This window comes from Martes martes (assembly GCF_963455335.1).
Source record: "Martes martes genome assembly, chromosome: 2".
Lineage (NCBI taxonomy): Eukaryota > Metazoa > Chordata > Mammalia > Carnivora > Mustelidae > Martes > Martes martes.
This window is the reverse complement of record NC_137889.1, coordinates 14801861-14945662: the sequence shown is the minus strand read 5'-3', so window position 1 is coordinate 14945662 and position 143802 is coordinate 14801861. Positions and strand designations below refer to the sequence as shown.

Sequence of the window (143802 nt, the reverse complement as noted above, 5' to 3'; positions counted from 1 at the left end):
CCAAGGGAGAAGCAGGCTCCCTGCTGACCAAGTAGTCTGATGTGGGACTTGATCCTAAGACCCTGGGATCATGACCTGAGTGGAAGGCAGACTCTTAACTAACTGAGCCACCCAGGCATCTCGCAATCACGTATTTTTAGAATTTGAAGGGAAAACTTGAACTCGGTTGGAAGAAATTTCATAAAGGAAATCCTCCCTAAAGTTACGGTTTTCACTAATTACTAATTCAACCAACAACTTATTGTCTGTCCTCCCTGCACACTTTTTGTTAGTCAGGCATTCACTTACAGGTGTTGAGCATTCGGCAACAGCCCAGACAAATCCACAAACTTGTCCCTTTCATTTCGCCTGGAGGGAATGAGGGTTTTGTATTTCCCCTGCACGCAGGTGTTTCCTTATTCAGAAGGAGGGCTGAAGGCTGCTCCAAACAGGGAGCTTTGTCATCTCAAGAACAGCCTTCTTTAGAGCAACTCGACTAACTCCTTGTCCCTTTCTTCTTACATTCAAAACTGACTCTACAGGTCTGGGGCTTAATTGGAGAAATATTTTAAATTCCACTAATAGGTGGCCCTTCACTGGTTCTCGGAAGTGGAAAATATTTTGCTTTGGTTTTGAAGTAGCTCCAGGGACAATGCACAACATTCAACCTCTTGCGGCCAGTGGTCAAACAGCTGCAGGTTATTACAGAAGCTGGAGAATATTCCGCGTTTCAAATGAAATCTCTACACCTTACAGCAGCTGCAACAGCCTGTATGCAGCAGGGGAAAAGGGCTCCCAGGAACAAGGGCCTTGGTAACGCTATGCACCAGGACAAAGCCCTCCTACTGTAAGGCGGGGTGAAATTTGCCTGCATCCCGCAATCATTCCATGTGAAATCTCTAATTAAATTTACTTATTTGGGTCTCCGAATTTCCTTCTCCAAGCAAGCACAAGGGTTGGCTTGCTATCCGCCCACTCTTGCTTTTGAAAAAAGCCGGTCACGTGATGAACCATAACTGTTAATGAAGATACTCATTAAACAAAGTAATATATATTTAGAATATTCATCCCTGCTGAACTTTCCTACATTAGCATCAAAATGGTTGGGAAAGATAAAAAGCCATAAGAATTCCAGATAGGGCTTTAATCCTAAAGCACAGAAAACCAAGTTGATTCTATTTCCAAGGCACTCGGGGGCATATTTCTCTTGTCCTGCAAGAATATAATTCTGGCCCCTTAGAATCTTACACCTGACATTTCTCTTGATTTAATTAGATACAGGAAAGGAACAAAGCCACATTTAAATGAATGAACATGAATGCCTAATTATTTGTGTTGCAAATGACTGCATGTTTTCCTTACATTTGTGTGGCTTGCCAAGCCTTTCATACTATTTTTAGCTATATTATCTTATTTGAATTTCGCAACAATCCTGGGAAGAAGACAGGTGACAAAAGGGACTGTCACCATTTTGCAATTGAGGAAATTGAGGCCCCCCAAGTAGTCTCCTGGCTGAGAATTGGCAGTGGAGCGGTGCACCGAACGCAAGGATTTCATCTCTGCTTCTCTCCAGGAGGAAGTGAGGCGGTTTGTCAGTGCAGCTAATGGTTGTGCCATGGTACAAATATGCAGGAGCAAAGGAGGCAAAAGATTCAAAAAGAAGAAAACAAATGGAAAGTAGACTAAGGGAGGGGTAAGTGGAGAAGTCACACTAAAGGGTACTTCAGCGACACAAAATCAGCCCCTCCGTGCCACCGAGTGGAAAACAATCCCAAGTGAGCAATTCTAATGTGTATTAACCTTCCTGATTTCCCAAAATCGGTCGGTGAGAATCCATTGGGTGGCTCCCGAACTAGTCACTAGGCATTGCTTCTAGAAGCATCTGTCGTCAGTGCATGGGGTAACAAGAAGGCACAGCTTTGAGATAAAGTTCACCTCTGGGACTAAGTGAGGACGTATCAAAGGATAGTGAGGGAAGTCAGACTAAGGATAGTCAGTCAATTATTGACTAAGGAAATAGAGATGCCCCCCACTAATCATTGTGTTATATCAGGACATCTATAGAAGCCTATCTGAGACTGAACATCATGAGCGGGATTACCACAGAGGACCAGGAATCGATTGTGTTTGCTCTACATAGGGAAGGACGAGTGTTACTAGGAGTGGAATGGCCGACGCCCTCTCAGGCGAGGAGCCAGACAGCCGAATTCAGCAGCAGGTGGGATGGGCGTGGAGGAGGAAGCAGTAGTCATAGATCCCCTATTATGAGCAGGACTTTTGTCAGGTCTCATGGAGGCTGGGGTGCTCTGATTTTGTGCTCCTCACCTTAGCCCCTAAGGGACCTGGATGAGTGGAAGGAGCGACTGAAGATGGCAGAAATTGTCCTTGGGAGGACCTAGTCCCCCTTATCAAGGAATACACTGGTTTATATTTCAGGTCTTTGGGGACAGCTGGTGTGAGTCTGTCCTCCCATGATGCAACCAGTTCTGGGGTTTCTGGATCAACAAAGCGGAACCCTGATCTTTAAATGTGAGGAGTAGGTCAAGGCCCTTTGCCCATTATGAACTTCCTGCCTGGTGGCCAGCCAGTCCTCTTGGACCACAGTCCTGCCGATTTCCCTATGTGACATGGTGGGTTTTTTTCTTTTGTTCTTTAAATGAGTAATTTACTCATGGCAGGCAGGGCAGTAGTCTGGTTCAAGTGCGGGGGCAGCCTCATACTGGCACTGGAGAGAACAGGGGTTGTATTCTTGGTGTTACCCCTAGCCATAGCTTTGATATTTCAAACCATTTAACCTCAGTCTAGGCTCCTCATGGATACATCTAATCTAAAAATTAGATGATATTTGTAATTTGCCCAAGGTCACTTAGCTGGTCAGTAAACTCCATTACCCTTCCCCTACCTTAGTCTACTTCTCTCCACATAAATTTGGGTGTAAAGCCCAGATTGGAGGGAGGGTTCCAAGTGGATAGTAAAGTAGTTTGAAGTGGATTTCCCTTCTCCTTAACCAGGATGGAATCAGGGTAGATCATGCACAGACTTGTTACTTACAAGAAGGTCTTGCCAATAAATGATCAACTTAACTGCAACTCTCGGTTTTCTCTGTCTCACTGGAGACATATAGAAAATCATAATGATAGAAAATATTTGTGTATTGCATGCAGGGGCAAACGCATGGGGCTGCACACAGCCTCTCCCAGGGATGAGGGACTCAATAGTTTGGTCCACCTGTACCTCATTTGCTCAAGCACCCTGGCTAGAATGTTCCGTCAAATGCCCTTTCAAACCAGGGTGCTACGAGAAGTAAAGCCAGATTATTTTACCTTCTCTTGGGATCTGTCTCAGATTCGTAGGATAATTTTTTTCTCATTCAGGGTTATAGGGAGGAAAGAACATGCTTCTTTGGTTTGGGGTCCTTCTGTAAAGTGGGGCCACGTTCTATAGACTCTTGCTTTCTACCATATCGCTTATTTTGTTATTGCTTTTCTCGACCTCTGTCATGGCTCTCATCTTCTTGCAGCATAATTTATTTAATGGTAGAGCACACTTTGTTCCTTAAATGATTAACATCCCCACAGAGGTCGGGAAGCCAACGCTCATCCTTCAGTATGCTCTGTCAACATTGTAGGCACCGTTGAAAGCAGAGTCATCCTTGTCAAGTCTCTTCCTATAATACCCTCAAAATTTTAGGCCTCATCTACAAAGCTCATAGTTTTGCATTATTATTAGATATACAACTGACTTGAATGTTACTGTTCTGACAGCAGAGGCAGGAGATAGGTATACATTAGTCCAGTTAGGGCCTTTTTTTCTTTCTTTCTTCTTGTTCACTTTTTTGATGAAGTATAGATTACATATGGTAGAGTGTTAGCACATTCTTTGCACAACACCATGGCTGTCTCAGAGCTCCACACACGTCTGTATGCCTCAGCAGATCTTTTAGGCTACCTCTCAAGCATTAGGCACTGGTCCTGGGTTTCTGCCCTCATTTTCCATTTCTTACCTCCTGATTGTATCTCTTCTCCCCTATTTCTCAGAAGCCTGTGTCTATTTTTCTCATGTTCTTGACATGTCCCTTTCATTTTCTCTTTTCTCTCCTGATTTTTTCTTTCTTCCCTTTAGGACTTACTCTGTATTTTTGACAACATTTCTCTAGATTTCTGTAGTGTGATAATTACAATAATTATACCCGTTACTCTCTCTCACTTTCACAAGGGGCTACTAAGCTTCTCTCTACACTTATGATCCCCAAGTCATGACAAGTCCTCCTTCCTGCTCTGCTGGTCCCACATCTGAAGGGCGAAGCTTGAGAATGGATCTTAGAGGCAATTCCTAGTGTAGGTGTCTGGGCTGCAGGGTTTCCCAGTCAAGGCGGATCAAGATGAGAAGTGTGAACCACAGTGTGAGAACGACAAGGTGGGAACGCTTTGGCAATCAATACGCAGGGCTGGCTGTTCCAAGTGGGAGGTAGGAGAATAGATTTGGAGAAAGTCCAAAGCGCTGTTGAGCAAGAAATCAGAACAGCTGTTTTTATGGTCCCCATTCTAGTTACCTACTGCCATGTAACAAACCACCCCAACTTCAGTGGCATAATACGACAATAAATATTTATTATTATTATCTCTTATAATTGTAGGCGTTGATTTGGCTTTAGTAAGCTGTTCTTGCTTGGTTGAAGTCTGGGGGTGGCTGGGGCTGGAATCCAAGGTTATTGCTTCCTGTCAGCAGGGATTTCAGCTGGGGCTGCTGGGAAACACTCATGCCCGGCTTCCCCATGTGCTGTGGGCTTCTGCACAGCATGGCAGCTGGCCTCCAAAAACACATGTCCAAAGAATAAGCCAGGAGCAAACTGCATTGCCTTTTATGATCCAGCCTTGGAAGTTCCATAGTATCACTTTTACAGGAGGTAGTCACAAAGCTCCACACAGATTCAAGGAGGAAGAGATACAGACTTCATCTCTTAACAGAGATGATAAGATCGCGTTGTCAGAAGAGTAGGTAGGACGGGACATACTCTTATGGTCGTCTTTAGGTGATGTAGTCAGCTGCAGTCTGCCCTCTGGCCCCAATGACTCACACCCCTCCCACAAACAAAATACACTCATCCCCTCCCCAAGACCCCTAAGTCTCAATGCTTTATGGAATCAGGACAGGTCAGAAAGAAACAAAATTGAGGATTTCCCTAATGACTCTCTTTTATGAAGGGACTCCTCTTTCTATTCTCTCTCTCTCTCTCTCTCTCTCTATTTATTTATTTATTTATTTATTTATTTTAGAGCAAGAGCCCACGGGAGAGGGGGGTGAGGAGCAGAGGGAGGGAATCCTAAGCAGAGTCCCTGCTGAGTAAGGAGCCCTATGCAGGGCTCCATCTCAAAACCCTGAGATCATGACCTGAGCCAAAATCAGGAGTCAGATCCTCAACGGACTCAGTCACCCGGGCACCCTACGCTCCCTATTCTTTTGATCAGAAAGCAAGGGCTTCTTTGAGATATTTTTCTGTCTCTGCAGCTTAAGCTGTTCCGAGTTTCAAGTTGTGAGTTTATGCCAAGAGATGGGGAAGGAAAACCACCCCAGACTTCTCACCACCTTATTGGCCTTTCTTGGAGTTTTGATTTCCCTCCCCAACCCTCCCGGTATTATTACCTTTCAGAGTTCTCCTTAGTTGCTTTATGTGTTCTGTCTAGTGTTTTTAGATGCAACCAGTGGGAGAGAGACTATGGAATCTGCTTGTTCCATCTTTCTGGAACCAGATCCAGAAGCCACCTCTTCATTTTAGATTTGTTTGCCATCTGGGAACGAGAAGCCATTTTGTTTTCAGACTCAGCAAGTCCTGTCACCTTTATAATTAATTGTTTGTTCTTTAGCTTATCTTTATAACTCCCTCATTTTATTGTAGGCAGCTGGAAGAGGCCAGGTGGCACTTTCAACACTGTGCCTGGAAATTTCCTCCGCCAGATCACACAGTTCATTGGTGCGTTTTCTACTTTCCAAGTTACCGTGGGTGTCAATGTTGCTAAACTTCCCTAAGCCACTCCATAAAAATGTCTCCTTTCTTTCAGATTCCAATAATATTTTCCTCATGTTTATTTAAGTCTTTGCTGACAGACTTTTCAAGGCCAGTCCCAAAGCCAGTGCATATGTTTTAGGTTTTTATTACAGCAGCCCTCACTCTGGTTCCAAAATCTGTATCAATTAAAGTTTGATTGGAGAAGCAAAACCACTTTGAGTGAAACAAGGAGTTTATTGTAGGGATTAGAATGTACATGATTATGGGAGCTGGTTAAGCAGTCTGCGCAATCTGTTGTCCCCACGTCAAGACGCGGGTCTGAAGTCAGCAGGCTGGGCTAGCTTCAGGAGGGGAAGACGGATGCGAAGTGGAGCCGCGAGGGGCGCAGGCGACGACCAGAACCTGCGCGGAAGAGAAGGGACCTGTAGGTCCCACACGGGGCTTTGATGCCTTCCGTCCTGAAACTTCGATGATGAATCAGACCTGCAGAAGAGCTGGTGCACTTCGTCACGGAGTTATTTACAGACCTAGCCAGGATTCAGAGAAACTGGAGAAGCGGAGAGCCAGCAGAGGCACTGCAAGGTGAGCGAGCTGCCACCCACACCGACCTTCTGCTTCAATCATGGCCGCCGCGTCACTTCCGCCTTCCAAAGGTTGCCCCCTGATTTCCGGGAAACATAGTTCCGGCTTAGCCATATGGACATGGTACAAAGCCAACACGGTCCCAAAGGCCCGGCTAGGGATTAGGAGCACAGCCCGAGAATGGACTGAGTTTGTAATGGCAGAGCCTTCCCCTTGGGGCATTTGCGCGGGTCCAGTGCAAAGAACTAACACAAAGGCTAAGTTAGTGCTTAAAACCAGGGCTACTAGGTAACCAACGCATAAAAATGAATAAATAGCCACAATAAATGTTAATAAAATCGTATTGAAATGATTATTCATGCTATTCCATCATGTCCCAAACTGGGCATTAAGATATTAATGGGTTTTGTACCTTAGTTTGCTAAGGCTACCACAGCCAAGTACCACAGAGGGGGTGGGTTCAACAACAGAAATGTATTTTCTCACAGCTCTGGAGGCTGGAAGTCTGAGACCAAGGTGTTGGCAAGGTTGGTCTCTTCTGAGGCCTCTCTCCTTGGCTTGTAACTACCTTCTTGCTGTATGTTCACACGGTCATCTCTCTGTGCCTGGACCTGTTTGGTATCTCTCTGTGTCCTAATGTCCTCTTTTTATAAAGACATTGTGTTAGGGCCCACTCTGATGACTCCACTTGAACTTAATTGCCCCTTTGAAGGTGCTGTCTCCAAATACGGTCACATTCTGGGGTACTGGCGGCTCGGGCTTCAACATATGAATTGGGAAGCCCACAACATTTTTCTATTAGTACAATAAAGTTTGACAAATGCTACGTGCTAGATTTTCTTGAAAATTCACAAAGTACATTTGTAATGAAAGATTACACAGGTCCAGTAATCATCTTTTGTACACGCCATTGTTTTATACATTATGGGTAATCCTAAATTGTCTTTCATCTTCTATACATTGACTGGGAATATTGAACTACTACGTGGTGATCTCATCTGCCAGCTGGGGCTGGTGGTCAGGAAGGGAAGGTGGACATGAGGTGGAGGAGAGGCCACCCACCCTGGACCCCAGGTCTATGAAGCTGGTCTGTCACCACCTCCACGTCTTCAAAGGCGATTGGTGAGTTTCTGTAGAGATCTGTGCTGAGGGATTTGGGTCTGTAGGTGGGCAAGGAGATTGGCCTTTGATGCATCGAAACACCCCTTCCATCTGTACCAAGGAGACCTTCCAGACTGCTACGGGCCTGGAGTTTCCTTGCTCACCTACACTTGCTGGCCAGCATTAGCAACCTCTCACCTGGGCCAACCTCTGTTCCCCGCTCTGTTCTCTTGTTCTTTACAGGTGAAAGAACAAGAGCAGAGCTGGGGAAGCTGCTAGGGTGTGACAGACAGCTGGGCAAGGGTCCATCCCAGAAGCTGTGGGCAGTTCAGCTAGCTCCCCAGTGGCATGGAAAAAAGAGCCCCCTGCCGGACATCCCATGTCAACCATGCACATGCACGCCATGCTCAGGACTCTCCGGGGTCCTGGCCTACTTTCTGCTTCCTATTCTTACCTTTCCAACCTGGTGCTCCGTTCAGCTTTTCTGGCTCAGGCTTTGGCTTTCCTTCTCAACGACAGTGAGGGTTGCTTCTCTAGGTCTGTGGCTTTGGCCTCGTTTGATCTAAGTCACATCCTGGACACTAGACTCTTGAGTCACGTGAAGATCCGCACTGCGACATTGGCCCCTGGGTTCTGTCTATTCCTGCAGGGCTCTTACCGTGAATCATCTCCAGGACCCCAGGTACGACTTGTCAGCTTCTAGTGTTGGCTATGCTGCGACACTGGTATCTTTTGCAAACCGGTGAAGACGGGGCTGTTTGAACAAAGTGTACTTACAGACCTGGCCTGTTCGAATGGCCCCAACGGCTTCCCTTTGTGCAGCATACAGTGCAAGTGGCTTTGCACGCTTATCTCTACCCACAACCACCCTGAAAGATAGAGCATACTGTCCCAATTTCGCAGATGAGAAAGCTGGCTCCCAGAGAGCAACTTCATATGGCCAGCAGGCACTAGAGCGTTCACTTGGACCCGCATCTCCGGACCCCAGGGATGGGGCCCTCTTGCAGGTTGTAACAGACATACGGGTTGATGTTAAAACCAGCTCTTGGCCCAGAGCTGTCCCCACTGACTACAGATTTATTGCATGTTCCTCTATTTTCCAATTCACACTTTCCCTCAGAGAGCTCCGTCAGAATGCTCCCCGTGGCACTGCGCATGCTCACTTACACGGCAACACTTCCTGAAGCACACCCCATTCACCCAATTGCTTTGAGAAATATATTGTGGGGTTTTTTGTTTGTTTTTTAAATATTTTATTTATTTATTTGACAGACAGATCACAAGTAGGCAGAGAGGGAGGCAGAGAGAGAGGGGAAAGCAGGCTCCTCGCTGATCAGAGAGCCTGATGTGGGGCTCGATCCCAGGACCCTGAGATCATGATCTGAGCCGAAGGCAGAGGCTTAACCCGCTGAGCCACCCAGGTGCCCCGAGAAATATATTGTTTTTAAATTAAAACTGCCACATGAATGCGAGAGGAGGTACCGTGCATTTTCCCCTCCCACTTGACCTTGATCTGTTATCTCCGTGGCTTTCTTTTTCAGAATCTCCTGTCCTCGCCTCACCTCAGACAGGCGGCCTCCTGCATCTCACTGAGTGTACTTGCATTTTAAGCTGACAACCTCTAGAATCTTATATGTATCTTTTCTTTATCTATTTTTAGAAAGATTCATTTATTTATTTGAGAGAGAGAGAGCGAGAGAGAGAGAGCATGAACAGGGGCGGGGGGAGGCGGAGGAAGTGGGGGAGAGAGGATCTCAGGCAGACTCCGAACTGAGCACGGAGCCCGACATGGGGCTCGATCTCACCACCCAGAGATCATGACCTGAGCCGAAATCAAGAGTCAGAGGCTCAGCTGATCGCACCATGCAGGTGCCCCTTCTTTATCTATTTTCAGAACAAAATAACATTTAAGCACATACCAACTTAATTAAAAAGTCTTAAAATATGCACAAAATTGTGGGAGTTGTCACAGTGGGCTTTATTAAGCAGAATATGTTTTTCTTGTTTTATAGCATTACGAGAGGGCTCGTGAAATACTTTTTCTTTAAGACTTCGTTTGCAGAAGCAGTTCTACAAATGTTTTCTCGTTTGATCCTTAGGAATCTGAAAGAGGATTAAGCAAGTTGGTATTTTACAGAAGAGGAAGCTGACTCAGAGTGGGTCAACAAATGGCATGATCCTGCCGCTGATAGGGGGAGAGGCGGTCTCCTGATCCAAGATCTGTGCACTTGGAAGACACCGCAGACCGAATGTATGTACCTTTTATACTGAGGGCTACTGTCTCCCGTGTACCAGTGTGCTGTAATCATAGAAACCTCATCCTCCTTTGCATTCACATGTTCGCAGATTACACTAAGAATTCTGGGCTGTGCACCTGCTTTGCTGGCTGTAATGGGACTGAGATGTGGCTGAAACAGCATGAGGAGAGTGTCTGAAGCTTCCTTTGTTCCCTCGAGTCTGGAAGATGGGACATGCAATCTCTCCTCCAGCTTCTTAGAGTCCTGAGTGCGACAGGCAAGGGACATCCATTCCCACCGGCTGCAGAGGGAATCACCAGGTCAGTGCAGTTCAGAGCCAACCTTGGCCTCCAAAAAGCTTCTTGTTTCCTTGCTGCTGCCAGATAGGAAAAGAAGAATCTGAAATCCAATCCTTTATCCGGGGATCGGAGTCTGACCCTTTCATAGGCGAGAGATACAATCTCACGGTACGTGACTTTCTGCTGGTTTTGTCCATGATAATGAGACCCTAGGAGAATACACTAACCACACGGAGAGCTGGAGAACATTCCAGGAGGAGGGAACAGGAAATAGAAAGCCCCGAGGAAAGAATGCACGGGGCGAGTCTTAGAAACAGAAAGGAGACCAGTGTGAGTAAAGCAGGGTCCAGCAAACTTCTCTTGCCAAGGGACCACCTAGTAGAGATTGCAAGCCTTTGTGAGCTGCTCAGTCTTCGTTCCAACTACTCAGCTCTTTGTAGCACAAAGGCCGCCCTGAATAATGGATACACGAATGAGCATGGCTGGGTTCCAATAAAACTTTATTTATGGCCCCTGATGTTTGAATTGCTTGTCATTTCCCTGGGTCACCCAATTGTGTTCTTTCTCTGGTTCTTTCCAACCTTTTACAAATGTGAAAAACCATTCTGAGCTCAGGGACCGCTCAGAGACTGGTGGTCAGCTCTTTGACTGTGGGCTGCACCGTACTGACTGAGCCCGGAGCTGAGGCTTCGGGAGTGAGTGGGGAAGAGAGTCGTCCCAGATGAAGTGAGACAGAGCTAACTAAGTAGGGTGCAGGCCAGACCACAAGCTGAGGTTTTGTAGGCCATTGAAAGGCGTGTGGATTTCATCCTAATTGCTATGGCAAGTGCCTGAAGGGGTTTAGGCAGGAAAGCGCCGCGATCTATTTTAATCACACTCTGGTGCATCCGAGTCCAGAATGGGCTGTCAGGAAACCAAAGTAGAAGCCTCCTCCAGCCGACCAGGCAGAGATGATGAAACACTGAAATGGAATGAGAGCCCGAACCTCAAAGGGAATGAGCTCTCGGGGTGATAGTGTGGGTAAGCATCTAGAAGAGAGCCTGTCATGTAACATCCACTCAGTAAATGTTAGTTCTGTCTGCTTCCTTCCTTCTTTGGTGGTCCCAAACCTGGGAATATTGGTTTGGTCTAAGTCTTTTAGAAAAATGGGTCATTCTATGAAAAATAGGTCAGATAATATCATTAAAGTGAGTGTTTAAGTTTTGTTAATGAGTCTGCGATAGGATACCTGTGGGGGGGGGGGCTCGAGGTTGTGCACTCATTATTCTTACTGAGCCCTGTGAAATAGCTAAAATGTGTGCACTGATTAGGGTTTATCAAGATCACTGGCCTTATTGTTCCTCTGAAAACACATTTAATCTATTTAGTTGTCTTCACTGAAAGTATTACTATAGCAAAAATATTTTTAAAAATTATTTGTAAGCATAGAGAGAAAAAAAAAAACAACAAAGCAAAAACTCATCTTTATGTGCCATTCCATTTTCTCCCAATCGCTTGATCTCTCCTGGCGTTGAATAGGAATAAAGATGGAAAAAACACCAAGGTCAGACATTTGTCTGAGAGTGACAACTGATCAACTTGGAAAGGGGACAAAGCACCCAGAACCCCATATGGGGCCCATGGAGTTGAGATGTGGTATGATGAAATTCTATGCAACCCAGAATCTGGGTGTTCAGCGAAATAATGTGGACAATTGTAGGGTTAAGGATGTTACATCTATTTGATTTTGTGGACTTTGAAAGGTAGAGGTGGTTAATCAGTAGTTAGTAACGTGTTATATATAGCAAAAACATAAAAACGACCATAGCTCTTGACCTCCAAAGGTTCTGGAGGACAATCCTTCCTTTTTACTTTTTTCTGTTTCTGGAGCTCCAAGCATCCCCTGTGCAGTCTCTCTCTGCCATTGTCTTCCTGACACTTTCTGTTCTATGAGTGTGTCTTCTCCTCTTCTATCTCTCCTAAGGACACCTGTCTTTGGAGTTAGGCCCCCGAGAATAATCCCGAATCATCTTATTTCAATTTCCTGAACTTAACCATGTCTGCAAAAGCCCAGTCTCCAATAAGATCATATTCACACATTCTGGGTGTCAGGACATGAACATGTCTTTAACCCATGACAATGGTGCACTCTGTACTTTTTTAAAAAGTTACTTTGGGGGATCAGCAGCATAATTTCTCTATGTACAATGTGCAAGTGGATACATTGCCCTAGGATTATTTTCTAATTGATTCCAGTATGTAAGTCTTGTCTTTTTTTTTAAAAGATTTTTATTTATTTGACACACAGAGAGAAATCACAAGTAGGCAGAGAGGCAGGCAGAGAGAGAGGAGGAAGCAGGCTCCCCGCCGAGCAGAGAGCCCGATGTGGGACTCGATCCCAGGACCCGGAAACCACAACCCGAGCTGAAGGCAGAGGCCCAACCCACTGAGCCACACAGGCGCCCCAAATCTTGTCTTTTTAACTAAATTCTAAGTTTTGTGTCCACTCCAGGGCTTCTTATTTTTTAAGTTTTGGATTATTTACACATTTTTATAAGAACAACAGTGCTGCAATGAATACCAAGTGCCTAAGCTTATATCTACTAAGCTAGCAGTACAATGAATATCCAGAAACACTGGGTTAAAGGGCATGGGAAGTTTACATTAAGATACATATTGTCAAGTTGCCTCCCAAGGGGTTGCACCCATTTTCTGTCCTACAACAGGTGTGTGAGAGCATCTCTTTCCCTTGAGCTTGCAGAAAATTATTTCCTACCCCGCTTTTTGATCTTTGCCCAAAATCATTTATTAAAAATTCTTATTTGGGGGCGCCTGGGTGGCTCAGTGGGTTAAAGCCTCTGCCTTCGGCTCAGGTCATGATCCCAGGGTCCTGGGATCGAGCCCCAGGTCTCTGTTCAGCAGGGAACCTGCTTCCTCCTCTCTCTCTGCCTGCCTCTCTGCCTACTTGTGATCTCTTTCTGTCAAATAGGTGAATAAAATCTTTAAAAAAAAAATCTTATTTTAAAGATCATTTATTTCATAATAGCTGCCATCAAATATCTTTATAAAGTGTCTAGTACCCATTTTTTTTCTATGAAATATCTCCTTTTGTTTATGTACTTGTCCTTTTTTCTATTGGAGTTTTGGTCTTTTTTTAAGTAGACTTAGGAAGAAATCTTATTTATTTTTTTATTTCATAGAAATCATGACCTTGTTATATATGTTGCAAATATTTGTTTTCAGTTTGCTATTTGTCTTACTTTGTTTTTTCATGTTGAATGTAAAAATATTTATATGTAGTTAAATTTATTAATTTTTTTCTTCAGTGACTTCTAAGACTTTGATTTTATCCACTCCAAGATATTTTCTTCTTATTGTTTTACAATATCATTTAAAAAAAAACGTTAATTTCCATTTTCTGGTTTTAAAATGTCCACTCGTTGGGGCACCTGAGTGGCTCAGTCGTTAAGCATCTGCCTTTGGCTCAGGTCACGATCCCAGGGTGCTGGGCCTTGGGCTCAGCCCGCTTGGGCTCCCTGCTCAGCAGCAAGCCTGCTTCTCCCTTTCCCACTCCCCCTAGTTGTGTTCCCTCTCTCACCATCTCTTTCTCTCTGTCAAACAAATAAATAAAATCTTAAAAAAGAATAAAATACTAAGTCCATTTATTTAAACAAGAAAACGAAGAACAGTTCACCTCTGTCTTCCACTGCCCGTGCCTTGCCTCTGGCAATCACCAATTTGTTCTGTTATCTATGAGCTTGTCTTGCGTTGTTTTGTTTTGCTTTGGACTCCACATATGGAGAGATCATGCAGTATTTCTTCTTCTCTGTCTGACTGACTTCACTTAAGATAATGCCCTTGAAGTCCATCCATAGATTTGCAGATAGCAGGATTTCATTCTCTTTTATGGATAAATAGCATTCCATTGTATATGTACCATAGTTTTCTTATCCAACCATAGAAAGGACACTTAGGTTGTTTCCATATCTTGGCTATTATGAATAATGCTTCAATGAACATGAGGGTGCACATATCTTTTTGAGTTTAGTGTTTTAATTTTTTTCAGATAAATTCCCAGAAGTAGAATTCCAGCATAATAGTTCTATTTTTAATTTTTTGAGACATCTCTATACTGTTTTGCATAGCAGCTGTACCATTTTCCATTCCCAGCAGTGCACAAGGGTTCCCTTTTCTCCATATCCTTGCCAACACTTGTTATCTCTTGTTTTTTTTTGATACTAGCCATCTTCACAGGTATGAGGTGATATCTCATTGTGGTTTTGATTTGCATTTCCCTGATGATTAATGATGCAGAGAATTTTTTCATGTGTCTGATGGCCATCTGCATATTTTCGTTGGAAAAATATGCATTTAGATCTTCTGCCCATTTTTTAATCTGATTGTTTTTTTTTTTTTCTTTTGAGTTATAGGAGTTCTTTATATATTTTGGATACTAGCCCCTTACGGGATATAAGATTGGCAATTATTTTCTCCCATTTCAATAGGTTGCCTTTTCATTTTGTTGATGATTTCTTTTGCTGTGCAGAAGCTTTTTATAGTTCCACTTGTTTAATTATGATTTTTTGCATTGTGCTGCTTTTTAAATTGAATTCATCAATCAGATTATTAATTAGTACCATTCCATTGTCTTCTGGGCTTGCAAAATTCTGATGAGAAGTCTGCTGTCTTCTTTGTTTTTGTTCTTCTCCACATAATATTTTTTCCCTTATGAACTCTTTACATTACCGTGGTACCTCTGTTACACATAATGAACCAACGTCAATTCATTACTATTAACTAAAGTCCACACTTTATTCACATTTCCTTAGTTTTTATCCAACATCCTTTTTCCCATCTAGGATACCACATTACATGTAGTCCTCATGTCTCCCTAGGTTCCTCTAGGTTGTGAGTTTTTCAGACTTTGTTTTCTGATGATCTTGACAGTTTTGGGGAGGTATCTTGTGGGATGTCTTTCAGTGTAGGTGTGTCTGATTTTTTTTCATGATTAGACTTATTTTTTATTGCTGAGGTAACAAATTACTCCCAACTTAGTGGCTTAAATAGCACAAATTTATTTCTTATGATTCTGTATGTCAGAAGTCTGGCATGAGTCTCACTGGGCCAAAATCAAGGAGTCAACATGGCTGTGATCCTTTCTGGCAGCTCTCAGGAGACTCTGTGTCCTTGTCTTCTGCAGCTAGAGGCCACCTACAATTTCTTGACTGATAGTTTTATTCTCCATCTACAAACCTAGGAGTTCTCTCTGATCCTTCCATCTCTCTGATGCTTTTTCCACTGTCACATCTTTCTCTCTCTCTCCCTCTACTGACCACAAAGCCAGTAGAGGCTCTCTACTTTTAAGGACTCATGCAATTTGATTGTGTTTAGTCAGATAATGCAGGATTATCTCTCCATCTCAAAGACTGTATCCTTAATCATCTGTAAAGTCTGTTTTGCCATAGGTAACATATTCACAGGCTCTGGGCTTTGAAAGGTGAACATTTTGGGGGACTTTTTTTTTGTCTGCCACATTGGAGTTATGGGTTTGGGGGAGGAAGACCACAGAGGTAAAGTGCCATTCTTATCACATCATATTAAGGATATATGCTATCCACATGACTTATGAGCAACGATAGTAATTTTGATCACCAAGGAGCTTTGGTGATCTCCTGTTGGAGAAGCCAAGATCTGGGTGTGGTTTCTTCTAGTTAAACTTTCTTTTCAGATGGTGTACTTCTGTATCTTAGAAATTTCACTATTTGGTTCTTTTTGATATCTTCCATGTATTTCCTCATTGAGTTCTTATTTTCCTTTCAATGTGTCCACAGTTCTACTAATAGCTTAAAAAAAATCCTTGTCTGCTAGTCCATCATCTGTGGCTTTTGTTTGTGTCATTTCCTATTGCTTGATTCCCCCCCCCCCCTTAATTATGGGTCACATTTTCCTAACTTCTTGTCGTATTTAGAAATTTTTTATTAGATTTTAGGCACTGTGTATTTTATGTTGTTGAATGTCTGGATTTTGTTTGATTTTTGTTTTACCGTAATGAGTTTTTGGCTTTGTTTGAGCAGGTAGTTTTACTTCCATCTCAGCTTTATCCCTTTAAGGCCTGTTTTTAAGCTTTGCTAAGACATACTGAAAGTAGCCTTTACTCCCAGGATTGTTCAGCCCTACCTGAGAGGCGTAAATGCCTTGGATGATCAGTAAGTCCTCTTCATTCTGCCTGTTCGGGGTTGAATGTTCAATTTCAAGGTCTGTGTGAGCTCTGGGAACATTTAATTTGCCAGGCATTCTTTGTCCAGCATTTTGGAGTACTAGTTTCCACATGCCTGGTTCAGGAGTCAGCAAACACTAAAGTGGACCATACACATTTCTGAATCTTTTTTCTATATAACTACCTTTTTTTGAGAGCTCTGCCTCACAACTCCCAGCCCCTCAGCCTCTCTGACGTATCATATTTGTTTCTTTACTCCCTTTCTTGGTTCTGTTTGGTTCCCCTCCCCCCACCCCATCACTGCAACCACAGTGTGGAAATTGCCTCTAACAGAGAGCACAGCGCTGGCTTATTTTTTCCTTTTTTCTCAAGAATTCTAGTCAATGCCTGAAACAAGTTGTTCCATGTTTTGTCCAGGTTTCTAGCTGCTTACTGCAGGAGGTCAGGTATAGTCCTTGTTACTTTTTCATTGCCAAACTGTCTTTTTGGTTCTTCATTGTGATGATAATCCTTGTACAGATCGTCAAGTATCTTCCTTCCCACAAGGTGCTAGACATTGGGGTACTTTTTATATTTGGAAAATCATGTTCCTCAAAATGTCCTGAGGAATTTTCTTATGCTTTTACTAATTTTCTCTCCACTGTTATCTTAATTATCGTTTTTCTGGAATTTCTTCTAGATATTGGATGTCTTGGGAGCATTCATTTTTCCTATTTTCCTTTTCTCTTTTTTTATTATTTTATTATACTTTATGTAAGATTTACTGGACTTTGTCTTCCAATTATTCTATAGAATTTTAAACATTCTGTTTTATTTTTAATTTCTAGGAACTTTTTCTTGTTCTCCACTGGTTCCTTTTTATATCATTTTGTTCCTAATTTATAGATGCAGTATCTTTTCTCATATCTTTAATGATGTTAATGAACTTTTAAAAAAATGTTTTCTTTCCTGCATCATCTTTGTTGCAGAAATTCTTTATTCTTTTTGTTTTCACTGTGGTTATGTTAAGGTGTTCACTCTTAAGATTACGGCACCAAAAAGCTGACCCAGCCAGAAGCTCTTTGAACAGGAGCTGGTGATTTTCACTGAGGCAAACTGGGGGGACCAGTTGGTTTTCTACTGAGGCTCTCCAAATATTGTTGGCCAGTATCTCCTTTGGGGTAACACCCTCCAATCTCCAATCTAGGAATTTGATTCTGGATGTTGGTGGTGTTCTGGGCCTGAGACTGGAAGGGAGATGGAGATTTCACTGTTTAGCAAACAGACTACCTCGATTCACTTACTTTGGAAGGAACTCTACCTCTACCCATTTCAGTATTTGAAGGGAAAGAAGAAGTCAACAAACTGCTTGGGAATTAGAAAAGGGTGGAGAACTGTAAGGATCTAACCGTTCCTTAGATAGACTTAATTTAATCCTGTTGCCCCCTTCCCAGTATTTCCTATTCCTGTGTCTTTTCCGGGTCCTTGTGGAAAATTAGCCCACTTCTCACAGCCATCCCTCCAACTCCCTTCGCAGGTGTTAGGGTTTGACTTTCTTTCTCTTTGCTCAGCCTTTGCCCCTTGCTGTTATTCCTCTTTCTAAAATCTATTTCCATATATTGTGGGTATGGACATCATTTAGCTTCCTAATGATTGATATACATTTCTGTTACCTATTCTCCCTGAAATTTCTTGGTGAATTTTGACAAAAGTTGTTTGGGTGGGTATGTGTTTACTCTCTTATTCTGAACTCAAGAGTCTCTCTCACATTTTTATAGCAGAAAACATGGCTCACCATATGTGGATTCTTAGCATTCCTTTGTTTTTTGTTTAATTAAACCCTAAACTTGGAGATAAATTTAACTTTAATCTAATCTGGGCTTTATATTAGCTAACAGGAAGAAATAAAGTATATAGTGAAAGGGTCATAGGCACACACCATCAAACATCTGGATGAAATACTAGGTTAGTGCACAGGTGTTTTGCCTACATGACCACAAGCTAAACATCTAGACAAAAGGTATTAAGTTTCCACCAGCTGTTTGGTATCATGGAACAGACACAGATTTGTAATCAAAGCCACTTGTGAGTGGAATGCTGAGTTGATAAGTAAGCTGAGACTACTCTTCTGTACATCCTGACCATGACCATGAATAGGTTCATCACCATCATAGTGTCAGCTGCCCATCGCTGCGTGCCCTAAGAGGATCCAAGAAATTCACATCTACAGGCACCATCTGGTGACTGTAACTTTTCTTTCATTCCCAAGGAATCAGTTAAAGTATCGCAGGGAAATAGTTTTCCATCTATAGTTTTAGAGGCTAAAGATCTGCCTTAGAGATCATAGTAAACACACATGTTTATTTCTTCCACATGTTGGATCTAGGAATCTTTCTCCTCACCCCCCATTTCCAATTTTTAATGGAAGAAGTTAGTTCCTAACCCTACCAATACATTTAATGTATAATTTGACAAAATTTCTTTGGCTTCAATACAGAACTAGCTTGGACTATAGGACCAGATGAGTTTGTTAGATGGGTGTTCTCTGTGGGATGAGAGGACATTTTAAAGTCTGAAAGCTTCTGTCAAGGCTATTTAATGCTGGCTATTAATCACACACACAAATATATATTTTTAATTACTCTATTTTTAACCTATTCTTTAAGATACAGCTCAAATCCTACTACCTTAGGGAAGCCTACTAGCTTTTCCTTTGGAAGTTCTGGCCATGCTTTGTTGTTTACTACCTGGAATTGTTCAGTTTTGTACTGATGAAAGTGTCATGTTGATATAATGCATATCTACCTCCTGGTGAATAATTCTTCAGAAGAAATATAGAGAAAACTGGACTAAGCTACTCCTTTTTTCAGAGCTCACTGAACTTGTGTCATGGGCTTACAGGTCATGGTGAGCAGAAATGTATATAGCATTTTCTTAGAACGTAGTTAGCAGCGCAGACTCCATTATCTGCTTGCTTCCTTCCTGTGAGTACATCCAGCTTGCCTGGTGGGAAGTCATGTTGGTTCTTTATGACCATGTTGGAAAATTCATCAGTATGAAGCAGAGAACTGTTAACAAGAGCAGGGCTCATACTGGTGTGAGAACAACACCCTTTATTCCCACAGTTTTACACTTTAGGAAAGTCTTCCTTTCCATTTAGGTAGGAGAGATGTACAGAACAGGCCAAGATGGGCCATTCCCACAGGGAGAGTAGGCAGATCCTAGAGGGAACTGAAATACCCGCCTGCTTAGAAGTGTTTCCACTCTGGGTCTACTGGTGGCTTTGGATTAAAGCACTTTTGCCAGAAGGCCCTTGGAGTGACATAAACATAGTGGACAGCCAAGAAAAATCTACTTATTAATAATCAATTATCCAGACTTGTTCTCCTCTCTGTCTCTCTCTCCCATACACACACTACCCTAACACAATAAAAATCAGAAATCAAAGTGATTTTACTTTTTCTCTTAAATCTGCTCTGTCTTTCCCGATTTTCATTTTTAAAATATCGTTTTTTCCTCAACACAGAGATAAATAAAAAAAAATTAGTAACCCACTTGTCCAATATTAACAGCTTTGTATATATACCTGTATCCTTTTTTAATTCAAACCATTTTTTGTTGTCTTTGCAAAAATAAGATCATAATATGAACAGCTCTTTGCATTGTCATTTTCTCTTTAAAATACATCCTGTGGAACTAGAGGGTATTATGCTTAGCGAAATAAGTCAATTAGAGAAAGGCAACTATCATATGCTCTCCCTGATATGAGGAAGTGGAGATGCAATGTGGGGGGTTTGGGGGGCAGGAAAAGAATAAATGAAACAAGATGAGATCTGGAGGGAGACAAACCATAAAAGACTCTTAATGTCACAAAACAAACTGAGGGTGGCCGGGGGGAGGGGGGTAGGGAGAGGGTGGTGGGGTTATGGATATTGGGGAGGGTATGTGCTATGGTGAGTGCTGTGAAGTTTGTAAACCTGGTGATTCACAGACCTGTACCCCTGGGGCTAATAATACATTATATGTTTATAAAACAATTAAAAAAATTTTTAAAAAACCCACCCTGGTCTCCTTTCTAGCTCAACAGAAAGTCTTAATGTGTTCTTTTTATTTGTGCATAACATCCCATAGAATAGATCAACACGGTTTATTCAATCATTTAGTTACTGATAAACATTCAAGTACAAAATAGGCCTGTATTGCTCTAATATTCTAGTATAATCACGTAATGCTTATATTAGAAATTATGTAAGAAGCAAATATAGAGTCAAGAAACACACTAAACTTGTTTGCTAAACAAACAGGCAAATAAATAAACAGGCAAATAAATAAATGATAGCTGGGAGTGGAGCCACCAACCTGTTTCTGGGATGAAATAACCATTTCATTGCAGGCCCTGTCTCCCAGTGGAACCTGCAAATGCCTTGAGGTCAGGAACCAGGCCTCTTTCCTCCTCTTCTCTTCCAAATTGCCAAGCACAGCCCTGCAGAGGGCAGGCAGTCCCAGACCCACACAATCCAAAGTACTCTAACAACGTCCTTGGAAAACAGCTGTTAAGAGTTCAGACTGGAAATTTCCCGTATGTAGTGTCGTCAAACTGGCTTCCAAAGCCAGCCTACAAATTCTTCTTTTAACCCACAATGAAGGTAAACTGTATTACTCACATTGTTATAGTTTCTTATTATTTCTGTGGTAAAATACATTCTAAATTCCAAATGAGCATTTGCACGCAGAGAACCCTCCTCTACTGTGTGCGTGTGCGCGCGCACTCACACGTGCGTGCGCACTCACACGTGCGTGCATGTAGGGGAGAGGGAGAGAGAGGGATGGATAGAGAGAGATTCTTTCCTTCACTGCCCTCAAATGAGATGTTTCCCCTCCCCTTCTGCTGATCTGGTTGTATGTGGAAACTGAGCAAGCAGAAAAGGAAATGTGATGACTAAATGTGAAAGTGCCAGAAAGACGAGATGCAGGAAGAACAAATTTAACATAGAAGTTTGATATTTTTCTTAGTCCTCATTCATGTTTGAGATCTAAGAATTTGAATTTGATTGCTAAGAATATAGTAGCTGAAATTTGCATATAAGTGAAATGAAAATTTATAATTAGACAAGATCTTTTAGTTGTTATGGATTTCTCTTAATTCTTATTTGCTTTCAAATAGCATATTTAAGCCATGATGTGAATCAAAGCAAAAGGTTATTGAAATATTAATGATCATGGGATGTATCATTTATTAATAGCTACCTATCCCGATACACATTAGAAGCTTGTTCATATATGTTCATTTGGAGAGGCACTATTTGAACTGTTAGGATAAAAACACAAATGGGTTTTAAAAGATGAATGTTTTGATAAAATAAAAGATTAGGAGAAGCTCCCCGGCATTTATCTGTAGGAAGAAATTATCTTCCATGTAATTTAAAGAGATACAGGTTTAAAAATTCTTAAAAGAATGTAGTCTAAAATATAGGATACATTCATCAGTGCTTTCTTTTTTGAAGTTCTACGGAAAAAACTAGCTAAAACTCAAGTAATTTATATATATCAAAAAATATTTTTCCAAAATCACCTATACAGTAGTATTTAAAATTTTACATTAATAAAAGTGAAATCTATTTTCAAACAACATTAACTTTTCAATAGAAACAAGATTCATCCATAGTTCCATTGCTCAAAGACAATCACTGTTAAGGTTTTGATGTAGCTCCATTTGGTCTTATTCATAAGACATCTTTGGGGGGGGGTCATACCATACTTATAAACTCTATTTTCCTTTTCCCCTCAGTGTGGCATAAATATTTCCTACTATCATACTTAATTTCATCATAAGCAAAAATACCAACAAAAGGAAAAGTGCATATGTGGGAAAACATGTATGAGCATCATGAAAGATGACAGGCTCGGGGGGTCATTTTTTTCCAGTTTCTCAATGACAAAAATAGGTCTGTTCAAACCTCAACCGCATACATGAAAACAAATGGTCACGATTCTTTTGTTCTGCATCATGAGAAGGTCTCATCAAGATGGGAAATAAAAACAAAGAAAAATGGGAGCCAACACCTGAGCAAGTCAAGTGTTGATGAGCCTAGAACGTTGGTAACTCTAAGGGGCCTGGCTCTGTTCTATGGACATTCACAATCGCCTCCTGTCACTTGGTGTCTGTATTCCTTTCTCTCCTTCAGTCTTTCATGGTTTCCCACTTACAGTTGGTTGTGTTTTCTTTTTTTCTCCCCGATTATCTGAAAACGAAGTAAAACTAACAACCAGTTTTTGTGGCTGTTAGTGTTAAAATTGAAAAAAAAAAATTTTTTTTTAAAGCAACAGAACCTTTTCCCTAAATTAAAGCTTACTCAGAACCTCAATACATAAAACAGAAGAAAAAAACTTGACCTTTTTTTGGTTGCCAAGAGAGGAGTGGTGCAGAAACCAGGATCCACAGCTTGAGGTTGAGAAAATACGTGAGGGGCTCTTTAAACCAATATTTGCTTTCAAATTACAGAACGTTCAAGACAAACCATGAAGTCTTACTTATGCTGATTGTCCTGCCAACAAAAATTCAGTTTTGTGAAAACGATTTATTACATGAGGAGTTTCTGACAGAAAAAAATCTGAAATTTTTTAGAAATCAAAACACTGAAATAGTTTGGAGCCATTGAACTTTGGAATGAATATTGATTTTTGTGGCGACACAAGCTCTTGAAAATGATCACTGTTCACTCAAAACAGTCTGAGGAAAATGCCTGGAATCTATAGTTGGATATATCTTCTCGTTTTCTTTCTTCTTTAAGGAAAGTTTCTTTAGGGGTAGAAAGAATGAAGTAAAAACTTACTTCATTTCTGGAGATGAAAATCAGAGAGAAAGTTAACAGGAAACAAATATTTTAACTGAGAAATTAAAAAAGGAATCTAAAAAGACAAAACTGGGGATGCCTGGGTGTCTCAGTGAAGCATCTGCCTTCGGGCTGGGGTCATGATCTCAGGGTCCTGGAATCTAGTCCCATGTCAGTCTCCTCGCTCAGCAGGAAGCCTGCTTCTCCCTTTGCCTACCACTGCCCCTGCTTGTGCCCATGCCCTCTCTCTGACAAATACATAAAATCTTCAAAAAAATAAAAAAGAACTTTCAGAATATCATAAATATGTTCTATTTCCTCAGCAAATTCCACACATAATGACTTGAGAGGGCAAAGAAAGAACAGTTGCAAATTCTCCCAAGAAACCAACAAATTAAGAAATCCTTGCGTTGCAGTGCTAAAGCGACAACTGGGAAATTTATAACGTGACCTTTTAAAACCACAGAACCCATGGAACCCATTGATCCTAGAATAAAACCCAAACTCCTCGATCTTCAGTCATGTTTTCCAGAATTCACCAGACCCTTCCGCTTCTTAGGGCCTCTGTCCCCACGCTTTCCCCTGCCCCAGGACATTAGTGCACGACTAGAACTTGTTATGTGTTAAATGGTGTCCTCCCCATCCCCCACCCCCCAACCAAATGCATATGCTGAAGTCCTGACCTTCAGTACCTCAGAATGCAACCTTATGCAGAAACAGGTCTTTGCAGATGTCATTAGTTAAGATGAGACAATACTGAGTAGGGTGGGCCTCTAATCCAATAACTGGTGTCCTTATAAAATGGAGAAGTTTGGACACAGATACACTCCCGAACACCATGTAAAGATAAAAGCAGAGATCAGAGATCGTCTTTGGCAAAGAGGGCCAAGACTCCTGGCAAACCACCAGAAGCCAGGAGGCATGGAGCTAATCCCCCTCTCAGCTTTAGAAGGAACCAACCTTTTCCTTGTGACACCTTGATCTTGGTCTATCAGCTCCCATAACTGGGAGACAGTACATTCCTGTTCATTTAAGTTGCCTGGTTTGTGGTGCTTTGTAATGGCAGCCTTAGGAAACTAACACAGGATCCTCTAGTTCTTTTTTTCTTTTCTTTTTTTTTTTTTAAGATTTTATTTACTTATTTGAGAGCAAGCCAGAGAGAGAGCACAAGCAGGGGGAGCAGCAGAGGGAAAGGGACAAGCAGACTCCCTGCTGAGCAGGGAGCCAGATGTGGATGTGGGGCTCGATCCCAGGATCAGGAAGGCAGGTGCCCAGCCAACTGAGCCACTCAGGTGCCCCTATCCTCTTGTTCTTTAAGCCTTGGCTTAACTGTCATTTTCTCTGAGGAACCTTCCTTGACTACCTAGATCCACTGGTATTTTCAGTCAAAGCTCTTGTTTATTTCCTTCAGAACACCAAGACAAATCTGTAACTTTTTTATTGGTTGGGTTGTCTGTTGACATTGCCCCCACTGGGATGTAAACTCTGGGAGAGCAGGGGCTTGTCTTGTTCCTACCGCCTTCAAGGGTGTGTGTGTGTGTGTGTGTGTGTGTATGTGTGAACTGTGACGTGCATGTCGGATTTAGCGGAGGTGAAGTTTTTCCCCGTAAATCAGAGAATTAAAAATACTCTCAATCCTCAATCCTTTGTTTCATGACACTCTTCTGTCTGACTGGCAAATTTCCAAACATTTGCAAGTAGAACAAAGGGGTGTCATTCAGAATGCAAGAAGGAGAACACGCTGAGTGTCATCGCACTTCATATGCTGGAAGTGAGGAACTTACAAAGAGTGGAAGCTGTAACAAAAAATTCTCTAAATAGCATAATCTCCTCCAGTCCCATCCATGTTGATGCAAAAGTTGGGTATTTATCCTTTCTGATGACTGAGTAATATTCCATTGTATATATGGGCCACATCTTCTTTATCCATTTGTCTGTTGAAGGGCATCTCAGCTCTTCCCACAGTTTGGCGATTGTGGCCATTGCTGCTATGAACACTGGGTTGCAGGTGCCCCCTTCTTTTCACTACATCTATATCTCTGGGGTAAATACCCAGTAGTGCAATTGCAGGGTCATAGTGTAGCTCTATTTTCAATTTCTTAAGGAATCTCTGCACTGTTTCCCAGAGTGGGTGCACCAGCTTGCATTCCCACCAACAGTGTAGGAGGGTTCCCCTTTCTCTATATCCTCTCCAACACATGTTGTTTACTGTCTTGTTAATTTAGGTCATTCTAATTGGTGTAAGGTGGTATCTCAATGTGGTTTTGATTTGAATTTAGGAGAAGGAAGGGGAAAATGAAGGGGGAGGGTTATCAGAGAGGGAGACCAACCGTGAAATACTATGGCCTCCGAGAAACAAACTGAGGGTGTTAGAGGGGAGGGGTGTGGGGAGATGGGTGAGCCCAGTGATCGGTATTAAGGAGGGCATGTGTTGCATGGGGCACTGGGTGTTATATGCAAACAATGAATCATGGAACACGACAGCAAGAACTAATGACGTACTGTATGGTGACTAACATAACATAATAAAAAAATATAAAAAAAAAAGCATCAGTTAAAAAGAAATAAAGTCAGTCATTTGAAAACCGCAAAAAACAAAACAAAAAAATTCTCTAAATATCCAGATCCAGTGAATCGTGTGGTTTGCTGAATTTACATTAAAACTTGAAATTGACTTCTTGTTTAAAATATTTTTAATACTTGAAATTATTAAAGTAATTCTTTCTGAAGAACCTCAAGAAAGAACCATGGATGCCTTTTCCTTTTTCCTTTTTTTTTTTTTGACACCTTTTCCTTCTGACTTTAAAAATAAAAGTACTACTTTATAGTTTATCACCTTGAAGAAGTGATGAATATTTCAAAGCTATGTGGGATGGAATAGAGAAATTTTAGCAAAAAACGATTTACGAAGTTTTCAAAATGTAAACCTTGCTTTTAGACAAGATAATCTCTTTTCCCCTTCTCTCTCTCTCATGCGTGCACACACACACACACACACATCCTATTTTTTCCTTTTATTTATTTACGTTTAAAGATTTTATTTTTAAGTAATCTCCACACCCAATGTGGGGTTTGAATTTACAACCCCCCCCCACCCCGAGATCAAGAGTCACACCCTCCACTAACTGAGCCAGCCAGGGTGCGGTGCCCTATCCTTGCAATTTTAAAGAATATTTTTTCCCTTACTTCATCAGAACAGGACAAAATTAATATTTACTACTAAGAACTGGGCAATATATCACTCAATTTAAATTCATGACTTTCAGAGAATAATTGCAACAAAATAAACCTCATTTCAGTTTCTAGTGAAGTGGGAGAAAGCATTACATGAGGTAATAGTCAAGAATTTTTCCAAGTTCGGCGCCTGGGTGGCTCAGTGGGTTAAGCGTCTGCCTTCGGCTCAGGTCATGGTCTCAGGATCCTGGGATCGAGCCCTGCATGGGCTCTCTGCTCAGCAGGGAGCCTGCTTCCCCCTCTCTCTCTGCCTGCCTCTCTGCCTACTTGTGATCTCTCTCTGTCAAATAAATAAATAAAATCTTTAAAAAAAAAATTTCTCCAACTTGATACCTCTGATCCTTGAACTTTGAGTGCTTTTCAATGTCATCACAGTTCTATTGTCTCAACACAAATCCAACTTGACTGTATATTTATTTAACGTGGGCTTCACAATAATATTCTCTGGAGTTCAGGACTATAGTCTATGCCTCTGTATTGGTCCAACTGCTCTTGCACATGTGGAATACTTTTCTATGATTTTATAATCCCCTGAATTATAGCACCATGAAGGAGATCCTCTGTGACCAGAACAGAGTGGTATCATTGATGAGGTGGAGAGGATTGGGACATCCATTGACCAATGGATGAGAGACTACTGATTTAATCAGAACTACAAATACTTAACACTTTAGTGAGCCAGCCATTGTACTGCACATTCTTAACTTTAACGTACATTTCTAAAGGCTTTGGTTATAGATGGAGGGGACAATGTAATGGAAACTAACATGACAATTTACTAGACTATAAGAAACCTTCTCCAGAGGCCAAGATTTCCAATGGTTTTGGTTCAGTGCTGTATTCCCAGCGCTGAGAAGTTTGTGGGCACTTAATAAATATTTGCTATTTGAATGATTATTTTATCAAACCATTCTTGTTAGAAGAATAAATGAAAAACCCATCTGAAAGAGGTTAACCTTGAATGTATCTTTAAATTTCTTCCTTAGTTGAAATCCTTCACTGCCCAGAGATCAATCACTACAGGTCCAACCAATCACTGCTCTTACTCAACTTCCTTGAAAAGAAATCAGCTCTAATGCATGCAGACTGATCTTCTTTTAGAAGGTTCCATTCCACAGGTGAAACATTAACAGGCCTCACTAAGGAGATCACTCTGATTTCATTACAGAAGAAGACTGCTTGAACAATGGTTTTGCATTAGAGCAAGGTGTCTGGTCAAATTTCTTTGGAATGGCAAAGGTTACTTTATTCAGGGACTTTCAAAAAGATTATATTTTGCTATATCAATCCATTTTCCAGAGATTTACGAGTGTATGTATCTCATCAAAGGGTTAAGAAATATTTCTTGACTGTGTATATCAATACCATGTGGATTTGGGGGGCGTATTTATACTTTTGGTCTGTAGCGATACGTCATCAAGGTCATAAGAACAGAGTGAAATTCATCCCATGCTTTATGTGCTCAGGGGCCTGAAAAATTGGAAACAGTACCCATGCCTCTGGGAGCTCCAGGGGGCTCAGGAAGGGCAGGAGTCAGGGATGTCTGCCAGTCTGCTGGTGGGTCAGCGAGGTGACAAATATACAAGATTGTTGGGAAAGATGTGATGTGTTCAGTTCTAGACGTGCATAATTCGTCCAACCCAAGGACCGTCGAGGAGGTAATGCATTCAGCCCTCAGAAGCTACAGATTTTGGAGCTAACACCAAATAAAGCTATCTGAAGCTTTGGCCTTGAGCGAGAGCACTCAAAGGGAAAGCACGTGGAATGAGAAAATGGAAGGGTTTAAGATGGAATGTCTGGAAACACCATAATTTAGGGGGCCGGCAGCAGAAGAGGAGCCGGCCAAGAAATAGAACAGGACAGAGGGAAGTCCCTCAGACATCATGGAAAATGGGCAGCGCAATGGGCATTTCTACATGATACGGAGAGACTGTGCCAATGAGGACCGGAAATGGCCCTTTAGGAAAATTAAAGGAAGAAATGCGTAACTGTATCAACAGCCCAATTTCTGACTGGTGACATTTCAGGTGGCTTATCTTCCTCTCCCAGCGTTGCTGCATTTTCTGCATTCTGTACAATAAATATCAGTTACGATATATCAAAAAATAAAATACTCTGAAAAGTCTAAAATATTTCATGAGAAAAAAAGGGCAGGTGATTATTAATTCACAAGTATTTGAGTGTCTGTGTGCCGGGTACCCTGCGAAGGATAAAACAAGAAAGAGGCTGGCTCTTAGTGATTTACAGAAAGAAATGACCTCTGATTAGACAAAAGTGAGGAGCATAGGGCTGGCGAGGTGGGGGGGGCACTTGCAGATGAGGCTGGTAAAGTAGCTCAGTGCCAGGTCCTAATGGATTTTATAGGTTTTGTTAAATAATAGGGACTTGATGGGGCGGCTGTGGGGCTCAGTCGGTGAAGTCACTCCTGATTTCGGCTCAGGTCATGCTATCAGGGTTGCGAGATGGGAACCCTGTGTCCGATGGAACGCTGGGTGTGGAGCCTGCCGTAGATTCTCTCTCTCTGCCTGCCCCCTTCTTAGCTCCCCCCACCTTGCTTGTGCTCTCTCTCTCTCTCTCCCCAAATAAATAAATATGTAATAAAAAACCATGGACTTTATTCTGAAGGTTACAGAGCGGTTTATGAGAAGCAGAGTTAGGGTTAGAATCATGCTTTATTTGACGTCAGTTTTCTACTGCATTGGACAGTAGTGTGGCTGCTAGCCCAGAGGAGCCCAAGGGTGGGCATGGTTGGCGACAGCTGCCTTAACTGGTCGCAGGGAGTGCAGTGGGGATGGGGAAGGGGCCAGGTCCACATGTATTAGCATTAACAGGTCAATAGGGTGCTACGCATTGGATGTACATTGGGGGAAAGAAGACATCACGAATGACTACTGGGTTTTTAACTTGCGTCCCTAGGTGGGTAAAGGATGACAGCTGCCCTATAGACTTTGTCTATAAGGACTCTCAGTCCCTGGAGTGGTCAATGTTCTATGAAATACGGAAGCAAGTGTCTGTGTCAGACAGTATTACAGGAGAGGGGAGAAGAAGCAATGTGCGTATATGAGATCTGTTTCTGAGATCACAGCCACGAAGCAGAATCCTAAACACTCAGCCGTCTCCTCATCACATATGCACACTGAGAGGCTTTTATTTCTTCCAATCCACAGAATTCAATACTTCAGTGGCAAAGAGGGATGTTGGAGCTATGTTTTTAGAAGTGTTCACATGCAATAGCTATGGCCTCCCAGGAAGGGTCTTTCTTGGTGGCAGAGAGAAGTTTGGGAGAAGGCTGATTAAACTGCAGTTGGAGAGAAGAAAGAGGTATAATTAGATGAGAACTGATACTGTTAAGGCAAAGGACCCCAAAGCCGTAGGTCTCAAATGAATTGTGCTGATGTGAGCTCACACACTCTGAAGGCGACAGGTGCTGTAGTTGTATTCTTGGGTTCTATCATTTATCTCCGTTTCACAGCATTGAAAACCGAGGCCTTTGGTCGAGGAACTTGACGGAGCAGGCCCAGCTACTAAGTTTAAAGGGGCCAAATCTCAATCTGGCTGAACGAACGTATCACAGCACGAAGCCTCTCCCCCGGACCAGCCACGATTAAGCCATCTGGATGTAAGATTAACTCACACCCTCGCGCACCTCCTCCTGCAGTAAAGGAACTTCTGTTGCACCGGCGATAACTCGGTCTCGAGTGTGCTGCTGTGGACCGGCCAGGGGAACACCCCCTTTTATCGCCCTCGCTCCCGAACAGAGCGCCAGGTGGTGCCAGAGATGGCGGCAGCCCTCCAAATGGTTACACCCTCAACTCCTGAGGACGGTTCAGTGACGGTTAAGGTCGCCAGCCCTCGGCGGGCCCAGTTCTTATCGAAGTACTGCTGTCTTGTCAGTTCATTGTTCCTTTTTTTCCTGGGAGGCGGGCATGTTACAGAGTGCATTTTCATCCCCCCTGAAGACAGCGGTGCTCAACACCACTCACACCTGCCCCACCAGCTGGAAGGCAAGCGCCCCCTTTGCTCCCCTCGCCGCCCTCCGCCTCCTCCCCCTCCCTTCCTTCCTTCCCAACCTCCAGGTAACCCCGAGGAAGGAGGCTCGGGTACCTGCGTTCCTCTCCTACCGCCGCCAGCTTCTGGCCTAAAGCAAAGCAGGCGCCCGGGTCGCTCCCGGACCACCCCCTTCACCCCCCCACCCCCACCCCTCCCACCCAGCCTCGATGGCGTGCGCGGCGAGTGGGAGCGTCCCGGTGTGCCAACAACAGACTCACGAGCAGCCGCTTGTTGCTCCTGCTGCCGCGACATGGGGAAGTGAAAATGAAATTGACTTTTCCGAGAAATGATGAAAGCGGCGCGGCCCGCCAATGAGCGGCGGCGGCGAACTTCCGCACCTCCCGGCCCGGCCGCGCGCGCCCTCCCTCCGCCTCCACCTCCCGCTTGCACAAGCTTGAAACAAACACTGGGGAGGAAGGGCGGAGGGAGGAGGGCGGAGGGGGGAGGCGAGGGAGGGAGGGAGCCAGGCAGGGAGGAGGGCGGGGGGTGGGGGGATTTCCAGCCTCAGCTCTTCGCAGTTTCCTCTCCTTGTTTTGCTTTCGATCTGGACTGTTCTCAGGCAAGCCGGGGAGTAACTTTTAGTTTTGCTCCTGCGATTATTCAACTGACGGGCTTTCATTTCCATTTCACACACCCTAGCAACACTTAAACCTTGCGGAATTGTATTGGTAGTGTGAAAAAGCACACCGAGAGGTAACATTTTTCAAATAATAGTTGTGACTGTGCGTGTGTGTTTTTCTCGAGGGCATGTTTGTGAGGACTGGAGGGGATGTGTGTGTGTGTGTGTGCGCGCGCGTCCTGATGGTTTGACACAGTGTTTTGCAGGCGGAAAATGCTGGGGTTCATGAATATTAATACCGATTTTTGGAGGAACGGTCGGAGCTCTTATGGATCATCTGATTTTAGGGGAAGCAGGTTCTGCTGCTGTTGCTGCTGCTACTGGGGCTGCTGAGGCTGCAAGGAGGAGGAGGAGGAGGTAGAGAGGGAGGAGGAGGAGGAGGAGGTTGGTGGAGGTTTAATTTCACTTTTGGATTTGCAGACGGGGAGAGGTGGCTCCATGGACACAGACCTGCTCTGTGTGATTCTGCGCCCCAGGTGTTGTGTGTGTGGGTGCAGGTCCGCCGGAGTCGGGCCTCCTTTTAAAACAAAATTGTCGTGTGCATGTGTCTGCGTGCGTGTGTGTTTACAGACGCGGTCGCCACCAGATCCGAAGGAGGAGAGCGGGTCCTTCTCGGTGTCCGGCGGCGGCGCCTCTCTCCGGGCAGCTCCAGCGAAAACAAGCTGGAGCCCAACGTCCGCCCCGCCGCCTGCGCCCCGCGCCCCGGCCAGGAGAGGCGCCTGGCTCCGCGGCCAAAGGAAACTTGGTGGGGCGCCCCGCAGCGGTCCCAGGGCTCGCCGGCCCGCGGGACTGAGGGAGCGGCCGCGGGCGTCGGGTGCCAGCGGCCGGAGGCGGCGGGCGGGCTCCGAGCCGGTCTGGGCGTCGGGCCTGGCCGGCACGCCCGGCTTCCTGGGAGCTGGGCCGCTGCCGCCAGCGCCGCTCCGGAGGGACGCCGCGTCCTCCTTCCCGCCGGCCAGCGTCCGGCCTGGCCCGGGGGCTTTGTCACTGCACTTGTCCAGGCGCGCGGGGAGGGGCTCCGGCGGCGCGTCCCGGGAGGGCGCCGCGCGGAGGGGTCATCCGCCCCGGCCGCGGCCTAGCGCCGGGCGCCGCCGGGTCCCCGCAGGCGCCCCCGGGCCGGCCTGGCGCGCTGGGCCTGACCCGCCTCGGCTACGGAGCGGGCGAGGTGGGGGCGGGGAGCCTCCGGGGACCGAGCGGCGCCCTGCTGGCAGGCGTGGGGGCGGGCGTCCCCTGGGGGTCCAGGGGCGCGGGCAGCGGCGGGGTGGGGACGCGAGTGCCCGCCCCGCGCCCTCCGACCCCGCTCTGGGCGCCGAGTGGCATTCGCCCGCCGGCCGAACGTGGTTGGTGCACAGCCGTGGCCGCCACTTCCTTTCCGCCTCGCCGGCCGGGCTCGCCCACCGAGCGCTGCCCGCCGCGGCCAATCGTGGCGCCCGCCCGCCTGCGGCCGCGCTCGGTGCCCCGGCCTGGGGGCCGGCCCCCGAGAGGGGTTCGGGAAGCCGCTGCAAGTTCCAGGGGCCTCTGGGTGTAACTACGTCCCCTCGCCAGGACGCGCCGGCATCTGTCTTTGGCCCCAGGTCTCGGTACGTTTGCCGCCCTACCCCCTTGCCCTGTTAGAGGGGGAGAAGGGAAGGAGGCTGGCAGCCCGAGCCGGGCGCAGAGACGGTGTTCCGGGCGCGCGCCCGGGTCCGTGGGTGTAGACAGAAGCCTGGGGCATCAGCTGTACATGTGCCCCCTGGAACTGGCAGTCGGGGTGGCCGCACACGAGCGGGCGGCGTTCACTCGTTTGCCACCCCTTAGTGGAGTGTTTGGAACTTGGGGACATTTTTTAGCCGCTCCGTCCCTCTTCAGCCTCCTCCCTCCGGTGCCGCCGGTGGGTAGGGCTCCCCGTCCTTGGTCACGGAATAAGAAAACGCAGAGTCTTTCTCCAGGAGGAAAAGTGCTGGCATTTGCCTTGTGCCAGTGGCCTCTCTGTTGCTGCGACTCGGTCTGCTTTTGATGAATGGCTAGGGAGGGTGGAGGATAGTTACATTTCCTGTTGTGGATTTTCAGGAATCGCCAAGGCTGCTGTCAAGCCTGCCGTCATTTATTAGTTTTCAGACCGATTGCAAATGGCACTGGAGCTTAGGAGCCTGCACTTTTTGGTGCTCGCTGGGCAGGTGCCGACAGAGGTCTGGTGACAGACTTGAGTTCTAAAGGTGGGTCGTCTTGATGTCAGGCAGATGCGCGCTCCCCGACCAGGACCTGGAAGGGGTCCCTGTTTCACTTCGGGGTGTACACAGATTCAGGATTCTCTAATTTTCCCAACGCCATGTCCTTCCTTTTTTTTTTTTTTTTTTTTGGAGGGGGAAGGGGTAGAAATAGAAACGTAAAAAATCCTAGAAAAACTTACCTTTTCTAAGGAAACTTCAGAGATGGAATATTTGGAAATTAAACGGGCATTTTTGCAGGGTAACCTTGGAACGTCTATTGATTGATGGATGGCAAAGTCCGGAATTTCCTAATTAGTGAATGATTATAACTTATAACGCAGCCTGTTGTGTAAGAAGTTAGATTTTGGCCTCTTGGATTCAGGAGTTCTGTTCTGTGATGATTTGTAATTGCTTCCTGATATTAAACATTTATATGCTTCATCCTCAGTGACTTGTCTTTTTTCTTTTGATCTTCACAAGTTGAAGATAATTTTGCATATTTCAGACTTACCTGTAAAAATGTCATGGTAATCAAGAGTAAGAGTTTGTAATTAAATTGGAAGCAAATTATGGCAAAGAAATGGTTGTCCTAAGGTCCTAACAGCTCTATGAACCACGGCCTCACTTTTCTCTTCCTCTGCCTTCTGAAGTCCTTTATTGGGCAGATGTTGAATATACCAAAGCGAATTAAGGCTGTGAAACTCACAAGGAGTAGTGGAACATTTGAGATGTAGGATTTTTAACTTTTGGTGGGCACCCATTGCTTCATGTTTGCAGGGACACTGTCCTTTTATTCTTATGATTATCGAATATGAGCTCTGTTGTTTCTAGAACATTTTTGCTGAATTTCCTTTTGATAGAGAGCAGAACTCTAAATGGGGTATCTGGGACATGGTTCTGTTTTGTGCTTTACACCAAAAAAGGGAGTAAAGCAGATGAAGGACCTTATTTATTCATTTAATAAGTATTCCTGGGATATTCAGTAAGCACCAGACACAGTTCTAGGCTCTGCGGGTTCAACCCGGAACAGGAGAAGAATTTCCTTACCCTCTGGGGAAATTGTGTTGTAATTGGTGAGCTGATAATACACAACCGGTGATTACCTTTTGGGGTTAGTTCTGTGGAAGGTGATGATAATACTTAAATACCTATCTGATAGGGTTGCTTTGGGGAACAGATGAGATACTGGGTATGAAAGAAGGTTGTATAAGTTACAGCAATCTACAAATGTGTAAGGCATTAACTTTCAGAATTCTGTCATTATTTTTAATGTGGAAAAGCCAGGAAATCAGGACTGAACAGTGACTTTCTCTTACAGACTTTGCAGCAAAAAAGGATTAACTTCTTCTGAGAGTATATGGATAATGGCGAGGAATTAACACAGCGTAGCTATTTTATGTAAAGTATCAAAGAATTTAATAGTGAAATATAATATTGTCAGTGAATTTTTTCCTGTCAGAAGAGAAGTTAGATGGTATCCATGGAGACCAAATGATATGGAAATAACAGTGATGCCAATGTATTTTCTCTCTCTCTCTCCGTCTTTTCAGGCTGAACGTGCTTTAGCGTGAATTTTCTTCACAGTTGCTTCAAATTCTCTAATTCATTATCTTTATTATGGGTATGCCCCTAGCTGATTTTAGTATTTAGCTGTAACCTCTTTTTTTTTTTAAGATTTTATTATTTTATTTGACAGACAGAGATCACAAGCAGGCAGAGAGGCAGGCAGAGAGAGAGGGAGGAAGCAGGCTCCCTGCTGAGCAGAGAGCCCTATGCAGCCTCGATCCCAGGACCCTGAGATCACGACCCCAGCTGAAGGTAGAGGCTTAACCCACTGAGCCACTCAGGCGCCCCTAGCTGTAACATCTTTAAGGGAATTCAGTTAACTTTAACTTATTGAATGCTTACTGTATGCCCAACACTGCATATGTGAAAATTAATGTAATAAACGGATAGTATATTTTAATAAACTATAACATCTAAAAGTACATAAAGTAATATATAAACAGAATGTAAATTGCTGTGAAGTGTCAGTTTTGTTAAGAATAAAATCAGTTCTTCTCTTTGTATGGGACACCAGGTTCTTCTCATATGGGGTAGGAAGTCAGGGCTTTCTGCTCATTTGCCCCAGATGTGTCCTGCTTTTGTCCTGAGTGTGATTGCTATTGGGTGCAGAATGTCTGCCCAAGGCAGGGTTCAGGGATGGCACTCGAGGAAGTGGATGCTGGGAACGGAAGTGAGGAAGTTTGAATAAATCTTGATTTTTCAACAAAGATTGATAAATTACCTGTAATATGCCAAGAGAGAGATACCAACAGCAAATCCAGCCCCGGGGCACCTGATGCCAAGCCCTAGCCCGTCCTGGGGACTCCGCCAGGCCCCGTGGGCTACAGGCAGCAGGCCCCTAGCTGCCAGCATTTTACCTTCAAGCATTCTTTTTGAGTGATTTTCCCCCTCACCAGCTCCATCTTTTGACAAACTGTCCCTGAAATAAATTGTGTTTCGTTAGGAAGACTTTGAGGCCTGTGTTTATTATGAGAATGGCATCAGAATCCTAGGCAGAACTCCTGATTGACCCGCGAGGAGGAGCCTCCTCAGATCTGGTTGATCTAAAACTCATAGTCCCCTTAGGCTCTCTGAGTTCTGCAACTAGCCCAGGACCCCTGCTGGCGGCAGGAATATTGAGTTCTGCTGGGGAACTCATCCAGGGATACCAGGATGTGAACCATTGTAATAACCCAGGCAGTTATTTTATTGAATGAACACACACATGTAACCGTCTATCACTAGTTTATTAAATGCTTGTTGACCACCAGGTGTGTTCAAGGCTCTGGGTAGAGCAGGTGCAGTGAACTCAAGTGTCCAGAGGCCCGGAATTGAGTTTGCGCCCTTTCATTAACTCTCCCGATCACCTCTCCTTTTGGCACCTTAGTTTTCACATCTGTAAAATGGGGCTGTATGGTTCTGTTTGCTACGGGGTATGGGGCTCTTGTGTGCCTCAACATCACCTGGGGGAAGGGGGCTTTCAGAAGCCACAAGGAACTTCTAGACTTAAGAGTGTCTGTAGTGCCTGGGCGCCTGGGTGGCTCAGGTTAAGCCTCTGCCTTCAGCTCAGGTCATGATCTCAGAGTTCTGGGATCGAGTCCCGCATCGGGCTCTCTGCTCGGCAGGGAGCCTGCTTCCTCCTCCTCTCTCTCTCTCTCTCTCTCTCTGTGCCTACTTGTGATCTCTCTCTGTCAAATAAATTAAAAGAAAAAAAAAAGAGTGTCTACAGTGCCTTCCTCTCTTTGATTCCTTCACCCAAAGAACCCACAACCCCCACCCCTATAGCAAGCCTTTGAAGTACCAGAGCCTCCTGGATCCCTGTCCCTCAGATGCATGGGCCAGAGCGAAGGCAGAGAACCACTGAGTTAGGTATCTCTTCTTAGGGCCTGGTCGTTTATTTTTGTATTGTCTTGGGCCGTGCTATGCAGACCTGTTTCCCACATTGTAGATGGGCCTTTGAGTAGGGAATCCATGGTCACTCTCCGCTGGCCTGCTGGTGTTGACCTTGCTTGTCCTATGAATGTGATATTCGTGTGATGATTGTGATCCTTTGAATTTTCCATTCTGAAGAGGCAAGAAGGGCTTTGTTTTATGGGTATGTCTCTTGGTCTAGGAAGGCCATGAAAAGTTATGGGTTTGTTTTGTGTTTGTTTCTGTTACAGCTCATTTTCCCCTTTATCGGTCTGGTATTCAGCTCCGATAAACAAGAGAAAATCATGGATTAGAGCATCGTCCCCCTTTTTATGAGAAACAAGGCTCATGCGGTTCTTTCTGATGAGGGATTCTGAGCATGTTTATCTCAAGGGCAAGGCCAGTGTCATTTACCAAAATATCTTAATTTAGGATTTTGTGTGATAAAGTTCTAATTTTCATTAAACTGATATTTTTGGGAGTTAAGTACTTGCTGTGTAATTTTCATAAATAATTTCTTCTCAGGCCTACTGAGCAATCTGTTGCTATGCTCGCACACCCAGTGTGATGGAAGGAAAGATGAGCTTCCCGTGTAATTTGTTCTTATTGAGCTTATAAATGTCAGCTTTGTGTAGGATCTAAAGAAATATTTTATAGATAGAATACACTGTCCTGTCCCCGTAATCTTAGAATCCTACTGACTTTCCCATTTCATGAGGTTGACATTTTGACTGAGAAGGGACTGCATACAAATTGCTTTTTTTTTTTTTTCCAACTAATACCTAATGTGTTATTTTTGAAGAGAGCTTTTTTTGTTCTCTTTACCCTAGAATTATTGAATCGGATGAGAATTACAGTGGTGAGAGGAGTGTCCCAACACCTGGATAGGGGTGTTAGGGTGTGCGTGGATGGGTGGGATAGGACTGGGCGGGCTTTGGAAGGTGACACTTTTGTAGGGGAGATGATGAAAAAACAGAATAAGGTGTAGGGCGGAATAGCGCCTCCTGAATTCTGGAATGGGAGAGAGAGAAAAGAGGGACTCAGGCAGGTAGATTTTCTGTCTCATTACAAGTATCACTGAAGGAATTTCAGGGTAGCAGGGAGCAAGTTGGTAGTTAATTAACAGGAATACAAGGTCAAGTTGAAATACTAAATTAAAGGACCCCCCATGTCTGACTTTGGAATTAAGCCTTTTTATCCTGCGGAACGTAGTGTCTGATGGGAAAACCGCTAGGCATCAGCCGACTTTAGGCAAGTGAACAGGAGGTTGTGGGTAGATATCCCTTAGGCTTGGTTCAAGCCTTTTGAGGTAGGAGTGCTGGGGCTGCAGTGGCTAGGGGAATTGATACCCCAAGCGGAGGCCTCAGCCTCTCTCAGACTCGGTCCAGAATTGCCTTTGGAGGCAACCATGGGCCCTGAAAGGAAGATACATGGTGATACAAATTTTTAGAAATATTGGAATTGCTCTCTCAGACCCATGCTGGTCTTCCTTACCGCTCTTTTATTTGGGATCAGGTTGTGGGAAGGGACTAGGAATCAGGAAAATAGTAAGGGTCGATTCCGTGTTCTCCCAAAGAACAGGCGGCAAAGTTAAGACTGAGCCCCGAATGCCATCACTGGGTCCCGCAGGTCACCGATGGTGAAAGTAAGCACTCTGTGTTGCAGTTGGGATTGTATGTTGAAATAAACCTTCTGGAATGCAGTTTGATGTTACGTTCTCAAAGTCTTAAAAATGTTAAACTCTCTGTTCCAGTAATCCCACTTCTAGGAACCCACTCATGTGAAGTAACCAGAGATGGGATGGATTTCTTTGTGAGGATGTTCACCGAATTAGCTTTTGTTATAGCGAAAGTTTGGAAACAGTCTAAGTACCCACAATGGGGATGCCTGTAAATGAACTCCGGCACATCCAGGCGATGAGGACAGATAGCTGATCAAATTCATGTTTTTGCATTTAATGATGGAAAAGTGCTTGTGATGTATGTTGAGTGGAGGAAAAGAGATACTTAACTGTGACCCTAATTTTATTTTACAAATGTGTGTATATGTGTATGTACATCATTAAAGACATAACTGGCAGAAAATATTTGCATGGTAGGATCAAGGGTGCTCGGCTTTTTTTCTCCCCTTGAAACACTTGGAGTTTCCAAATTAATTTAACAGTACAATTGCTTTTATAACCGGGAAAGTATTCTCACGACAACTCTGAAGTGTGCCATCTGACCTCACCTTGATAAAGGTTAAGATCGGGCCGTTGCGAAGGAGGGTGCTGTACGTGGATAAGGCCATTTTTTTTTTCCCTCCAGTGGGCTCCACACCCAAGTATGGAGCCCAGTGCAGGGTTTGAACTTGTGACCCTGAGATCAAGACCTGAGCTGAAATCGAGCCTCAGAGGCTTAACCGACTGAGCCCCGCCCCCCCAGGCACCCTTGGATGTGGCCATTCTTGAGCTCCGTCTGCCCTGATGGATGGAGCCAGGCTCTAGAAGCTGGGCTTTCCTACCTCGTGCTGAGAGATGCCTTTGTCCCAGTTCCAGCTCTTGGTACTTGAAGCCACTGAGATTGAGGGCTCCTTGGTGAGGGTGGGACATGTTTTGTCAAAAACTGTAGGGGGGCGGTCCACAAGTGTTATCCCACTTCACGGATACCTCCTTTATGTACGTGAATATGACAGAAACAAGACACTGGGGGAGGGGAAAAGACTTCTTTAGCCATCATCATGGCCAGGTCAACAGCCAGAGTGGTGTTGTAGCTATGGACAGCCATTCCCAGCCTCAGATGATGCTGTGAGAGCAGGTGGAACATGGGTGTGGGCTACGCTGTGTAGATGATATCAGAGCAACCCAAGGGAGAAACAGAGAACAGGGAGAAAGAAAAAAAAAACAAACAACCAAGCCGCCTTTGCTCCCGTGAGAGTGGATGGAAAGGATTCAGGGTTCTCATCCTAACCTTTTGGAATGTCAGGCTTTTTCTAGGAGTATTCCTAAGATCTGGGCTTCATTCCATTTGAAATGTCCATGCTTAGAGACAGGTCTTTCTGGCACCCTGGGAACTTTACCCAGGGACCTAGTCTCAGCTGTAACCAGTTGGCCCCCTGGAGCGGGTAAGAGTACAATTATCCTCTTGGATCAGAGCAATTAATTTAGACTTACGGCTGCAGATCCAATTCTCATGGCCCAGTGAAGAATAAAATGTTTCTAGGGGAAGTGAATGCAGACATGCCCTATCTTTATGTCCTATACATTCTCTGTATTGCACACGTTCCTGGGGCTCGGGATGGAGTATCTCACAGGACCACTGAGGAATCTGGCAGAGTTCTATTTGTCACAGAACAGCCTTTATTGGAGAATGACTTAGTGTGTGACTCCATCAGAGTGTGGCGTAAGATTTCTCACAACTGCAGAAACCTCCAAATCCCTGATTTGTATCTGAAAAAAAAAAAAAAAAAGTTTAGAATAGTTTTCATCCCTTTGTAGATCCTGGAGACATTTTTGGGTTGTTGTGAGCTAGTATTGGATATAACCAGACGCAGAGGCAGAGTACCAAAGCATAGCTTTAAAAAACAAAACAAAACAAAACACTGTCCCATACAAATAAAACATGAGCTGCAGGCATAATCTTTAATTTTCTAGTAGCCATGTTAGGAAAGTAAAAAGAAAGTGGAAAATTTGGTTTTACTATTTAATGTAGCTCAGCATGTCCAAAATATTATCATTTCAACATGTGATTCATATGAAAATACTGGTGAGGTCATTTATATATGTGCTGCCGAAACGAGCACTGGTGAGGTCATTTACGTTCCTTTTTCGTACAGAATCTTCGAGATCCAATGTGTCTTTTGTGCCTAGAGCACATCTAAATTCAGCCTGGCTGCATTTCGAGAGTGTGGTGGCTGCAAATGGCTGCCATGTTAGGTGTGGTACCGGATTAGGACATGAAGAGAAGTATGGGGAAAAGTTGTTATCAGAGGACTGAACCTAACAGGACTGAGGGAAGGCAGATTTGAGCGGTCATTTTGGTGATGTGGTCCGGTCATCTGGTGAAAAGTGCACGACCCTCCCCCACCTCCCACCTCCCCAGACAAACCCCACCTTGATCTCTTCAGTCTAAGATACCAAAACGCTCTGGATTTCTTTAGAAGCAACACTCTGCACGTGCCATTCCTTTGGCGATCAATCTCAAACATCCTGAACCTTTTCTGGCCCCTTGAACTGTTAAGACAATCCTCGATTCCTTGGGTTTCTCCATGTATAACAGTTACACGGCACGTGATTTGTGAGCTAGGCTGGTGGTGTTCCCCACCAGTACTTGATACGCAGTAAGAAGTAGATAAATATTTGTTGATGTGATTTTTCAGCCCCGAAGCAAAGGTTTGCTCAGAAGTCTGAATTCTGGTTCAGAATGGATGGCCCAGAGCGGCGTTGGGTTAGAAACCCAATGATATGTGTACTGGGCGCATAAACATCGAGATTTGTCGCTTTGTATTAGGGGTTCAACATCCAGAAGGTGAAAAATTGTTTTTTTTTTTTTCCTTCTTCTTTGTACCTAGGACTTTAAAACAATTTACCAGCCCTTTTCTTTGACATTTAAGTTCCAACGAATGTGCTAATTGCTCCCTGTACATATAAATAAGCTATAGTCACTGATAAATCAGAGATATTTGGGATTTTGGGGTATTTGGGAGCTACTCCTTTCTTGGTGGGTTAGTTATTAACAATAACCTTATTATTAATGAACACTTAGCCATAACGTGTAAGCAGTGAAATTCTTTGAAAATCAAGTACAATATTTTATAGTTGCCTTCATTTGTTCCCTCTGACTATAATTGTTGGGTTGAAGCAACAGACTTCTTCTCCACAGAGCCAAGGCAATTTATTTTTACTGAAGCCTACCTAAGAACTGCTTAGGTAGCTTTTCTCCGCGAGATTAAATACGACCTTCACTGAATCATGTTAGCAGGGCCGGCAGCTAGAAAAATAAAGACTAAACCAAACCTTCAGCATAGAAATTCCCAGCTGCTCAGTGGGTCAGAGCTTTCCTGATTGCTTTCTACCAATGAAAACATTGCAGATTAGTTTTAAGTGAATTCTAGTAGGTTTGGGGATTTGCAACTGACAGAAGAACAGGAAAGTATAATCTCACTTTAAAAAATAGTAATCCTGAAGGTAAATCTTTATTGACTCGTTTGGGGGAATGTTGGGATTTTGTTCATATGGAAAAACTTCACTTGTGTGCACTGTTTAGCTGACCTTGGAAGTTAAGGTTCTCAGGATAGCATGGGGACGGAGAAGTCAGACATGAGGCTCTTGCCCCAAAAGGACACTGTAGGCTTGTGGGGGTGTTCTGGGTACTCCCAGAGACCAACACAGATGGCAGCGTTCCCCTTTCTCCTCTGGGTTATAAAATGAAAGTAGAAATGGGGAGCCTGCCAAGGAGGCCCCAGGGGGGAATGTAGACAGATGAACTACATTTCCACTTTTGGGTGTGGTCATGCTGGGGGGTGGAGAAATCATGATGAATTTACAATATTGCAGGGGAGGATTTGCCTCTCTTACAGGTGCTTTTCATACATTAAGACTTCAGATTTTTTTTTTTAAAATTCTTTAAAGTCAGGTTGCAGTTTAGGTTGAGATGAGTCATTCCACTGGCACAGTGGACTATTTTGATCATTCATTCATTCCGTTAATGTATTTCGCAGGTATTTATTTACTTAGTGCTAACTGTGGGGAGGGAGGGTGAAAAAGGTAACAAGGTAATAAGCTTGGATTTGAGTTAGCTAGGTGGAGGATCTGCGCTCCTAGCTATGAGGATATGACTGCAAGGAGATCACTAATTTTAACAGCCCTTTAAAACAGAATCAAGCAGTTGGGAAGGCCCCACTTCCGGAAGAGCTGTTAGATATGGGTGAATCCCCTCTAGAGGTCTTCATGGGCCACATGGCCTTGTCTTAGAGCCTAGGGGAAGCAGCAGCGCCAATAGCACACCTTTTTGGCTGGGTGTATACATTTTAATTCCTAAAAGACAGATTCTTTTTTTTTTTTTTAAGATTTTATTTATTTATTTGACAGAGAGACACAGCGAGAGAGGGAACACAAGCAGGGGGAGAGGCAGGCAGAGGGAGAAGCAGGCTTCCCACTGAGCAGGGAGCCCCATGTGGGGCTCGATCCCAGGACCCCAGGATCATGACCCAAGCCGAAGGCAGACGCTTAACGACTGAGCCACCCAGGCACCCCTAAATGACAGATTCTTAATAATAAACCATATAACAGGCACAAAACAGCATACTGCTTTGTTGTCACCCTTGATGTCTACAATCCTTCCACACTTCGTTTGGCATGTAGAATTCAACTGTTGCTTGGTATCTTTTATCGTTCAGGAAAACCACGTGGGGGAAGTCCTGATCTTTATCTCCGCTCTCTACTTCCCTTTCCTTCAAGGTAGGCGCTGTAACTAGCAGCATTGCTAATCAATTTCACTGCTCTCCTCCCTCCCCAGAGGTGGGTGCTGGGAGAAGCCGATCTTGTGTATGGCCAGGAGAGGCTTTCCCGTCACTTGGTTTGAGGTGTCATCACCATGAACAGGAAATTGGCCCTTACTTAATTTTGAAAATCCTCATTTTCCCCCTCGCTTCCCTCTCTTTCCTCTCATCCTCGGTGTGTGCGCATGCGCCCATTGGCTGCGCGCGCACGCGTTTGGCTAATGAAAACTTCCGGTTGCCTGGAATCAAAGAATGACTATCATCCATGACAGGACGGAAGGAAGCAGTGCAACCAGCAGTGAATTCGTAAATGCCTACTAATTTATTTATTTATTTTTTTACTGTGGTAAAGGTTACGTAACATAAAATTTACCACTACAGACATCTTTAAGTGTATAATCTGGTGGCGTGAAGCGCCTTTTTGATGGTGTGCAACTATCAGCCCATCCACCCCAGAGCGTCCTTACCATGTCAAACAGAAACTCTGTACCTATTAAACGATAACCCCGCTGCCCTCAACCCCTGGCAACAACCAGTCTACTTTCTATGAACTTGATGATGCCAGCTACCTCACGTGAGTGGAATCATAGAATATTTGTACCTTTGTGTCTGGTTTTTTTTTTTTGGTCACGTCGCAGAACGCCTTCCAGGTTCACCCCCTTGTAGCAGTTGCCAGAATTTCATCCCCCCCCCCTTTTTTTTAAAGATTATATTTATCCATTTAATAGAGCAAGAGAGGAAACACAAGCAGGGGGACGGAGAGTGAGAAAGAGGCTTCTGGCTGAGCAGGGAGCCCCATGTGGGTCTCCATCCCAGGACCCTGGGATCATGACCTGAGCCAAAGGCAGACGCTTAACAGACTGAGCCACTCAGGTGCGCCAAACTTCATTCCTTTTTAAGACCGAATAGTATTCCCCCATTTTGTTTATGCATATACCTGTTGACAGCTACTCAGGTTACTATGACCGTCTAGCTATGGTAAAGAGTGCTGCTGTGATGGTGTGATGGTTGGTCTACAAAGTACCAGTTCCGAGTTCCCGCTTCCCATTCTTTCAGTCCAGTGGATCATATGGTACTTGCATGTTTTTAATATTTTGAGAAACTACCAAACTTTCCCACGGTGGCTATACCATTTTGCATCCTTCTAGGAATGCACGAAGGTTCCAGTTTCTCCACATCCTGGCCAACATTTGTTATTTTCTGTTTCTCAGGGTTTTTGTTTTTGTTTTTAATACTTAGCTCTCTTGATGGTGGTGAAGCAGTATCTCGTTGTGCTTTTTTTTTTTTTTTTTAAGGTTTTATTTATTTGAGAGAGACAGAGAGCATAAATGGTAAGGAAGGGGCAGAGGGAGAGGGTGAAGCAGACTCCCTGCTGAGCAGGAAGCCTGCCATGAGGCCTTGATCCCAGGACCCTGAGATCATGACCTGAGCCAAAGACAGATACTTAATGCACTGAGCCACCCAGACACCCCTCTCATTGTGCTTTTGATTTGCATTTCTCTAATAGCTGATGATGTTCTTGGCCATTGGTATATTTCCATTGGAGAAATGTCTGTTCAAATCTTTTGCACATTTTTTATTTGGTTATTTGGGGTTTTTGGTTGCTGAGTTGTAGGATTATGTCATTCTTTCCTGTTGGTTCCAAAATGACGTGCTAGATGATCTGAAAAGCTAACAACGATCCCTCCTCATATAGTATATGTAGCATGGGGCGTAAAATCATTTGTAATATTTGCGATGTTGTAAAGTTGATAAAGAGTGCATATTGAGGAATTAAATTACATTGCATGAAGTAAATCAGGGTGGCTTGGTAAACAGGGAACCAGATAAAAACATTTAATCTTTTAATAGAGTACTAGAATTGGAAGTTTCTTTAGAGATTATAGTCTGCTGCTTCAGGTTTTTAGCTAGAGACTTCAAATGACCTGCCCAAGATCTTGTGGCCAGATGAAGTACTCGGTATGTCGTGTTGAACTCTGTAGAAAAGAATTAACTTTTCGTAGTGCTGTAGTTTGAATTTTAAGATTTCCGGTACAAGGAAAGTCATAGCAGTGCTTGAACACGTTAATGAATTAATTGTAGTGGGCTCTTCCTATGGTGCTCAGTAAACAGACCCTCAGTTTCATCACCACTGTGGTATTAGGATAAAAGTGAGTAAAAGCAGCCTTAGACTAACACTTGGGGCATGAGAATTTAAATGTAATGCACCAGTAATGGCTTAATACTACTATTTGTGTGGATGAAAAATAAATTTATTGCTTTAATAACAGATCTGTAAAGTAAAATGAAAGCAATTGTATATTTATTGAGAATTATCGACCAAATAAGGAACCATTTATTCTTTTTTTTTTTTAAAGATTTTATTTATTTATTTGACAGAGAGAAAGGGATCACAAGTGGGCAGAGAGGCAGGCAGAGAGAGATGGGGAAGCAGGCTCCCTGCTGAGCAGAGAGCCCGCCAAGGGGCTGGATCCCAGGACCCTGGGATCATGACCTGAGCCGAAGGCAGAGGCTTTCACCCACTGAGCCACCCAGGCGCCCCGTTTATTTGTTCTTATGCGAGCGATAGGAGATGAGGAAATTCAGTGAACTATCACAAATGTACAGCAGCAAATTTACTCTTGGTTTGCTTTTACGTTGTGCTCAGATTTTTCATTTCACCAGATCCTCGTGTGGAGTTGGTCTTTATTAAATCATACAGCCCGCCAAGAGAACATACGGATTATAACTAAGAGGGACTTGTGACTAATTGGGAAGAAGATACATAATGTCTCTGACATAAGGGGGGCGGGGGGGGTGGTGGTGGAATTTATATTCCCTTCAGGTTGGGGGCCCAGGCTTTTTCAAAAGAGTCCTCAGAATTTGCCTCCAGGACTATGAAAACAAATACGATCATGATGAATTGAAGGCTCCTTTCTGCAAGCACATATTTTAAACGAAACTCTCAGGAGAATTAATTCCTTCAACAGACCTTTACGAACCGGTGTGTGCGAAGCCTGGTGGTTGTGGAGACATAAAGTCGACAATTTCATGTTCTCAAAGAGCTTATCATTTACTTAGAGAGACAGGCGGTAGATAACCATCTGTCGTAACAAAAAGAATGAAATGTGTGCTTGATACAAGCCCAGCAAGCCAAAGGATCTGTGTCTTTGCCCAGAGAAATGGAGGGTGTGCTTCACCACGGACTTTGCACCTACCGCAGGAGGACGGCCGTGGCCACGGGTGGCAAATGGGTGAACAGGGCGTCTTTGGTTGAAGGAAGTCAGAGCAGAGAAAAGACGGGCGGAAGATTCCTTCCAGTCTTGGTGCGTGGAGGGGGGTCTGGTGGGGCAGGACCAGGTGGATCATGGGAGTGACCGGCTGGGTCTGGGGGACCACAGCCACCACAAGTCGTGTGCTCCAGTAAGGAAAGGTTTTGTTCTGAGCATAGAGCAAGTTTTCGGGGGGGGGGGGGCGGGGGGGGAGGTGATTGGGGATTTGGAACATGGCCCCCTTACATTTTAGAGAGTGGTAGGGGATGACTGTCGGCTGGGTGTGGCGGGGCCGTGTGCCTGCCCCACTGGAGAGGAGATGGAAAGGGGTGTGTGTGCGTCGTTCTATGCATGACGGGCATTGCAGAAAGGACCGGATTGTGCTTTTGATGCGAACCAGGCCTGCGTTTGAGGTGTTTTCATAGGTTCCCAAGAGGAAGTGATGCCCAGGTATGAAAATATTTTTTTGTGCTCTCTTTTGTTTGTTTTGATCTGGTTTATAAAGAGAGGGAAGTGATTATGAATAGGTTTACAGTAGACGGTTGTCCTTAACATGGATGAGACACCCAAGAGAACCAAGAGAGTGGATGGCAGGGTGCCAGAAGTTTTCAGGCTAGGGTGTCCTTTTGGCTCAAAGAGTGACGGGGATCTCGCTGTCCCCTCAGGAGTGAGATTGGCGGTTGGGTTAGGAAGCTTCTCCCCGCCAGGCGTGAGGTACACTGGCTCACGTTCTCCGAGTTCCCCCTCCTGAAGGCCATGGAAGGGCTGGTTCATGGATCATTAGGGTCAGGCCTAAACTACAGGGACCCAGGAAGCCCAGAGGAAACTGGTGAGGTTGGCCGTGCCACGTGAAGGCTCCTTCCCATCTGCATTCCCTCAGCACGGCTGCAGTCAAAATGGCTCCCTCCATCCAGTGTGGAGGCCACGTCAGCCTGGTTGACTGGCTGCCTTGAGAGCATATAATGGATCTTTGCTGGGCTCTCCACTTCGCTATCGGGCTAAGGTTTGAAGATCTTATTCAAAGGCCCTCGAATTTTCTGGGTTATATTACAATATATCACATTCTACATCTATTATTAATGACTGCCTTCTCAACTCTGCTGATAAATTTTGGAGTGCTGTCATGCGTTCCTCGGGGCTCAGCAAGACGACTTCATATACCCAATACTCAGTAAATGTTGGCTGCATTAAATTGTAATGATTGGCCTAGTTCTCCATTTATTTCCTGTCCAGACACGGGCCCATCTGTAGTACCTTAGAGCTAACAGGACTCGTGCGCTGTGTTGCCTAGTAAGGAACAGGACCAGACGGCAGGCGGAGAGCACATCAGCCGTGTTTGTATGCGCCCTGGGGTGCATCGGGTGTTTCCCCTCATCAGTCAACAGGGACCCTTGTTAAGGTGCGAGGACAAATGGTCCTCTGTTAATTAGCCAGCCTCAGACAAGCCTTCTAGCTGTTTCTCCACCACTTCCACCCTCTCCCTGGGGCACAGCTTCTCCCTGTTACTAATGGTTCAAACATGCCCTGCACACTTCCTCCCTCTTGCCTTTATTTGTTATTCCTCCTTTTGTCTGGAATGTTCTTCCTTGCTTTTCACCTGAGGATCCCTTCCCTCTCCAGGATGCCCCCTCTTCTTGGAAGTCTTCCAGAGTTAGCTCTTTGGGGATTTTACATAATACAGTAGAACTCCCCCAAAATGCCTCGCAAAAGAAATTCACCTCTATAAAGCTCAGGGTCACACTGTTGTGAGGCTGATGAAACGGTGATGGGAACAGGGGAGTCTGATGTGGAGAACGAACCACAGCCCAGGGGTTTTGAATGCCCCGTTCAGTTATCACAGACCCTTTTAGATCCTGAAGTGCATCATCGAAAGTTCTACTGTCCTCCTTTTGTTTCTCTAGTGTTACCTAAGGACAAGATACCTCATTTTGGAGTTGGGCGCTTATGTGCCTGGGTCCATCATTGCAGGGTCAACTCTGAGGACAGAGATCATGTCCTCATTTCCTTTGTATCCTCACCCCCCACCCCAAATTTTGTCATAGGGCTCTTTATAGTACCTGGCTCAATAAGATTTTTTGAGTGAAAAGTTGAGTAAATGTAATTCAGAGCTTTGTTAACGTACAAAGCTCCATTCTTCTGGAAAATGTCATGAAAATAGTAAAATTATTCTTTTTTGGGTTGCATGCTTTTTGTAATCACTAGTCCCCCCGACTTTTTATCACTTATTCATATAATAAGTTCTTTCCATCACAACATGTAGTTCATATCCTCTGCTTTTTCCTCCCTGCCCCCCCTGCCCCCACCATGGAGGGATCCGCCCACTTCCTTCTGGCTGGTTTGCGACTCTCCCGGGAGCTTCCAGGTGTGATCTGAAATTGACCCCTCTACTTAGAGGGCAGAGAGAGATGGAGAAAGAAGCAGACCACTCCAGGTTGGGAGGTGGCAGTTTTAATAAGCAAAGGGAACTTGGAAATTAGGGTTGTCTTGGGGGCAGCAGGACGATTGGATCTCTGCACTTGCCCAGCAAACCTTACACGTTTTCTACAGAGGCCTTAACTGGGTTCAGTCACATACACTGTGCAGGTGTTCTCAACCTCACATCACTATCTCAAGGCTGTGACCTTGGAGGAACTTCTGGGAGCAGGAAAAGCAAGGAGAATGCACATTCGGGGGACAGGGGACGGAGTGAGGTATGTCCTGTTGTTGGGGTCCAGCTCACAGTTCACCCGGCCGTTCGGGCTCCTCCGTGACCTTCTCCAACACTTATCAGGAAACAATTACTATGTAAAGTTATTTGCAAGGCACTGCGCTTGATATCTGGGGAGGTTTAAAGATGAATAAGATGAGATTCCTGCGCACAAGGACTTTATACAGAGATATCCCCGTTTCCAAGTTCATGAAGCTGTGAGCTTTGGGAGGAATCAGTGGGATATGAAGTCGGGAAGGTGGGACAGGCTGAGTTGTGGCTCAGATTTTATTCAGGCGGCCTTTTGGAGCTGCTGGAAGACATTGCACCAGGTGACGTGGTAGCAGTAGTAGTCGTAGTAGTAGTAGTAATAATAATAATAATAATATTAGGAAGAAGAAGAAGAAAAAGGAGAAGAAGAAGAAAAAGAAGAAATAAGCTTTATTAAGAGCTTACTGGCTGGGGGAACAACTCAAAGGAAATCCTCAAAGGAAAAGTGGCAGCAAGCAGGACTTCAGGCACGGCCTGTGGATGCGGACTGAGGGAAGGGAGCCTTTATTCTCATCGAGGGGGAAAGATAGACAGTTACCCTTCAAACTCAACCTTTTTCAGAGCAAATTATTTTCAGGCATCTGTTTTTTCTGGGAAGGCATTGGTTTTCAACATAGTCCACCACTAGTGGATTTGAAATCAGAGGCAGTTTTGTCATTTGATTGCAGAAAGGTTTTCTTAGACGGTTCCAGGATGCTGGCCCTCCTGAGAATCCCGGTGACTTGTCTGTTCAAACCTCAGCCTCGAAAGCGTTGCCCTCCCTTCTTTCCTTGTGTCCCCTTCCTTGACCTTTCTGTATTCCCAGTCGGGACCAAGCATGCCCACTGGAGGTCTCCAGAGTGTTACAAGGACTTGAGTGATAGCAGTAAATCGGGGAATTCGGGTCCTTGCTATCTGCTGCTTCGCACCCTTCTCCAAGCGAGTACGAGCGTGGCCTACTTACCCACTTTGTTGTCCACGCTTTTCTGACATGCACCCTCTTCTTGAACGTCTCCCCTACTTTCCTGGCATACCTGAGGACCAAGATGTCTCTTCCAGGCTTTTGTTCTGCTGACTTAAACCAGTGGCCCCGGGGACACCAACCTTTTCATGGAATGATGGACAGTCTTAAGTGAACTTTTTACTTAACTCCCCAAAGAAACCTTGCCTTTCAGAGTGCTTTACTTTTGTGCTGCAAAGGCAGTGCTCAGAGGACATGCTGATTAAGGGAAAATTAGGGTTGCTTGTTTTCCTGTTTTCCATATGGAAAGAAGGTTTGAACATGCAGGATGAGCCTGAGTCCATATGCTTGGAAATCTGTCCACGATTCTTGCTTTGCTGAATTGCAGAATCAGTGCCATCTAGGTACTGGGGTCTGGGCCCGAACACACCCAGCAGTCACAGCGTGATTTCTGCCCTTTGAGGTCCTTCTATGAATTCTTCTGGAAAATACTTGAAAAAAGTGATGGATTGAAAAATGCTCTTAGTTCATTAATTAGATGTATCTGAGGAGTAATTTATCTGTGCAACTGCATGCAGCTTTCTTCTTTTTTTAAAAATAAGAATGAGAATATTACCTTTGCATCTGTAACAAGATTTCATGATTATTGTAGGGTTTTGGTTTTTTTTTTGTTTTTTTTTTTTAAAGAAAACATGTTTCACACAGGCTAATTTAAATTGCTTGGGAAACATTCCTAGAAGTGACGTGGCTGGGTCAAAGGATATCATTTAAAATTTTTGATACTGGGATGCCTGGGTGTCTCAGTCGGTTAAGCATCTGCCTTTGGCTCAGATCATGATCCCAGGGTCCTGGGATTGAGCTCCGCATTGGGCTCCCTGCTCAGCAGGGAGCCTGTTTCTCCCTCTACCTGCTGCTCCCCCTGCTTGTGCTCTCTCTCTCTCTGATAGATAAAAATTTTTAGGGCGCCTGGGTGGCTCAGTGGGTTAAAGCCTCTGCCTTCGGCTCAGGTCATGATCCCAGGGTCCTGGGATCGAGCCCCGCATCGGGCTCTCTGCTCCGTGGAGAGCCTGCTTTCTCCTCTCTCTCTGCCTGCCTCTCTGCCTACTTGTGATCTCTGTCTGTCAAATAAATAAATAAAATCTTAAAAAAAAATTTTTAAAAAATAAAATAAAAATTTTCATACCTGTGGCCAAGCTGCTATTTGGAAAATTTGTGCCTTTTTATACTATAACCCATGAGAGATAGAAAGAGCTGTTTTAGAGGTATTTCGTTTCCTCATCTAATCCTTGCAAAAGCCTCTGAGAACAGAGAGGGTGAGTAACCTGCCCGAGGTCACCCAGATAAGAACCAATAGCGGTAGAGTCGGAAAGAGGCATCTGGGCCAGACTCCATACTGCACACTGTGACCTTTTCTGCTCTGTTACCTTCATGGCAGCTGGCGGGGAGAAAATGAACACAGTCATGCTGTGCTGAGACTTTTCCAGCCTCCTGGGAGTCCCCAGGTGTGGCTGTAATCTCCTTCGCCCTCATTCTTAATGCAGCAGATAGGACAGGTGCAGAACGATTTCCCTGAACCAAAACATTTGGTCTGTCCAGTCTTAAGGAAAGTGTGTAATTCAGAAGCAGTCACTTTCATGAAGGAAGCACCTTTCTTCATGAGGCCTTTCCTCATTTCTCCCCTGCCTCGTGCTGCGGGCTGGGGGCTAAGCAAAGGGCCAGGGCAGCATGAAATCTTGTACCCTGATGACCCCTCTTGGTGCCTCTGTCATCGCGTGGTTGCCAGCAGCATCGGGGAGAGGGGGGAAGGTTCTTCAAAGTTCTGTTTAGGGATGTCAGGTTTTAACCCCCTGCTTATCTGTGCTGCTGGGTCTGGTGCCATAGGTCACACACCCCAGCAAGTGTTTTCATCAGCACAACCCTGGAGTCCTACAGCGCCAAATGGCTCCCTCTTTCAGAAAAAGCTCCAGACATCTCACTTATCTCCCTTTCCATCCTTGTTTGTGGGTGATTTGTGTTCTTAATTGTACCTCACTCAGAACAAAGACCCAGTGAAACAGAAAGTGTTGGGAAATGCTACAGTTCTGCTCTGTATTTTCTTTCTTTTTTAAAGATTGCATTTATTTATTTGAGAGAGAGAGAGAGAGAGCTAAAGTAGGCAGAGTGGCAGGCAGAGAGAGAGAGAGGGAGAAGCAGGCCCTCCGCTGAGCAGGGAGCCCAATGTGGGGACTCGATCCCAGCACCCTGAGACAATGACCTGAGCCAAAGGCAGATGCTTAACTGACTGAGCCACCCAGGCGCCCCTCTGTGTTTTCTTTCTGACGGGCAAGCCCTGGGTGACTGACTTGAAGGCTCCTGTTCCTGAAACGATCCTGACTGGAGGAGGCAACTGTCAGACGGAGGGCAGTGTCCCAAGGAAAGCTTGGGAAACACACCAGCTTTCTAGCATTTATGTTTGAGGACTGAAAGGGCACACGGGGATGAGTACTGTCCACTCAAGGTTGGAGCCTATTTTGGGACGCTGGGTTCTCATGATAATGGAGCTCGGGGTGGGGGGGGTTGCGGAATCAGCTCTAGGAAGGGCTAAGCCACATCTTCCTGTTCCTAAAATGGTAATGATTGCAGCGCCTGCCTCATAGGGTTCCTGTGAGGGTTAATGAGATCATGTATAGAAGGCATAGAATTTAACACCAGGTGCATCGTGGGTGCTCTAGAAATAGTCATTGCCATCCACTGACGCCACTATCGTTATCTGCTAAAGAATCAGGACCGCTTTATTTTTTTAAGCAAGTTTTGACTTTTTAACGTGGATATTTATAAACAGTTCAAGTCAGTAAATGTAAACGCTGGTATAAGTGCTTTAGCCCTTACGGTAGGAAGCTCTCTGGGGGCTCTTCACCTTGACCGTCATTAGCCTTAGTGTGTTTCCTCTCTTCACACTTCACGCCGGAGAAGCTATGTGCCTCCGGATCTCAGAACTGACTTTCTGCCCAAGTCCAGTGGGTACTGTAGTTCTCATTTGGCCATGACAGTGAGGCTCTTTCCTTCAAAGTTATTTTAAAGTGATTGAAAAAAAAAATGGAGCAGGTAAACTTTCCAGACAGTTCTTCGAGTAAATGAGCTTTTGTGCCACGCTGAGTATTTAGTGCTTTTGGTTCTGGCGATGATAGAGCTTCAGCTAGATGGGAGCGTGGTTCCTGTACCCATCTGTGTCCATGGATGGTGCAGTCCTCGCTCAGATGACACAAACAATAATAAAACAAACTCGTTCTAACCTGACACACATAAAAGTATTTTTTTGTCATGAATATCATTTTGGAAATGAAATATTTAAAATATTACGGGAGAAGGAACAATGTCATTGCAAATGCCTAGGGAGGGTGCGCCTGGCTGGCTCAGTCGTTAAGCATCTGCCTTCTGCTCAGGTCATGATCTCAGGGTCCTGGGATCGAGCCCCGCTTGGGGCTCCCTGCTCAGTGGGAAGCCTGCTTCTCCCTTCTCCCAATATCCCTGCCTGTGTTCCCTCTCTTGCTGTCTCTCTCTCTGTTGAATAAATAAATCTTAAAAAACAACAACAACAACAACAAATGCCTAAGGAGGATATTTGAAAGACATTTTGCATCTTATTTAAGGGTTTTCTTGTTTAATAAATAAATATTTTATATATAAGATTGGTAAAGTGAAAATATATCCATATTGCCAGGGAGGTCTGACATAAAGGCAAGAATAATTTTTAAATGGCTGCTTAAGATTGCAAATTTTATAAAAATATTCTGCAGAAGTATTTCCCTACTTTTTAACGTGCAAAAGGAGTTTGCATGAAACCTTCCCATTTCGGGACTAAAACTGTGCTATTATTATTCGCTAATTTAAGCATAGTGCATGCCAGATTAATTTATGATGGAAGTACAGTTTAAGGAAGAAGATATGATTTCCTTGTATAATATGGGAACACTAATATATTCCAAGGGTAGAAATAACTTGAAATTAATTACAGATCCCACATCTTTTATTTGCAATCCAAAAAGCCCTGCAAACTAAAAGTTTCTATCATGACTCATTTGGCAGGATGGTCTGCCCCGAACTGGCATACAGTGATTTGTAGCTTTCTCTCATCCCAATCAGTGTGAGGGTTCATGTTTTACTGCGGAAGTAATTGCTATGTTGGATGAAGGGGTTCTGCTCTAGATATTCCTGGGGGTGTTCTGGTTCCGTGAGGCAGATGCACCATATTCTGTCTCTAATATCCCCACCTGGCTGAATCTGAAACCTGCCTGGTCCAGGGATTTTGAATAAAAGAGCCTTGACCTCCCATAACTAGAACACCCCCACGTCCTGGTTTTTCCAAGGACAGCCCCTCTTTATGTCTGTTCAGAGTCAAGGTATAACTATTAATAAGGCCCCATTCATGCTTAGAACTGTTCCATTTTGGACAGTAAATGATTTGGTTGCCATCCCGACCATCAGTGAGTTCCTGGGGACGGCCGCCCGGGGGTGATGGGCGTTGATCAGTTTCTAGTGAGCTGTCATATATACAGCTTTGAAATAAACAAGGTTCCACATTACATCTTGAAACTGTACGATAATTTGAAGCTTTTTGCAAGGAGAAATTTTTAAAAGGTATATACCTACCCCACTGTTTTCTTAGACGGGATTCCCCGCAGCAGGTATATATACCTTTTTATTATGGCATAACCTGGCTTCCCTTATTGTAACTGCTTGCACACTAGCCTTGTTTTTCCTAGTTTGCAAGCCCCTCTCTGTTCCCCTCATCGTGATCGTTGATGCCCACCATACATCCTAAGTTCATGGTTTATTTATGAAGCCTCAGCCTTTGCCATAGTCTAGAACCTGGGAATATAGAGCATGATGAGCTCTGGGGTCTCATGGAGATTCTCATCAAATGCGGCACATGGATTTGGAGGCTTGCTGGAGGAGCTGGTTTGGGGAGCTAAGACGGGGAGAATGTGAGGTCAGGCAGTGAAAGGGGACGCTCTTGAGATGGAGGGGCAGAGGCCTTGGGGCAGCCCCACTAGCTGGAGGTTTGGGGAGGAAGGACAGTGGAGGGAGAGGCAACAATGGGCTTTAAACAGATGGGGGGGGTGTTTCTGGCTGCTGGGTAGCTTTCGCATTGGGGCTGGAACGCAGAGCTCACAGAATGGCTGCTTGGGACTGGCACTGCTGAAGGAAGGAATTGTTCCTGACCCACGGGTGGCACTTTCTATTCTCCCAGCGCAAGAGTTACTCTCTTGGAAATCTGTGCTCCTGACTCCGAGGCCAAAGTCGTTACCGCAGTGTTCCGCCAAGTTAAAGCAAGTAGAACTGAAGGGTATTCACGCTTCTGAATTCTGCAAGTTGAGGAAAAGTTGTCAATGAGAAGCAAGCAGCAAAACCCTTACTCACCGTGGGCGTTCCGGGAGCCAAGTGCCTGACAGGCTGAGGGAGGGGGAGCCATCCTCGCCAGAGGGATGAAACTATGCCAGGAATGCCAGCTTTGGGGGCACCCAGTGACAACGGAGGGCCTGAAATGTCCTCTAGAGGGTACACTGGCGTGGGGTCTCTGAAGGCTGGCTCTCTGGCAAAGGCAGTGGGGGCAGCCCAGGCCTGGGGGCTTCGAACCGCTTTTCTTTGCTGCTGACTTCACTGTCGGGGTGAGGCCACGTCCCTGGGACACCACCGTTGTGTTTTTGAGCTTAGATAACTGCTACCTGCTGTTAAATATTAGTACGGAATTTAGGAGGTCAATATTTCATGCTTAACTCTGAGATCCTTCTCTGAACTATGCAGGCGAGCTCCTGGTCGCGTCTGGTTTTCCAAACAACTTGCAATTTAAGTGAATTATGGACCATCACTCCTCATCTTCCCCAGGAAATGAAGCTTCCAGGCTCCTCGTTGAGCTAATTGGTGCTTGATGGCGCTGCCCCTGGGGGATGGACGGATATCATGATTGCTGCGTGTACTTAATCCAGTCATGGTACTTGGATTGAGAAAAAACTGCCAGCAGTTTAACTGAAGCACCAGAGAGGGACTTTTCTAGAATTTGTTGCATTTGCAGAAAAATGTATTTGCCGTTGTTTCCCCCTCTGGACGGCAAATCGCTCATGTACTCTGCTGTTGTCTTTCTCACCAAGTCTTTTTTCCTCCCAACTAATTTCAGACTTACACTGAGGTGGCAAGAACACTGTAAAAAAAAGCATTTTCCCTCCAAAGAGAGTCACTTGCCAACACGACATCCCATCACTCCTGGATGCTTGAGTCTGTCTTGCCTGCAAACAGGGGCACGTTCCAACCTGATCACGTGCAGAAACAGGCTGTTGACATTAGGGCCGCCTAATCCACAGATCCCGTTCAGGTCCGCCTGTTGTTTTAACAGGGACCCTCACGGCAGAGGGATCCCACCTAGGCTCAGGTGTCCTGTCCCCTGCATCTTCTGGTAACTTCTGTGACCTTGAGATTTTTGACAGTGATGAGCCCTGCTGTCTTACAGAATGCCTGTCTGTGAGGGCTTGTTGGCCGTTCACTCGTGACTAGATTGAGGGGTGTGTTTTCTGCAAGAGTATCACAGACATGGGGCTCCGTTCTCACCGCATCCTCTAGGTGGTGAATGACCTTGACTTTACCAGTGATATTCATCTGATCATTTGGCTTAAAGAGGTCTCTGTTAGGTTTCTCCCTTGCAAGGTTTTTCTTTTTCCCTTTGTAATAAGGAATATTTTGTGGGTGGGGCGCCTGGATGGCTCAGTCAGTCCCTTAAGCGTCCGACTCTTGATTTTGGCTCAGGCCGTGATCTCAGGGTCATGAGATCGAACCCCTCTTCGGCTCCATGGTGGGCATAGAGGCTGCTTAAGATTCTCTCCCTTTGCCCCAACGCCTTTCATAAAAAGATATTTTGTGGGAGGTACTTCAAGACCTTGTAAGTGTTCCAGTCCTCTTAAGTCTTTCATGCCCTCATTTTAGCATCCGTTGGTGTTTGCTGGTGGTTATTTCTTCGGTAGCTGTCAAGTGGTGATTTCTGGTTCCATACTCTGTTTACGCTTACTGCCTGGCATTCGGCTTTATATTTTATTTTATATTGTTTACTTTTTCATTGATCCCTATTTCGTTCAGTGGACCTTAACACACTTTTATGAGTATTTCAATGTTCAGATTGTCCCCGATTTGCCTGCTCTCTCCTCTTGCTGTGTCCCCAGAGTTCTTTGGACACTTCTTTCTGGTCCTCCAAAATGGTTCATGTTCATCTTTTGCCTTCCATGCCCTAGACCTGCAATCAGCCATTTTCCCAAGAAGCCCTGATTCCTTCGAGTGGAGAATGTTATTTAGAAACTAAGATTGGGACATTATGTGTGCTCACCAATGGTATGTTGCCGCCCTCAGACCCTCTTAGCGGGCAGAGAGTGTATGTACTTTATGCAGACACAGATTTTTTTTTTAAAGATTTTATTTATTTATTTGACAGGCAGAGATCACAAGTAGGCAGAGAGGCAGGCAGAGAGAGAGGAAGGGAAGCAGTCTCCCCGCTGAGCAGAGAGCCCGACGCGGGGCTCGATCCCAGGACCCCGGGATCATGACCTGAGCCGAAGGCAGAGGCTTTAGCCCACTGAGCCACCCTGGCACCCCCAGACACAGATTTTTACATCTATTTTTAGTTCTGTATTTATTGAGATATATGATGAACTATGAACTTAGCCCTTACTCTGTTCCAACACCCAGAGTTATTCTAGATTTCTTTCTATATTTGAACTTCTGTATCCAAAAGTGATAAACCTGGCTCCCATTATCCTTACTCTGTTAACTAATTATTCTGTTACCTGTATGTATCTCATCGCACACCCCCACGGCCTCCCCATGGCAATGAGCTTGCCCCCCCCACCTCATTACTCAGGCTGCTCTGTTCTGGATGAGAATGCTGCCCCTGGACAGGAGCCTAGTCACCCCACTTGGGCCCTGACATCCCATTCTAGGCTGCCATCTCCTCCAGTGTCTATCCTTGCTGCCCCACGTGGGCTTCATTACTCCCCACGCTGTGTGCCACTGCTTCCTCTTCTTATGTCAAGGGGAGACCCTCTCTTTAGGCCAGGACCCCACATTCGCATGCTTCTGTGCTGCTCCCCAAATGTCTGTTTTCACATTGTTAGGGCTGCCAGACAGTACCACAAAACTGGGTGATTTAAACAACAGAAATTCATGGTCTCACAGTTCTGGAGGCTGGAAGTCTGAAATCAGGGCGTTGGCAGGGTGGTTTCTTCTGGGGGCTCTCAGGGAAAACTGCTCCCTGCTCCTCTCCTCGCTTTGGTGGTGGCTGGTGGTCTTTGGTGTTCCTTGCCTTGTGGAGGCTCCCCCGGACCCCTGTCTCTGTCTTCATACAGCCTTCTCCCCTCTCTGTGTGTCGTCTGTCCAGACTTCCCTCTTCTTCTTTTTTTTTTTTTTTAAAGATTTTATTTATTTATTTGACAGACGGAGATCACAAGCAGGCAGAGAGGCAGGCAGAGAGGGAGGAAGGGAAGCAGGCTCCCCGCTGAGCAGGGACCCCCCTCCCCCCGCCGCCACGCGGGGCTCAATCCCAGGACCCCGGAACCATGACCTGAGCCGAAGGCAGAGGCTTCAACCCACTGAGCCACCCAGGCACCCTGAGACTTCCTTCTTCTTGTAAGGATACCATACTAACCCAGTATGACCTGATTTTAACTTGATCATATCTGCAAGGACCCTATTTCCAAATAAGGTTATATCCAAGGTTCTGGGTGGACATGAGTTTGGGGGCCGCACTCTTCAACACAGTACATCTGCTTTGCATGGTTCTGGCTAACAGGCTTTTGGACGACATCATCTGTGAAGGGAGGGCGAGGGGAGGAAGGCGAGATGGGAACCCTGTCATTCTGAGAAGAATGTTCTTTATTGCCATACTGTACTTATTCTGTAATCTAAAATTAGAGCACTGTGCTGCCATCAGGGCTGTTGGAAACCTCGGGACTTGGAGTGAACACAGGATGGCACTCATTAGGATGTAGCTTTAGAATTCCTCCTGGGGACTGTTCCCCCTCCCTACCCTGCCCCCAGACACCCTGTGCTGTAATGGAGAACAGCGTTTTACTCACTGTTGAGCAAACTTCTTCACCTGGTCTGGTACTGCTGGGGTTGGGGGACTCCCCTGGCCCCTGGCCACCCAGTTCCAGGCCAGACAGCTGTGTCTTGATGCACAGGGTCGGTCCTGTGCCAGGCGCAGGCCGCTGTGGGAGTCAGCTAGAGCGTGTGTGTGGGGTGAGTTCTGGCCGTGGTCAAGAGGGGTGCCCTGTGTTAGCACCCTGACTCGGCATATACTGGAAGTGTGCTGCCCTGCTTGTTGGTTGTTTATTTTTTTTTTCATTTACTAGTATTATGTTCTGAACTATATTAACTTATATATCACTTTGATGGAATAGATAAAAATACATAGAATATATATTTAAATATATTAGCTCTGTGTTAACATATGTATGCTGATCACTTTCCCATGCAGATGAAATACTGTTCTAGAGTCGTGGTTTTTCATTATTTGAGTCTACTGCATATTATATAACCGTGTCCCTGCTGTCTGGGATTTGGATCAATTTACATTTTTGGGTGTTGGAAATGACACTCCATCAAATACCCCTGACCAAAAATTTGTGTCTGTGGAAACCATTGATTATTAAATATCCACTGTTGACCGGGTAGTAGGTGAGGCACTTTACACATCTTATTAAATCCTACCACAAACTGTCCCCATTTTACACATGAGAATACTGAGGCTTAAGGATCTGGGGTTCTGCTCCCCTCTGCATTTGGTTCCCGAGGCAGTGCCCTGGGGAATGGCCGAGGTTGCTGAGGCAACTACTCCTAGACCTGTGTGCTCCCTCTAATTGTGGAGTAAGTAGTGGGGCTACAGAGATTGTTGACTTTTTAGAGGAATGACAGGTTGAATTCTCAGTTAGGGTCACAACTCCTCAGTTCTAGTCTCATACAGGGCATGGTGATAAGGATGTGGCACTAGCTCCTTGGGACACAGGAGCCTCCAAGGCCTTCCCAGGTCTCACCCGACTCGTAGGGTCATGCTGTCCCCGAGTCATGGTGCCTGTCAGCCGTGCATCACGGCCACTGTGCTAGTCAGTGACAAATAAGGATAGTGCTAGATCCTGTGGCAATCGTAATCACTTACTGGGAAGTTCCAGGTCAACTTAATTAGCGAAGAGTCAGACAAGATCAATTATCATTAACATCCAGCTATTTCTAGGGGCCATTCTCTCTGTATGAGCGGGAAGACTGTTGCCATACGAGTTGAACCTGCATTGTTCGGGGAAAGCTTTTTGGGAAGGGTGGATTTAAAACTGGCCCTTCGTTCCAAGAGGGGAGTGAGTTGGTGTGGACGGATGTGGGACAAACATGGTGCGGAGGGATGTACGGATGTAGGCAGGTTGGCGTGGCGTTTGCGGGCATGAGGGTTGGCACTTGTTAGAGGTCCTGATCCTAAAAATGAGGGAGAAGCAAAACGCCTTCACGGCCCATGTTTGCTCTGCAAACACACAGCCAGCTTGGAAATTGACAAATACCCCAAATGCTTACCACCTGAGCAGTTTTCAGGACTTTACAGAAATGTTCATGCAAAATGTGCGTTGAGGTAGAGTGTCTGTGGGTCTTATGGGTGCTCCCGAAATAGTTCTTGGGGCTCATCAAGAATCCTTCATTGTGGAATTAAAGAAACAAAACAGATGAGCATAAGGGAAGGGAAGGAAAAATAAAATAAGATGAAATCAGAGAGGGAGACAAACCGTAACAGATTCAACTCTAGGAAACAAACTGAGGGCTGCTGGAGAGGAAGGGGTTCGGGGGATGGGGTAACAGGGTGATGGACATTAAGGAGGGCACAGGATGTAATGAGCCCTGGGTGTTATATACAACTGACGAATCTCTAAAATCTACCTCCGAAACTAGGGATACACTATGTGGTAATTAATTGATTTTAAAAAAAGTAAAAGGAAGAAGAAGAAAAAAGAATAGACTGGGCGTAGCTCACGTTCCTCCTCCGCGCCTTTCTAAAGACCACCCAGGACTCAGGTGGCCCACGCTTGGGGCCAGGTGACCCTGCCTTGTGGCAGAAGCAGAAACGAAAACAACGGGAGAATGCACCCAGTGACAGACATACAGCTAACAAATCCTCTGGTTCTCTCCTGCTGCTTTCTTAAAGAGGAGATGGAGGTAGAGGTGAGGGGCGGAACGGAGGGAGGTGGTTCTGTTTTGGAGTGGCGAACCACTGTTTTCCCAGTACGAATTGCAAAAATGAAGCTCTGGCTGGACAGGATATGCAGTACGTCCTGCTGATTTCCACTAGCCAGGATAGGCAGCAAGAGGGACAGGAAGCACGGATTAATGGGGGGTGTGCTGGATAACGGAGGTCGGGAAGCTGCTTTCTATGCATCGGACTGAACAGTGCGGCTGGAGCAGTGCTTACTGGCCACGGGGCTGTCTCGGCCCAGGGAGCCCCTTCAGAACAGGCTCCCAGTGCGGACACTGTGTCAGACTGGGAGGTACTGGGCCCTCCATGCCTCTTTATGTGGACCCTAATTTGGCCTCCTGGTCCAAAGGTCAAGTAAGGGCCTCAGACCCCTTGTGTTTAAATGTGAACTCAGCCACACCGTAGATCGGGGACCTTGGGCAAGTTACTTAGTAACCTTCCGTGTCTCAGTTTCTTCCTCTGTAAAATGGAGATTCTGGGAGCTCCTGCCATACGGGATGGAGGTAAATCAAATGAACTAATACTCACAACAAGCTGAGAACTGGCCTGACACTGTTGAGCACTGAAGACTCACCGGCTGTTGCTCATATCTTGTCACGTAGCATGGGATCGTGCATGCCCTGGACCTGCCAGCGGGTGGTGTTTCCAGGGTCCTGCAGGTCGAAACAGGGATATGAATTACTCACACGGAAGCTCCCTCACTTTCCGACAGGTTGCCTTCCAAAAGGTGATTAAGCCTGCAGAGTGTGAGTCAGGCCTTTTAAAACCAGAATTTTCTCAAAAACACAAAAACAAAAACAAAACGAAACAAAAGACCCACAGCAACAACAACAAATACAAAAACAAAAACATCCCAAAACAACAACACAAAAACCAAAAAACCAGAAAAAAACAAACAAGCAAACAACAACAACAAAACCCCCAGGCTTTTCTCAAAATAGAGCAGTCAATGTCAGGTGGCAAACCTGCCTCTTCAAAAACCCCACTAGGGTGTCCTAGGCAGACGTTTTGTTTTGACCAGACACCTGAGCACTCACTGCGATTTGGGAAAAACTAGAACTGGCCTTGAAACTCCCTGTCCGTCTTTGGGGACCAGTGGTTCCTCATTCACCCCAGCCACAGTTCAGGTGTTCGGGAGCCACATGTGGCTGGTGGCTCCCTTGTTGGACTGTGTGGGGACAGAACGTTTGCAGAATTGCAGGATAGGGCTGGTCTGTATTTATCAGGTGCCTGCTGGATGCAAAGTAGAAGACAACACAGATGTACATGCTAATATATGTAGCAGTGTTAACCCAGGGGTCCAGCTTGAAAGGAGCCTGGGATATGTGTTGGAGGCAGTGTTTGGGAGTTCAAGGGAAGTTTGCAAAGAGGGTGGGTGGCTGGCTATTTCCAGGCTAGGCCTTTCTCCTGAGCTCTAGCCTTGATGGAGCTAATGGCCCACCCAACACTTTCTTTCTTTTTTTTTTTTTTAATATCCCAAAGATATCTTGAAGCCAATAGACCCAAACCAATGTCATTATTTCTCCTCTTAAACCTTCCACATTCCCCTTGCAAAGAGTGGTATCACTACCTGCCTGGTCTGGGAAGGAAAAAAGGAGGGCATGGAAGTCCAGATAAGTTTGAAGCAGGAGAGAGTCAGAAATTCAGAAAGAAGAGCCCGGTGGCGTCTGTTTTTCTCTCTGAAGGGAGAGGCAGGAGCCTTTGCTGGGATCAATGAGTGTGAAGGTGAATTAGGCAGCGCGAGGATGGGAAGAGCCGAGATCACTCCCGTGGGGAACAGCGACAGGGGCTGATGAGGGAGAACCAAAAAAGATGTGCAGGAATTTGAATGCTCAGGTGAGGTGATAAACCATCCACGTGTCATGGTGGTGTTAGGACTGGGCCTTATTCGGCCCAGGCATGAGTTTGTGCCCCGTGAGCAAGCAAGAGGGAGGAAGTGAGACCCATTTGTAGGGGAGAAGTGCCAGAGTAGCTGTGTTGGGCAGAGAGTGGGCTCTCTGGGGAGAGGGGACAGGGGAGTGCGGCTCGTTAGGCAGGGATGGAGGGCAGGGCTCTGGGCCCCCTCTCCAAAAAGCACAGGTCTACATAGACAGATCGTGTCCCCTGTTTCCTTCCAGGCTTGCTCTCTGGATGGAGAGAACCCCTGTTCTCTTTAGGCTGCACTGAGAACTGTTTCCTAGAATGACCGTTGGCTCACCAACAGTACGGAAAACCAGTGATACGTTTTGGTGTCTTTCGAGCACACACGTGGAGGCCATCAGTCAGTTTCGGTTGCAATGATGCTCTCAGAGTTACTATCAGAGGCTCAATCACACTGTTTCAGGTACCAGAGTAGTTTGTGGTCAGAGACAGGGAAATTTTTTTAAAATAGCTATGGTAATATCTTCTGAAAGGATATAGAAAACACGTCCAATAAGAAAATTGGGGGTGGAACGGTGAATATGCAAAACTATAATTTGGATGGTTCTCAGTATGGGAAACTTGTTCCGTGGTATTTAAAGGCATTTTAGAATTCTAATTTCATATGTATTTATATTCTATTCATGATGAAATCTATTCACCATTGGCGTCCTCATTCTCCTATGACTCATTTGGAGATGTTTATTATACATATGGGATCTAGAAGGCCATTGAGTTGATGGACTGAATGACTGTGATGTCTGTGTAGCGGCATATCCAAATTGCCCTGGGATTATAAAAAAAAAAAAAAAAATCCCTGGTTCCTAATCCCTGGAAATTCTTATTTAGTGAGTCTAAGATGGGACCAAGGAGTCTTTTTTTTTTTTTTTTTTTTAAATTTCCCAGGTAATGGGGCACTTGGGTGGTTCAGTGGCTTAGGTTAAGCATCTGCCTTCGGCTCAGGTCATGATCTTGGGGTCCTGGGATTGAGCCCCACATTGGGCTCTCTGCTCGGCAGAGGGCCTGCTTCTCCCCTCCCCCCGCGCTGCCTGCCTCTCTGCCTACTTGTCATCTCTCTCTCTCTGTCAAATAAATAAATAAAATCTTTAAAAAAAAATTCCCCAGGTACTAATGTAGCACAGGCATTTTGGGGGGTGCTGGTATAGGTGAATGGAAAAGTATAACGAGTGGTGCTGATACATTGAGGGTAGCCATTCCTGGCAATCCTGCCCCCATTTTTTAAGGTCGAGCTTTTTTTTTTTTTTTTTTTTTTTTTTTAAGATTTTATTTATTTGAGAGAAAGAGAGAGAGAGAGAATGAGCAGGGAGGAGGGGCAGAGGAAGAAAGAGAGAGGGAGAAGCAGGTTCCCCAGTGAGCAGGGAGCCTGATGTGGGGCTCGATCCCAGGACTCAGAGATCATGACCTGAGCCGAAGGCAGGCGCTTTACCATCAGAGCCACCCAGGCGTTCCGAGTTTGAGCTCTTGAAAAAACCCACATGGTAGGAGAATGGAGAATTCATGGTTGAATTGCTTAAAACCTTGAGAAAAAGTGGTTTAGAGACTAAAATTATTAAAGGAATCTGTGACGCGCATCTTTCGAAAGTTGGGTAAAATAAAACAGTAAGTGCCTGGAATGAGGGTTACTGACAACAGTAGATATCACACAGTTGATTTCCCTTGCGTATCAACACTCCTGCAGTGTAATACAACTTTTTGACGTTGGTTTTGCATTGGTGCAGGTAACATGTACAGTGAGGGGCATGTTTTTTCTGGGTCTGGTGCTCAAACCAGGGTTAAAATGTCTTCCTGATTTCATGGCTGGTAATTTCTGACTTCATCCTCCAGGGTCCCACCAGAGAGTGCCAAGTGGTGGGAATGCTGTAAGCAGACAAGTGTTAAGGATTGCCAACTGGGCGGGTCTCAAGCCCCAGCCTGTTACTTAGCTCTGAACACGATCTTCTCACGCCGGACACTTGCTGTTAAACCTTTCTCGTGCTTTTCACTTCTGTCTTCCAGGAGTCTTTAGGGTTCTAAGGTTTGCTATATCCTTCTCTTCTGCTTCCTACTTTCCACTATGCCCCCCCCCCCCAGCCACCCACAGGTGCACACACATCTGTATACACAGCTGGGGAGCGATTTGGCCCAGTAAAATACATTTTATACCCTTTTAAACCATAGTACCAGGATAATATAAGATAAAATTGGTTTAAAAAAAAAGCTTAATAAAACCACCTTACCCTTATTGGAGGAACTCTTCGTTTGTATTGTGTGTTCACATACCTGAAAACTACAGTGCCATGCATTGATTTCATGACCCAGCGTTTGAAAAACACTGGCCTGGGGGGTTTCTGGCATCTTCTTTCGCATCAGGTGGATCTGGGTTCAAATCCTAGCTTGACCACCTAATAGCAATGCAGCTTGGTAAGCAGCTTCATTTCCTCACCTGTAAAATGGGGATAAGACACTCTACCTCGGGGCACTTGGGTGACTCAGTGGGTTAAAGCCTCTGCCTTCTGCTCAGGTCATGATCCCAGGGTCCTGGGATCAAGCCCCCTCATTGGGCTCTCTGCTTGGCGAGGAGCCTGCTTCCCCCTCTCTCTGCCTGCCTCTCTGCCTACTTGTAATCTCTGTCAAATAAATAAATAAAAATCTTAAAAAACAACAACAACACTCTACCTCATCTAGCGTGTTTGAAGATTAAATGAAATAATGCATGAAAAGCCCCTGGCCTAGGGGCTGATTCCCAGGAAGCACTTGGACCAGGTGATGGGGCCAAGGATGACGGTGGTGATGGCGAGGCTTTTCAGTTTGCAACGCCAGCTTCTTCTCAATTCACATAATTTTGAGCTGGAATTTTCAGCTTTTGCCAAAAGGGTACAAAGGTCGCTGTGAGGAGTGTAGAATATTCATGCAAGAGTCACTCGCATTTGGGGAAAGATGACCGTATGCTCAGGAAAAGTTATTAGGAAATGCCCCAAGTACATTCCTGCGCGGGTGTTGCCGCTTGCGTTCCCACGGCCGGCGCCCTGGACCTGAGAGCAGTCGCCTCTGGCTCATCTCCTTGCCTCCGTTTGCCCCTGTGTGACTGCGGCACACGACTCATGTCAGGCGCACAGCCAGTATTTTTGGACCGTCTGTACAGAAGCTGGGTGATGGGGTACAAGCCTCTGTCCCTTTTCTAGGGGCTTAGGTGGCTGGGACATGGTTTCCTTTTCTTCCTTCCTTCCTTCCTTTTTTTTTTTTAAGTTACCTTTTCAAGCTATACTTTTCCTCCTCCCTAAAATGGGGATAATAGTGTGCAACTGATAACGGCCAGTGTGTGGGTGAGCGATGATTTCTGTAAACCACCCAGCCCGCGCTGCTCACCTGCTTACCTGCTCACCTGCTCGCTGATTCTCACGCAGCTCCGCCCACACCGGTGCCTAAGCCCGTTGCTCCGCCCACATCCGCAAACCCATCTTACCCGGTCCGGCCTCTGCCCTTTATACCAGCTTTCGCCTTTGCCTGGCTCGCTTGCCGCCCTGTCGTGCCTGCACTGTTCTTCCCCATCCCGGAAGCTCTAACTGTGCCGCAGAGCTTTGCCTTACCAACGCATCCCATGACGATTTATGGATTCCTCACGAACTAGTTCACGTAGTTGGCAATTACTCGTATACTGCCTTCTGATCTCTAGTGCAGTCTTTTATTATCGTAATTAGAGTATTATTAGGCGGCTTTATAGAATTTATGTCTCATGCCCCCAGTTAACTTACTAATTCCTTGAGGCTAGTGGTCGTGTCTCACACATCTCCTAATCCTCCCTAGCACTTAGCAGAGTTCCTTGCAATAAATGTGTGTTTAATAATAAATACTTGTCAATACCTTGGATGACTGGGCTGCCATAGGACGAGAGGGTCCACCGGTTAGAGCGGTGAGAGGTTTCGTAGATGAAAAGAGATTGGAGCTAGCTTTTGTTAGAAGGGCTGCATTTCTGTAGGCTGGTAGGAGGGGCGGGCACATGGCTGTGTGGTGACAAGAGCCCTGGCAGGTTACTAATAAGAACAGATCCGTGTTGCGGGTGCTGAAGAAACGGGATGGAGCGCTGCTGTGGTCAGACTCACGCTGAAGCCCCCATCTTTGCCGCATTGCACCCATACTCTCGCCTACCGTCTTCCCTAATTTTGACCCACCTCCTGGGCCCCTACAACTGGGAACTGATGAGCTGTGGGGCTGCTGTTTTTGCTGTAGCTCAGATTTTTGAAATAGCAGCTTTTTCTTTCAGTACGTTAGAGGCACCTTTCCATTGTCTTCTGTCTCCCGTGGCTTCTGCTGAGTAGCCGCCCTAAAGCTTCTGGGTCTTGGAGTTTTGTTATATGTTCTTTGAAGGTGATGCCTGTTTTTGCCCTCTGGCTGTCTTTTAAGATTTTTTGCTACGGTTTTGTTTTCCAGCATGCGTACTGTAGTGTGGTGTTATTTGTATTTGTCTCTTTGGGGTTTGTAGTAAATTATTAAATCTGTGGTTGAAAGATAACATTTTCACCTTTTGGTCTCTAAGTGCTTCATTTTGTTATTTCCTTCTGACCTGTCTTCTTCTTCTTGTTTTTTTTTTTTTTTTTTTTTTTTATCATGGTGTCTAATCTATTAGTAAACCCATCCGGTGAGTTCTTAACTTTAATTATTTGCCTTTTAGTCCTAGAATTTCTCTTTTCGCTTCTAGTTCTTGGCCAACGTTGTCCATCTTGTCTTGTTATGTAGGCGTACTTGTTTTAAAGGCTATTGAACACGTTAGGCATACTTGTCTCAAAAACTGTGTCTGAAAACTTTAGGTATCTGTGTATCCCTTAAATCTGTTTAAGACCTGTGTCTGAATCCCTGTGGGTCTGTTTTTATTGTCCATATTTCATTGATTTTTTATTTTGTTGTCTTTTATCCTTGTATTCTCAGCTATATTGATTGTGTGGATGAAAAACTCCAGAGATAATATAAATCCTAGGATAATGTTGTCTTCCTCAAGATATGATTACGTTTACTTCTGGGAGTTCCGGATCATTTTAATTTGATCAGGGATTGAAGTGATTCAAAGCTAGGCTTCTGTCTTTGCGGTTAGTCTATTTCCAGTTAGTTTTATCCCAAATGAAGCGTGTGTGTGTGTGTTTGGTTTCCAGCACTCCCTTTCCTACTTAGGTCCTGATCTTCACTTCTTGTCCCCCTTGGTCCCCCGAGTGAATGAACATGTCAGAAGCTTTGCTCAGTTTCTACATGCCCTGTAGCCTCCTATGGAGGAGTCAGCAGGTGCCCCAAGGCTGGGAGAAGAACGCCCCAAAGGTCAGGCTTACCTTCCTGGGTTTCTTTCTTTCCCCAGATCCTGCTCTCCTAATTCTTTACTGCCTTGTTAGTTCTCTGATTCTTCTAAACAGATTTTGAAAAACATGTTTTGTGTAGGTTTTCTTGTTGTTCGCCTTGAGAGTTAGGTCTGAATTACCTATTGTGTCTTTACCAAAAGCACACTGCCTCCCCCACCCAAGGATTTTATTATCTTAAATCCAGCAGGGATGTTTAGAAGTCTCTGGAACAGAACATTAACGTGATTTAAGTGGTATTTTAGGAAATTTAATATGTCAGTGGTATGCAAAACAGACAGGAGTTGGGAAAGGCTCAGTTAAAGTAGAAGAGTTAAAAGACCAACATAACTGAGTGCTTTCTAGAGTAAGAAAAAAGCAGGTGTTAGGGTTTCTGAAGCTTGGGTGTTTCAGGGAGATCAGAATGAGAGTCTTGGCTCTCCTACTGACTAGCAGATTGCCTTTCAGCAGTTCCTTTTCCTATCCTGTCATCTATAATATGGAACACTAAAGTTCCTACCTTCTAGGGTTGTAAGAATTACACGAGGAACTCAGAAAAACTCTGGTTTTAATGGGTTGGCATATAGTATGTGCTCAGTAAATAGTAACATTGCTGTTACGATTCCAAGATCCAAAATTCAGTTATCTAGGTTAAAATTCATGACTGCCATTACTGGCTCTGAGCACGACCCTACCATTGTCAACTTCACGGGGCGCTGTTCACTTCCTAGGAGTCTCAGGGAGTAGCTTGCATGTGTTCATGCAGCAACACTGGTGCCAGTAATATTCTAAATACCCACCGTGTACTGGACTGATGTAGAGGCTGATACCATGGTTTTAAAAGATGATCCCAGTCCCACATCTCAAAAGATTAATGATAGGTGATTTTAGAAAGTGCCTTTGTCGGGCTCGAGCGTAGATGCTTCATATTTTAGTCTTGAAGAGCCATAATTCCAGCATTTCACTTAAAAAAAAAAAGATTTATTTATTTATTTGAGAGAGAGCGAGAGAGCACATGCGATCAGGAGGGGGACAGAAGGAGAGGGAGAGAGAATCGTTAAGCAGACTCCCTACTGAGTGAGGAGCTGGATGTGGGGCTGGATCCCAGGACCCTGAGATCATGACCTGAGCTGAAATCAAGAGTCGGACCCTTAACTGACTGAGCCACACAGGCGCCCCAAGCATTTCACTCTTAAAAACAACCCAGTGTATAAGCATAGAAGCTTACACAAAAGATAAATCAGGTTATGAGCCTTCATGTCACAAAAGGATTCCTAGAGTCGTAGATCACTTGAGAAATTATCTTTTTGAAACCTCTCATTTTCCTACATCATTAGAGTGCGGACCAGAGGGTGGGTGACTAGCCCATGGAAACATGCCAGTAATGACAAGGTCAGGACTGGGACACGAGCGTCTTCGATTTCTGGTGGAATATGAGTCTCTTGCCAAAAATAGCACACGTCTTTGTCTTTTTTAACCTGTTCCACACCTTTCCCAACTCTGTTCAAGTTTCCTGTGGCCCATGGAACCGGGTGCCTATGGGAAACTTGCCTTCCAGAAGGAAGACCCATCTGTCACTGTGAATTTCATTGACAGAAGCTAGAAAATGCCTGCCAAGGAAGCCTCTTTTCTCAGTATCTAGCCTCTGACTCTCTGTGACTGTCCTCCTACCCTTTTAATCTTTGGAAATTTCATTTATTTTTTGTATCAAACTAAGTGATGAGTTTCTGGCGCGAGGCTCAATGTAGAATTCCACCTTCGCTTTCTTCTGCAGAGGTCAGGACGTGCATTCAACTTGTGATAGTCATGGGAGACCTATGTCAGATGGAACCTGTTTTCTTCTGTGTCATATGGCGAGACCACTGGTCATTCATTACCTGTTTAGTGTGTGGGACATAGGACCAGGCTGTAAGATCAAGTATAATTAGAGGAAGTAGCTTCATGTAAAAGGATCAGTTTTTTTTTCGGTGTGTAACTTTGGGGGAAGTCCTAGGTGTTTAAAACAAGACAAAATGTAGAACCTGAAATAAGAGAAGCCCTTTGTAACAGAGTTTGTCTACTCTGCTAAGGCGATACTTGCTATCTTTGCTTTTCCTAAAAATCTGCTTATGATGAATGACAGTCCTGACTCAAGATTTAGAACATTTTTTATGTGTGTGATTTCCACGGTATTTTGCCTAGGTAAGTGAGAGCCCGAGGTTTGGCTGAGCTGTGTCCTTGTTAGAAAGGCACAGCATGTAAATAAGGGATGGACCGGCAGGTGATACAGAACGTGATACTTTCAGCGTAATGGAGGGGGTCTGCCTGCCAGAATGACCAGAATGTGCTTTTCAGGAAGAGCACAGAAGAGCAGGTGGCTCATAATTAAAAATAGAAGTCAGTCTAGAGCCTTGCTCCTCAGCGTCTGGTCCAAGGACTTTGGAGCTTATTAGAAGTAGAGAATCACAGGGCTCACCTAGACCTGCCAAGTCAGTATTTGTGTGCCCGTTAAATATGGCCTACTACTGCGGCGTAGTGGTCTGGATTTTGGCATTGACTCTTCCCTTTGCTGTCCATAAAATCGATTGTATCATTCATTTTCATCAATCCCCAGTTTTCCCTCCAGTCTTGGGATGATGGCCATAACCCCGAGGCATAGTTTTTCAGGCCATGTCTCTGGCACCCTCCCTGTTGCCAACTGCTTTCTAGTATCGTTCTGTACGCAGGACTCTTCGTGTGGTATGGTCATCTCTTCCTTCCTGTCCCCTATTAGCCTAGGAGTTTTTAGACACTAGAGGATGTCTTGCCTGTTCCTGTTCCTGGAATATTGTTCTCAATAAATGATCTTGAAAAGGTGGATTGAATGCACGAGGGACTAGAATGACTTGCGAACCACTAAGAGGAGCGGTACCGGGGGGCCCCTTGGGGTCCCTGAGCTTCCTGTTACTTATCTCAAAGAATGGTGGCCTGAAGCCTCCACATGAGTGGACAGGGCCAACCAGCAATGACAGCCCAGCTTGGCTGACCTTCAGAACTGGCCTGGATCTTGTTTGAATACCTCCTGGGTGGAAGACAGTGTTTGGGCTTCCTAGGAATATAAAAAGACCTACAAGGGGTAGAGTTCCTGCTCTCAAAGAACTTAACAGTTTGGTTAGGAAGAGAGGAGTACACAGTGGAAGAGTTAATAGTTCAGGCAAGAGTCGGAACAGAATAAAGACAGCACGGCATGTCTGCGCTCAAGCAATGTTTGATTTTCAAATGAGCAGTGTAAGATCAGTGACTGTTGGGGAAGTCCAAGAGGAGGATTTCTTCAGGCTGGAGTGGTCTGGGAAGGCCTATGGAGAAGGAGGGCAGAAACTGGGTCTTGGAGGGGGGCGGGGAGGAGGGGCGGGGGCGGGGAGGAGGGGCAGGGCCTGGGAAGGAGGAGCAGAGAGCGTCGTGTGAGCAAGGATTCTGAGGAGGCACCTGCAACAGATCTGAACTGGGAGAGATGTTCAGGTTCTAGAGTCGAGTTCTAGAATGTCATCAGGCTATCGAGGCCAAGGCTGTGGTCACACATGGTTCACATAGTGATGCTCGCACGCTGGCATGAGCTGGGGGAGGCACGGAGGGGAGAGACGTTCCCTGCAAGCTAGAAGAGAGAGTGACTGAGACTTTGATCATTGCAACCCAAGTTCATCCCAATAGAATTTTCGGAGCTCGTTTTTGGAGGAAGAAATGAGTAAAGAAGGAAGACACAGCTAAGAGTTGAAAAGAAGATGATGTCGCATTGCCCGTGAAGTTTTCTAGAGGGGAGGCTTGAATGAAGCTCGTCTTTGCTTTGGAATCCCACATGCCATTTAGATTACATGCAAATACGATGAAGAGGAGTGCTAGACAGCCCTTCGTCAGTGACTGAACTCTGGATGTATTTGAGTGGCCAAGGGAAAGACTATCTAGAAATGTATCTGCAAGGAGGGAAGAGAGGCAGTGTGTGGGCTGGTGCAAGAACCGTGTTTAGACCAGGCAGCCATTTCCAGAGGGAAGGTTAGTTAAAGGAAAGGGAGGAGGAGCTCAGGTCAGAGGAACGTGGCCGTGATGGGAGACCCGTGAGGGAGGGAGCAAGAGAGGACATGAACCTGAGCCCCGAGCTGAAGCCAGGCCAAAGATGCCACTGGGCTCTGAAAGTAGATAGCATACCAAGTGAATGGATGCTCTTCGACATTCAAGTCTGAACATTTGTGGTTCAGAACATTTCTGTCACCTCGATGCCTGAGAGCCATGAGTTGGTTCTAAGCACTATTTCCCACAGCTGTTTTGCTGGGTCCACCCTGGGCTCTTGGAAAGGTAACACCCAAAGGTTACTTGTAAACTGCTGGTCCCCCCCAATACCCGCCTGATACACGGAAGGGGTCTGCTGTCAACACGACCAGGTTGGGATGGGGCTAAGATCTCTCTTTAGGCCGGGTCACTCGGGTGTCCAGGCTTTCTGCCAGTCCAGGCCGCCTACACCCAAGGAACCTTCTCAGCTGAGAGCAGGCTTAGCCCGAACCATCGCCCCACTGAGACGGCTCCTCGGGACTGAGTGTGTCCCAGCGGGCAGGGCCGCCTCACGCCCTGCCTGGCCCTTCGATCCCCTGACCACGTCAGCTGTGTGGTTTTGGGGAAGGGGACAGCGGAAGAGAGTCAGGCAGGGGTGTAGAACTTGTCAGACCTGACAGTCACTGGCAGAATTACCTAATGCTGTGTTTCTCTTCTGCAAAGGGTACCATGCCAGTGGAAAGGATGCGAATGCGGCCGTGGCTGGAGGAACAGATCAATTCGAATACGATACCTGGGCTGAAGTGGCTTAACAAGGTAAGTGTGCTGGTGCCTGTGTGTGTGTGTGTGTGTGTGTGTGTGTGTGAGAGAGAGAGAGAGAGAGAGAGGTACTTACTAAAAGATGTGCCTGGAAACGGCCAAAAAGTAAAATTGTGTTCTTTGTGTTCAAAATCTTATGCTTATTAATTACAAAACCAACCAACCTAAAATGATCTGTTATTCTTTAATGATTCTGACCCCCTTCCTTCTCTAAATGCCTCTCTTGCTTCTCCTGGCTATTCTAGGATTGGAGAACATGGAAACTCTGGGGTTCTGTGTTGGGAAGGAAACTTCTTGGCTCTCTTCTCAGTATTGTCTGTGTAAAGAGAACTTTCTGGTTTTTCGTCTTAAAAAAAAGTCTCCTCTTTTTATCATGAAACATGTGATGTGGTCCTAAGAAAGAAGGCTGTCATATACAACTTTCCATGTACACACACACACACACACACACACACACACATACATAGATCCTCCCTTACTTTACCAACCTCAGACTCTCAATCTAATTGATCCTACTTGTTAGAGGAGTGAAACAGGGAGAGAGTCGTTGTCAAAATAAAGAACACCTGAAAATATATAGTTATCGCCTAGGAAAGCCACGAATATGTCACGCCTTCTTTAAGAGGGCCCAAGGGAGAAGTTTCTCTCCCGCCACCAGGATTCTCGCAGTTTCCTCCGCATTTTCATCTCAAGGACCCGATGAATAATTCAGCTGGTCAGGCTTTCTCCTCGCATGGCGTGCTTGAGAGCCTCGAGCCTGATTGTGGCCCACTTCTAACAAGTGTGGAGGGTCCTGTAACATTGTGCTTACTCCTATCTCTCCTGGCTTTGTCTTATCTTTTCAGATATCTCTCGAGCCTTATTTCTTTTTCCCTCACCCACTTATTTTTTTTTTCCACTTATTTCAACTGTAATGGTATTGTATTTGAGTGCATCGGTTTCAGTGGGTCCTTTTCTGAAACAAGGTGGGGGTAACAAGTGAATGGAAATAAGTAAACCAAACACTCGCTCCATGGGAACTGGCCCCTTATCTCAAGGTCTCTCGGCAAATAGTTTCTTTTTCTAGGCATGCTATATCCATGGCGTTTCAGATTTGTATCCTGGAGGGGTTTTGTAATTAGCCTGCTCCAAAGACACAAACAAGAAGTCAGGTCGGGTCTTGGCCTGCTTGGTTAGCAGGCCACAGGTGGTGGGACAAGGAAGGGGCGGGGAGACTGTCATCAAGGAGAATTGAAGAAACATAGGGTACTCGATAATGATAATAATCATAAAAATTAATGCTTATGAAGTGCCAGGTGCTCCTCTAAGCGAGACACGTGCGTTGACTCACATAATCCCCACAATGGGGGAGATGCTGTGATGTTTTCCATTTTATAGACAAGGAAGCCAAGGCACAGAGACATTAAGTAGGATTATATATATATATATTTTTTTAAAGATTTTATTTATTTGACAGGAGAGATCACAAATAGGCAGAGAGGCAGGCAGAGAGAGAGGGGGAAGCAGGCTCCCTGCTGAGCAGAGAGCCCGATCCGGGGCTCGATCCCAAGACCCTGAGATCATGACCTGAGCTGAAGGCAGAGGCTTAACCCACGGAGCCACCCAGGCGCCGCAAGTAGGATTATGTTTAAAGAACAAAATGGCATCGCCTATATTCAATGTGACATTGAAACAGAAATTCCTGATTTCTGAAGAGAAGTAATTTTTTTTTTTTTTCTTTTTAAAAAGTACATCCACCAATTTTGGCTGCCTTGATGCAGGGGCAAACTTACCGTGTTGTCGCGTCCCCTGCACGAGAAGGCACTTGATATGGTGCAGTTAACTGTCCTTCTAGTAGGTTGAATTGTGCCTCCCACCCCCTCTCTCCACAAACGATATATCCACACCCTAGGCCCCAGAAACTGTGGGTGTGAGCTGACTTGGAAAAAGGGTCTTTGGAAAAGATGAAGCATCTCAGGATTACCCCGTAGTGTCTAGCTGGGCCGGTCCAATGACGAGTGGCCACGTAAGACAGAAGAGCAGAAGGCCGCGTGGAGACAGACGTTGAGATTACGGAGACGCAGCCATGAGCTAAGGAATGCCTGGGACCACCGGAAGCCGGAAGCGTCCAGGAAAGATTGTCTTTGCAGCCTCTGAGGGGAATGTGGCCCGGCCGACATCTTGGTTTTGGGTTTCTTTACAGCTTCTGAGGGGAATGCGGCCCTGCTGACGTCTTGCTTCTAAATTTCTGGCCTCCACACCTGTGGTAGGATGGATTTCTGTGGTGTAAGCTGCCCGCTTTGTGGCAGTTGTTAGGAGAGCTCTGAGAAACGAATGCACCTTCCTACGGTTGCTTCCTCACTGGGACTCTCCATTAAGACACTTTTTCTTCCGTCCGCTCTGTCCGTGTTTTTCTGATAGATGCCTGGAAAGGGTGTGGGAACACTTGGGCCCTCATAGGTGACCCTCCCAGCCCCTGGCTTGGGAGGTCTCTTCTAGCGGGAAGGGAAAGGAGACCCCTGACCTACCTGGTCTGGCCTCAACGTGAGCGGACTTTGGCTTTGGGGGGGCCGGGGGACCGGTCAGGCAGGCCGTGCACGGGCCTGGGCGGAATGTGCCTGTGGCTGTGTCTGCACGTGCAGGCAGGGCTGTCCCGGTCATGTGGACGTTTTCTCTCCATACCTATACCTCCTCAGGCCATCTTTTTATAGGTTTCTATTAACTTTGGCTTTGGCATTCTTCTGCCCATGTAAAGATTTCACTGGAGACCTTACTGTTGTTTCCTGCTGCTTCTTTTTTTTTTTTTTTAAGAGTTTATTTATTTATATGAGAGAGAGCAGGGGGTGGGTAGAGGGAGAAGGAGAAGCAGACTCCCCACTGAGCAGGGAGCCCGATGCAGGGCTCCATCCCAGGACCCCAGGATCATGACCTGAGCTGAAGGCAGAGGCTTAACCCACTGAGCCACCCAGGCGCCCCCTATTATTTCCTTCTTATTCAGAAGCATTCTGCCTAAGAATCCCTGATGGTGTGTTGAGTGGTTTGAGGTCTTTGTAAAATCTCTTCTCCCACTGAAGACTGGTTATAACTCAGAAATCACTGTGGAGCTTTGTTACTCACTTATGCCTTAGCTGCCTTGTTCGGAATGTGTTGGTTTTGGGGGTGAAGTACTCCGTGCTGGACGGCCCTGGCGGGCGGGCCAGGCCTGTCTTGAATGTTGCTGCTCGCTGGCTCGGTGCTAGGCCACCTGAGGAAGTTCTGGGTGAGCACTGTTCCATGAGTAAATGGGAGAACGATGTGTACTTGAAGAGGAGCAACATTGGTGACCGTGTCTTTGTTCCGTGAAGATAATTGGACTTAAGAACATTGGGTTGGCAGTTGGCATGTTTCTGTCAAGTGGAGAGTCCGTCGTATTTGGGACATTCTTAGTAAGAGACAGATAGGTGGTTAATAAATGCCTTAAATTGGTCTCCATCTGCATGCTGAGGAGGACGGCGATGGCACGTGTCCTCTGAGGGAGCAGTGAAGAAGTTTGGCGAAGAAGCATTAGCACAAGCTCATGCAGAAGGCCTTGACTTGGGCCCGTTATTTCTTATTATGAGTATGTATAAACATACATGGCAGGTTTGAATTGTCTAATGACTAGAAAGAATAGTATAGCAAATTCTCATGTGGTTTCAAAATTCACATTCAGATTTAAAGATTATTGACATTTAGCATATTCATGTGGGCGGGGGCATTTGAAAGCGACTCTGACAGCATATGTCTGTCTATAAGACTTAAGACTATTTTCTATATATTCACAATACCAGTATCAATCGACTAACCATAGATTACTCCTCATTAACCATAACTTTTAATATCATCACCACACATCCATATTCAGCATGCCTTGTGTGTTCCCCAGAATGTGTTTTTTACAATTGATCTGTTCAGTCAGAATCCAGAGAAGGCTGTTCAGACTTGAAGTGTCTCCTTGATTGTCCCGATTATGAACAGTAGCCCCTCCTTTTTTTTTTTTTCCCCTTCTTGCCTTTGACTTGTCGAAGAGACCAGGTCCGTGCTGGGTTGGTCCAAGTGATTGCTTGTGGTTTCTCTGGGCCATTTCTTGAGGAATGAAGGAGGCAGCCACAACCAGGTTCGTTGTTTCTCTTGAAGCTCTGATCGATTTCCACTCTGGTTATTGATGTACTCATTGCATGTAGGAGATCAGCCTGGACCCTGGGGGCCGAGGCCACTCCCCAGGCCTATGGCGTCACCAGGTAGTTTCAGACTTTATCCTTCTGTTCACTTTGAAAGCAGGCTCGTGCTTGTCTAAATGTTAGTTCATCTCAGAACAAGGTGAGGAGCCCCAGCAAAAACAGCAGAGTAAATTTGAACATCTTCTAAATACTGGGGGAGAGAAGAGGCAGAGGAAATGAAGAGAGCTAGTTGCCACTTAGGGCCAAGGTATGTTCTGCATTCCTCAAGATAATCGTAAATGTTCTTGTCAACTCAAGCACTGCTTCTCTCTCCTTCCTTCAGGTGGGCACAGTCCTCTCTTTATAAACATGGGTTGAGTCTAGAACATGCTGTCCCTCCAAACACGGTGTGAACAGCCTCTGTGAATGGGGCACCCAGGGCTTCTGGTAGCACAGACTGATGGCCCGGGGTTCACACAGACACAGAGCAACGCCGTCACCATCCTATAGGACACACTGATCGAAGACCAGAATGTTTGCTGCTCAGAATCTCTTCCAGTTTTACCTTCTTTGTCTTTTCGGCATCATCTTAAAAAAAAAAAGAGAGAGAGAGATGTGATATGTTTAGTAGCAGTTTATTTTTTGCAATATGAAAAACTAGTTAAAAGTTACACGTATTAAGGAGGGCACATATTGCATGGAGCACTGGGTGTGGTGCATAAACAATGAATTTTGGAACACTGAAAAGAAATAAAATAAAATTTAAAAAAAAGATAAGGAAGAAAAATAAATTCTGTTATAACCCCCCCCCCCAAAAGTTACACGTGGTTTCTGTTTAATTTACCACTTATCTATTTTTGAATGTGCAATTTGGTGGACTTGTCTGCTCACAATGTTGTCTACAGTCATCATCACTATAATCCCAGAATTGTCATCACCCCAAAAGGAAACACTTGGCCATTAAGCAGTCACTTTCCATTGCAAAACATTTCACATCCTTTCCTTCTGCAAAAGCATTCACTAATCTGCTTTCTGCCTCTTTGGATTTAAGTGGAACCGTTCACGATGTGGCCTTTTGTAGAAAGCTTCTTTCACTGAACGTGACGTTCAAGGGTCATTCGTGTTGTGGCACCTGTTAATACTGCATTCCTTTTTGTGACTGAATAATATTCCATTTTATGCATGTACAACATTTCCTTTATCCATTCATCAGTTGGTGGACATTTGGCTAGTGTGAGCAGTGCTGTTTGGAACATTCATGTATAAATACTTGTTTCAACGCCTGTTTATAAGTCTTTGAGTGAAATTACTGGGTCATGTGGGCATTCTGTGTGTATTGAAGAATAGCCAAATTGGTTTCCACAGCGTCTGTGCTGGGCGACATTCCCACCATTGCTGTTTCTCCACCTCAGTACCGCCAACTTATTATTTAATTATTTAAATAATTTAATCTAGCCACCCTGGGGGTAGGAAATGGTATCTCGTTGTTGTTTGTTTGTTTTTTTTTTAATATTTTATTTATTTATTTGACAGACAGATCACAAGTAGGCAGCGAGGCAGGCGCAGAGAGAGAGGAGGAAGCAGGCTCCCCGCCCAGCAGAGAGCCCGATGCGGGGCTCGATCCCAGGTCCCTGGGATCATGACCCGAGCCGAAGGCAGAGGCCTCAACCCACTGAGCCACCCAGGCGCCCCTCGTTGTTGTTTTGATTGGCACTGGCCTGATGCTTCGCAATGTTCGGTGTCTTCATGTGCTTATTGGCCATTTAGTTACCGTCTTTCGAGAAAGGTCCCCTCAGACCTTTTGCCCAGGAAAGATGATCCGTGGGTGCATGGTAGATAATTGCTAGGTTTAGCTGCTCTGTTTGTGGGTTCGTGATTTGGGCACAGTTTCTGTGAGACTTGATTTGGTAGGGGTGTGTGTGAGAGCATGCATGTGTGCATGTAACTGCACACGTGCAAATGCTTAAAAGACCCACTTACCAGCATCAACTTTGCGTTTCATGAGCTAGGCTTTAGATTGTGTCCCCTCTGAACTCCCCTGACCTACAAAAATGTGCAACAGCAGGTTCTATAAAGGGTCTGCCTGTTTAAGTGTAAACTGTTAGATCTGGTTGCTCTTTCGGGAAAAGTTTCTCTCACCAAAATAAATTTATTTTTTTCATTTTCATGTGACCATTAAAAACTGCCTTAAATGATTTTGCGCTCTGATTTTCATCTACGTTAAAAAATAAAATTTCCCTCAGCCCTTGGCTGATCACTGCTCTTTGGAAATGGCTAACCTGAAACTGCACTATCTCGGTGGGTGAGGCAGACTGAATGAGGAGGGATTTATGAAAAGTCTCTTGCTTTCAGTTCTTTATTAACTTCAGTTTTAAATACAGTAGAATGTTCCCTTTTAACGGTTTTTGGGGAACTCTCAAATATTCTGAAATATTTTTAGTTCAGGCTTCTATAGAGGCATCAAGTCCCTTTGGGGTCAGTTGGGATCATTTCTATCTTTCGTTGTGTGAGAGACCAAAGTGGTGGAAAATCCCTACTGACATTTTCTTTCCTCCCCCAGATCCCCATACCTAGAAACTACCTGAACTACCTTTAGGGCTTAAAAATGGACAGTTTTCCTGGGCTTGGTTTCCACAGAAGTCAAGACAACAGATGTGTCATAAGATGGGAAACCTCATTCTGACCACTGGGAGACAATGTGTGGTGTGATACAGTGATTGAATACGGATGGGATCACGTGGCCTGGTTTTGAATTCAGATGCCTGCTACCATCATTTCCTTGGCCATAGAATCTAATTCTGTTCCTCAGTTTCCTCACCAGTAGGACAGAGATAATGACGTCCCTAGAGCTCTGTAGGTTCTTGCAAAAAATGAAACGGAGACCACGTTGAACACATGGGCGGTCACATGTAAAGTGCCATGGGAAATCATTAACTGCTGAGAGTGGTGGGAGAGAGCTGGTTGAAGAAGTTGCACATGAGTGTGACTTTGTTTCCAAAGCACTGGTTTCTAATCCTGTGTTTAAAGGCCAGGGCTGATGGAAGCTATTTTGAGTTACCTCTTGAGCAGTAAAAGAGATGGAAAATGGTCTATTGTAGAAATTGTACCAAGAGACTTTTCTCTAAAAAGTAGTATCTCCACACATTTAATACATCTTTATTTGCATTTCTAGCTGTTTCATGCAGGGCAGTAGACCCAATCTTTTTCCGTTGGCTGCACAGTAGATTGAGGTATTTGATCTCTGTGGCAGTGACCTCGGATAATCCCGATTTCCCTTTAGGAGCACACATGGGCGTAATTTTGGAAAGTTGCCTAAGTTTTAATTTACCTAAGGCAACTGGAGTTCCTCTCTAGCAAATGATGGAAACCAACGATAACAATAAGCATTAGAGGTTTCGGTCAGTGGCCAGTTCCCTGTGGTCCTTTAAGGAAAAATGGCACAGATAACAGAACACATTGGCATATCCCAAAATCAAATCCTCTGACCTTGGAATGCATTCCTATTCTGCCAGACTCCACAGGACTCTGAATCTCTCCTGAATGGGCTGTCAAGAGCTGGAGTCCAGTGGGGGAGGCGGGTTTGGTTCCTAGTGGATTTTACTGTAGACGCCCCGCAAACCCAGTGTCACGTAGGAGAGCATCTTACTGGCTAGGATATAAGAACCTTCTGCAAAGGTGGCCTGAACCCCATGGCTGTGGGTTTCTTTTTTTTTTTTTTTCATTTTTTTACTTTTTTTTTTTTTTTTTTAGGAAAAGAAGATTTTCCAGATCCCTTGGATGCACGCGGCTAGACATGGGTGGGATGTTGAAAAAGATGCGCCCCTCTTTAGAAACTGGGCAATCCACACAGGTATTAAAGCCCCCACATGGGGCACAGAAGTAGACAGTTGTTTACTGTTGATTTCATGCCTTCTTTTTTTTTTTTCTTTTATAAAGATTTTATTTATTAGAGAGAACAAATGGGTGGTGGAAGGGGCAGGAGAAGGAGAAGCAGACTCCACAATGAGCAGGGAGCCCGGCGCAGGACTCGATCCCAGGACCCCAGGATCATGACCTGAGCTGCAGGCAGACGCTTAACTGACTAGGCCACCCGGGCGCCCCAGTGTCTTTTTTTTTTTAATTTTTCTTTTTGGAGCTATAACGGACAAATAAAATTGTAAGAGAGTTAAAGTATACCACGAGATGATTTGACGTCTACACTATGACAAGATTCCCCCCATCAAATTAATTAACACCTCTATCACCTCTCATATTTACCTTTTATTATCTTTTGTTTTGGTGAGAATGTTGATGTTCTACTCTCTTAGCAAATTTCGATTACACAGTACAGTGTTAACCATTGAAAATATTTTCTTTTTTACTATACACATAAGGCTTATGGCCTTGTGAAGACAGCTCTGAAAAACCTGTGGCTTGTCCCCAGGCACAGCCAGGACCAGGGGGGCATGAACTTCCTCACTCAGAAGGGATGCTTTGCTCAGAAGTGACACTTAGTCCTTAAATTTCCTGTGAATGTGGGGTTCTTTTTTTTTTGTGAATGTGGGGTTCTGATCATGTTCCCCATAAACTTACTTGTTCTGGAGTGGTAAACTTGGTTTGAATTTCTCTCTCCAAAACATAGTCAAGAATATATTTATTTATAACAGAATTTAAGGAGGGAAGGCTATTTACAGGAATTAGACTTTTTACTAATATTTGAGAGTTTGATGAAAAAGGGACGCTCTAGTTACCTGGGCTTGAAGACCTCCCCAGCCTGCCAGCTTTCTCTGTTACTTACCTTGACTCTCCATTCTACCATTATTAGTTTTTTTCTGAAGCTGTTAGGTAGAGCTGGGGTGTCCGGTTTGTCCCAGTTTGCACAGAACTGTCTAGGTTTTAAAACAAAAATTCTCACATCTCAGGAATTCAGTCTCGGTCCCAGACAAAGCAGCATGGCTGGTCACTGTAGTAGTCTGGAATTAAAAAGGGATGTCTGCACTATCTGGCCAGCAAGCCTATATGTTTCCAGAAACTTCTACGCTCTATTTTTCCCTGCTCTTTTTCTTAACCTTCATTCTTTTGGCTCTTTTGTTAGGAAAGCATCAGCCCGGAGTAGATAAACCTGATCCCAAAACATGGAAGGCGAATTTTCGATGTGCCATGAACTCCTTGCCTGACATTGAAGAAGTCAAGGATAAAAGTATAAAGAAGGGAAACAATGCATTCAGAGTATACCGGATGTTGCCCTTATCTGAGCGACCTTCGAAGAAAGGTAGATATTTACTAACTAAAACAATGGTCACGTCATATATATTGTAGTACCTCTGTGGTTTCTTTATTTCCACATCTGTGGTCACTCCGAGGGGAGAACAGTTGCTCATACTGTGGGTGATAGTCCTCCCCTGTCTGGCTAGGGGAAGTGACCGTCAGGTTGCTGAAGGTGATCAGAGGAACTTGGCCATGTGTCGGTGAAAGCACGTACAGTTTCATTGAAAGTTCCAGAAAGAATTGAGGGGCAACCGTGCTCTGTATATTCTTCATGAATTAACCTCAGACTGTTTTTTGTTGCCACAGGAAAGAAACCAAAGACAGAAAAAGAAGACAGAGTCAAGCACATCAAGGTAATCTTTGTTGTTCAGAGAGAAAGCCAAAGTTTGACCATATTAATGATTCCTATTCTGTCTCATAAAAACAAGCAACATGATCACTGTGAAGTATATCTTTCTTTTTTGGCTCTTGTGTTGTATGTGCTTTTCATGTCTCCTCTTTGGCTTATCCCCTAGCACAGACTCTGGTACCTGTATCCCCTGCTTAATCCAGTGTCACTGAGCAGTTTATGAATGAAGTCGCAAATTCACACTGAGCTGGACTCCAGCCTCCATCTGGTCCCCACGACTATTGCCAGCTGGTCCCTTAGTTCTAGCTGAGCTCCAGCAACCAGCTACAATCTGACGATATCATTATGTTTTCAGGCTCGTAAATAGACCTTAAAGTCTATTAAGTATTATATACTTATGTTAAAATGTATCATCTCTGTGTTCTGCTTATATTCCATGACAGGCCCTAAGGTTGGGGGCACAGAGTTCTGTTCGGACACCCTGTCCGTGTGGTTCTCACTAGTCTCTCTATGCCCCACCTCAGAACTAACTCTCGAGACTCCCCAAGCCTTTCCATAGGGGTGTGTGTGTGTGTGCACATGCGTGTGCGAGCCTTTCAGTAAGCTGTGTGGTCTGGAACCCCCTGTGGTGTGAGGGTCTTTGTGCCTACGTGGCATGGCCTTGTTAAACAGTCAGAGAATAGCTAAATACCCGTGCCAAATTGAGGATGGCTGAGAGGAGAGCAGACACTACACTCCCAGGCCTACAGACCGTCAGAGATCGTCGATAGGGCTCACGGCACTTGCTTTGCAGATGGAGAAACTGAGTTCAAGGGAGTTGAGTGATATGTCCAAGGGCAGTGGCACATGTGGCCAAAGTGGCATGGTCCTTTAGAACTGAACTTAAAGGTGATGCCAACTATTCTTTTTTTTTTTTTAATTTTTTAAAAAAGATTTTATTTGTTTATTTGACACACAGAGAAAGATCACAAGTAGGCAGAGAGGCAGGAAGAGAGAGAGGGGGAAGCAGGCTCTTCTCTGAGCAGAGAGCCCGATGCAGGGCTCGATCCCAGGACCCTGAGATCATGACCTGAGCCAAAGGCAGAGGCTTAACCCACTGAGCCACCCAGGCGCCCAATGCCAACTATTCTGATTCCTAAGCCAGAATCGCTGTTGGAGAAACAACCCCAACTGTCCAGATAGTATGGTGTTTAAAAACAAGCCAGTTAGTCCCAGGAGACAAAATATAACAGTATTTACTTCTGAGATAGAGGGAGACTTGTGAAGGTGGGTAGAATTTGAGGGGCAGCTGAGATAGACTGTTAAAGTTTCAGAAGTGCTCATCTTCCCGTCAGAGTGGAAAACAAATACTTTCAGCAGAATATTTCAGAAGTGACATGTCCAGTTTCATCCTAAATATTTTTAGTTTGCGACTTATTTTAAATATAGCACAGTACTGAGGCCCAATTTTGTTCTAACTTTTTTATTGTGGAAAAATTTTGTATGCACAAGAAGGAGACAACAGAGGAGAATTTGCCCTGTGGCCATCACCCCAATTTCCACATTAATAGCTCGGGACTTTTTTGTTTCAGGAGTGGGTGCCGCCATTCATGTCCCTGCAGCCCATGAGAATGGCCAATATTCAGCCATTTTTGATTCAAAGAAACCATTTCGTATGGTTCAGTGCACTATTTTAAAGCAGATCCCATATCATATGATTTTTTCCCCAATAACTGGTTCAATTACCTTCAGAATATGGACACTCTTTAAAAATAACACAGTAGCATTATTGCAGCTGAAGAATTAACAGTAATTCCTCAGTCTCTTCAAATATCGTAAAAAATAGTCAGTGTTCAGATTTCCAGTTGTCTCATAAATGATGTCATATTTATACAGTCTGTTTACTGGAATTAAAATCCATGTAAGGTTCACACATTTTGTCTCTTATGTTTTATTTTATTTTATTTTTATTTTTTTAAAAAACATTTTATTTATTCATGAGAGACAGAGAGAAAAAGGGAGGCAAAGGCAGGGGGAGAAGCAGACTCCCCACTGAGCAGGGACACCCCCCCCCATGTGGAACTCGATCCCAGGACCCTGGGATCACAACCTGAGCTGAAGGCAGATGCTTAACTGACTGAGCCCCTCCAGGTGCCCCTCTTAAGTTTTCTCTTAATCTGTAGGTCTCCTATAACATCACTTTTTATTTATTTATTTATTTTTAAAAAGATTTTTTATTTAATTATTTGACAAAGACACAGCGAGAGAGGGAACACAGACAGGGGGAGTGAGAAAGAGAGAAGCAGGCTTCCCACTCAGCAGGGAGCCCAACATGGGCCTTGATCCCAGGACTCTGGGATCATGACCTGAGCCAAAGGCAGATGCCCAACGACTAAGCCACCCAGGGGCCCTAACATCACTTTTTAAAAAAATTCATTTTTCTGGGCACCTGGGTGGCTCAGTGGGTTAAGCCTCTGCCTTTGGCTTAGGTCATGATCCCAGGGTCCTGAGATCGAGCCCCACATCAGGCTCCCTGCTTAGCGGAGAGCCTGCTTTTCCCTCTCCTTCTGCCTGCCGCTCTGCGTACTTGTGCTCTCTATCTCTCTGTCAAATAAATAAAATCTTTTTTAAAAATTAATTTTTCCTTGCAATTGAAAAAAAACCCCACTAGTTATTATTTGTATCAAGTTTCCCAGAGTTGGGATTTTTTGCGGGGTCCTGCACTTTAATGAATATTGTTTAGTCAGAAAAGTATGACTTCCCCACAAATAGGCGACTTGGAAGACTTTGCTGCAATCTTGAGTATGACTGTGTCGTATTTACTACCATTTTCATAGCATCTAGCTCAGTGCCTGGTACAGAACAGATAATCAGTACATACTCGGTCACTAAGTAGATGCGTAGATAGAGATAACGCGTGAGGCCAGAGACGGGTGTTATATCACAGCACAGATTTAATTTCCTCATCTCAGTTAATAGACAGTGAGAAGGGAGTAACCGACCTTCGCCGTCAGCAAACCTTGCTCAAACATGCCTCCCGTGCCCCATCGAATATCAGATCCCACAGTAAGAGAACACCATCAGTTTAGGTCTGTCTGAGCAAGAAAAACTGCTTGCGGTGAGACCCTGGCCCACACTTGATGACAAGGCACATTCTGTTTCAGGGCTGGGGACATCCGAGGAGATGCGCGTCTTCGAGTTGATGACGCGGGCTGTTCTCATAAGCGCGGGATGTGGCGGTGTCTTCCGTATGGCCGCACAGTTGAGCAAGGGGTGGAAGGGACAGCCCCGGGCGAGGCTTGGCCATGGTGGCCCAGGGAGGCGAGCGAGAGCCCCCAGCAAAGTGTATACCGTGAAATCCTCCGGTGACAACAGTGTGGTTAATACCTGAGACTTGTCCCAGAGGGACATTGTCCCTTCAGCAGAAGGCAGGCGGTTCATCAGAAAGAGGCACAGCCTCACTTCTGACTTTAAATCTGCTTGTATCTGTCCCCTAGTGTGGCCTCTGAACGTAGATAAGGCCAGTAGCCTTCCCAAGCTCTGTGGCTCCCGACAGCGAACGCCTTCGCGTTCACAAAATGTTTCGGTAGAACGTTTCCCAGCAGATCTCTCCACCTTGTCTGGAATTGTACAGTTGAAGGACTTTATCCTTATCGAGCTATTAATACATTACTTTTTGTTGTCACAGTGCCCAAGCTCTGAGTTAATAGGTCCCATGCCAGTGTGTGACAGGGGAGACCGGATAGGCTTCTTCCACTGAGAACATTGGTCTTCTGTGTAGGAACCAGGTGGGAAAATTTGCTGTTGCGACAAACTCCTCCCAATCTTCATTCAGTTCGACTTGAAGTTTTAACTAGCAAAGGAGGTTCAGAACCTGTGGGCTAAGTGTCAGAATTTTTCTGAGGTCACTCAGGCCGTTCATCTCCATGGTGTAAGTTCCTTCAGCAAATCGCTTCCCCCGAGACTGGGAAACTGAGGCCTACCGGCCAGGTAGGAGGTGCAGAAACTCCACCTCGATATTCCTCAATGTTCTCTGTTCTGAATATATATGCTCTGGACTCAGTGCGCTGTGTTTTACTTGAGTCGGGCCTTGCCTGTGTGGAGGTAACTGCCCATCTAAGGAAATAAGACTTAAGACCCAGGAGAGCGGACAGTCCTATACTGTGCGTGCTTCAAAAAAAAGGTCACAGGGCCAAGATCAGTAAAGAGAGAAGGGGATAAACGAGGAGTGGAAGCTGACATTTTTGAGCCCCTACCAAGTTCTGAGCTCTAATTAATATGTCATCTCGCTCTTCCTGGGGTGGGCGGGTCATCTCCTGTTTGCCTATGAGGAATTGGAGGTACAGGGAGGTTGAGTAAATTTTCTCCAAGGTAGCACTGCTGGGATTTGAATCCAGGTCAGTCCAGCTCCAAATCCCACACTCTTTCACCACACCTGGTGCCTCTCGGCCTTTCGGAAGCGGTGGGACCTGAGCCAGGCTTTGGGGCATGGATGGAGTAACATGGCAGTCAGTGCCCAGCACCAGGAGCATGACGTGAAGGCCGGGAAGTCAGAGTTGCTGTTTGGTCTCCCCTGGATGAGTCAGGAAACTGGCTTCATTAGAGCAGGAGTCGGTGTGAGGCAACAGTGGCAAACAAAAGACCGTGGGTGGGGAGGGTTAGAAACGAATAGTTCCCGCCTCCTAGGATTGTTTGGCGATGAAACATGCATGCTTTGTACCTATAACGTGCTTCCAGATCAAAGCATTGGTGCTGTGATGGGAACTGTATTCCAGGAGGGTGTCTTAAGTCACCTGGGAGAGAGCGGGCCCGCCTCTGGGTAGAAGTTACAGAAAAGCAGGTCCTGGTTTTTAGCAGAACTTTCTAATCAAGCTGTTGGCTCTAACGGTGACCTTGAGCTGGATTAAAAGCAACATGCTCCCTGTCACTATCCAGAGACCACCTCTCAGGGCTGGTACTGAAGCGATCCCGTCATTGGTTGGAAGAGGTCTCCAGTTTCCAGACCTTAATCAGGTGAAAACACAGACTGGCAGCCCGCTTGAAACACAGGCAGGATCAGAGCTGCCCCGGATGGAGCAGGAGAGAGGGCCCGCCTGCCTGCCTGCTTGGGGCTGCTGCCTCCTTCTGCTCTTGGTGGCTCTTGGGGGTACGTACCGCTCAGAGCTCAGTCCGAAGGCCCTGTGGCTGAGTAACCTTGGGGGATGATGTGAAACGAGGCTTGGTTGAGTTCCTTGGGTAAGAGCAGTGCACAGCGGAGTTATATTTAAGGGGGGGAGGTCTTTCTCGTGGTGGGAAGGGATGGGGGGGGAGGAGAGCGCAGTGCAAGTGTAGATGAAGATGGGGGCCCTCGGAATGGAGAGGGGGAGATGTTGGAGAGGATACAGAGGGGGTAGACAGCAGCAGATCAGAATGTCAAGCCTTATAGAAGGGAAAGTTGGGACTGGAGCTTGTTTTGTGGAGGAGGACGTGAGTTTAACTTGGAATGTGTTGAGTGTGCGATGACAGTGGGATCTAATGGATCCAGAGTTCGGGTAGGTGTGGGACGGCAGGTGTGTGGTCAGGTACTCAGGAATGACACTGGGGGCCTTGACAGTAGAAAAAGAAGAAGAGAAGCTGTGTGAGAAGAACTCGAGCCCCAAGGACAAGATAAAGAGGAAAGGGAGCCAAGGAGAGAAGTCAAAGGGAGGTTGCAATGAGAGTAAGAAGAGGACGAAGACAGTCTGGTTCCAGGGAAGGAAGGAAGATGTCGTAGGACTGGGCAGGAGGCGTCAACCTATTTTACTAGTGGCCCCATGGTGAGGAGTGTACAAACCCCCTACCCCACCCCTCCAGGCCACTTTTTACTTTTTTAGGTAGGCTCCATGCTGAGCTTGAACTCACGACCCTGAAATCAAGACCTGAGCTGAATCAAGAGTCAGATGTTCAACCAACTGAGCCACCCCGGCGCCCCACCCCCAGGCTACTTTTATGAAGCCCAGCGGGCAGCCTGAAATTTTAGTCAGTAGAGAGATCTAGAGATGCCCTTCAGTTGGGCTTCAGAGAGACCGGCTGTGCACACGTGAACTAGGGCATCTCTGGCAGCAGGGGACTGGGTTGTAGATGGAAAAGCTCAGACGGCCACTGCATCTAGGCAAGGGACATCTAGACAAGGGGCTGTGGCACAGGGGTGAGATGGAATGGACTTGGAGCAGAGGCTGAGTGGCCTTGCTGTCCTCTGACTCGGGGCCCCCCCCAAGCCCCTCCAGCATGCTCAGCGTTTGAGACGTTAGAGGTCTAAAGAGAGCGGCTCCTGCCCTTGGACTCTCTCTCTCATGCCAGTTTGCTTTTGCCCCAAACCCCTTAAACTGCAGGCCAAAGTTTAGATTCTACACGGAGAAGGAAGGTTCTTGGACATAAAGATTTGAGTGAACGCACCACGGAGGGGTCTGAACTCACGCATGGTCTCGGTTTGGCTTTCTCTGGGGTGGATTAGAAACCAAAACTAGTTGATTCACAGGAGAGCCTATGTCTAAAGCCAGAGAGGGAACAGAAGGGGTCTGGCTGAGGGTCGGTCAGGCCAGGCCGTGGTACGGCAAGGCAGGGGACAGAGCGGGAGCGGCACCGTACAGGACGGGGAGACATGGGACAGAGACCTCTGTGTGCATGTTCCACAGAGAACTGTGTGCCCCTTTTTGTAATTTTGAGTTCCTTGCTTAAAAAAAAAAAAAAAAAAAAAGGTGTCTAGTTGAGGCCTGAGATCAGCGAAGATCCTTGTTTTGCACCCTGAGTGGAGAACTTTCGGAGAGATGCTGGCGGCTGCCCCTCACGGGACAGTTCAGTACTGTCCTTCCGGAGTGTTAGAACCCTCGAGATGGTTTGCACTGGAGACTTTGGAAGCAACAGGGCATTTTTTGAAGCAGGATGGGAGGAATAAAACCTTGTCCAAAATAGTCCGACGCAGTCTCCAGTGGTAGAGCGTATGGGTCCATCAGAGAAGTAGCGCAGGACACAAGGTCGGGGTGAGGTGGGGACAACGATGTGGAAAATGGTTCTGTCTGAATTTCTGTTGGGATGCACGCGGGGTTCATTAAGGCAGAAAGTTCCTGGAATGGGCTCGTGTCGCATGACCAAAGACCAAGCTCAGTTCTTGTATCTCCTTAGGCTAGAAGTAGTGTGATCTTGGAAAATTAATTTAGTCTCTGAGTCATAGTTTTCTCAAGTGGAAAGTGATAGAAGTATAACTTGCCACTAATTAAACGGTAAATCATGTGAAACAGAGGCCTTTAGCTGAGAGCAAGATAATTTAGGTTTTTAAATATATGCAAGTCTGACTGCCTCATGACTTTTATCAGAAACCTAGAAGCAGAATGAGTTAAAAAAAAATAACTTGACAACAGAAGGAGCCCATATAGATTAGAGGGGGTCTTTTGACAATTCCTTTAGATGTTCTGTACATGGTTCCTTTGGGGCCATCAAGGAAAAGGAAGTGGCAGAATGAAATCTGGGGCATGACTGGGGGGCTGGGGGGAGGCCTGGATTAGGAGCCCCCGGAGGGGGCAGCGAGAGAGGCAGGTGCCATGAGAAGGCAGAGACTTACGGTAACGGGACAGTCGCGTTGTCAAGAGGGACAGCGCAGTCCTTCCTCCCTGCTGGATGTCAGTGTGCGGGGTTGGGCGGGCCTGGAAGACAGGTCCCTGTACCTGAGAGCAGTTTTATTAGCCTCATTGATTTGTGCTTGGATAGTGGAAAGTGTTAACTTGATAGTAAGTGCCAGGTGCCTGTTTATCTCAATCTTCACGTGGTCCCTGGGAGGGGAGTCCACTCTGTCCTCAGGTTCCTGCTGTCTGCACAGCCCCGGGAGAGGCTCCAAGAGGGTTCAGTCAGGTCCCGCATCCAGCGCGAGGTGAGGAGCCAGGCTCTGACCCCTGCGTGACAGCAAAGCCTGACAGACAACAGGCTTGTCATACCTGCCCCGTGGGAGCCTGGAGCTTGAGGCCGAGGCCAGAGGGGTGGCCTCCACCCACCACAGGCTCTAACAGGGGCATAGGGAGGAGAAAGGATGGAGACTCAAGTCCCAGGCAAGCCACTTTTCCCTAGAAAGGCCTCGCAAAATGGGGAAATGCAAGGTGCTGCAGGAGAAAGGGGCAGAGACTCCACCTGGAGGGGGCGGGTAGGGGGGCTGGCCTGGGTCCTGGGCCCCTCCCCTGCCCTTTGGTGCCTCTTGTCAGCGTGCCTGTGGGAGAGTTCTTAGGACTGAGCTGTATACTGAAGTGATGTCTTCCAAGTTGAAGTTCTTTCTCATGATGGGAGTTTGCCAGGTGGGGATCATGAAGGAGGAGGTGCTTTCCCCCTCCTTCCCTGTGTGGCTTCCCTAGGATTTGGGGGGCTCATCCCTGATTCCGGGTAGCCCATAAATGGTAAGAACACCCTGCATGCCTGAGAGATGCCCACCTCTCTGGGTTTTTCAAATCATAGGCATGTCTACCTCTGATGATCTTCTGCTCCCGTCTTGTGTTCTTTCTGCCCCCGTTCTCCATCTTGGTTTCCCAAAGGAGCTGTCCTGTGTGGCTTTTTTTTTTTGTCTGACTCGATTGCTGTCATAGATGCAGATGCAATCTTCCCATGAGGAAAAACTCTTCTCGTCAACGTCCTGAAAGTCCATGTGTACCTCGGGACTGGCTCCCCCAAAGTCCCCCAACCCTCTCAGAGGTGGGAGGGTTCCAGGGCACTTGACCGGAAGTGAGAGCTACACTAAGGATGAGGAACTTGTTGCATCATTTCATTAGTATGAGCGAATAGCCTCTTGGGCTGTCTGGAACGTTCAGACACTCGAAAGGCATTTGCGGGACGCCATGGCTGTGGAGTTGCCCAACTAGACTCCACAGGGGGAGGTGGCCTTCTGAGCAGTCTGGCTCGTTACCGACCACCCCCTCAGTGACGAGTGCTCAGGTGGCCAGCGTCCAGGGCAAACCTTATCTGAGGAGAAGTTACTCACAAAGTCTCCCCGGCTTCCTGCTCTTGGCAATGGTGGAGGTAGACCTTTTCCTCCGAGGTTGTTGTAAAGGAAGCTTCCGGAAGCTTTTCTTCCTTAGAAAGCCAGGAGTTGACCCTTTTGAGCACTCTCTCCCTCCACCTGGAAGCTGGGCATGTGGTTCTTTCCACAGAGAGTTGCATGGCCCCGCTGAACCCCTAGTCTGTTGTCTACAGGTGTAAGCCTTTCAGAAAAGCCAACCGGATGTGCTCGTACCATTTCCTCGAAGGAAAATGAAAGCAGGGAAATACCTACAGTACATTCCATGCAGAAATGTGCTGCTTTAGCTCCAGGCTGATTGAAATTACCAGGGAATGCATTCAGGGGACGAACGTGACTGTAGCAGTTTAAAAAAAAAAAAAAAAAAAATTAGACGGAGGGTAGAATTTAAGCTAAGAAAAAGGAGGGGGAAGGAAGTGTTCTCAATTCTTTTTTCTTTTCTTCTTCCTAGCAAGAACCAGTTGAGTCATCTTTGGGGCTTAGTAATGGAGTAAGTGATCTTTCTCCTGAGTATGCCGTCCTGACTTCAGCTATAAAAAATGAAGTGGATAGTACGGTGAACATCATAGGTAAACTGTTTTGACATCTCATTTTTTATCTACACCGGCAGCCCCCTGGGGTCTAAAATTTGTAAAACGTGATTTGAAATAACATAGTCAGTGGGAGGAGGTCATGGAACCATCTCAAAATGTGAAGTTCCAGCCCCCGGATTTCAGGGCTGAAGAATAAAGGCCTTTGAGGACCAGATAAAGGAACTTTTGATGGGTCAGCCTCAAGAAAATAGACCAAGAGTGACTTCGCAGGAGAATCCAGTGGATGAAATGGGTTTCTTCCCCCCTCATGATTAGCGGTTCTCCATCTTTCAGTAAGCAGTCCCATGGGCAAAAGTGTTAACTCTTTGAACTCGGGAACAAGGAGAGGGTCCTCTCAGAACCCGGTCCGTGGCACAACTGCCACAAAGGTGGAGGTCTTCTTGTAAAGCAAGGAACTGAGGCACAGAGACCTGTGGCCCAAATGGCACACTTTGATTCCACCAAGATTCTTCAGCACCTTCCACAGACCAGACAGCGCTAGAAATAGGTTGGGGAACAGGACAAGCCCCATCCCTAGTTCCGTGGAAGGAGACCGTAAACACCTACAGCCACAGATGACTACCGCACTAGCATGTGTGGGAAATGCTGCAAAGAAGACAACAAGGGAGAATATCTGGGGCCAGAGTCAGATGGGAGGCTTCTGGAAGCTTCTGGAAGGAGTGGCATTTCCTCTGAAGTGCGTAGGTGAGGGGGAGCCCCGGGATGGCCTGGCGTGGATCCCCACGTAGGAACCTGCTTGGAGGGCTAAGGAAGTCCAAAGTGGCAGAGTGTGGGTGAGCCTGGGGAGAGGGGCACGAAGGTCTGTCAGAGAGGGATGAAGGGTGGGGTCCTGGGGACTTTTCTGGCCATGGGAAGGACATTGGGTTTTATTCCCAAACTGCTGGAGGGTGTGTTTAAAAAAAAATTTTTTTTAATTGAAGTATGAGAGACAGTCAAGTACACAACTGTTTTGCACACACAGACAGACAGACAGACACACACACACACACACACACACACTGTAAACCCCATCTCTTGGAGGGTTTCAGGCAGGAGGGGGACCAGAGTGAATTTCATCTCAGCCAGATCCCACTGGGCCACGGCGCTGAGTGGATGGTGGAGGCCTTGCAGTGATCTCATCTTCCAGCTCCAGCCCCAAAATCCAGAAGCAGGCTTTGCCCTGGGGCACCTTGCCGTTCATTAAACTCTTCTCCATTTTGTAGACCGTCAGGGCTTCTGATGCTGGTAAAACCAGTGAGATCACGCAGAACTAGGAGCGCAAACCTCCCGTCCAGGTGCCTTCACTTCTGGGCCCTCAGATGCTACAAATGTTAGTCCCTCCTCCCCCTCTTCCCCTGGGTTTTGGAGTTTGGGCGGTAGGGTGGTATATGCAGGGACTCCCTTGAACGCTGAGGGCCGTGGCAGAGGCAGTGTGAGGGAAGGACGGGAGCCCATGCCTGCCAGTCGGCTTCTCACCTCCCCTGGGGAGTGACCAGCACTCCGGTCATCATCGCCTGGAGCTGCTTCATGACCCTCCTGGGTTCTCAACGCTCTTCCTGTCCTCAGCCGGCAGCCTCTGGAAAGCCTTGCCCAATGAGCCCTTTAAAAAAAAGAAAGAAAGAAAATATTTGCCAAGACTCCAGGCACTTTTTCTTAAGATTCAGCTGTCGAGTGAGCTGGTTGGTTTGGAGCTCTCCTTCAATTATGAGGTGAATTCAGCCTGGTATAAAATGGTGAACAAAAGTCACAGTAGTGCAGAGCTTTCTTTACCTTTAAAAAACAAAACAAAACAAAACAAAACACAGACCATCTGGTTGAGCCTTTGGCATGTAAATTCCCTGTCAGGTTGATTGTTCTTTGCCCTTTGGTATGATTGCTGCTATGGGGGTTGGTGCTGATTTAATGAGTCCTTACTTCCGGGGCAGAGCCGGAAGCCGAAGCCGGATGCCCAGTTTGGTTAGAAAATCACCCGCTGGATTAAATGAGTCTCTTCCTTGGCCTAATAATAAAATAATAATGAGGTCAGTAAAAGGAGTTTGAATATCTCTAATTAGTGGCCCTTACAAAGGTGCATAACAATACAGCAAGTAGACCCATGCAAGTATTTTAAAGAAGGGGGTAATTTGTGATCATTGTGAACGGTAGCACTGCCTCGGATTTTTAAACCCTTCCTAGAGCTTTTATGTCCACTCCTGCCGTGACCATTAATTAGCCATCCCCAGCCTTTGTGATTTGTGGACCGAGATGAGAACACAGGGATTCTGACTCCCAAGGCCACAGTGGAATTTGAGAGATTCTCTCTCTTGACCTTTTAAAAATGCCTGATTTTAAAAAATGACACTGTTCCTTGCTTTCAGTTCATGCGTCTCTGAGTCCAGAGTTCATTCCAGTTGTCTTCAGGCCCCAAGAAGGAAGCTTCTGGGTGTTTTTCATTCTGCTTTTATAAGCATATATGTGGATAAGATTTTAAATTGGGAACTGAAATGAGTGTTTTGTATGGTAGCAGGTTTTCACATGGTCTCTCGGTTCCTAGCGAGGAAAATAGATTGAAAATTAGTAAGTTAAGCTAGCAGAGGCCAGCCGCCTAGTACATTTTCATTCCAGGCCGGGTGGAGGTTGCTGTGAGTGAATCCAGCAAGTGAACAAAACGGTCTCTGTGACACGGGAACTCTTGCTTGATGGCTGCTGTGGTTGACTTTTATTTTTGCCATGAATTACACAGCAGAACACACACACACACACACACACACACACACACACACACACACACGGGTGCACACTTGTGGCTGTTGACGGGCTGGGCCCTGGTCTTGTCCTTGACAGCCGAACGCACTTTCCGATTTAGCCAGTTGTTCTGGGACCCCAAAAAAGGAGTGCGGTGTCTCAGCACTTAAGTCTTGTCTTCGAACGTTCTGTCTCTCCTGGATGATGAAATGGCCTGGGTGAGCAGGCCCAAAGGCCTAAGCCTGCTTTCCTTTGAAGGTGGCAGGAAAAAAAACAAAACAGAACAAAACAAAACAAAACAAAGCAGAAAAACCTCCTCATTTTTATTTTTACTTTTCTTTAGCATTGAATTCTTTTTTGTGTGCGGTGACTTCTGTTTTTAGGAAGCGGAAGACGCCAGCAACATGTTGAATGGTTCTGACGAGACCGTGCTGGCGTCTTGCCCGGGTTAGCAGAGCGGTTGCTGAGCTGGATTGGAAATCATCTCCAGGCCAGGGTAAAAAGTTTGCAGGTGCGGATGCTTTGTCAGGCTCGCTGGGCAGTGCTTTATAACCCCATTGTGTTTCTTGGTAAAAGGTGACCCCACCCTTCAATAAAGCAGAGATTGCTGGGACGCAGGGAGGCTGTTCAGTACTCCCAAGTCAATCAGGCAATCCTCGGTGACTAGACATACAGCCATTAGGAAATAACACGATTTGGATTTTGTCTGCCCACAGGGTACCTTATGGGATGTACATTTTTTGGTAATGGCTCCCAAGTTGGACTGATTTGAAAAGTAAAGTTTGAGTAGCTCTTTTAGGCAAGCTTAGAAACTCAGGTATAACCAGAGAGGACTTGCAGTTGCAAGAGAACAGATTCACAACGTAGAGACCATCTTCGGGTCCCTACGGGGGCCTCGTGGTTGTGACTCAAGGTTGGCAGCCTCGGGTACCAGAATTCGTAATGATTCGAGGGTGGCCAGAAGTGCTGCTAGGCTATAGAATTGTGTCTTCATCTTCTTCCAGCCCCTTTGTCCACTCTTCTTTCTTGCTATTTTTCCTGGTGCGTACCATGTCAAAAACTCCATCTACAAGATGCAAAATAGCTTGAGGTAGATTTTTAGATGGAAGGCGCCCCCCTCAGCAGGGGGAGGGAGTGAAGGTCTTCCATGCTCCTTCTTGGTGGCTGTGTGTCGTGCCCTGTGCCTTCTTCGGGGAGGGCTCAGCTCTCTGCCCCTCAGGGACAAAGCATCCAATTTTACCAGAACTCCTAGAAAACTCTAAGCAATATGAAACTCCATGTGAGATGGGAAACCCAAACGTCACAATAGACCCAAGACCCAGACCCAGAAACTGATAGTGCACCTTATTTTTCTTCAGGGGACTGGACCTGGGGAAGCCTGGTCACAGATGCGGGACTGCACGGGACGCTCTCAGTTGCCATGTGCCAGCATGAGCCTTGGCAGTGGTTTGGCTGTTGCCTTTCAACCTTGAGACGTTTTTATTTGCCCAAGAAACCTGCCGTCTTTTTTTATGAGGCTATATATTTCTCACCCTCCCCTCTTCCTTGCCACCCCCCTCATTTATAATTAACCATCAGCTCCTCCTGTCTCCCCTCATACTTCCCAAATCCAGCCCCTTCTTTCTCTTTTTGATATCACCCCCAGTCACCTTCACTGTTGCCAGGGCTCGCTTCCGTTCTGCCCCCTCCCCACTCATTCTCCACATGGACAGATTTTTTTTCTTTAATTTGTAATTTTTAAATTAAAAAAAATTTTTTTAAAAGATCTTATTTAGTTATTTGTGAGAGAGAGAGCACAAGCAGGGGTAGGGAGAGAGGGAGGGCGAGGCAGACTCCCTGCTGAGCAGGGAGCCCAACCTCGGAGCTCTATCCCAGGACTCTGAGATCATGACCTGGGCCAAAGGCAGATGCTTAGCCGGCTGAGCACCCCCAGGTGCCCTGAGATTTTTTTTTTAAATGCCAGCCTCACCATGTCGCCATTGCCTGCAAGACAAAGACCCGAGTCTCTCTTGTGTCCGCAGAGCCCTGCTATCTGGTCCCTGCTGACCCCTTTTATATTTGTTTTTGAACTTGAATTATTCTGAACATTTTGACTTCCAGGTGCCTGTCCCTTGAGAAAGCTAGGTGGGCTGTGCGTGTCGTCCTTGCGGAGCGGCCGTGAGGGCTCATCCACATGACCCAGGAAGACATGAACATTTGGCAGTTGTGCTGGGAAGTGTAAGCCGCTACCCCAAGAAGTCTCATCCACATTTCCGCTCCCATCCCATTGACCCTTGAGATGTGTTGATTAACTCAACCGAGATTTTACTGGAACAGATTATTTGCTTCCCTTTACGGTAGCACGAAGCGCTGTTTTCTCGTGGGAGTGAAGAGTGTATACTGCCCCAGTCATGCTCTTGCTTTGCCTTGACCTACAGCAGCCTGTTGAGGTGGGCACAGGCTGCAGCTGGGACGTTTGGCCCATGCAAGGACAGAGGTCCATTCTCTATTAACCCCATAGTGACCGTCTTTCCCACCGTGGCTCATGGGCATCTAACCCAAATCATGGTTGCGTTTTATTATAAAAAATAAAATAAAAAGCGCACAGATTAGGAGTCACAAGACATAGTCTCTAGACCTACTCCCACAGTTTTTTTACTTACCACATGACCTTGGGGCAAACTCCCTAGCCTCTCTGAGACTCGATTTCCTGAAATATAAAACAGAAGTAATAATACTGATCTTACCTACTTCCCAGGGTTGTTGGGAGCACAAAATGAGCATAGTGGAAAAATCACTGTGTAGTTAGAAGGTGGCAAAATAATATTATGATTATGATATTATCAAAATTATATTGAAATATATTTGAGTAGGGAGGGTGGCCTCGTCTGTGCTGCATCGTCAGCACTAATATTAACAGTTTCAATTCTCGAACTTTCGGATAGGATCAAGAAGAAATTTCTCTCCACAGCACCGTGGATAGCCTGATTTTGTATGCCCGCTGATAAGCTTTATGCTGAACCCTACAGCGACCTGGGTGACCTTGGCAGTCTGGCTGGCCTCTCTGGGCTTCGGCTTTCTTTAGCTATAAAGTGGTAGGACCACCCCACTCCCCCCTTCCAGAGCCCCGTGTCTTCATTTCTTTTTTTTTTTTTTAATATTTTATTTATTTAATACAGAGAGATCACAAGTAGGCAGAGAGGCAGGCAGAGAGAGAGAGGGGAAGCAGGCTCCCCGCTGAGCAGAGAGCCTGATGTGGGGCTCGATCCCAGGACCCTGAGATCATGACCTGAGCTGAAGGCAGAGGCTTAACCCACTGAGCCACCCAGGTGCCCCCATTTCTAATAGTCTTTGCTCCAAGAGTTTTCTGTGGGGCATGGGGGGGAACGGCTCTCTCAGGTGGAAGCCCACGCTAAGTCAGCAATTGTTCATAAAGTTAGAATGGCCTTTTAAGGAACCAAACTGGTTCATCAGTAAGCAGCCATGAATAATATTGTTGCAATTCTTAGCAACAAGGTCCAGATAAAATTGCATTCCTGTGGGTGACTCTTTTCCTGATGGGCTGACCCGATGTGCTGGAGAAGCTCTAGTGGATTCCTAGCCCCTCCAACCATTAGAGAATTTCCTCGGCACCCAGTACAGAGCTGCTGAAAAAGCAATTTCCCTACTGGTTATGAGCCCCGAGTCTCATGAAGGTGAGAGTCGTCAGTTTTTAGCCTCAGATGGGCTTAGAAAGGCGGGAGCAGCCCGGTGGGAACTTGCTGAGCCCTTTCGGTTGGGGGAGACCGCCCAGCAGAGCACTGGAGCTGAGCCGCAGTCGGGGAGCGTGGAATTTGATTCCTGGTCCTGCCACTTACTGGCCCCCTGACCTTGAATTAAAATTTAACTCTCCACGATGCCTTTCCTCGTATCTAGAACGGGGGTGATCATTGTATCTTCCTTGTGGGGTCGTGGAGGTGGGAGGTCAGGGGAGAGTGGGAAAGGCAAAGGTAAGAGCTCAGGAAGTGTTCGGTTTTGTCACCTTTAATTATCAGGGTGCTCGGGTGCCCCGCACGGTGCCACTTTAAAAAAAAAAAAATTATTTATTTATTTGAAAGAGGAGGGAGATAGAGAGGGCACAAACAGGGGAAGCAGCAGGCAGAGGGAGAAGCAGGCTCCCCGCTGAGCAGCGAGCCCGATGCGGGACTCCATCCCAGGACCCTGGGATCATGACCTGAGCCGAAGGCAGAGGCTTAATGACTGAGCCACCCGGGCGCCCCGCACGGTGTCCGTTCTGACTTGAATCGCTGTAGCAGATTGCTGATGGCTTGCGATGCGTGTGTCTTTGACTGTCAGGAGTCAGTGTTGCTGTCTGTGTTGTCACTCGGGGCAAAGGCTGGTGGTTCAGGACTCATGAGAGAGAGAGATCCGTCAGATGATTAGGGCTAGTGCCTATAGAGCATCCAGAGAGCATCTCAGATGTTGGCAAGTCCTTGCTTCTTTGGGCTTGCCGCTTGTGAGTTGGGCCCCGCATGATGTTCAGATGTTACATGAAATAGACTAAAATGAACCCCTTTCAGTGTACTCTTCTGTGAATTTTGATAGAAGCACTCAGTTGTGTAACCACCACTATGTTCAAGACCCAGGACATTTGATCATCTCCCCCCCGAAACATTTCCTCCCCTTCCCCCCAGTTTCTGGCTACTATGGCCCCCTCTGTTTCCACCACTTCCTCTAGGTTCTGAAAAGCCCCCTTGCCAGAAGTCTTGAAATTCACTAGGAAGCTTTCATCGTCACACGTGTCTTCATATGGCTGTGACTTCCCACGGGACTTGGGCTCGGGTCGGTCTGTTGAGCAGAGCTTCGTGGGCTGCTTGAGGCGGAGGCCGTGAGCCTGTGCTGGGACTTGGTATAGAAAGTTCTAATCCCACTTTTCAACTCTGAGGAGCCGCGGCTTGGTTGGGAGATGAGGCACACAAGTAAAAAGTTACAGGGAGAGATACAGAATTAACTTGCGATGAGGCAGAAAGTCAAGAAGTGGGACAAGGTTGTGTCATGTTGTAGTTTCAGCCGAGCACTGGGGACAGTGAGGGAGAGGCGCTCCGGAAGGAGAAGTCCTTCTGTTCTGGGGTGGTCAGGAGAAGGCTCCAGAAAGCAGAGGCATTCTGAATACTGCCTGTTGCTCAACGCCCCCCCGCCCCGCCCCCACCGCCCACTTCCAGCCCATGTGCTCCTACCTCAGTGAAGCCTCTTGAGTCCTCAGACTGGAAAAAAATACTCCACTTTCTCAACTCTTTTCATGTGGCCTTTCCCTGGCCCCCTTCCCTTCTGCTGCTTTTCACAACTGTCCTAAACTTAACTTCTAGAGTATTCTGTGCTGGCTCAGAGCCCCACCAGAGTTCTGACAAACCACGCCCTTGACTGGGTTGATGGTGCGCTGCCCCTCCTCATACTTGACAACAATGTCCCTCACAAAGTAGGTGCTCAGTAAATCTCCCGTGAGTTGAACGACTGGCTGAGTTGGGCACTGTGGGGAGCAGCAGTGAGGGAGAGACTTCCTGGTCAGAGCGAGGGGCTGTGAGAATAGAAGACATTCGAGTTGCTGCCGTTATGTGTTCTCCCGGCTCGCTTACGGTCTACTTGGAATGACAGGGCAAAAGAGAAGTGAATTTTAGGGGGTTGCAAGTGAGAGCGGCTTTGATTTAAATCGAGTTTATAGAAGACCTCAGTCGCCTCAGTGGGCAGCGTGTCGCTTGTCACCAGGCCCTCCTCAGACACACGCATGCACACCCTGTTTGCTTTCTGTCCGCCAGCTGCTTTTAGGACTTGGGAAATCTTGTTTTCCTGCCATTTTATCTTCCATGGGAGAAGAGGCAGAAGAGACTCGAGAGAGGTCAGTGTCTGCGCTCAGTCTGGGTCTGGCGAACAGCATAACTGATGCTCTTCGTGTTCAAGTAGGGTAGTCTAAGGGATAAAATAAGAATTTGGGAGACTACCTGCTGCTTATAGCCTGCCTGCCTTTTCTTTAGTTGTATCCCCTCCAGGAGAACCTGAACAACACTCCATTTCCCTTCCTCTCTGAGGAAGTGCTGCGGCTCTGTGGACGGTTAGCACATCCCCACATCTCCTTCCCCCAGCCTCTTGGGTGCCTTCCCTCTCCTCATTCCAGAACCCGAGAATTCTCACTCCCCTCTCAAGGCTTCTCTGAATAGAATCAGGTCATGTTCTCTCTACCTCGTGCTAGTCATTTCATCTCTCTCCAAAAAGCAATTAAAACAGGAACTCATTTATACACAAAAATACTGGAGCAATTAAAATACTGAGTGGTTAAGACAAGAACTTGTCCACGATGGCAAACTTCTCAAGAAGATAGGGACATGGTGGCCTTTTAGCCTAACCTGATGGTCAAGAAAACGGGAGGGATGGGGAACCCTGCTCAGGACCTGAGCTGTGTGACTTTGGGGAAGTTAATCCACCTCTCTGTGCCTGAGCTTCTTCATTGATAAAAGGATTAGGACAGCTTTCCTGTCATTCTCAGGGGTGGAAATGTTAAAATAACTTCCACAGGCCCCAGTAAAATGGTGATTATGGTGGCAAAGTATTTTGAGGCCCTTGGGGAAACATTGTGATTGCTTTGTTGTTTCCATTTGTTTATTGGTGCCAGTTTTCAAGGGTATTTCATTCCGTCAGTTGCCAACGGAACTATAAGTTCAGTTCTGTTTAAAAGTAGGGGAGGGCATTGGGGGCTTTCAGATTAACACGACAGTGAGATACCACTACAGTGAAAACTCTGAGAGGTTTCAGAGTAGCCGAAGTAGGAAAATAGTGACCAGACCAAAAGCTGGTGAGAACGTGCGTGACTCGGGTCATCCATACATTGCTGGGAACGTGAAACAGTGTAGCCACGCCAAGCAATAGTCTGGCGGTTTCTTATAAAAGGAAATGTGAAGTTACCATGTGATCTAGCACTCTTGGGCCTTGATCCCAGAGAAATGGAAACTTACATTTATACAAAACCCATACACCCATGTTCTTGGCAGCCTTATTTGTAATAGCCAAAGAATCGAAATGACCCGGAAGACCATCAATGAGCTGACTAGTTAAACAGACTGTGGTATATCCACACTGGGGAATATTACTCAGCCGTGGAAAGGAACCAACTATTAATATGCACTACACAGTGGCGGAGATGAATTTTCAGTGAATTAGGCAGAGTGAAAAAAGCTGCTCTCTCAAGGTTGCTGGGGGAGCTCATTTATGAAACATCCTTGAAAGGACAACAATTATGGAACTGGGGAACAGATGAGTGGATGTCAGGGGTTGGAGACGGTGGGGAGGAGAGGCTGACGGAAGGTGGGTATAGGTGATGCTTGTGATGATGGATCTGTTTTGAATTTTGACCGTGCTGGTGAACACATGAGATGACATATGTGATCAAATGGCATAAAACTAACTACACACACACACACACACACACACACACACACACACACACACAGGAGTACGAGTGAGACTGGGCAAATCTGAACAAAATGTGTAGAATGTTATCAGTGTCAGTACCCTGATGCTGTGCTAGAGTTTTCCAAGATGTTTCCATTGGAGGAAACTGGATGAAGGGCACCCAGGATCTGTCTCTATTATTTCTTCCAACTGTATGTGAATCTACAACGAACTCAGACTAAAAAGTTTAATTAACACAAAGTTGAGGCAGGATTCAGAACCAGAGTGGTGGGAATTCATCTTCTCAGTGTCCTAGTTAGTGGGTGTGAGGCTCGGGCAAGCATTCTGGCCCATTGTCTGGTATTTCCTCCCCCAGTTACGTTGCCTGGAGGATAGGAAAGGGCTGGGAGCATGAACAGAGCCCTGACAGCTGGAAATGATACAATAGAGTGCATTCTGGTGGTCCTTTCTCCTTAGTAAGATTTGATTTTGTCTCTCTGGACCCAGGACCTGGCACACAGCACAGCAGCTTCCTTCAGAACAAGAGCAGAGGACAGAAATGGGTCAAGTTCACAGCGCTGTCTGTCTGGCCTTAGGGCTAGTTCTGGGTGCAGCCTCTGGTCCCGCAGGCTTGGCTATGACCGTATTGAGTTTGGGACATTGCCACATGTAAGCACCATGGGCCAACATGCTGGAAATGGCCCCGGGGAGCCAGGTTCCTGGCAAAGCTGTTTCTCCGCAGATATTAACCCAAAGCTAAGGCAGGGTTCTTCAGTTTCATGGCCGATGATGTATGGTGACTGAGAATTTGATTCCTGACTCTTCAACTCTTTGGGGAAAGGTTGTCTTTCTTGAGAGTGCCTGCTGGCGTGGGGAGTCAGGCATCAGTGCATTATGGCTGTCTTGTCTTTGAAGTTGTAGGACAGTCACACCTGGACAGCAACATCGAGGATCAAGAGATTGTCGCTAATCCTCCGGACATCTGCCAGGTTGTAGAGGTGACCACCGAGAGTGACGAACAGCCGGTCAGCATGAGTGAGCTCTACCCTCTGCAGATTTCCCCTGTGTCTTCCTATGCAGGTAAGAGGGTCGGAGGGAACCTTTAGAGCTGAGCAAGGTTCCGGGGTGGGGGGCAGCCCCTCCCGTGGGGCCAACCGCTTCACCACACAGCAAAGAACCTTTCCTCCATCCTGGGAATTATTCTTGCTTTATTTTCTCCACGAACATCTTCTTGGGTACTTGTGTTCTCAGAAGACTACAGGCACGGCATTTCTTGACTCGATCACTCATAACGTTTTCATGCAAGACTAACAATTTTTCTTTGGAGAAGTGGCTCATCGATGTCTATTTTATTTGCATAAATTATCAGAAATCCAGAAGGGTGTTTTCAGTGGCATCTGAGTTGGCCCAAGCTGGATAGAACCTCGAAGACCATTCCACAGCTCCCTCAGAATTTTTGGGAGTGAAGGCATGTGTCCTAGGTCACGTGGCCAGTGAGTGTTTGGGTCAGGACTTGAACTCAGCCTTGAGACCCGGAGCCTCATTCCATCCCACCGTGTATACTAGTTCCCACTTATTTCCCCCTTCTCTTTCAATTCAGTGCGGCTTCTCATCAGGCCAGGTACCTGGGCCCGGCTCTGATTCCCCGGGGAAGGACCACATAAAGACCCAAAAATCGACCCAGGCAGTCCTAGGATTAGAACTGGACTCAGGCGGCTCTTGCATTTTCGCAGAACAGAGCGGTGGCTCCCTTGTCTACCACCATTACGTCATCTTACGCTCTCCCACAATCTCCGCTTCATTTTCTGGGGACTCGATTATAATTAGAAATATAAATTCTGAGTCAGTGTTACTGCTTGCAAACATTGAAAATAGAAAACAGAGGCCCTGTCCCCAGGAACTGTAGTCAGCTCTCTTACACGTTCAGGAATCTTCCCAGTGTCCATTACGTGCCTCCAGACAGTGTCCTTCAGTTTGGGTGCCCCTCCGGTGGCTGGCACACAGTCAGTATTAGAATTAGTTTGCTTCAAATGAGAGGGTCTTCGTGAATTGTCAGCCACGGACCTAACCTTCAATTTTCTGAACACCAACTTTCTATATTTTTAGCTGATTTTTAAAAAATTGCGGTTAAATGGGCATAGCCCAGAATTTGCCATTTTCGCTATTTTTAAGGGCACATTTTGGTGGCAGTAAGTGCATTCGCCTTGTTGTGCAACCATGACCACCATCCGGCTCCTGAACTTTCTCATCTTAACAACTAAAGCTCTGTCCCCGTGAAACACCAATTCCCCCCCCTCCTCCCCCTACCTTCTGGCAACTCCCCGCTCTACTTTCTGCTTCCATGAATTTGGCTACTCTGGGTAAGTCACGGAAGTGGAATCATACCATGCTTGTCCTTTGGTGATGGGCTGATTCTGCCTAAGGTCGTCAAGATCCTGACTTTCTTCTATGCCTAGAACGTAGAAGGAACGTGAGAGCGACTCTTGGCTACAGGAAGCCTTTAATCTGTCAAACAAGATAAGCTGGTCGCAGGTTGTTTGGTCATCACATTTTGAGCCCCTACCTGTTTAAGATCCTTGATGGTCTTTGCTAAGATATAAACTCCTATTTGCTGCAGGGTTGTGGTGCCCTGGGAGCTGTGCCCCATCAGCCTGGGTATCATCACTAATCCCTCTTTAAAGATCAGGGAACTAAGGCCGGTGTGGGTAAGGCAGCATGTCGGGAGAGGAACGGTGATACTCCCTACGTGTCGCTGGTACCAGAAGCCTGTGCTCAACCCTTCCCCGGTAACCCTTCCCCAGACACGTGCACAGGGCTCTGTGGTGCAGAACGCGTCCTCGTCCTCCATCTCCGGGACCCGCCAAAGGGGCCAGAGTAGCATGTTTATGCTTTCGTTTTACAGTTGAGATAACACTGGGCTACTTTGCTTACTTTGCACAGCTATGGCTGGAAACGTGTGACTTTCTCCTCCAGGGTGCTGCTGTGGGCATTATTCCAACCCATGTGGCTGTTTCAAATTTTTGCAAGGGTTGGAGCTTCAGAACCAACTTCTCTGTGTATCTGTCAGAGCCTTCCTGAAGCCTTCTGGAGGCTTCTGCAAAGACGTCGTCTTGCTGTTCTGCCCTCAGTGGCATTTTGCCTCAGCAGAAGAATCCCAGGAACAGCTGAGCCGTGCAGAGAGAGAGGAAAATTTCATTACCCTTTTCAGGACATTTGCATAGATTAGAAAAGAAGGATCGCAGTGCCAGCCTGGCGGGCAGCAGGAGTTTTGTCGGCGGAGGCTGGCTCTTCAGTCTGGCCTTTAGTTCTCTCCCTTGTTTTCATTGTCTCAATTCTCCAGAACCTTCTGGAGTGAGGCTTATTGGTTGGAGCCAAGATGTTTCATCGCTGCTGCTTTTCCAGAGCTTACAAACCCGAAGTTTACCTGTTGGGGACCGTGGCCGGTTGAGGTCTTTTGGTCGAGGAACTTGACAGCGTTCTGCTGGGAAAGGCAGCTTTTGGGTTGTCATTCACCCCTCTTACTGCTTGTCTGGTTTTTTGTTTTTGTTTTTTGGTTTGTGTTGTTGTTGTTTGTTTTTGTGTGTGTGTGTGTGTGGTTTTGTGTGTGTGTGTGTGTGAGATAAGTTTCCTTTGTTTGGACTGAAATTCAACTGAATTTCAACTTCCTCTCACCATTTCATTCACTTGCTTAGGAAATGGTATTTGGAGGCTGTTGTTTGCGATTTTTTTTTTTTTTTTTTTTACCCTTACTGATCACTGAAGTATAATCCAGTAGTATTACAAAACCACGGTCTGGGGGCACTTGGGTGGCTCAGTGGGTTAAAGCCTCTGCTTTCAGCTCAGGTCATGATCCCAGGGTCCTGGGATCGAGCCCCGTGTCGGGCTCCCTGTTCAGCACGGAGCCTGCTTCCCTTCCTCTCTCTCTGCCTGCCTCTCTGCCTACTTGTGATCTCTGTCTGTCAAATAAGTAAATAAAATCTTTTAAAAAAAAATTTAAAAAAAAACAAACCACGGTCTGTTTTGCAAGTCCATCTTCTCTATGGTCTAAGTGGTGAGCAAGAAAAGAGGAGGTTTCCTTGAGTGGAGGTACTTGCATGGGATGTTTTAAGACAATATAAGATTCTCATTGGATTATTAGAACTTTCATGCTGCCGAGAGATATCCCAGAGCCCAGTCTTGGGAAACTCCGGAGGACAGTCATTTTCTATTTCAAGGTCTTCTGTATGGTGGTCTCTTGCCTGATGTGTGTATGACCCCAAGATTTTACTAGATTATTGATGGTTTAATAAAAGAAAGCCATAGGAGGGTTTTACGGAGGGCTGGGCGAGGGAATGGAGAAGAGAGTGTAGTAGAAAGGATTAATTGGTTGTCACCGAGAGAGTGCAGATTGCCTCTTGACCAGAAACTAACAATGAAGACTTTGGGTCCCCATAGAAACCAGAGTCCGCTTGCCTTTTGCTGGGTGGGGCAAAGGTGAAAGTGCTCTGAAACGAAGAAGCCTCTGATTTGGACCTTTTGATTGAACTTTTTAGTGAGTTGAGGAAAAGGACCGAGGGAGAGGAATCCTCGCCAGTCTTATTAGTGAAACTTGTTGAACAAGAGCCTTCCAGCAAATGTACCAGGATGTCAGAATGCAAAAAAGGCTTTTACACTAAGCCTCCTGTCTCCCTCCCCAGAATGTTCCTGAGGTGGTTGAACAGTCAAAACGGGGCTGAAGGGGCGTGTGAAGCGAAGACTAGTGTCTCCCTAGAACGACAGCTCTGGAAGAAGGATCTCTGAGATCAGCCTGTCCCAGGGTTGATCCCCTTCCCTCTCACCAGTCACTTTCAGGGACACTGGGACCACAGTGTTAAAACGGAGCTACTCGTGTACCTGTTACAGGTACTCAACATACCTGCTTTTCTGCTTAGTCATGCCACACTACGGAAGCAACTGCAGTTTCTTTTTATTCCATTGTATTCACCACCAATTAAAAAAAAAAAACAGATCTAAACTCTTCAAAAGGGAAAATGAAATAATAGTGCACACTGATACTCGGCGGTGGCCTTGACCTGGACGTAGCAGCTGCGGTGAACGCATGCGCGATATAGGAAGGGATGTTGAGTACAGCGACAGTGAAGGAGAGCCAGAGAAACTGAGGAACACGGGTCTGTGCATGCCCAGCAAAGCCCCGGAGCCAGTGGTGTCGGGGCAGCTGTGAGAGCCAGGCTTACTCCAGAGAGAAGGCTCTCGAGTCGTCAGGCTGGAGCTTGAGGCATCTCGGGCTCCTGGGGGAAAGGCACGCAGGGCCATGGTTTTAAGCAATGAAAGCTGGAAATCTCAGCTTGCTTATATGGAGCGCCTTCTGAGTCACTCCAGAAGCAGGTGATCTTAATTTAGAAGGCATGCTCTTGACGAACATTTGCATTAGCCGAAAATGTCAGTTCAGAACATGTATGTCTTTTTTTGTCACAGACTGGTTCCCTGAAGCTTTGAAAACTGGGTCCTTAAGGGCAGTGAGCATGCCGGTCATGTTCATGGTCTCTGCGGGGTCTTACCAAGGAGTCTGCCCGGGCTCTGCCTTCCGCCTCCTCCCGCAGCTGAGACTGGGGCTGGGGCTGGATCCCAGAACTTTGGTGGTAAATGCTCATTTCCACGGATTTCCAGCTGTCCCTGCCCCGCCCCCCCAACCTTGTCTGTTGGCGTCTGTTTGTTGCTATTCAAAGGGGGAAAAGGAACAGAAGATGACGGTATTTATGGAAGGTAATTAGGAGCAAAAAGGGTCTAGACATGCATGGGAGGAAGAGGAACCCTGGCTTTAGGGCACAGAGAGAGCTAAGCATAAAAATGGAAAGGGGATCTTGAAATTTCAGCCGGGGTGGCAGGAGCGCGGCGGGAAGCGGAGCTGTTGTGTTCTGTGTCCGGGGCCCTGGAGTCGGACGTGCAGTTTTGTTTTCTGTCCTCCGTGCTGACTCAGGCCACAGCTCTGGCAGGATTTTCAACATCTCTGTTCCTCATTCTTCCTGGGAGTGGCCATACTGATTGCTGCCTCTGTGGGATACTGGGCCAGCACGAGGGTTAGGGGAGCAGGGTTTCTACCTTGCTGTGTGCTTGGCTGCTGTCGTCCGTCAGCATGGTCATGGCCATGGTCAGCTGAGACGAAGCCTTCTCCAGGCGGCTGTTGCTCCCAGCTAGGGAGGCTTTGGGGAGGTCTGAGGAGAGGCGAGGCCAGGCCCGTGCTCTGGTTTCTCCCAGTCGGCCCTCGGAGGTCACTCATGCCCAGGGGACATCCCTGGAGAGTGGCTCAGGATGGTCAGCATTCTTGTTTACATTGTTGAAGGGATGACCCTGGGGCTCACTTTGGCCATTTGTTCTTTAACCTTTAAGTCCTATGGAGCTAGTGCTCTGAATGGTCGAAAAGGCTCTGTCTGGGCCGAGGCGTCTGGTCCCTACTGTGCCACCAGCCAGATGGGAGCCTAGAGCTCAGCCGCTCCATAGGTTTGGGACAGAAGGAGGTAGAATGTGCTAGAGCACCTGAGCTCTTCTGCATGAGGGGCAGGGGTGGCGGTAGGAGCTGCTTCCCACTGAGGATCTCTGCAGGGGCACAGCCCGGGCCCCCAGCTCTCTATAAACGTTCCCCGTGATGCTCTCTGTAGGCCCTGTCTGCAGAGGAAGGACCCAGACTCAGGGATTGCTAAGGCTCAGTGTATTTCTCCACCCTCTGTGCTTTCATTTCCCACTGCCGTAGACACTGAAGAGCTGCCCACCATCAATTTTTTATTTAAAGAAATGACAAGTATTTTATTTTAAAAAAATAAAAATTTTAACTTAAGAAATTTTTCTATTTAAAAAAAATCTTGTATTATATGTACAGATGATGTGTAATCACTAGCTATTGACTTTGACTCTGTTCATCTAGCCTGTTGTGCAAAGCCAACGTTGAGCAAGGCTGATGAGCTCAGGACGAAGGCGTGCGGTCGCTCATTGAGTGTACGCTGTGGGCCAGGCCCTGTGCTCGGCCTTTTCCCACACATCCTCCCACAGATTCATCACTCAGTCCTCTCTGGAAGATGTTCATACTCGCATCTTACAGATGAGCAAGCTACACTCTGTGGAGTCAGGGAAGCTGTTCTGTGTCTCGCAGCTGGCACACTGGCTCAGGATGATAAGCGAATTAGTTATCTGTTGCTGCGTCACAACATAACCAGAAACTCTGTGGCTTCAGACAACACACATTTATGATCCCAGCCCAGCTCCTGAGGGTCGGGAGTGCAGGCATGGCTGAGCGGGGTTCTCTGCTCAGCCCACTGCATACACAGACCTGTGGTCAAGGTGCGGTCTGGGGCTGCTAGCTTGTCTGAGGGCAAAATGGTGGGGAGGAGATCTACTTCTAAGCCCACATGATTTGGGGTGGAACGCAGGTGTGGGTTGTCCAACTGGGAACCTTGGTTCCTTGCCAGCCGTCAGTCAGAAGCAGCTCTTAGTTGTTTTTTGTCATGCAAACCTTCCCAACATGGCTCCTTGTTTCCTCAAAGCCAGCAAGGGAGAAAGTCTCCTCACGAGACAGGGCTCAGTTACTTAATGTAACATCCCATCGCTCGCTGTGTTCTGTTGCTTCAAAGCGAGTCACGGTCCCAGCTACATTCTAGAGGAGGGAGCCCCAACAAGCGAGTAGATACCAGGAGAGGAGGATCATGGGAGCCCCCAGAATCTGTCCACCACGGTAACCTGGGTGGAAGAGGCAACTTTATAAACCCAAGATAGAAGTATGAAAGGGATATGAGGTAAAGGGGGGGAGGGATCCAAGTAAGTGGGGGTGATCCAGGAAGGCTCAGAGTCAGGACTGAAGTAAAGTGTGAGAAAGCACACGTAGCGTGGATAGAGCAGCCCTGAGGAAAGGGGGTGATGTGGATGCAGGACTGAACAGGTCCCAGGAAGCAGAGAGCGGATTGGCACCGCGGGGGCCAACACCCCAATGCTGGGAGGTAGCGGCTGTGAGAAGACATAGCCTGGCCCTCGGAGAGGGAGCGACCCCCGACTCTAAAACCTTTCTTCAACGAACCGCCAAAATCAGAGAAATAAAATCCGCTCTAGCATCCCCCAAGTACAAGTGTTTATTGAGCCTCACAAAGGGGGTGAAGGTCATGAGTTCACTGACCCATTTCTCTTTTTGAAAAAAAGAAGTGTGGATATATTTTTTAAACACTGCCTGAGCGTCACCACGGTTTGAGCGGCAGGAATGATGGCCCTGTGTTTTTCTCTCTGTGAACAGAAAGCGAAACTACCGATAGTGTGCCCAGTGATGAAGAGAGCGTCGAGGTAAGCATGGCGGCCACCCCTTGGCTCCAACAGACACTGTGGGAAAGTGTCCTCCCCCCCAACACTTCGGGTTCCCTGGTGTTGGTTACGTTTCTCTACATCCGATCATGGGTTCTATTGGAAGAGTTTGTGTTGTGGGGGGTGTTATCAAATACACATAACATGAATATTGACCATACTTTTGGATTTTGAATTCTACATTTAAGCTTTGGGGGCTGAATGGGAGGAGAGACAGTAAAGTGTTCCTTTTAGGAAAAGAGGCTATGACGGCAGGAAATGGAGACTGAAGTGAGGCCATTGTTGATATTGTTGATATTCTCACCACTGTACACATCCTGATTCACCAGCAGAAACAGAAGGGCTGAGTGGCCAACATCAGTGACCGGAAGGCACCATCAGAAAGGGCTCAGCAAAAATAGCTCCACGTGGACCTGGGGTCCCCTCCCTCGGTGGTCCGTGCCCAGAGGCTAGGTGTGTGTTCCGTCTGGATTCAGAGTCTCCTGCTTCCCATTCCTCTGCTCCAGGCTGGGCTCACACAATGGCAGGAAATGGCTCTAACTGCCTGCTTCGTGTCTGGGTTTGAGAGAGAGAGAGAGAGAGACTGACTGATGGTTGTTTCAGTTCGTGATTTCCCGGTGTACTAAACACTTCAAGTGGAGTCCAGGAACTCTGAAAAGACAGGAAGTGTAGCTGCTCACAGACATTCCAACCCTGTTTCTTCCAGGTCAGAAATTCCAACTCCCTCTTTGAGTGAAGTCACCCCCGAGACCCCCTGTTTGCTTGGCACGTTGGAGCTCTAAATCCGTACCCGTTTGAACACGGTGGGAAGGCATTTGCCCTCCGAGTTCCTCCTCACTTCCCTTTCTCTGAAAGCACAGATTGACTCAAAAGACTGGACTGGGCCATGAGTGAGGAAGCAAGACTCTATGGCAGACCAGCCAGGATGACCAGGCTGATCAGGCTGGGGGGCCAGAGGAGAGGGAACCAGAAACCAACGTGCTGCCTTGTTTTCCTGCCTTCATAGAACTGTTTTGCCTATTTTTCTGGGAGGTAGCAAATGGGAATTGATAAAAAGGGAAGAGAAACCATTGTCTGGGATGTGAGCCGCTGGGTGTGGGTCTCAGTTGAGGGACATCAAGTCGCTAAGCTTCTGTTCATTCCACGCCTCTTAAGAAACTCAGTTAACACACCAACATGTGGGAACAAGGGGGTTTCTTTTCTTTTCTTTTTCTTTTTTTTAAGCCATTCGATAGAAGGCAAAGGAAAAAAATATGTCTCTTGATTCTTTTCTTTGAAAGGGACGACCACACTGGCGGAAGAGGAACATTGAAGGCAAACAGTACCTCAGCAACATGGGGACACGAAGCACCTACCTGCTGCCCAGCATGGCGACCTTCGTGACTTCCAACAAACCTGACCTCCAGGTCACCATCAAAGAGGAGAGCTGTCCGGTGCCTTACAACAGCTCGTGGCCCACTCTACCAGACCTCCCCCTCCCTCCCTCTGTGACCCCAGCGCCCAGCAGCAGTCGGCCGGACCGGGAGACTCGGGCCAGCGTCATCAAGAAGACGTCGGATATCACCCAGGCCCGCGTCAAGAGCTGTTAGGCCTTCGACTTCCCCCAGTGGTTGTTGGGATTTCTTGGCTTTGTTTTGTTGTTTGTTTGTATTTTATTTTTTTCCTCTCTGACGCCTATTTTAGACAAATCTAAGGGAAAAAGCCTTGACAATAGAACATTGATTGCTGTGTCCAACTCCAGTACTGGGGCTTCTCTTAACTCAGGACTCCAGCCCATTGGTAGACGCGTATCTCTAGAGCCTGCTGGATCTCCCAGGGCTGCTCCCTCAAGTTCAAGGACGTCATAGGACCAACACTCACACGGGCGGCGAGGTGCTGCATTGCCTGCGGTCAAGGCCAGCATGGTGGAGTGGATGCCTCAGAATGGATGAGAAAATGTGAACTAGCTGGAATTTTTTATTCTTGTGAATATGTACATAGGGCAGTACTAGCGACGCGGCCGTCTGCTTCTGCACCTTATCTTAAAGCACTTACAGATAGACCTTCTTCTTGTGACCTTGCTCTATTTCTCAGCACATTCAGCGCCCCCCTCCCCCCCTCCCCCCCACGGCCCTTTGTCCCGCTTCCCGGCCCATCCCATCCAGTTCCTTTCCTCCTTTTCCTCCCCGCAAAGGCTGTGTTCCACATCCCTGAGGAGGAGGAGAAGAAGAAAAGGAGCTTCTCCACGGAGATCCCATTTTTAAGACTGCTTTAAAAGAAAAAAAAAAAAAGAAAGAAAGAAAGAAAAAGAAAATCTAATCTGCTGTGCTTGAATGCCACGCGGTACAAAGGAAAACTATCATGGAGATATTATGCAAATTCCCAGATTTGAAGACGAAAATATTCTAATTCTAACCAGAGCAAGCTTTTTTATTTTTTATACAGGGGAATATTTTATTCAAGGTAAAATTCTAAAGAAAATATAATTGTTTTTTATCTTTTCTACAGCAAATTTATAATTTTAAGATTTCCTTTTCTTGTTTATCAGCAGTTGTTATTACATCCTTGTGGCACATTTTTTTTTTAATTTTGTAAAGGTGAAAAAGCTTTTATGAGCTCATGTAGCAATCAAATTATCCTGTGGATTGATAATAAATGAATATGATATATAGTTAAATTTTTAATGGGCATCATGCCTGACTTTGTGTCTGCTTGAGAGTACCACCATGGGACGGGGGTGGCAAAGCGTCAGTGCTTCTTGGGGATCAAAACTTTCTCCCGTTTCAACCACAAGAAGCCCTGAAAGGGTCCTGACTACGAAGATCAAATAGCCTCCTGTTTCGAGTGTTCGCCCCGAGCCAGGTGCTCGGCTGGACGTTTGGATGAGCTACCTTCTTCACTCATCAAGGTCGTGTCCCAGATAGGGACCGAGCTTCATTTCATGTGGAAGAAATGGAGGCTTCAAATAAAAAATGCCATTCCTCAAGGTCACCTGGGTCGTAAGAGTCAAGGGCGTGAGTGAAGGCCAAGTTTGGTGGGGTTATAGAGGGAGTCCAAAGCTACCCCACTATGTCCTTCTCTACTGTGGGCACATTCCACCCATCTCTGTGCTTTTCCTGTTCTTATCCATGGGTTAATATGTATGATGAAAACTTTGTATTTATATCACATAGCAGGCCCATTGGCAAGACGTTTCCAATAACAGGAAATACACGTTGGGCTTCTGGTCTACCTCAGTCTTCTTTCCAGGACCCAGGGCCCCAGAGAAGCCGTCTTTGGTTCTTAGGGCGTGCCTTGCTGCATGATAGAACTCCAGACTCCATCACCCCTTTGTCATCTCAAGGTGCGTCCCTGACCTTGGGAGAACCACCTCACGAACCTCCCATGCGTCCGTGATGTCTGTAAAATCAGAAAACTAAGACTTACCTGCCCATCTACTCCTGGGCGTTGTGGAGGAGATTGCGAAGTTAATCTTTGAAAAGGTTCTTTCAGTGAAAGGACAGAGAGCTATTTTTATGCTTTTCTCCATGTGTGGCTGCAGACATAATTAGTGGTCATAAAATTATCCAGCTCAGAACAGAAATTAACTGAAGCATTTTACTGGTTGATGTGTTGGGTTGAAATGCCACATCTTGATGGTTGACTGCTTCCATGAGGAGCCCTTTTGTTGACTCTGTGTTTACCTCAGTTTCATGGGGAAGCCTCACTTTCTTAGTGAAAAAAGTCCTGAAGAGGAAGGAGATGCTCCCAGCCTCTTAAGCCCTCTGTTCTTCAGTGAAGACCTGCTCTTCTCCCGAGTCCTAAATAAAGAAGTCCGGTTTCTTGTGACTTCTAAGTCCTCTTATTTAGTCATCCTGTTTTAAAATAAATTGAAAAAATAATAGCAGAAAGTGGCCCCAGAAAGTGCCCCTAAGCCACATGGTCTGGCAGTCAGAGGGTTAAGGGTGGCTCCTGATCCCGGGCCCCCTTCCCCCTTCTGAAAGCAGAGGAATCAGCTCACATCCTGCCATCCTGCCCCTTTCCGCAGCCCTGCAGCTCCCGGACAGGACAGGACGCCATCCCCGCTTGCGCCCTCCTCCTCTGTGGCTGTAACCACACTTGCAGAAGCGTACCAGCTGAAAGAAAATTCAGGATTTGGAATGCACAATTGAAGTACTAAAAAGATAATCATCTGCTGCATCATTTCTAAGTGTTACTTGCCGGGAGTATAGGAAGACAAGCTAGTTCTACGAAGCCCAGGGTTGACGTGAGGTGGAAAGGCAGACGAGAGGGGGCATCTCAGGGACTCAAGCCTCAGACCTTGTTGTTGTCAGTTAGAGGAAGTACTAGGGACACGTGCTTCATTTGGCCAGCGTCTGTGTGAGCTGATAGGCTTTTATGATAGGCGTGTGTGTGTGTGTGCGCGTGTGGGTGTGGGTGCGGGTGTGTGTGTGTAAGTAGCAAGTTCAATGTTAGCAACCTTTGGGACAATCATCTCCATTCTCTGCTGCCGGCACTCAGTTCTCTCCCCTGATAACAGGAGCTTGGTATAGCTGTGAACTGTGAATCCAGTGACAGCAACTTCCTCCCAGTCAGAAGGCTGAGAGAACCCAGCCCATCCCTGAACTGCAGAGGGCTTCCAGAACCCCATTTGCAAATATCTAAATAAATCCATGCTCAAGCGTAGCATTTTTTCAATGTTTTGATGAAGTAGCTGGCCAAAGGAGGTGTTTAGTCTATTCAAATGTATTTATAGAGAAGAAGAAATACACACGGATAAGAAATACACACAAATCCACTGGACATCAAAACCCCCAAACGGTATCCATACCTCTTTCTTCACATCTAAAATATATTAAAACTATCAGGGACCCGCTACTCAGATAAACATTTTAGGAACGAGGAAGATTATTAGGGAGTCAGTCTCAGGATGCTGAATTTTAAAACTTGTGCTTTTGGGAATATTTTGAATGTGAATGAAAATGATGTTAAACCCCTGCAGCCTCCCTGCTGCCCTAAGCCCGGGAGAGGGACCATTAGACATTCCATTTGCTTGAGGCCATTCTTTGAACGTTGAATTCATTAGGTTTTTTAAAAAGCCCCTGTTATTCTAGCTGTGGACAAACAGACCCAGATAAAAGGTGAGAATAAGAACCCCGCTCTTCTGCCAGATTTCTACTGAAGAAAGACAAAAAGCATGCTGGGAAGAGGTTTTCAGGGAGGTAGGCAAGATGGGTGCCTGGCATGCAGTGCCAGATATCCGATGTCTCCCGTACTAGTTTTGGTTTGGAAAGAGAACAGAAGCAGAAATCGGTTTTGACCTGGTGGTGTTCAGCTACCTCACGCTAGAATTCCACGCAGTGGCATACCCAGGGCCGGGATGATCAGAGCCAGCGGGACCCGACCCTTGACCAGCCAAGGGGGCCAGGAGCCAGCTCGCCATCTGTTCCCAGGGCAGTGGACCCCTCCCCAAGAGCGTCACGGCCTGAGGGACTGTAAGCATCTCAGAGCTGCGTCTCAGTCACATTTGCATCCCAACATGACGAACAAGGTTGGCAGTCACCCCCAGAACCTCCTCCTCCTTCCATGGGATCAGCCATCCCAGTATCAAAAGAACAGGGCTGGAATTCTTGGCTGCGCCCCCGGGGAACGTGGCCAGCTGCAGACCCGGAAGCGCCAGGGGAAATGTTCCCTCCTGAGGCTGCCTGGCCTCGGAGTCCCAGCCGGCCCCCCTGGACACTGACACTGGCCCCTGCCGCAGCTTGGGCACCCCTGGCTGTGCTGTGGGGACAAATGAGGGTTTGTAGAGGTTTCGTCCTGTGGCCGCATCAGCAACAGGTGCAGGGGCTCCGGGTCTCTCCTCCTGAAAATAGTGCCAGGAAGGAAGGAAGTGGCCAGGCCTAATAGCTGGTTTTAGCAGAAATGTTAAGTCTGTCCAAGAACTTGAGTCATGCTGTGGAAGGATCAAGATGTAGGACATTTCGGAGTGCACATGGTCTGAAAAGCATTTTCTGGAGTCCTCTGACCAGTTTCTTACCGAGAGAAGCTACACGTGAACTTCTGTTGCTCTAAGCGAGCTGCTCTTTGGAGATTTAGTCCGTTTCTCTGGATCCGCTTGATAAATGCGTCGGAACGGAGAATGCTGGCTCCACGAGAGGTCCCATGCCGGGACTGTGTAAGCGCCCCGCGGTGAACCCCTAACACGCATGGCTGGAGAAACACCACCATCACACGCAGCAGCCTGCACAGCAAAAGCAGCTGATTTTAGTAACACGGCTGTTTTTGCAGGTGCAAAAAATTCCAGAGTGATTGTGCCTCTCGGTTTCAGTTTTGGTTGAGAAGAATGTTTTAAAATCTGAATACCCAAACACCCGTCCCCGTGAATCATCAGGGAAAGAGAATACCCAAGATGTTCCATCAGCCGGGAGCCTGGGTCAGAGAAGGCTTATACTCTCCAGATTCTCTCTAATGCACCAGTTCAAAGGTGCTGACATTTCCAATCCCCAAGTTCTGTTTGAACCCACTGTCTGAAGTTTCAGGAGAACCGTGGCAGCTACAGGGGGTGAGTTCCTTGGCATTAGGGAACTAATCTATCAGGAAATAGAAATGGCTTAGAAATAACATTGATAGGGGCACCTGGGTGGCTCAGTGGGTTAAAGCCTCTGCCTTCGGCTTAGGTCATGATCCCGGGGTTCTGGGATTGAGCCCCGCATCGGGCTCTCTGCTCAGCGGGGACCCTGCTTCCTCCTCTCTCTCTGCCTGCTTCTCTGCCTACTTGTGATCTCTGTCTGTCAAATAAATAAATAAAATCTTAAAAAAAAAAAAAAAGAAATAACATTGATAAATATCCTCTAGGGGTGGCTGGGTGGCTCAGTCAGTTAAGCCTCCCGCTCTTGGTTGCAACTCAGGTCACGATCTCAGGGTCATGGGTTCGAGTCCCATGTCAGGCTCCACGCTGGATGTGGAGCCTGGTTATAATTCTCTCCCTCTGCCCACCCCTGGAAAAATAAAATAAAAATATTCTCTGGAGTTCACTCTTCTGACTCCTGAAGAGATTATGGACTTCGACTTCTCTTTCGTTCCCCACGGGATCTCGTGCTGTAAATTCTGCAGCACCTTTTTTCTCTGCGAAGTTGACGAATCGTAGTTTTAATGTAATTATGAAATACAGAAGAGATTTCATTTCCCAGGCTGAGCTCTGGCATATCCAGGGGATAGACACAGGAATTGTGGTAAAAGTGTGAAATACAGCTCAAAGCCTTTGCCCAAATTCCACCTGATGGGTTCAGGGATCATTTGCAACACCGCCATGATATGGGAAGGAAACCACAGGCCAGTTTCATAGATTCAACACCGTGTACTACGTTCCCACTCTTTGCCAGGGCTGTTCTCAGTGTTAGAGAACTGTATAGACATGAACAAAACCAAGGCCTTGTTCCAGTGGAGCTTAAATTCTAGGAGGGGTGGACATTCAACCCATAAATCATCTCCAAGTGACAATAAACTATGGAGAAAAATAAAGCTGGATAAGAGAGATAGGGAGTGAATGGGGGATATTTAAACTTTCATTTTAGAGCTTAAAGGATCCGTTGAAATGATGGCAGTTGCAAAGGCCCCCAGGTAGTGGGAAGGAAGGAAAACAGTGTGTATCAGCAGGGTTCAGTTGCAGGAAACAGAAACCACTCTAGCTATTTTAAGCAGAAAGGCATTGAACAGAGAGAAGCAGGTGTTTCTAGCATTGTGTGAAAGGCTGGAGCAGCCAACTTTCGGGCTGCTTCTACGTCTGCCATGGCTGTGAAGGTTGGCGATCCAGAGGCTGTCTCTGGAGACACACGGCTCTTCTTGAAATGTAAGAATCAGGAAGTCCCTGTCACCCCCATTCTGATTATCTCCTGGAGCCCCCTGAATTAGTGACTGAAAGCCCCAGTGTCTCCACAGTCATGTTCGCCAAGGATTTCAGCCAAATCAGCAGGAAGGTGGATTTTGCTGCCATGCTGACTTCCGGTCTCGTGGAAATGCATTTAATTAGTTGAACATCACTCACAGTTAGAAGCCCAGATACAAAAAAGACTAGGAAACATGGTGCTAGATTTCCAAGCTCTCCATTAGAGAAAGGTACACTAGAAGGAATTAGGAATGGGTACTCAGTGCCTACTCAGGACATCCTTGCACCTTGAAGAAGCCACTCTTTGCCAAGAACACCAAAGAAAGTAGGAAATCCCAGGTAAGACTGTCCAGGGAATGGAGACTTCATCCTGTGTAGCCAGGGTATATGGGAAGGCAACATCGTGTAGTGGGAGGACGTTAGGGTTTTGAAATCAGATGAACCTAGGCTCAGCTCTCACTTATTGATGACTTTGGGTAATCTCCTAAGGTCTATGAGAAGTGGCTTCTTTGTGTATAAAATGGGGTATTAGCACCTCGCTTGGAAGGATGCTGTAAGCATTAAGTAAGATGATATGGGGCATATTGTAGGTGTTCAATTTTATCAACCATACAACTTGTATATAAAATAGCTAATATCCGTATTTTGGAGGGCTGATTCCAAATTACCCATTTTTTCCCAGACTTAGATTAATTCAAGGATTTGCCGCTGAGGACCCCAGAGCTCAAATGCATGACCCCAGTTTCTACGTAGCTAAAATCAGTGGGTCTCATTTTTTTGTTTGTTTGTTTTTTAAGATCCTGGACCATCCTTTCTGGGGACAAGCTAATTCTATTAGTGGCTTAGAAGGAGCTAAGAAAACATTCCTTTTGGGTAGAAGTTGAAAGGGTCAGAACCTGCTGGTAGTTACTTTCAATTTTAACAACATAGACCCAACCAAATTTTTTAGATGCCTTATAAAACCACCAAGTGGAATTAAATAAACTTTTGATTATTGAGGTGGCTCTGACTGGCTTCATTCTGGGTCAGCAGTATAATACCCATCCATCATGGACCAGTGTGCTCTGTATTTCCCACAAGATGCATGTGATGCTTGATATTTGACACAGCAATTTCAAAAGTAGGTATATTTCAACATACTTATAAAACAGCCTAATAAACAATTAAGCATTTGTGTTTCCTTGGTATATTCCTACCCTCTCCTAGAATGTTATCCCGCCTCACGGATGGGACAAGGAAACTTACATGGCAGATGCTTTGTCAGAGCCCAAACATATACCAGGTAGGAGGGCAGGAGTACTGCCTTCCAGGGCCTCTTTTTGCCTGAATTGATTAACACTGGGGCTGAGAAAGCTCTGGAAAAAGAGCTAGAAGAATGTGTCAGAGACTAGATCCTGCAACGTGACCAGCTGGAGCCAAAAGGACTCTGAAAGTGGTAGGTGAACAGGTAAGCTGCTCTCAGTAGTGTCAAGACTCTTGCTTGAGGCTGTAAGGACCCTTGGCCATGCTTGAGCAGTGTGTGTTCCCCAAGGAGAGAATGGGTGAAGGTGTGGAGAGCTACCACCTGAGAACCCATCACCCTCCTTTTTCCTTAGCTAGTGGTTTGATGAGCTGTGGCCTGAGCCTGAGTGGCAGATCAAGTAGAATGACAAGAACTACCCTAGAAAGGACAGAGGCAGGAAGCCAGGAGAAGCTCTCAGACATTCTGGAGTAGGATCACATCAGTGGAACATGTGGCAGCCATAACCAAGGAATGAGAATTTGGCTAAAAGTCACAAGGCCGTAGGACTGGCAGCTGGCACAGGAAGCAGCAGCTCCAAGACTAGAGATGGCAGAAGTGTACTGAGTAGATTGGTACACAAAGCAGAGAACCTAAGATACTAGAGCCAGAGGGACCTCAAAAACTGGTGGTAGTAGTGGCAGGGGGTTATGCTTCTGAAAGCCTTAGGTTGCATAGGCTGGACTTCCAAGTTTAGGACAGCTAGTCTATGTGGCATATGGCATCATTTGTATAAAGGTTGGGAAACATTGGGACATTCAGATTATAAATGAATAATAAAAACATTGTAGTGTGACCATAATGATGTAAAAGTATATTTCTTTCATTTCTTCAAGATTCTCAAGACTTCCCCTCTTGTCTTTTTCTTCATGTCCAGAACTGCAAGGACCACCACTGCTTCTCTGTGTGTCTGATTCTCCTCCAGAAGCAATACTTCTCTTAGTGCTACATGGAAGACCCTACAGGGAATCAATACCACACACACAGGCTCTCTGAGGGAGCCCTCTTGAAGGATGAGCTTTCCAGCAAAGGATAAATGGGGAAACTTCATCAAAAGCACTGGTGTATGTAATTGTGTAGCAAAGACCAAAACAAGGATGGGGACGTGATCAAATAATAGTATGTAAACAGGATGTGTTCTGGCCAAGGGGAAGAATGGTAGAAGAAGGGAAAGAGAAGGGACAATTGTCGCATTCATTATTCATTCTCTTGTATTATTCATTATATCAATGATATTGATAGTTATGGGGTAAAAGTCCTATCATACCACTTAAAATGGACAGAACAGACAGTAAAAAGTTAAGAAAAAGAGAAACCAAAAGTATTACGAAAGGCATAAGTCTAGAAGCATCCAAATATTCCTGCATCAAAACAACTACGGCAAAAAATCTTGATCCAATATTACGGCTGCTACAGACAGTACTTGTGTCTCCCCAAAATTCATATGTTGAAGCCTCTTCCCCCAACAGGATGGTATTAGGAAGTGGGGCCTTGAGAGGTGATTAGGTCATGAGGGTAGAACCCTTATGAATACTATTCGTGCCCCAATGAGAGAGGCTCCAGAGAGCTTCCTCCCCCCTGCCACCATGTGAGGACACAGCAAAACACAGCCATCTGGTGCCTTCATCTTGGATTTCCCGCCTCCAGAACTGTGAGAAATAAATTTCTGCTGTTTATAAGCCACTCAGTCTATAGTATTCTTGGTATAGCAGCCTGAATGGACTAAGACAATGGCTCTGGAAATTACTCAGTTCAGGGATTTGGAGCAGAGGATGAGGAAATGTTCACACAGGAGAATCTGAGGAGAGGAAAGTGTGTGTCTAGAAAGAAAATAGTGCTTTGTCTCATGGCTTTGATTTGGTTTTAGTTACCTGATTTCATCTATTTTGCATTTTATAAACATTTCAATAGTGTATGAGATTTTGTGATGATAAAAAGAGAAAACGGGTTCAAAGGGGTTAAGAAGCACTCATCAAGGCAGTTTCCATATTTGGAAGAAAAGTGCAGCCACCTGAAATCAAATCTCTTCATACAGACCTTAAATTCAACAGGAAAGAAAACCATCCACGGTTCATGACTTCAGCGTTAGAAGAAAGAACACCTCAAACTTCAAATTACCGGTAAGTAGAGAAATGAACACCATATCCCAAGAGAATTCCTATCACTTGTCACTATAAGCTGGGAATAGAGTGTAGGAGAGAAGAGACGTAAAATCTCTGGGGAAAAAGTAAAGAGACACAGAAAGGAACTAATGAGAAAACTTAGGACCTTGAAGAAATGACATATAAATATGGCATGATGGCTCTGCTCCCCTCACTGTCCACTAATGACATTTTGCTCCACTGCACCAGCAGCTAAGTGCTGAGAATATTCTTGAATTAGGAACTCTGTTACAAAATGCCCAGGAAAAAAAAGAAAAATCAACCTAACTCTGTAAAGAGTTGCTCTTAGAAGAACACAGAAAATGAGAATCACAGCAATTGAGTTGACAAAAATTCTCCACCCCAAACCAATCATATAGCAGAAGAAAACTGTACAGTAACACTCTCTTACTTGAGTAAGAGAGAGATTTAGGAAAACACCAAAATCATAAGTTTAAAAATTAAGGCCATAAATGGGTACAAAATAGGAAGAAATGCAACAAGAGTTGATTGACTTAGGGAAATAAACTGAAAAAAAAATACAAAACCTTTTCAAAAATGAAGAACAAATACAAAGTGCTCAAAAGACAACAGATTTGGGAGTTGCATGATTTCAGCATTGGAGGAGGGCAGATAAGTAATCGAGAGAATGAAAATAAAATTAAGAAAGGTGTAACCAGGATTGAAGACAGTGTGATTGAAATGGAAGACAGGCAAATAAGGTCCAACATACATACAGTAGCAGCTCTTGAAGAAGAAAAATAAAGCAATGAAACATAACTATAATTAGAGAAAACTCTCCAGAAATAAGGAAAACTGTAAATCAGTATTTGAAAAGGCTACTACATATCTAGGAAAATTTATCTAGAAAGAGACATTTTGAGACAGCATCTAATAAACCATGAGATTTTAAAGACACACACATGCATGCACACACACACACACACACACACACACTCCTCAGAGCCTGTATTAAAATGCTTGTATTAATAATAGCATACCTCTAACTGGTGACTTAAAACAATGTAAATTTCTTTTTCTATGGTGCTGGAGTCCAGAAGTCCAAAATCAAGGTGTCAGCATAGCCGTGTTCCCTCTGAAGGCTCTAAGAGAGAATCCTCTATGCTTTTCTCAGCCTCTGGTGACTACCACTGTTTCTTGGCTTGTGGTAACATCACTCAAACCTCTCTTCTGTCTTCATGTGGCCTTCTCCTCTCTGTCCCTCTGCATTTCTTCCACTGCCTCTCAAATTTATGTCCTGTCCTTTTCTCTTATAAGAACATGTGTCATTAAATTTAGGGACTATCTGGGTAATCCAGGATGATCTAATATAAAAACTCTTAATTACACCTGCAAAGACCCTTTTTCCAAATAAGGTAACATTCACATGTTCCAGGGACTCGGATAGATGTATCTTTTTATTTTTATTTTTTTATTTTTTAATTTTTTTTTTAAGATTTTATTTATTTGCCAGAGAGAGAGAGAGAGAGAGAGTACACACAAGCAGGCAGAGGGGCAGGCAGAGGCAGTGAGAGAAGCAGGCTCCCTGCCGAGCAAGGAGCCTGATGCGGGACTCGATCCCAGGACACTGGGATCATGACCTGAGCCGAAGGCAGCGGCTTAACCAACTGAGCCACCCAGGCGTCCCAGATGTATCTTTTTAGAGTCACTCTTCAATCCACTACAGGGCCTCCTAACTAAATGGTCAAATCACTTATAAGGGTAAGAATATTGACATCAGAAGTCTGACATCAGACTTCTCATGAGCAACTTATAAAGCCAGTCGATAAAGGACAGCATTCTTAAGAAGCCCAAGAACAAAGAGTGTGAACCAAAGATTTTCTATCCATCCAAGCTATCCTTCAAATACCAAGGTTAAAGGAAATGGTTTTAACCTGCAGTAACTCAGGGAATACTGTATGCATGTGCTGTAGGGTTTTTCTAGAGCAGAGAGAGCATGCGCTAAGCACAAGCAAGGGGAGAGGCAGGCAGAGGGAGAAGTAGGCTCTCTGCTGAGCAAGGAGCCCAATGTGAGACTTGATCCAGGGACCCTGGATCATGACCTAAGCCAAAGGCAGACACTTAACCAACTGAGCCATTCAGGCATCCCTAGAGGAAGAGTTTTATCTAACCGAGAGATAACTGGAAAACTTTAGCCAGAGAATTAGTGGTAAAAATCTATTTTATGATGCAATTTTATCATATTAGCATATCAATATTAGTTAATTATTACATGATCTATGTTGTAATATATTTAATTGCACAGCTAAGACTAAAACAAGGGTGAGGATATGGTTTGAAGATCAGCATCTCTATATTTTATGTTTCAGAAAAGTAAAAATAAAACAGCCCAAAAAAGGGAAGGGAGAGAAATAGGAAGGTAGAATAGTAAAATTGACGGTTGTATAGTGAATAAGTGAAGAAAGATACAAATGGATATACCAGACGGCAAAGTCTCAGTATGAAAAATTAAAGGAGATTAAGGGCACCATAAATGGAACAAATAGACAGCCATTGGAACAAACATACAAACATTCTGAAATGGCAAAAACAATGAAAAGAAAATATGCCCAACTAAGTAGGAAATACAGTAAATCTAACACATGCCTAATTATACCATAGTTTAATAGGCTTGACACTAAACATGTAAGTCATATTAGGTAATAGAATGGACTTTGCTGGTTTCTTCTCTTGTCTTCCTATAGGGACAAATGAGCCAATTCTCAGATGAGCTCACAAGACAAAAGCAGATCTCATATTATATTTAAGAGACACACCCCAAACAGAGTGATTCAAAAGACCCAAAATAAAGAAATGGCCAAAAATACACCAGAAAAATAAAAACAATAAGAAGACAGGGTAACGACTCATAATAATTAAAGTGAATTCAGGTCAAAAAGCTTTAAAAGAGACCAAAAAATACACTTAAGGCTGATCGCCACAATTCACAATGAAGAGAAATTATGAACATCTATGTACCATACAATACAAAGACAACCAACATAAAGCAGAAATTACATGAGATGAGAACAGAAGAAGATGGAAAACAGATTTTAACATGACACAATTGGCATAACAGGTATAATGGAAGGAAAATAAAGATATAAATGTTTGGAACAACTTAATAAATAATAAGGTAGAACTTGCATATATATTTAATACTGTGCCCTCATAATAGAGATTCTGTCTTCTTTTCAAACGTAATGAACATGGATTGTTTTGGGAACTTTGTCAAATACTTCTACTTAGAATCACGTTCAGTGAACCTGGGCAAGTTTGGTAGACGTCAGCGTTTATTGCGTGAGACTCACAGGCAATGAAACGAGCTCTTACTTTCCCGACACAACACAACGAATACCTCCTTTTGAAGGACAGCTTGTGGGATGCTTAAAATATAAAATGCCTTCAGACACCTGTGTGTAGGGGCTGATGACTCCTCCAGGTCTACGGACCTCCCGAGGTCGTGCCGGGTGGTCTGCGCTGCGGCTGGTGAGATGTATGGCGTCATCCCATTGCCATTCGGCAAGGTCAGTGGCAAACTCAGGAAACTACAGGTTGGTCGTATGTGTCATGTGGGCAGGAAACAAAAGCTGAGCATGGCTCCCACAGCACAGAGACCACGTACCCTGAATGCTCCCACGTGGTTTTGTCCCGTATTGTATTGTGAATCCACAACTATTTATTTTGACATTTAGTAATTCCTTTTTTTCTTCTATGATAAACAATTTGGAGAGCAATATGAGTTTTACAAAGTACATGCTTAGTGAAAAAAATATTAGTGATTTCCTGATTCTCAAGGAAGTTATGATGAAATGTAATTGATACCAAATTTCTGCTGACATTTACCATCCAGCCAGGGACTGACCACAAGAAAACCTGTGGACGAAATTGTCTTAAGAACGATCAGCATCAACGTCAAAAGTTAGTAATTATTGTGAGAGGATTGTGCTTGAAGACGGCGATCTAACACAAGTAGGTACAAAAGATGCGTTTCTGTATATCACTGTGACGCAGTGCTGACTTGTTATTTACATCAAAGGTCTGTTCTTCTTAAGTGATGTTTTTTTGTTTTCAACGGCGGTGCCCCTGGGAAGGGCCATCGCTTCTGGGGGGTGGCACTGCTGCTCAGCCTCAGCCGTGCCAGTGGCCAGAAAATTCCATGACCTCCGAGTGTGCTGCGCCATGCAGAGACAGTGGGTAATGGAAAAGAAGTTCTTTTCTCGTAAAAGAAATCAACTGGAATAAGTAGGAGTTATCCAAGAGCTTGCGTCGAATGTAGAGGATTTCATGGCCAGACGTGAGAGGAAAGGGTTTCTCGCCGCCCCGGAAGAGACGTTGTTCTTTTCTATCCAGTAACCAAATGCTGCCAAGGCGGGTGGCGTGGAGGCCTGTGATCCTGTTTGCTTTCCTTCTGTCTGTGGCTGCAGAGCACAGCCCCCCACCCCCATTCTCACCCTGGGGCTGGCTCTCAGGGAGAGGCACTGAGTCCCCCAAAAAGTGACTCTTTCTTCCAGACACCTGCATCTTGGCCTGGTTTGGTTTTGCCCTCCTGTGTAGGTTCTTGTCACGTATTTCTAGACGGGGGGGCTTACTTGTCTTTCTAAAAGCTGGGAATTTTTCCAGAGGCAGCAAGGCAAAGCTCCTTCTGCTGAAACAGGAAGGGAGTGGTTTTGCCATATGAGAGCTTGTAACCATGATTAAAAGCTTCTTGCTTTATGATTTTATTCAAAAAGGAAGAAACAAAATACACCCCAAGCAAGCAAGCAAACAAACAAACAAACAAAAACCATACACATGAACACATGAAACTGCAGGCTACTTTTCTAGGATGAATTCCTAATTCCTATTATCAGAGGGGAGTTGGTGTTTCACAACAACTAAGTCACTAAGTCAAGTGAGGTTCAAGGCCCCAGAAGAGGGAGACTCCATGTTTTAAAAGCAGAGCCGTGAAAATACATGTTTGCTCAGGAGCCTTCAGGAAACCAAGTCCGATCTGAAAGGAATTGGTCTCGTGGTATTTCAGGCAGGAAGTTTAAAATAAACACTAACTATTGTCTTCCTTTTCCTTTTTAGATTGTTTTTCCCTCCAAACAGTGATTTGAATTGTTATCTCCAGATATGGTTCCAGCTCTGTGGGCTAAAGAGAATTCTCAAGGCCTTGTGAGTTTCTTTAATATTTTATTTTTTAAGATTTTATCTATTTATTTGACACAGAGAGAGAGCACAAGAGCATAAAGCAGGGGGAACAGCAGAGGGAGAGGGAGAAGCAGACTCCCTGATGAGCAGGAAGCCCGATGCAGGGCTCGATCCCAAGACCCTGGATCATGACCTAAGGCAAAGGCAGACGCTTAACTGACTGAGCCACCCACTCACCCCCGCCTTGTGAGTTTTGAGAGATGTCATATTTCCTCTAGTTCAAGACTCACTTTATTTTTTTCTATATGTTAACTCTTATGGAATTGTAATGCACATTCTGTCAAAAATACTTGCCAGTGGCTGCACAAAAGAGTGAGGGGCCTGCGTGGTTGGCATTGCCGATGGCCACACAGACTGAGCCAACATACAAGTACCTCTTCGCTTCGTCACTTCTGTTTCTTTATTTGGTCGCACCACATACTCTTAACTTAGATTTGTGTCCCTAATGGTCACTGGAAATGACTTCACAAAGATTACGCTGCTTTACTGAGTTGAAACAAACATACGTCATGTATGCGTAAGATTGCCTAGCACATGCCAAACGTTACAAATCGCCTCACCACACAGAGTGGGTTAAAAAGTTTTCAAAGCTAGGGGAAATTGTTATGACCACTTCATGCGGTTTTTTGTTAAAAAACAAAACAAAACAAAACAAAACCTTGTTATTCAAAATCCAGAATCTACAGAAAATTTCTAGTGACTTTCAGTAGAAGGTTTATGTTTATGTTTATCTTTAAAAAAGGAAAAACAAAATTATAACTTTAACCAAAGAGGAAATGCCAATACATCCCTAGGATTCTCCACGATGCCTCCAAATTACATGATCAATCTTAAGTGTGTTATGAAGGCCAAGCTCTTAAGTGTGGCTGAAAAGCAGCAAGTCCCCACAAGATTATGAATAACGGGGTGCAGGGGGGTCCAAAATGATCTGGAAGAATAGTCTCTGATTATGAAATAAGCCAGAGTGAGGTTTTGGTAATTGTGAACAGTGGAGGGTCTGTGTGTCCAGAATCTTTTTTTTTTTTTTTTTTTTGCCTGTGGACATCCATTGTTTCAACACCATTGGTAGAAAAGACTGTCTTTTCCCCATTGTATCACTTTGTTCCTTTGTCAAAGATCAGTTGACTATGTTGATGGGGGTCTGTTTCTGGGTTCTCTGTTCTGTTGAGCATTGATCTGCTTGTTCTTTTCACCCATACCACACCTTCTTCTTTACTACAGCTTGAGAACAGTACTTGAAATCCGGTAGGGTCAGTCCTCCAACTTTGTTCTTCTCTTTCAATACTGTATTGGATATTCTGCATCTTTTGCTTCTCCATATAGACTCTAGGATCAGGTTACTGGTATCCACAAAATAACTTGCTGAGATTTTAGTGGGATTGCCTTGGACTTATGGATCTGGCATCTTGAAAACCTTGAGTCTTTCTATCCATGAACATGAAACATCCCATTTATTATTTACTTAGTTCTTCTGATACTACTCCTCAGAGTTTTATAGTTTTCCTCATATAGATCTTGTACATATTTTGTTAGATTTGTACCTAAGTACTTCACTTTGGGGAGTGCTAATGTAAATAGTATTATGTTTTTAATTTCAAAATCCGCTGTTCATTGCTGGTTTATAGGAAAATAATAGCAGCATGTAATTGCATAGATAAGCAAGTCCTGAAGAATTTAAGAGAATATACAGTAAATTTAGCCCCCACTCTCTCTCTGTCTTTTTCCCTTCCCCCTTTCTTCCTAACTTCTCTTCTTTCTTTCATTTCTTTCCCCCACTGAAAGGCTATTAAGTGATAGAGCATTTTACTATCAGTAACATCTCTGAATTGGGGAAACAGCATCTCAGGTTGCTTGAGCAGAGCTTTATGGGATGAAGGACTAGGGGTGACTTCAAACAAGGGAGATTACTGGGTCTCTTTAGAGAAGATACTGAAGAAATAGAATCACCATAGTAGAGTTGAGTGCAGATGGACATAAGCAAAGGCCAGGTTCCCCCAAAGGGCGAGTCTTTGTTTTGTGAGCATGGTGAGTGGGTCAGATGGGGAGATCAACAAGCAGCATTTGTGAAAGAAGAAAAGGCAGTGAGATGTGAGCATTTGAAGATCAGGTGTACAATCTCCCTCGGGGCCTAGGCACCTACTGTTCCCTTTGCCCAGACCATTCTTCCCCTAGATAGCCTCATGGCTTTCTTCCTCATCTCTTACAAGTTTTTGCTTAAATTTCAATTGCTCATTGGGATTTTCTTTCAACACCATATTAACAATGACAAATGTATACTCCTCACATTCTGTAATCTCCTTCCCTGCATTTTCTTCCATAGTGTGGCAAAGAACAGAGAAAGAAATTCTGAAAGAACAGGGTGATGTGTCTCTTCCCTTATTTTCAACAGGAATGATTAAGCTTCTTATTTTTAATTCGCATTTGCCCTCAAAACCCCAGCATCTAGAACAACGCATATGTAAGAACTCACTAAATATTTGTGGGATGAATAAATGAATGATGGATCCTGGTGTAACTGTCTGAATGCTTCATCTATGATTTTAAACCCAAGTTACAAATTGTGATCCATAGTAAACATAGTTCCAAGGGATGTGCATAGGTACTTTTTTTTTTTTACTTGTTTGACATTCATTCTGTGTCATTTTTTCCTTTACGCTCATTTAAAAGAAATGATTGTGACACAACTTATATGCAATAAAAGTAACCTTTTAAATGCATCCAATTCTGTGAGTTTTGACAAATGCACAATTGTGTAGCCATCCCCTCCCTCACCCCTATCATGATGTAAAAAGTTTCCTTCACTCCCAAAGCTTCCCTCTTGTCCCTTTCTAGTCAACCCTTACCCTACTCCCAGGCTTTGGCAGCCACTCCTCAGCCTTCTACTCTTACACATTTTGCCTATTCCAGGATTATACAATATGTAGCCTTTTGAGTCTGGCTTCTTTCCCTGTAAACAATGTACTTGACATTCAACCATATGGTTGCATGTCAGTAGTTGATTCTTTGTTGTGGAGGAGTATTCCTTTGTACGAATGTATCAGTTTGTTCATCCATCCATTCCTTAAAGGTGTAGGGGAAGAAAAACACTTTTTCCTTTACCCTCCTAGGTTCAGTACCTGGAGGCCTGCAGATTAAACTGACAAAAGACAAATTAACAGGGAAGAAAAGGTTTATTTCATATGCATAAGGAGGGCCTCACAGAAATCAAAACCCTAAAGAGGCAGTCAGACCTGAAAGTTTATATGCCAATTTGGCAAAAGGGCAGTCAATTTGCGGAGATATAATAAGACAAAGGAGAAGGGTTTGAGCTTTGAGGGGTGGTAAATTGTGGGAAGGTAAATATACGGGGAAACTAATGGAAGATAAGGATTATTTAGTACGACTTGCTTGTGTAGGTCCATCTTGGTGCCGACTTTCCATCTTGTTTGTGGCCATAAAATTCCCCCAGGAGAGGGGATTTATAGCAGTCCTCATTTCTCAGAAGTTTCTGTTCTTAATCAGGGGCGGCTCTGAGAAGGCTTCTTTCTTCGTCTGTTCATTCTCCGTTGCCTCCAGCTCAACATAATCCTTATACCAAAGTGGCGTATCCTTGTCCCCTTCAGAGGACATTTGGGTTCTTAGTAAGTGATAATGAATAAAATGTTTTAAGCATTTGCGTCCTACTTTCACGTGGATGTAAGTTTTCATCTTATTGGGTGAATACCTACGAGTGAGATTGTTAGGTGTATAGTAAGCATAGATGACAGACTGAACCTGAGGACAAAGAGAAGGTGGCCACCTGTAAGCTGGGAAGAAAGTTCTCACCACAAAACAGCCATGCTGGCACCTTGATCATGGACTTGCAGCCTCCAGAACTGTGAGAAAATAAATTTCTGTTGGCTGAGCCTCCCAGGGTATGGTATTTTGTTATGGCAGCCCTGAGCTAAGATAGTATGTATTTGACTCTATTTTTAAAAACTGCCCAACTGTTTCCCAAAGTTGTGGTACCATTTTGCACCCTGGCCAACAGTAGTACAAGATTTCCATCTGCTTTGCATCCTCCCTAATACCTAGTATTACCAGTTTTTGTTTTTTTTTTTTTTTAAGTCATTCTAATAGGGGACTATGGTTTAAATTTTCACTTCCCCAACTACTAACGATGTTGCACATCTTTTCATGTTTAACAGGGCTTTAAACCAAGTGAAGCCAATTTCTTTCTTTACTGCAGGACTACGTTAATGCACAGTGTGAATTACCCAATGGGAAGATAGCAGGGACTGTGATTTTTACTTGACCATGGAACTCTTTTCTTATGTTCAAGATAACAAGGCTAGTCTTCCAGTGAGAATATTTTGCCAAACACTGGCCTGTACATGTGGTCAAGTATATACTCTTCTGTAGACCATTTAATCTATTTGCAACCAACTCATTCAACCTTACTTCCCTTTGTTTCCTATTCCTAACAGAAACACTTTTGAGGTATCAGTTATGAGACCGCCAAACCTTTGCTCATGCCATTCTACCTGCTGGAAATGCCTTCCCCCTTCCCTTCTTCTCCCTTAACTCACCTAGCTTTGGCTGTCTGGCTCATGCCCACAGGGAGCCTTTCCCAGTCCACAGTGATCTTTCTCAGACCTCCCCAGTGCCTGGGCCACTCGTGGGGACTCTTGATCACATCCTGCCTTTTTTGTTCCTAGATTTTTCCAAAGTTCTACTTCTGTACCTGGATAGTTAGTGGAAGTCCCTGATATCCTAGATTTTTTTATAAGTCCATTGATGCATTGAGTTGTGTGCTTAGTTCCTGCTTCTAAACCCCTGTTGAATTCAGCTAAAGTAAATTAACAGGTGTTTACATCAGTTCACTTAAATGTGAACTCTCCAATTATCCAGGGACCAAGGACAAATGTCAAAAAGAGAAGTTTGCCCACAGTTCCTGACTGAATGGGAAGAAGATATTTAATGGAAACATGAAGCTCACGCCTCGGTGTCCTGGAACCTGTAGGTGAAACTAGGAGTTTGTGGCCAAGCCTACCAACCATATCCCCCAACTGTGCCTTCTCCTTTGGTACACTGGTCATGAAATCAAGGAGTTGGAGAGGAGAGCCCCCAGTCCACTCTTGTCTTTAAGTTGGATTGCATCCATCACTAGAAGAAACAGTGGACTCTGGCACTCAGGTTTTTGTGCACTCTCTCCTCTCATTGGTTGTCTTCCTGGCTCAGCAAACTGTCTACACCCAGCTCGTTAGTCAGAGAACTGGCTAGCCTGGGCAGATGATGAGTCAAGAATCCTCAGTGCTCAAGTGTCCCAGGATGACTGTCAAGAGTGGTTCAGCTGTTCTCTCACATCTTAGCCTATTCTGAGCTCCCTAGCCCTGCGGCAGTGTCAGACTGGGTGGCCCAAACTTGTGTGCAGCCAGAAATCAGTAAGTGGGAACATGATATGCCCAGCTCTGTAGAGATCACATCCTGTAGCCTCCTATCCTTTGCCCTACCAACAAACATAGATTAAGCATCTACTGCATATCAGGAACTAGAGGAGTTCTTGGGGGATAAAAGTATGAATGGAACATGATCCCTGACCCAAGGAAGTCTTGATGGGAGAAGGTATACAAATAAAACCTTCCAACACACTCTAGATGTAAGCCATGATTCCTAGGTTATGCCACTGATGGTGATGGGAGTTGGGATATGAGATCCAACTGGTAGTCACAGATTTATATTGCTCCGACTCTCACTGGCACAAGTCTAGGAGTTTCTGGAATTTTCCAGAAGGTTATGAAGATGTCTTGGCTGCCAAGGTACAGCACAGGCCTTTCTCCATCTGCCCATGCTCCCTGAGGTCAGCTCTCCTGGATCCTGTGGCACATAGATATGAATGCCCAAGGCACCCTGCACTCCAAATACTGGCTAAAGGCACTATATACATGTCCCTTCCCAATTCTCTGACAGGAGATATGCCACCTGCTTTGGCCCACTGTCCAAGCCCCCTGATAATTCTCTACTCGAACCTGTTTCATGGGTCAATTCACATGGGCCTGAGTCCTCTTCACCCCGACATATACACTATTCTGTTAACTATACCCCAGAGTTGTACTTTTTAAAGTGTAACTCAAACTACAATGGCATTTGGGCTGCCCTAGTGCATACAACATCTCTCTGGAAATCAGAAATATGCACCCACTTCTGCCAGATGGACACAGCCCCATGCAAGTGTGCACGCTTGGTAAGTGGAGCACAGGCTGGGTTTCAGCCCAAACTCACCCCCTTGGTTGGTTGTCCTCGGCAGGGCACAACGTAGCCAAGTGACAGTCCTAATGACATGGGCCCTGGTTATACTATTGCAACACACTGGCTGTCTTCACAGTTGTTTGATGGCCATTCATGGCTATTTCCCGAAGTTTTGTCTGACTTGAACTCAAGGGTACATCTCTCGGGGCCTTCCATCTTGACCTTCTGGTCACTCTGCAATTGACCCGCCCCAGGATCCTGTCCCTACTGGGCACACCTGGCCTTTCCCAGAGATTGCTCCTGCTACCAGCCTGAGTGAGGAGATGACACTGCGTTCTGTACTCTTTCTACCAACCACATGGGCCTGGATTTTCATTAATTCCTCATGGCATGGCTGAGATAACATGATAGCGTTTAACACGGCTCTACTCCAGGAGCACCTGGGTGGTGTTAAGCATCTGTTAAGCATCTGACTCTTGATTTTGGCTCAGGTCGTGATCTCAACTGGCAATCATCCTGGCAAAAGATAAATTCTGGGGCAGGAGATAAGGACCTGGGGTTGAGATGAAGGGATACAACTTCCCTGTCTCTGAAGCGGTGGCTCAGTTTGGTGCTGAGTCTAAGAATGGAAGTGCCCTGGGTGTTTCTGTGAGAATGAACTGCCCCATGAAGATGGTGGTCTGGTAAGAAACCCCAGGGCAGATACTAGTTTGTGTAATATTTGTAAATTCATTCAGGGGAATCTATATCTCATTTTGTCTGTCTGTATGTCTGTCTGTCTATCTATCTCTACAACTCTGGGGATGGGGAAGGAACTATATATACATACAAGTATATACGTGTATGTGGTCTTATGTTCTTTCCTTTATCTTTGAACCTCATATAAAACCTTGGATTTTTGTTTTTTTCTTTGTTTTATTTTAAGAGAGAGAGAGGGAGGGAGAGGGAGAATCCGAAGCAGGCTCCACACCCAGTGTGGAGCCCGACATGGGGCTTGATGCAGTGCTGGGTCCCACGACCATGAGATCTTGGTGATAAAGGTAATTCTATTGGACTCACAAAATGGAGGCTGCCCAAGTGGCCTGGCCCACCGCACAGACTGAAACCTAAGTCAGTCACACGTAAGGGAAATGCATCACTGTCAAAGAAACCTAGCATACACCAGTCACAATCCTTCAACTCAGCGTTAGCTTACCTTCGCTTTGAAAATAGGAACTCTTTGCCTTAGAAGGAAGTCACTGACCTCCTAGCCAATCATGCTCTGTTTCTGAGTTACTGTGTCTTATTCTCTAAACAATCTATTCTTGCCCAGATTCCCTCGGGAAGAGTACTTTACTGCCTGAGAAGAACTGTACTCCCCCATTCTGGGGATCATTTTCCTTTGAATAAAGGACATCAAACGCATTATCATTTTATTTTTGCCACTTGATATTGGGGCAAATCATTTAGCCTCTCCAGATTTTAGTTTCCTGGCCTGTAGCATGGACATGAGAATTCTTTTGTCCACAAACTCATAGGGTATTTTCAATATTGAATAAATACTATGTGTAGGACCTAACAAATTGTAAATGTTCCATGACTGGTTACATCTTATGAAGGCATTTGTACTGTAAGTTTCTGAAGCTTCTGTTACAAATAAAATATGACCGAATAGATAGGTATTTTTGCACGTGAACATTTTCATTTGAAGCGATTGAAGCAATTCTTGGGGAGTTTTGATCTCTCTATTTGTTGTATATGAAGAGACATATGGCAGGGGTCCTTCACACAACTCCCTCCCACGGTGTCCCCATAAGTAGTTACGAATCTTCAGTGGGTGCCATTGGGGTTCACTATGAAGTACCAAGATCATTCATCACACCTTCTGAAGTTACTTTCATCAACCAATGCTGGCTTTGGGATCTTCCCTATAAAAGCTAATTCTCATCTTTCTTGGAATTCTTAAATAACTCAGCAAGCATTTGAGATCTGGTCTAAACAAGGAAACCATTTGCTTAGGAAGAAATAAATTTCCTTTAGGGATATACACCTTTGCAAAGCTCAGCCATTGCTCTCAGCACTTTTTTCCCAGCAATTTGGGGGCCTATCCTCCTTGTCAAATGTTACACAAAAGACCTTTTTTCTGGAAACAACTTCTAGCAAGGGATTAGCACCAGTTCTGAGATTCCATTTGTCTTGTTTACATTCCTTGTGCAATTTCAGAACACTGTGTTCCCTTTCTTGTAATTGCACAACAAAGGCCCTGCCACACAGGGCCTGGAGAGGCTTTCTGCTCCACGCCAGGATTTCCTTCGGGCTGGTATTCTTTGCAGACAGCTCTGGGACCTCCAGGTGGGCTGGTTCAGGGAAAGGAGCATGGCCTTCGGAGACTGACAAACCTGGGGTCCTGGTCTGCGGCTCCCTTTCGTGATGAGGGTACCTAATCTGACTCCGGGTTTTGTTTTGTGTTTTTCTTCTGTAAAATGGAAATAAGAATACAGTCTTTGTGGGATCACTGTGAAGATGGTGTAAGACAGTGTGTGTAGAGATCCTTCAGCCCAGGCCTGGCAACCCTAAGTACTCTGATTAATGAAGTCATTATTTTAGTGAAGGCACTCAGGGACCGTGTGGCGTTTTTTTCTTTCTTGTGATCTCCAACCCCGAAAGGCTCTGCCTTTGCTTAAAGTCTCCAAAGAAACATGCACAAATGTGCCACCAGTGAAGGTGCTAAGTGATAGGGATTCTTGGCTTTAGGAGCTGTCTTAGAATATTCCATGGCTTGGCAAAAAAGGCTGTCTCGGTCACTGTTTGAATCATGGAGGAGGGACACCTGACTGCTGACGGTGAAGAAGCAGACGTGTGAAGGGAAGAGAAGGGCCTTGTAATGATGACATGAACACAATGATCTAAAACAGCCGCTATGTCTCTGGGGCTCACCCTTCGCAAGATTGAAAAGGAGAGGGTGTGGCCACCGATCGTAGGCTGTTGTGCACAGTTGTGTACAATGAACACTCACTCTGCAAAGAGCCCATTGTCATCAGACTGCCTGTACACGGGGGTTACTCGATCAAGGTGAAGGCCTCAGGCTGGCCCCGAATAGTCTGAGAGGCCTTCTGCGGGTGCGTCTTGCCAGGGAAGGATGAAGGGTTGGTGTTTGCCTTGTGTGTGCTTAGCATCTGCTCTCGGCAGCTGGTGGTCAGTGTCTCGTGGTGTGTTTGGGGGAGCAGGTGGACAGCATGGTGGAAGAAGAGCTCATTTGGGAGTCACGCAGTTCTAGACTCGAATCTCAGCTCAGCCACTCATTTACTTTGAACAACTTACTTGACCTTGCTAAGGTACCTCATTTTAAAAACAAAACCAATAATGTCACCATTGTTACTAGTATAGATAAAAAGCCACATACTGTACTTTATACAGTGCCTAGTATAATGGGATCACAATAAATGGTGGTTTACATGGCCATTACTTAAAAATAACCTAGATCTGGGGCGCCTGGGTGGCTCAGTGGATTAACCCTCTGCCTTTGGCGCAGGTCATGTTCTCAGGGTCCTGGGATCGAGCCCCGTATTGGGTTCTCTGCTCAGTCGGGAGCCTGCTTCTCCCTCTCTCTCTGCCTGCCTCTCTGACTATTTGTGATCCCTCTCTCTGTGTCAAATAAATAAATAAAATATTTTAAAAAAATAATACCTAGATCGATATAGAAGGAGGGTGATGGGCCCCCAGAGTAGGCCAATTTATTATGCAAATAAACAGGTTTTTACACAGGTCTGTTTGTCCTGGGCATTATGTTATTAGTGGCTGCTCGCAGGAGAACGAGGGCAGCTAGAATTTATTAGGTGGTAGGATCCTGGCCAGGGCCTAGTCCCATAGCAAATCTTCTTGACGCCTGGTGCTGGCTTCCCAAAGTTGGCCTACAGTCACCAACCATGCCAATGTGTCCATCTGTCATTGAGGACGGAAGGAACACTCTCCTTTTCCACAAAGTCCTTGCACATATGGGAGAACCCCTTGAGTAGATGAACCCTGGGAACATGGAGAGTCATAATATCACCATGCTACAAGTGTGAGCTGGGAAAGCACTACCTCACCCATGGGAGCCATGTCATCACAGGAGGGACCATCTCCCAGCTCCACAGCACTGCTCCAAAGTAAATATAATGCCAACCAAGGCAGCAAAGCATGGACCTGGTGGGGACTGGGCTTGATCTGATCATCTGTGGCACTACTCTGTGGGCTTGGGGATGGATAGCATGCGTAGTGGAAACAAGATGGTAGGCAGAAGTGTTGGCTATTCGCCAAAGAACTATGCTCCCTTCTGTGCTGCTGGGAAGTGGACGCTCAGCCAGGGATAACACTGCCCAGAAACACTGGCATCTAATTTGGGCCATGTGACGAGTTCTGGCCACTAGAATGCAGCCAAAAGGGATGTAAACAATTCCAGTGTTGACCTGTAGAAACATGATTCCTTGTCTCCACAACCTGGAGGTTGGCTGGATGTCAGAGGGCAGCACTGGGGTCTGTGTGCTGAGGACTCACACATTTGCTCCTCGAGCTGGGGTCTCCACAGGGCTGTGCCGAGTGGAGCCCTGTGTCCATTGGACACCACATGAGGGGGGAATAAACCTCGTAAGTAAAAGTTTATTATTTAATACTACAGTGTTGCCCCTGACTTTTGGGGATTTATGTGTGATAGCAACTAACACCATCTTAACTAATACAAGGTGATTTATGTATTTGTTATTATTATTTTTTAAGCTTTATCTATTTGAGAGAAAGGGAGCATGGGGGATGGGGCAGAAGGAGAGAGAGTCTTAAGCAGACTCCACACTGGGCATGGAGTCCAATGCAAGGCTCGATCTTAAGACCCTGAGATCATGACCTGAACTGAAACTAAGAGTCAGACACTGAACCGATGATCCCACCCAGGCGCCCCAATAAGATGATTTGATTTTGATTTTTCCCAGAATGTCAGCACAGGCATGCTGGAGATTTGTCTATTTGGTAATCAGATAACTGAGGGTGTAGGGTAGATGATTACACTAAGAAACACCTATGTGCCTTAAACCGATACTCAGTTTGTGTTTATGCTTTTTGGGATAAGAAGAGGGAAGCCTGGTAATTTAAAATGTAAGTCTGGAGCCTTGAATGTTGAGTAGATTCATAATGCATAAGAAGCCACAGCTAATACAGCAGGAAACATCCATTTACTACAGATTTCAAGAAGTTCTTTCTTGGACTTTCTTTATCCAAATGAACAGTTTTGGAGTTTCCTGCTCAGTAATTACTTCTTGATTGATTAATTTAATTGGGGAATAACATCCAAGAACTTTAGATTCCCATCCTGGTCTGTGCAAAATTATTCAGTTGTCTTAAGCAAAGAAAAAAATAGTAGTTGAAATATTAATTTCTTGGATTTCTAAATGTCTTAATGATATTGATCGACGACTCCTTAACTGTCGAGACGACATTACCATGCCTACTGACTTTTGTTTTTCTTTTCAACCCTTCCTCCTATCAGCACAGGGTTCCCTGTGAGGACAGCTCACTTTCACTTCAGCAACTTCGCTGGGGATAATTCTCCTCTCCTTTGTGAGCCTGTCACAAAGACTCCTTGTGCTGGGAAGTTTGCCCATTTCCTCACATGTCAGCCACACAGGGCAAAACTCACCGGAAGCGTGCACTTCCCTTTTGTTCCCAGCAACAATTACTTTGTCCAGTCCCCGGGAAGTCTTGTGCACTGTCAGCTGTGTACGAGCGTGCGCGCGTGTGTGTATGTGTGTGTGTGTCACTCACAATGTGCCATGAAAAAGACATACGTAAGAAGCAACAGAAAGGACGTTTCTCAGGACTGCCTGGAAACTCATCTGTCTGAGATGCTTCCTTTGCTCCTTTCCTCCTGCAGTGACCAACGTGCCCAGGCTGGGTGGTGGTCTTCCCTAGAGCATGGGGACAGCTCACCCCAGGAGGATAATGGGGAGGGAATTGTGCCTATTTTCAGCAGACTGTAGGCACCCACATCTGCTCACTTTTCTCTTCCAGAAAAGTGATAGACTCTCTCCAGATATTTTTTTCTTGAACCTTATCGTGTCTTTCTCTCATCCCTCACTGTGTCTGAAGCTCTGGAGAAGTCGCTGACTGTCCTCTAATTTAGTGTGCCTGATGACAAAATGGCTAGAGTAATGACTCGGATTCAGAAACACTCCTAAACAGTAAATTCTGTGAAAATGCATATACAGCTCATACCCGGTAACCCAGTCACTGTTGCTCCAGAAGAAGTTACCCCCAAAGTTTAGTGGCTTAAAACAATGTTCTTATTATACTCATGGATTCTGGGGCTTTGAAATTGAGACAGCAGAAATGACTGTTCCATAATATCAGGGGATATGGAATTGGGAGAAAAATCATCTAAAGACTCTTCCACTCACATATCTGGTGTCTGATTTGGGAGCATTTGAAGATGAGCACAGTTCATTGAGGATCTATCTGTCCAGGGCCTCTCCCTGTGATGTGGTTCCCACACAGCATGGCAGCCTAGGGTAGTTGCACGTCTAACCTGGAAGGTCAGGGCTCAAAGTGTAAGGGCTTCAGCAGCAAGAGAAAGCTCAGTGAATGGCCTTTGTGACCTGGAAGTCCTGCGGCCTCGTTTCTGCTGCGTTCCATTGGTTGCAGCCAAGCCACCGCCTCGCCCAGAGTCAAAGGAAAGAATGGGACTACCTCTTGACAGGGTAGTGGCAAAGTTCTGGAAGTACCTGGGTAGAAGCTGTCATCTTGTCATCTTTGGAAAATACCAACAGCAGCATCAGCTTTTAGAGGGTGTGTGGGCATTTGTGCTGCAGAATTTGAAGCCACACGTGGTCGGTGCTCCGTACTTTGTAAAGAAAGTGCTCTGGGGGGTTTGGGAGGGGAAGACTCTTTACTCATCGAGATGAGTCTGGTTGCATTGTAGTTAAACCTGGAAAGTTATGGCAGACAAGAGGGGACAGCACTTTTATTTTTATTTTATTTTATTTTATTTTTTTTAAAGATTTTATTTTTTTATTTGACAGAGATCACAAGTAGGCAGAGAGGCAGGCAGAGAGAGGAGGGAAGCAGGCTCCCCGCTGAGCAGAGAGCCCAACTCGGGGCTTGATCCCAGGACCCTGAGATCATGACCTGAGCTAAAGGCAGAGGCTTAATCCACTGAGCCACCCAGGCGCCCCGGGACAACACTTTTAAATACAGGGAGGTGGGATAAAGAAGATGAAGATGTGGTGTATATACATGATGGAATACTACTGAGCCATCAAAAAGAATGAGATCTTGCCATTTGCCATGACGCAGATGGAACTAGAGGGAATTATGCTAAGTGAAATAAGTCAGTCAGAGAAAGACAAATATATGATTTTGTTCATATGTGGAATTGAAGAAAGAAAACAGATGAACATAGCGGAAAGGAAGCAAAAATAAAATAAGACAAAATTAAAGAGGGAGATAAACCATAAGAGACATTTAAGATAGGAAACAAACTGAGGGCTGCTGGAGGGGAAGTGGGGGGGGGGATGGGGTAGCTGGGAGACAGGCATTAAGGAGGGCACGTGATGGAATGAGCAGTGGGTGTTGTATGCAACTGATGAATCACTAAACTCTACCTCTGACACTAATAATACACTAGTTGTTAGTTAAATTGATTTTAAATAAAAATAAACACATAAATACAGGGAGGTGGGAAGTACAGGGAAAGGTGAGTACATCATGTGACTATGGTATTGGAGAGCGGTTCAGGGACAGATGGAGACAAACTTGAAATGTTGATGGAACTTGGATTCATTTGAGCCTTTGACTGACAAAGCAAAAGATAGGGAAGCTGCTTCTATCAGTTCCTCCTGCCCCCCCCTTCCCTCCAAGAGTCTCTACATCTTAACATTTTACATGTATCGCTTTAGATGAAGTGTGCACTCCTTTGCTCTTTGGATATATTTAGGCATAAACATACTCTGATATCCTTTGGGTTCTCATTTTGATACCATTACATCTTTGCACACTTTATCTTGGCCCCTCCCTACTGCTTTGGTTTCCCCCAAGACCTTATTTCAAATGTGGGGAGAATGGACTGACTCTGACTCTCTTTCTCCCTGGTCCTCCGCTCCATTAACTCCAGCTCTCTCCCTGCTCTGAAACCCTGTGCTTGATCTTGTATCGCACTTATTTCTATCTTTAGTTATATGTGTTATTCATGTTTTTAAAAGCCTGGATGCTGACCAGTCATCTTGAACATTTCAAATTTATTGAAAATTGGGGCAATCGTTAATTATCTTTGTATCCTACCTAGGAAGAATGTAAGATGCCATGGTTGGGTCAACACAACCTCAACCTAGCAGTACACCTGGGTGTTATTCAAATTAAGAGTCAGGAAGGAAAGTTCATTTAAAAATACCCTCTAGGGGCACCTGGGTGTCTCTGTTGGCTGAGCATCTGCCTTTGGCTCAGGTCAGGATCCCAGCTTCCTGGGATCAGGCCCTGAGTCAGGCTCCGTGCTCAACAGGGAGTCTGCTTCTCCCTCTCCCTCTGCTCCACCCCTCCATTCTCTTTTGCGTGTGCATGCGCGCTCTCTCTAATAAATAAATAAAATCTTTAAAAAAATAAAAATGCCCTCAGACTATCTGAATTGGGCAATTGCTGTGGGGAATAAAAAGGCAAAACAACAAAGCAACAGTGCCCTCGATAAAGTATGAACGCACGGAATGGTAAAGAACTGAGTTGTAGCAGAATGATGCCCCCCCCCCAAATGTCCACACCCTCGTCCTTGGAAACTGTGAATACGTTTCTTTACTCTACAAGAGGGACTTTACAGATATGAGTAAATCAAAGCTCTGAGATGGGAAGTGATCCTGGATTATCCAGCTGGGCCCAATGTAATCACAGGGACCCTTTAACTGAAAGAGGGAGGCAAGAAAGTCAGTTATGCAATATGAGAATGACTTGACTGGCCAGTGTTGGCTATGAACCAAGAAATGAAAACAGGCTCCAGCAGACGGAAAAGGCCGAAGGGAATAGAGCTCTATCTAACCTTGATTTTAGTTCAGGGAGACCCGTTTTAGACTTCTCACCTTCAGACCATGAGATATTTGTGTTGTTTTTAAGCCACTAAGCCTGTGGGAACCTGTTACAGCAGCAATAGAAAACTAATACAAACACCAACGTTAAATGATACAAGAATCCAGAAAATGGTGTCATGGGTCAATAGCCACAAATTCTCAAATACTTGGGTTTCTACTATAATTCCATATATATATTCTCCCCTCCCCCCCAAAACCCCTTATGTCTGCAAAATCAACCATGGAGAATAACTGGGCTTATAAAGGGAAAGTATGGTTGGGGCAGATCATTCGAAGCTTATCGAATTTATAACCAGAACACTAATAAAACCGATAACAGTGCTCATAAAAATGTCAGCGCAGTTAACCTCCATTGGCATGGCATCTCCATCAGTCCATCCCAGGCTCGTGCTTTCTCCTCAAGAATGGAGTGTTCATAGGGCCGTTGTTTCTAATAGTGACCTGCTTCGTTAAAATCAACAGTACAGTCTTGAGAATGGCCTTGCTGGTCGATTGTTTCTTTTTAGGCACTGGGGGAAATGTCTTTGCAAAGCCTTCATCTTTACTCATGACTTCCCCAGACACACTGGAAAGTCCAGTTCCTTGAAGCTATGAAACTAGCTCCTACCTGCACCGATGGGAGACACTTCTGCAGGATATTCAGAATTTTCTTCTTGTCAAGTTTTCATTTAGTGCTGAAACTTTCTATTTAACTCTGAAACCCTTGTTGCTCATTGCTACCGAATGTTGATCTGCTTGGAAAGATTGAGCAAAAGCAGACGTAATGGGTAAAAGCAATGAGTGCCAGGAGTTCCAAGAAGGGTGGCAGGAGTGGGAAACGCCTCCTCCTGGAGGTGGTCTTGAGTGGAGCCTGGAGTGTGAGTAAGA

The 143802-nt window shown here is 45.6% G+C and overlaps 1 protein-coding gene and 1 long non-coding RNA gene across 6 annotated transcripts; both read left to right on the top strand.

Moving 5' to 3' along the window:
• The first annotated feature begins 6221 nt into the window (after positions 1 to 6221).
• LOC308338838 lies at positions 6222 to 11637 on the top strand. The gene is made up of 3 exons (XR_013966440.1): positions 6222 to 7690; positions 9769 to 9920; positions 10016 to 11637. It is a non-coding gene; the product is annotated as an uncharacterized lncRNA (long non-coding RNA).
• Positions 11638 to 30972: 19335 nt separating this feature from the next.
• On the top strand, positions 30973 to 113858 carry IRF2 (interferon regulatory factor 2). Of its 5 annotated transcripts, none has more exons than XM_080796251.1 (9): positions 30973 to 31190; positions 73348 to 73440; positions 81351 to 81450; positions 82675 to 82851; positions 83154 to 83200; positions 92637 to 92754; positions 103795 to 103959; positions 111131 to 111177; positions 112476 to 113858. In XM_080796251.1, the coding sequence occupies exons 2-9, from the start codon at positions 73354 to 73356 to the stop codon at positions 112782 to 112784; spliced, it is 1050 nt and encodes a 349-aa protein (XP_080652377.1). In that variant the 5' UTR covers positions 30973 to 31190; positions 73348 to 73353; the 3' UTR covers positions 112785 to 113858. The 5 variants fall into 5 exon arrangements, with proteins under 5 accessions (XP_080652377.1, XP_080652381.1, XP_080652380.1 ...); XM_080796255.1 differs by having other exon boundaries at positions 30982 to 31190; positions 103801 to 103959; XM_080796254.1 differs by lacking the exon at positions 30973 to 31190 and adding an exon at positions 31366 to 31473.
• Positions 113859 to 143802: the final 29944 nt, after the last annotated feature.

Excerpts from the sequence above, each read along its gene's own strand:
- IRF2 (XM_080796251.1), top strand. The coding sequence starts at position 73,354 with ATGCCAGTGGAAAGGATGCGAATGCGGCCGTGGCTGGAGGAACAGATC. Across the intron at positions 81,451-82,674 it reads AAACTGGGCAATCCACACAG|GAAAGCATCAGCCCGGAGTA; the intron begins GTATTAAAGCCC and ends CTCTTTTGTTAG. Across the intron at positions 92,755-103,794 it reads TAGTACGGTGAACATCATAG|TTGTAGGACAGTCACACCTG; the intron begins GTAAACTGTTTT and ends TTGTCTTTGAAG.